The sequence below is a fragment of the Scyliorhinus canicula genome, chromosome 12 (genome assembly GCF_902713615.1).
Source record: "Scyliorhinus canicula chromosome 12, sScyCan1.1, whole genome shotgun sequence".
NCBI lineage: Eukaryota > Metazoa > Chordata > Chondrichthyes > Carcharhiniformes > Scyliorhinidae > Scyliorhinus > Scyliorhinus canicula.
In genome coordinates this window covers 62,355,850-62,481,990 of record NC_052157.1, presented here as the reverse complement: position 1 = coordinate 62,481,990, position 126,141 = coordinate 62,355,850, and the positions used below count along the sequence as shown (strand labels likewise).

The following is a 126,141-nucleotide window of genomic DNA, read 5'->3' as shown; positions in this document are numbered from 1 at the left end:
ATAAAGCAGTAAGAGCTGTGACAGAGGCACAGGATACAAGCAAAAGCTGCCGCTGAATAACTGTGGAGGGTACACAATGTGGGTGAATCAATACGATACAACACAGGGAGTGGCTATTCCACCCATTGGCCCTTTGCTAGATGTTTAATTGAAATTGAAAAAATTGTGAAAAGCCCCTAGTCGCCACATTCCGGCGTCTGTTCGGGGAGGCTGGTACGGGAATTGAACCGTGCTGCTGGCCTGCCTCGGTCTGCTTTAAAAGCCAGTGATTTAGCCCTGTGAGCTAAACCAGCCCTATCTGACGATTCCACAACTCTCCCCAGCCCTGTCATCTCCCACATCCCTGAAAAATGATCCCATTGCAGTATTTATCCAATCTCCCCTTTTAAAAGTTCCTATTGAATCTGCTCCCTGCTCGATCCAAACCCCGATGGTGATGGGGAAGGTATTACAATATCGATGCCCAACCATTCACAGCTCAATTTAGCTGCTTGTGAAGGTGCCACACACTTCCCACCTGTCGCAGCAGAATGCCAGCATCGCGGCATTATCTTCCAGTCCTGTTTCCCTGCCAGGGACCTTGGGGCAGGGGAGGTACCACCAGTGGGAACAACAGAAAATCCTGCCCTCTGCTTCCGATAACCAAATCACCTGGCACAGGAGGGCATTCCCACATTCTCCCCACTCCCTGTGGGAGCGAGTCCCTCATTCTCCCCACTCGCTGTGGGAGCGAGTCCCACATTCTCCCCACTCCCTGTGGGCGTGAGTCCCACATTCTCCCCACTCCCTGTGGGAGCGAGTCCCACATTCTCCACACTCCCGATGGGAGCGAGTCCCACATTCTCCCCACTCCCTGTGGGAGCGAGTCCCACATACTCCCCACTTTCTGTGGGAGCGAGTACCATATTCTCCACACTCTCTGTGGGAGTGAGTCCCACATTCTCCCCACTCTCTGTGGGAGCGAATCCCACATTTTCTCCACTCTCTCTGGGAGCGAATCCCACATTCTCCCCACTGTATGTGGGGGCGAGTCTCACATTCTCGCCACTCCCTGTGGCACCGAGTCCCATATTTGCTTAACTTATCGCATATCGTGACCCCGGGTTCTGTGCTCCGCCCCCCCCCCCCCCCCCCCCCCCCCCCCCCCCCCCCTCCCGCCCCGGCCGCCTCACCTCTATGTGAATCATTGTCTCTCCGTCGACCCTATCGAAACCCCTCACATCGCTTTAAAGACGTTGATCAGGTCGGCCCCCTCAGCCTTCTCTTTCCTGGAGAAAAGGACCCCGACCTGTTCAGTTTCCTGATCATGATAACCTCTCAGCTCGGGGATCATCTGTCGTCTTTCGATAACATGGAGACCAGAACTGTGCAGAGGGCTGTTCGAAACAGGTTGAACAAAACCTCTGTTGTTCAATTCCACCCTTCCAGAAATATATCGCTATCCTAAATGCCGCTATCCACCTACATCACTACTTTCAGCGAGTGCCGTTTTGCTCCCATTTGCTCCCCGATAGTTTGGAGCCAAATATAGTGTCGCGCACTCACCTGCACTCTGCCTCGAAATGGAGATCACCCTCGTGATTTTCCCCCCTCCCACTCCCTCCTCTCCGGCATTATCCGCACCGGGGCGAGCGTCTCACTCCAGCAGAGGGAGAAACATTGTCGATGGTTCACAGCTTGCAATGTGCTGCCTGTACCAAACTCTCAGCACAGCCTGTCTCTCTCTCTCTCTCTCTCTTTCGTACAGAGATCTGCTCTCCTCAACCTCATCCCCTCTTCCTCTGACATTCAACCAGCTACCCAATTGAATTAGAAATTAACAGGACAGGAATTAACCATCCCGGCTAACTATTGCAATCCAGGGGAGGGGTTAAGCATTGACGGGGATCCCGCCTCTGGGTTTCTTACTCATCCGCCTCTTAGCAACAGGTACGGAGTTCGTCAGGAATCGGTGTACAGCCGGAATGAAACAGGGGAGAGAATATTAAATTCAGATACCGTCTGTCGACTACCTCCGGTTCCCCCTGTGTCTCGTCTTCCCTTTGCACCTTCACCATCCATGGGTCTACCCCCTAAAGTAGGAACAACTCCAATTTGATTAGAATGAGAGATGAGGAGAAGGCCATTCTGTTCATCAAGCCTCTGCCAGCTCTTTCAAAGGAATATGCGATCGGTCCCAACTCTCACACCCCACTAACCCTGCAGATATTTTCCTCTTCGCGTTGACATAGGAATTAGATTCAGGTTAGCTCACCTTAGGCAGGTTGTGAGTGAGGAGTACTACCCTCAAGCACTCGGACCCGAGATGAGGGGGGAATCGTCTAGCCACTACCCGGGAGAATCAGAGGAGGGTCTCGCTTTTATCTCGCCCACCCAACCACGTCAGCGCATCGCAAAGAGAAAAACAACCAGCCAGGTGCATTCCAAAGGGTTGTCCATATTGCGATGAGACACCAATTTGCACACAGCAGGATCCCACAAACAGCAATGCCAGATTGACCCATCTGTTGCCCTCAGTAGTGTTGGTTGAGGGATAAATATTGGCCCCAGGACACTGGGCAGAACTTCCTCTCAGCATCTTTCCCCCCCCCCCACCCCACCAATTCTCCCAAATAGTGACCATGTGATCGTTTACACCCAACTGAAAGGCCAATGGAACATTGGCTAAAGATCTCATCTAAAATACATCATCTCAGAGTATAGCACAGCACTTCCTCAGTACAGATCCTTTGACAGTGCAGCACCCCTTCAGTACTGACCCTCTGACAGTGCAGCACTCCCTCAGTACAGATTCTCTGATAGTGCAGCACTCCCTCAGTACTGACCCTCTGACAGTGCAGCCTTCCCTCAGTACAGACCCTCTGACAGTGCAGCACTCTCTCAGTACTGACCCTCTGACAGTGCAGCACTCCCTCAGTACTGACCCTCTGACAGTGCAGCCTTCCCTCAGTACAGACCCTCTGACAGTGCAGCACGCTCTCGGTACTGACTCTCTGGCAGTGCAGCACTCCCTCAGTACTGACCCTCTGATAGTACAGCACTCCCTCAGTACTGACCCTCTGACAGTGCAGCACTCCCTCAGTACTGACCCTCTGACAGTGCAGCACTCCCTCAGTACTGACCCTCTGATAGTACAGCACTCCCTCAGTACTGACCCTCTGACAGTGCAGCACTCCCTCAGTACTGACCCTCTGACAGTGCAGCACTCCCTCAGTACTGACCCTCTGACGGTGCAGCACTCCCTCAGTACTGACCCTCTGATGATGCAGCTCTCCCTCAGTACTGACCCTCTGACAGTGCAGCACTCCCTCAGTACTGACCCTCTGACGGTGCAGCACTCCCTCAGTACTGACCCTCTGATGATGCAACATACCCGCAGTACTGACCCTCTGACAGTGCAGTGCTCCCTCAGTACTGACCCTCTGACAGTGCAGCACTCCCTCAGTACTGACCCTCTGACAGTGCAGCACTCCCTCAGTACTGACCCTCTGACGGTGCAGCACTCCCTCAGTACTGACCCTCTGACAGTGCAGCACTCCCTCAGTACTGACCCTCTGACAGTGCAGCACTCCCTCAGTACTGACCCTCTGATGATGCAGCATACCCGCAGTAATGACCCTCTGATAGTGCAGCAGTCTGACACTGCAAGACATAACGGCCTACAAGATGAAGGCATGTAAAATCGCCGGCTCCAACCACCCCTCCCTGTTGAGCTCAACGCATTCTATGCCCGCTTTGAGCTAGAGGTCAGTGAGAGCGAATTCTCCACCCCAGATGCCGCGGATGAACTTGTATCTGAGATCATCACTGCGGACGTCCGAGCAGCCTTCTCGAAGGTCAACCCATGGAAAGCCACTGGCCCGGATGGGGTACCCAGACGAGCACTCAGGTCTTGCGCAGATCAGCTGGCGGAATATTCGCAGACATCTTCAACCTCTCTTTACAACAATCTGAGGTCTCTATCTGCTTCAAGAAGACGACCATCATCCCTGTGCCAAAAAAGTCAAGCAGCGTGCCTTAATGACTATCGTCCAGAGGCTCTGACATCCATCATCATGAAGTGCTTCAAAAGGTTAGTCATGGCACGAATCAACTCCAGCTTCCTGGATTGCCTTGATCCAGTACAGTTCGCCTGCCACTGCAACATATCCACAGTAGACGCCATCTCCATGGCTCTGCACTCTACTCTGGAACACCTAGATAACAAAGACACCTATGTCAGACTCCTATTTATCGACTACAGCTCAGCCTTCAACACCATCATTCCTAAGAAACTCATCTCCAAACTCAGTGGCCTTGGCCTTGGCTCCTCCCTCTGCTACTGCATCCTGAACTTTCTAACCCACAGGCCACAGTCAGTAAAGATAGGCAACAACACCTCCTCCACGATCATCCTCAACACCGGTGCCCCACAAGGCTGTGTCCTCAGCCCCCTACTATACTCTTTATACACCTATGACTGTGTGGGCAAATTCCCACCTCGATTTTCAAAGTTGTTGATGACACCACTGTAGCGGGTCGGATTTCAAACAATGACGAGACAGAGTACAGGAATGAGATAGAGAATCTGATGAACTGGTGTGATGACAGTTTCTCCCTCAATGTCAACAAAATGAAGCAAGCATAGTGGAGAATATGCCCGTCTACGTCAATGGGAACGAAGTAGAAAGAGTCGAGATTTTCAAGTTTTTAGGTGTACAGATCACCAACAGCCCATCCTGGTCCCCCCATGCCGACATTATAGTTAAGAAAATCCACCAACAACTCTACTTTCTCACAAGACTAAGGAAATTTGGCATGTCACCACGACCCTCACCAACTTCTACAGATGCACCAGAGAAAGCATTCTTTCTGGTTGTATCACAGCTTGGTATGGATCCTGCTCTGCCCAAGACCTCAGGAAACTACAAAAGGTTGTGAATGTAGCTCAATCCATCACGCAAACCAGCCTCCCATCCATTGACTCAGTCTACAATTCCCGCTGCCTCAGAAAGGCAGGCAACATAATTAAGGACTCACGCACCCCGGACATACTCTCTTCCACCTTCTTCCGTCAGGAAAAAGATACCAAAGTTTGAGGTCACGTACCAACCGACTCAAGAACAGCTTCTTCCCTACTGCCATCAGACTTTCGAATGAACCTGCCTCGTATTAAGTTGATCTTTTCTCTACACCTTGCTATAACTATGCATTGTTTGTACAGTATGCAAGAAACAATACTTTTCACTGTATACTAATACATGTGACAAAAATCAAATCAAATCACTCCCTCAGTACTGACCCTCTGACAGTGCCGCACTCCCTCAGTACTGACCCTCTGACAGTGCAGCACTCCCTCAGTACTGACCCTCTGACAGTGCCGCACTCCCTCAGTACTGACCCTCTGACAGTGCCGCACTCCCTCAGTACTGACCCTCTGACAGTGCCGCACTCCCTCAGTACTGACCCTCTGACAGTGCAGCACTCCCTCAGTACTGACCCTCTGACAGTGCCGCACTCCCTCAGTATTGACCCACAACAGTGCAGCACTCCCTCAGTATTGACCCACAACAGTGCAGCACCCGTTCAGTACTGACCCTCTGGCATTGCAGCACTTCTTCAGTATTGATCCTCCCAACAGTGCAGCACTCTCAGTACTGATCCTCTGACATTGCATCAATCCCTCAGTACTGATCCTCCTGTGCAGTGCTCCCTCAGCATTGAACCTCTGACTGTGCAGCACTCCCTCAGTGCTGTGGAAGTGTTGACCTGGATTTTGCTGCATCTCCCGAGTTATAGCTCAGACAATTGACCTTCTGGCTCCGAGGCAATATGGCTACCCAGCTGGCCAATGAGCTGGTGCAAGCTTGATAGGGCTAATGGCCTCCATTTTCCATTCCCTGATTTCTGCGCACCATTAGCCATTCATGATATTGCCCAAAAAATGTTTGTTGCCTCATGCACCAAGAACATCTCCCCATGCAATCCCAATCCTGTTAGCAGTCAGTCAAACTTTTATCCATCCTAAACTTTGCTTCCATCCCATCCACTGTTCTCCACTGTCTGGACAAAGGTTTCCCTGAATTCCCTATTAATTCATTTGTGACTATCACATATTGATGGGCCCTTGTTCACGTCTCCTCTGCCCCTCTTCAAACAATCCACTTAAGGGCCATAGAATCCCTATGGTGCAGAAGGAAGCCATTAGGGCCATCGAGTCTGCATCAACTGTCTGTAAGCACCTTACCTAGGCCCACTGCGCCGCCCTATCCCCGTAGCCCCACCTAACCTGCATATCTGAAATGAAATATCTTTGGACTGTAGGAGGAAACAGAAGCACCCGGGGGATACTGAAGGACACACAGGGAGAACATGCAAACTCCACATAGCTCTTGGCGGTGCAGTGGTGTATTAGCATGGAAGAGGATTTCCGAACTGATAGAAACGAGGAGCATTTTCAGAATGGCAACTGTAACTAGTGGGGTGTCACAGGGATCTGTGGTGAGGCCACAGTTATTTACAATCTATATTAATGACTTGGACGAGGGAAGTGAATGCATTATTGCCAAGTTTGTGGATGACACAAAAATAGGTGGGAAGGCAAGTGGTGAGGATGACACACAGCCTACAGAGGGATATGGACAAGTTAGGGTGAGTGGGCAGTTGTCAGATGGAATATGTTGTAAAATGTGAAGTTATGAACTTTGGTAGGAAGAATAAAGGAGCTGAATATTATTTAAATGGAAAAAGACTGCAGAAAGCTGTGGCAAAGAGGGATTTGGAGGTCCTCATGAATTAATCACAAAAAGCTAGCATGCAAATTCAACAGGTAATTGAGAAGCAAATGTAATATTGGCCTTTATTTCAAAGGGAATGAGCATAAAAAAGGGAAGTCCTGTTATAAATATACAAGACACCTGGAACACTGTGAACAGTTTTGATCCCCTTATCTAAGGAAATTTCTATTGGTATTGGGAGCAGTCCAGAAAAGGATCACTAGGTTGATCCCGGGTATGGAAGGATTTTCTTACGAGGAGAGGTTGAGTAGCTTGCGCTTGTCATCACTGGAGTTTAGAAGAATGAGCGGTGACCTTATTGAGACGTATCAAATTCTCAGGGGGCTCGTCAGGGTAGATGCTGAGAGGTTGTTTCTGATGGAACCATCAATTCACTAGACACGTGCTTTAAGATATGAACAGTGGTTTTAATCTACTTACTACAGAGCCAGCCTGTTACCCGTTGAACTCTCGATGAACTGCAGGCTGGCTCTGGACAAGGGTATTTATACAGTAGTCCAGGGGGAGGAGTCGTGGGCGGAGCCAAGGGTGGAGCCCTGTACAAACTCCTGAGCATTCCCAGAGCTACTCCCCCTAGTGGTCGGATAACGCTACTGCGCTTACAATGGTATTGGTAAATACAGTGTGAGTTACTAAGTTACATTCACCACATTCACCCCCTGCAAAGAAATCAAGTCCGGCGGGGGTGGTGGTCTACAAAGTAAGTCTGTCCGGTGGTCGAACTGTCCGCTGTGATCAGCGGAGCACCGGGGTTGCAGCCTCTTGCGGTGGCTGGATGGGTGTTGTGTGCTGGGGTACAATGGCGGACTCCAGGGAGGGTTGTATCCGAGCTTCATACTCTTCTGGTTCAACCGGAGACTGGGGGCGCTGGGGGCTGGCCGGCGCGGGTGCACGGAACTGGTGGAACGAGCTCGTGGGCTCGGGAGCGCGAGGGGGCGGCAGCATGGGGTGTAGGGTGTGGGGTCCTTCTATGGGGTAGAGGGGGCGCTGGATCCGGCGGGTGCCAGATCCCGGAGGGATACTGTGTCCTAACGGCCGTCAGGGAACTCGACGAAGGTGTACTGGGGGTTGGAGTGGAGCAGGCGCACCTTCTCAACAAGGGGGTCGGTTTTGTGTGCCCTGACGTGTTTCCTCAGGAGTACCGGACCCGGTGTCCTCAGCCATGCCGGAAGTGAGACCCCCGTGGTAGTGCCCCTGGAAAAAATGAAGAGCCTCTCGTGAGGGGTCTGATTGGTCATTGTGCATAAGAGGGACCTAATAGCGTGGAGCGCGTCTGGGAGGACTTCCTGCCACTGGGAGACTTGGAGCTTTCTAGACTGGAGGGTCAGTAGGACGGTCTTCCAGACCGTCGCGTTCTCCCTCTCCACCTGCCCGTTCCCCCTGGGGTTGTAGCTGGTAGTCCTGCTCGAGGCAATGCCCTTGTCGAGCAGGTACTGACGCAGCTCGTCGCTCATGAAGGACGAACCCCGGTCGCTGTGCACGTAGCTGGGGAAACCAAACAGGGTGAAGATGCTATGCAGGGCCCTAATGACTGTGTGGGAGGTCATGTCGGGGCACGGGATAGCAAATGGCAAACGGGAGAACTCATCTACGACGTTTAGAAAGTAAATGTTCTTGTTAGTTGAGGGGAGTGGCCCTTAGAAATCAATCGCGAGGCGTTCAAAGGGCCTAGAAGCCTTGACCAGGTAGGCCCTGTCTGGTCTATAGAAGTGCAGTTTGCACTCCGCACAGATCGGGCAGTCCCTGAAAAGTCCACTTTTACCTCCTCGTTGGAGAAAGGCAGGTTTCGGGCTCTGATGTAGTGGGCGAGCCGGGTGACCCCTGGGTGGCAGAGGTCATCGTGGATGGCTTTTAGGCGGCTGATTTGCTTGCTGGCACATGTCCCGCGGGATAGGGCATCTGGAGGCTTTTTGAGCTTCCCGGGTCGATACTTAATATCGTAGCTATAGGTGGAGAGTTCGATCCTCCACCGAAGAATTTTATCATTTTTTAGTTTGCCCCTTTGCGAGTTATCAAAAATAAAGGCAACCGATCTTTGGTCGGTGATGAGGGTGAACCTCCTACCTGCGAGGTAGTGCCTCCAGTAACGGATAGCCTCCACAATGGCTTGTGCTTCTTTCTCAACTGAGGAGTGTCGGAGTTCTGAAGCGGAGAGGGTATGGGAGAAAAAAGCGACTGGTCTCCCTGCCTGATTTAGTGTGGCTGCTAGAGCTACCTCTGAGGCGTCGCTCTCTACCTGAAATGGAGTGGATTCATCCATCGCCGCATGGCCGCTTTGGCGATGTCCTCCTTGATGCAGCTGAAGGCCTGGCGTGCCTCAGCTGACAGGGGAAATCATGTGGCCTTAAAGAGTGGGCGGGCTTTGTCCGCATATTGAGGGACCCACTGGGCGTAGTAGGAGAAGAAGCCCAAGCACCGTTTGAGGGCCTTGGGGCAATGGGGGAGGGGGAGTTCTAAGAGTTCTAAGAGCATACGGTCCGGGTCTGGGCCCAGGACTCCGTTTTCCACGATGTAGCCGAGGATGGCCAGTCTGTTTGTGCGGAAAACGCATTTCTCTTTGTTGTAGGTGATGTTTAATTTCTGTGCCGTCTGGAAAAAACGGTGGAGGTTGGCGTTGTGGTCCTGCTGGTCATAGCCGCAGATGGTGACATTGTCCAAGTACGGAAATGTGGCCCACAGCCCGTACTGCTCCACCATTCGGTCCATTACTCGTTGGAACACTGAGACCCCATTAGTGACGCCGAAGGGGACCCGGAGGAAGTGGAAGAGGCGGCCATCGGCCTCAAATGCCGTGTAGTGGCGGTCCTCCGGGCAGATTGGGAGCTGGTGGTATGCAGACTTCAGATCCACCGTGGAAAAGAGCCAGTACTGGGCGATCTGGTTTACCATGTCTGCAATCCTGGGGAGGGGATACGCGTCGAGGAGCGTAAATCTATTTATGGTCTGACTATAGTCGACAACCATACGGAATTTTTCCCCGGTCTTAACCACCACCTGAGCTCTCCAGGGACTATTGCTGGCCTCTATAACCCCCTCACTGAGTAGCCTTCGGACCTCTGCTCTGACAAATACCCTATCCTGCAGGCTATACCGCCTGCTACGAGTGGCTACGGGTTTACAGTCCTTTGTGAGACTGGCGAAGAGAGGACGGGGGGGGGGGGGAGATTAGCAGCGTAGCGAGGCTGCAGATAGTGAGTGGGGGCAGGGGCCCGCCGAAGCTGTGGGTGAGGATCTTAAGGTTACACTGAAAATCTAGACCTAATAAGAGTGGCGCACAGAGGTCGGGCAAAACGTAGAGTTGAAATTTTGAGTAGCTAGCGCCTTGGATTGTGAGTGTCGTGGCGGTGCGCCCCTGGATCTGGACAGAATGGGAGCCTGAAGCGAGCGAGATAGTTTGCCGCATGGGGAAAACGGGGAGCGAACAGCGTCTTACCAGGTCTGGGTGTATGAAGCTCTCAGTGCTCCCGGAGTCGAAAAGGCATGGAGTGTTGTACCCGTTGATTTGGACCTCTGACATCGAATTTCGCAGATGCTTCGGGCGTGATTGATCCAGGGTGACTGCGCCGAGTTGCGGGCCGCGTGTCGAGCGCCCGGGGAGGTCGTACTCTTCCGATGAGTTGTCCGAGCGTGGAGATGCAGGTCGGGCCCATGGATCGCACGTGACGGGCGGCGAGGAAGATGGCATCCAAGATGACGGCCCCCATGAGTTACACGTGGCCGGCTGCGTGGTGGAGGTTTGCCAAGATGGCGGCCCCCATGGATCGCACGTGGCGGGAGTGGGCGGGGTCGGGGCATAGGCCGCAGCGTTGCGGGCCCCGTGGGCCTGCGGGTGTGGGGAGCGATTACTTCGTGTCGCTGGGGAGTTGGAAGCTGGGCCCCTTTTTGCGAGGCACACTCTTGCGTAGTGGCCTTTCCGCCCGCAGCTGCTGCAGGTCGCGTTGCGGGCTGGGCAGTGCTGCCGCGGGTGCTGATTCTGGCCGCAGAAATGGCAGGCTGGAGCAGCATAGTGGCTGGCTGGAACAGCATAGTGGCTGGCTGGGGCAGCATTGTGACTGGGCGGCCGCGTAGCACAGGCCTGGGGGAGTCGCTGGTCGGGGGCCCATGATTGGGTCGCGGGGTCCGCGGGGAACAAGTTAAGGCTGCGGAAGGAGACCTCCATCGTGGTAGCAATTTCCGCAGTTGTTTCTAAGTCTTGGGCCCCCTTTTCCAGCAGTCGTTGGCGCACATAATTAGACCTGAGGCCCGCTACAAAAACATCGCGTACAGCAAGTTCTCTATGTTCAGTCGCGGTAACCGCTTGATAGTTACAGTCATTTGATAGATTATTGAGCTCTCTTAAAAATTCGGTGAGTGATTCTGTAGGCCGCTGGCGGCGAGTCGTGAACACATGGCGTGCGTAAACTTCGTTAATGGGCCTTACATACATCTTATCGAGTATCGCTAGCGCTGCAGTATATGAACCGGCCGAGTTTAGTTGCGTAGAGATTCTGTGGCTCACCTTCGCGTGCAGTAGACTTAACTTCTGATCCTCTGTTGTTTCGGCTGTGCTCGCTTCTGCCAGGTAGGCCTTAAAGCACCGCAGCCAGTGGGAGAAGATTTATTTTGCCTCTGCATCCTGTGGGTCAAGTTCCAGGCGTCCAGGCTTGAGGGCTGTTTCCATGATCGATCCTGACTGTTCATAAGTAGATTAAATTGATGGAACCATCAATCACTAGACACGTGCTATAAGATATGAACAGTGGTTTTAATCTACTTACTACAGAGCCAGCCTGTTACCCGTTGAACTCTCGATGAGCTGCAGGCTGGCTCTGGACAAGGGTATTTATACAGTAGTCCAGGGGGAGTCGTCATGGGCGGAGCCAAGGGTGGAGCCCTGTACAAACTCCTGAGCATTCCCAGAGCTACTCCCCCTAGTGGTCGGATAACGCTACTGCGCTTACAATGGTATTGGTAAATACAGTGTGAATTACTAAGTTACATTCACCACAGTTTCCTCTTGTGGGAGAATCTGGGGCCAGAGGGAATAATCTCAGAGTAAAGAGTTGCTAATTTCAGACAGAGACGAGGAGAAATTTCTTCTCTCAGAGGATAGTGGATCTGTGGAATTCTTTACCACAGAGAGCTGTAGAGGCTGGGCCGTTAACTATGTTCAAGGCTGAGATAGACAGAATTTCAATCAGTAAGGGAATCATGGTCATGTGGATAAGGCGGGAAAGTGGAGCTGAGGATTATCATATCAGGTATGATCACATCGAGTGGTGGTGCAGACCTGATGGGCTGAATGGCCTCCTCCTGCTCCTGTGTCTTATGGCCTCCTGTATTGCAGTAAATCTTTAAAATTCTCAATGGAAAACAAGCATATTTTCAAGTATGCTGTGGATACATTTTCATCCACTGTGCCCTCCAGAGCAGATACCTCCCATCAGTAATACTCTGCAAACAAAGCGGTGACATTCCCTTGGGACTGCCGGCATAATCCAAATGTGACCCATATCGCCTGTGTTGCTGCACAGTCCTAGCACAGATGAACTAAATTCTGAAACAGTTCAACACCTCGCACATCGCTCACTGACGTCGATCACGGCAGCTGGATAAAACCTTAAAGCAGTTTACAGGCTGTAGCTCATAGCCGCTCCGAGCAGGGAGATCTGCTGCCATTTCTGTCGTCCGTCTGCCTTGCACCATCCTCGCACATCCACCCCAGCTCATTTGTAACCACACAGTGATGTCCGTCAGCCAACTACACCCCAGGCCTGTTCCTCTTCCTCCCTGCCCTCCCCTTTGGCCCACACGAAGATATCCCTCGAACTTTGCAGCCCTGATCAAACGGCTGACATAAGGACACCATCTCTTTTAAAGTGTCACTTTTGTTTTGAAAAATATTTTATCGAGGCACTTAAATTATAAGTTTTTACACAATGAACAACCACACCAAGGAAAAAAAACCCAATCAACATGGCGTACATAAACGTTAATAACACCCCAACAACAGTTCCCCACCAACCCCCCCCCCCCCGCATCCATGCCCCCCTGCTGACAGCTTAGTCCTTTCCAAAGAAGTTGATAAACGGCTGCCATCTCCGGGTGAACCCTAGCATCGAGCCCCTCAGAGCAAAATTGATTTTCTCAAGCCTGAGAAACCCAGCCATGTCATTAACCCTTCGGGAGTTCCGCGTTCCTCCATTCTAATAAGATCCGTCTCCGGGCTACCAGGGAGGAAAAGGCCAAGACATCAGCCTCTCTCGCCCTCTGGACTCCCAGGTCTTCTGACACACCAAAGATCGCCACCTCTGGACTCGGAATCACCCATACCTTCAAAACCTCCGACACAATGTCGGCAAACACTTGCCAGAATCCCCCAAGCCTCGGACACGCCCAAAACATGTGGACAAGGTTTGCAGGCCGACCCGCACACCACCCACACCTATCCTCCACCCCTTCAAAGAACCTGCTCATTCAGGCCACAGTCATATGTGCCCTGTGGACCACCTTAAATTGTATCAGGCTCAGCCTGGCACACAAGGATGCCTTAACTCTCTTCAGGGCATTCTCCCACAACCCAGCACCAACTCCATATCAACTCTTCCTCCCACCTCCGCTTCGCCTCCCCTATCAGGGCTTCCTCCCAATCCATCAACTCCATATAGATTTCCGATTCCTACCCCACCCCCACTCCCGTTTTTGACACTACCTTATTCTGTAGCCCTTGGGGCAGCAGGTGCAGAAAGGACGATACCTGCCCTCGTACAAAGTCCCTCACCTGCAAATAACAGAACCCATTCCCACCGGGCAGCTCACACTCCTCCTCCAACTCTGCCAAACACAGAAAGCCCCGTCTATAAACAGACCCCCAAACCGATCCCTGCCCACTGCCACCCCCGAAACCCCCCCCCCCCCCCCCCCCCCCCATCCAACTCCCCAGAGCAAACAGGTGGTTGCCACATATAGGAGCCCACACCGAAGCCCCCTCCAACCCCATGTGCTGCCGCCACTGACCTCCACCTTCAGGGCCGCCACCACTACCGGGCATGTGAAGTACCTTCCCGGCGAGAACAGCGGAGGCGCCGTTAAGTGCCGCCAAGCTAGTGTACCTACATGAGGCCGCCTCCATCTGCTCTCATACCGACTACCCTCGCCGACTAACCATTTCCTGACCATCGCTATATTCGTCACCCAACAATAATTTATAAAGTTCGGGAGAGCCAGCCGGCTCCCCCCTGAACCCACTCGAGCAGCAACTTCTTCATCATAAAATCACCGCATTCACTTTCCTAAAAAACGCCTTGGGAATGAAGATTGGGAGGCTCTGGAATACGAACAAGAACCTTGGGAGGACCATCATCTTTAGCGTCTGAACTGTTACAAGGGGGCATAACTATAAGATTCAGGGTGGGAGATATAGGAGGGATGTCCGAGGTAGGTTCTTTACTCAAGAGAGTGGTTAGGGTGTGGAATGGACTGTCTACTGTGATAGTGGAGTCGGCCACTTTAGGGACTTTCAAGCGGTTATTGGATAGGCACATGGAGCACACCAGAATGACAGGGAGTGGGATAGCTTGATCTTGGTTTCGGACAATGCTCGGCACAACATCAAGGGTCGAAGGGCCTGTTCTGTGCTGTACTGTTCTATGTAACCCTCCCCGCCAATGCCAATGGGAGTGCATCCCACCTTCTAAAGCCCCTCTTCATTTCGAGCCAGATTTAACCTTTACAACTGCTCCCACCCCCACGCCACCTGAATACCCAAATGCTGAAAACTCCCCTCCCACCACTTTGAACTACATCTCCCCCTATCTCTTCTCCTGCCCCTCGCCTGGATCTGGAAGACCTCACTCTGCCTCATGTTCAATTTATACCCCGAAAACCGACCAAATTCCTCTAAGATCCCCATAATCCCCCAAATACCTCCCAGCGGGTCCGAAATATACAGTAACAAATTGTCCGCGTACAGCAAGATCCTGTGCTCCATCCCCCAGCACTATCCCCAACCAGTCCATCGACTCTCTCAGCGCCATTGCCAGTGACTCTATAGCCAGGGCAAAGAGCAGTGTGGAGAGTGGACATCCCTGCCTTGTCCCCCGGTGCAGCTTAAAATTGTCTGAGCTCACCCGGTTCGACCGCACGCTCATCACCAATGCCTCATACATTAGCTTGACCAAATCCACAAACCGTACCCAAACCCAAACCACCCCAAAACCTCCTAGATACTCCCACTCACCCGATCAAAGGCCTTTTCCGCATCCATGGTGATCACTACCTCCACAACCTCGGGGGGGGGGGGGCATCATTCCCCTATTTAATAGCCTCCTAATATTAGCCGCCAGATGCCTCCCCTTCACAAAACCCGTCTGGTCCTCCCCTATCTCCCCTGGCACACAGTCCTCAATTCTCGAGGCCAAGATGTTGGTCAATAACTTGGGTGTCTCTATTTAACAGTGAGATCAGCCTATATGACCCACACTGCTCCGGATCCTTATCCCGCTTCAAAATCAAAGAGATCGAGGCCTCCGATAGTGTCGGGGGAACACCCCCCGCCTTGTTAAACATCCTACAAACAAGGGCCCTAGGACCCCTGATAATTTTTTATAGAACCCCACTGGGTATCCGTCTGGGCCTCGAGTGTTGCCTGACTGCATTGTCTCCAGCCCCTCCACTAGATCCTCTTCCACCCTCAGGAACTCCAACACCTCCAAAAACCACCTCACCCCTCCACCTTGGCTGAGGTTTCCAGCTCATACAGCCTACTGTAAAAATCCCTGAACACCCCATTCACCCCCACCCGGTGGGCCCTCACCCGCCGATTGTGGAGAGGGGGGATTGAGGGGGTGGGAGGGAGGGCTGGGGGGTTGGATGCTCCCTTGGGTGGAGGGGGTTGTTGGTGTCTACTCACTCATGCTGCCCAGTGTGTCGTTGCCCTTTTTCCGCACTGAAGACCAGTCCTTCTGGTCACACTGCCCGAGCTGATAGCTGCCACCACTCATCCCAGGCAGCACTGACCACCTTGTGGCTTGAGGGAACAGGACATCCTTCCTGTGCTCTGTGACTGTCCACCCCGACCCCCCAGCCCACCTCCTGGTCACCCTCTGTTACGCTCCCTGAACATGGCAGAAGCCTCCTCGGCCAGCGTCTCAACAGTCAGCAAACTATGGTGATGTTGGACACTTTCCGTACCCCTTCTCTCTCCCTCAGCAGCCACGATGCCGCTTTCACGATTTTTAAAAGCAGAAGTGAACTCCGTCGTCGGGAACTCGGCTCCTCAGAGGCAAAGAATCGCGGAGACCCCAGAGAATACTCGGTCAGGTCGCTAATGACATGCAAATGGTGTTTAGATGCATTCCGGCCCACATTGACGCCACTGTCGGGGTGGTGGAGAATTGCGATTTGTCGTCAAATCAGCGCCCGTCTCAATTTTGGCGTCGGAACATATTCCCCATCAAATCATGTTTCGCGATTTCACGGTCAGCCAACGGAGAATCTCGCTCTGTATGTTTTCAAGAAGCAGTTAGATATAGCGCTTGACGTGAAGGGGACCAATGGATATGGGCAGGGAGGGGAAAAAGTTGGAATTCAGCTATTGAGTTGGGTGATCTGACGAAGATCCCCAAGACTTTAACTCTGCTTTCCTCACAGATGCTGCCAGACCTGGATTCTTCCTTCATCGTGTGTTCCATTTGCATTGATCCAGCAGCTTCAACATGTGCCTTCAGACACTGCACTTGCACAGGAGGGACGTTAGACAAAATTTCATATCAAGCCAGATCGCATTGGCACTTCCAAAGGAGGCCATTCGGCCCGCAATGTCTATGCTGGTTCATCCAATCAGCAATTCACTTGGTGCTATTCGCCCACCTACTCCTGGGAACCCTGCAGATTCCTCATTTGCGGGGTTAGTCTCAACTTCCTTTCGAATGCCACAATTGAACCTGTCTCCTCCCACACTCTGGCAGCGCATTCCAGACCCACACTATGTGAAAATGTTTCTCCTCGTATTGTTTCTGCCTCTTTTGACAATTATTTTAATCTGCATCCTCTTGCGCTTGATCCTTTTACATGTGGGAACAGTTCATCGAATTCCTACAGTGCAGTAGGCCATTCGGCCCATTGGGTCTGCACTGACTGTCTGAAAGAGCACCCCACCCAACCTCCACACCCTTGGACACAAAGGGGCAATTTAGCATGGCCAATCCACCCACCTGAACATCTTTGGATTGTGGGAGGAAAACCCACAGACACGGGAGAAAGTGCAAACTCCACACACAAGGCCAGAAGGGGCTGGTTTAGCTCACCAGTCTAAATCGCTGGCTTTTAAAGCAGACCAAGGCAGGCCAGCAGCACGGTTCGATTCCCGTACCAGCCTCCCCGGACAGGCGCCGGAATGTGGCGACTAGGGGCTTTTCACAGTAACTTCATTGAAGCCTACTTATGACAACAGTCCCAACTTCACCAAGTCCCTCATCCCCAACACTATTGGCGCTCTCTCCAATGCCTTTACGTCCTTACCCCAAGGAGTGCGGCACTGCTGTCTCACAGTACCAGGGACCTGGGTTCGATTCCTATCTCGGGTGATTGTCTATGGGGCAGACCATCCCGTGTCTGCGTGGGTTTTCTCCGGTTTTCCTACCACAGGCCAAAGATGTGCAGGTTATGTGGATAGGGCGGGGAGGGCAGTGGTGTGGGCCGAGGTAGGGTGTGCTTTCAGAGGGTCACTATAGACCCGATGGGCCGAATGGCCCCCTTCTGCAAGGTAGGGATTCTATGCTTCTAACTGGAAACAATACTCCAGCTGAGGTGACACAAGTTCAAAACAACCTGGTCGTCCTGTGAAGAGTTTGGGGGCAGACGGCCAGCAGTTGGGGGCTGGTGTGAAAAAGCATCTAAAAAGCAGGGGGTGGAGAGTCTGGAGATAGGTGGTGGCTCAGGGTCAGTTCAGAGCCATTCTCATGCACTCCCGGCGAAGGGATAATCCAAAACAACAGGCAACCTGGCTGACAAGGAGCAGAGCTGGCAAGATGTCTGAAACATGTTGGAAAAATTTCACTCCTTTTTATTTATTTACATCAACAAAGAAACGGCATAATCTAACATGAAGGATTAAGATCAGTGGCGTGGCTGGCTACAGAAACTCAGTCAACATCTTTCCTTTCAGGCAAAGCTTTCCGGTGCCTTTGAGGGGCGCAGCGGTCCTGCAGGGAGGGCGCGGAGGCAGAATAACCAGAGTGGGTCCAGGGTTGAGCCTTTTCAGCAGCAAGGTGAGACTGGGAGAGCTGGAGTTGGATATGTTGATTCCGGCAGAGATTGGGATTGAGATAGGGAGAGCTGGAGTTGGATATGTTGATTTCCGGCAAAGGCGGGGGGGGGTTAAGACACAATGAAAAAAAAAGTTTAATCGAGGGGATGGAGGAGGGGGTCTGGAATTCATTGCCCCAAGTTGGTGACCAAGGCCAAAATGTTTCAACTCGTCTAAAAGACAGTTGGATCTGCAACAGAAACGCTGCCAGCGCAAGGCTGCGAACTGGATGCTGGGAAGTAGGATTAAAACGAGCGGCTACTTTCTTTTTCCCCTCTTCTTTTGGCCGGTCCAACGGCCTCATTCAGCACCGTAACCTTTCTATGGGGTTCTTCACCACTGGAGAAAAGGAGATTCAGGGGGAGAGAGATCTGGGCGGATGAAGTGGGGGGGCGGGGGGGGGGGGGGAAAGAGAGAGAGAGAGAGAGAGAGACAGCACGAGAGCAGTTGCTTCACAGCACCAGGGTCCCAGGTTTGATTCCGGCTTGGGTCACTGTGCGGAGTCTGCAAGTTCTCCCCGTGCCTGTGTGGGTTTTCTCCGGGTGCTCTGGAGTCCCACATTCATCCCACAGTCCCGAAAGATGTGCTGTTAGGTGAATTGGACATTTTGAATTCTCCTTCTGTGTACCCGAACAGATGCTGGAATGTGGCGATTCGGGGATTTTCTTAATTGCAGTGTTAATGGAAGCCTACTTGTGACATAATAAAGATTATCATCTGGTTGTGGAGTGGGGAACCTTATGTTCGGGGGGGGGGGGAGATCACTTGGTCAAAGAGTGGGAATAGCCATATTTTCAACGCTTAATTCACCACTCCAAACAAACAACACTCCTGGTCTAAGGGTGGGGGAAGAACTGGTCGGCGGGGGGGGGGGGGGGAGGAGGAAATCTAGTCGAGGGGAAGATCGGGGGGGGGGGGGGGGGGGGGAAATCACAAGTCGGGGGTGGGAGCAGAGACGGTGAATGATTTCAGCAGGAAATTGGATGGGAATGGGGGGGGGGGGGGGGGGGGGAAATGAACTAGCAGGGGTAGGAGACAGAGCGGGAGATAGCTGGCAGGATTGCTGCACAGACACAGTGTGACTCAATGGGCTAAATGACCTCCTTCTGAGTTGTTCTGAATTTCCCGTTGGCCTGGTCATCAGGTGCGCACTCCCAGCAGCAGTTAACTGCAGAATGGTTGATTTTGACTGAGTTGCTAATGTGTGTTATCCGGAGCCCAGGCCCTCCACTCTTCAGTCCCATTTCTCTCTCCCCGGGTTCGCTGTGCGATGGTTAGTGGTGCTCCACCTGCTATAGCTGGGGTACCACAACGTAGGGCTGGTGAGGGACCATTCTCTGTTTCTCATTGCAGACGTAAACCCACCGAGGCTTCACGAAGGCCAGATTTGAATTCTCCATCAGAGCCTGCGAATGAGAGAGACTCAAATGATAATCAGCTCTCTGGGAAGTTCCCCATCGCACCATTAATCACACCTTTCACTGAACACACAAAAATCACACCACCCCGGCAACAGATTTCAGCCCTCTTTCTGTGGGGAGCACACTCCCTCCCTCTCACACTGGCCTTAGAACCAGACCATTCTGGACCCAAAGCCCATTCCAAGGACTGGATCACAAATGACAGGGTCAGGACTGAGGGAGAGCTGCACTGTCAGAAGGTCAGTATGGAGGGAGTACTGCACTGTCAAGAGGGTCAGTACTGAAGGAGTGCTGCACTGTCAGAGGGTCAGTACTGAGGGAGTGCTGCACTGTCAAGAGGGTCAGTACTGAAGGAGTGCTGCACTGTCAGAGGGTCAGTACTGAGGGAGTGCTGCACTGTCAGAGGGTCAGTACTGAGGGAGTGCTGCACTGTCAAGAGGGTCAGTACTGAAGGAGTGCTGCACTGTCAGAGGGTCAGTACTGAGGGAGTGCTGCACTGTCAAGAGGGTCAGTACTGAAGGAGTGCTGCACTGTCAGAGGGTCAGTACTGAGGGAGTGCTGCACTGTCAGAGGGTCAGTACTGAGGGAGTGCTGCACTGTCAGAGGGTCAGTACTGAGGGAGTGCTGCACTGTCAAGAGGGTCAGTACTGAAGGAGTGCTGCACTGTCAGAGGGTCAGTACTGAGGGAGTGCTGCACTGTCAGAGGGTCAGTACTGAGGGAGTGCTGCACTGTCAAGAGGGTCAGTACTGAAGGAGTGCTGCACTGTCAGAGGGTCAGTACTGAGGGAGTGCTGCACTGTCAGAGGGTCAGTACTGAGGGAGTGCTGCACTGTCAGAGGGTCAGTACTGAGGGAGTGCTGCATTGTCAGAGGGTCAGTACTGAGGGAGTGCTGCACTGTCAGAGGGTCTGTACTGAGGGAGTGCTGCACTGTCAGAGGGTCAGTACTGAGGGAGTGCTCATTGTCAGTGGGTCAGTAATGAAGGAGTGCAGCACTGTCAGAGGGTCAGTACTGAGGGAGTGCTGCACTGTCAGAAGGTCAGGATGGAGGGAGTGCTGCACTGTCAGAAGGTCAGTACGGAGGGAGTGCTGCACTGTTAGAAGGTCAGTACGGAGGGAGTGCTGCACTATCAGAGGGTCAGTACGGAGGGAGTGCTGCACTGTCAGAGGGTCAGTACGGAGCGGGTGCTGCACTGTCAGAGGGTCAGTACTAAAGGAGCGCTGCACTGTTGGAGGGTTAGTAAGGTAGGTCTGCACTGTCAGAGGGTCAGTACTGAGGAAGCCCAGCACTGTCGGAGGATCAAAATCAGCAAGTGCTGCACTGTTGGAGGGTTAGTACGGAGGTAGGGCTGCACTGTCAGAGGATCAGTACTGAGGAAGCACAGCACTGTCGGAGGATCAAAATCAGCAAGTGCTGCACTGTTGGAGGGTTAATACGGAGGTAGGGCTGCACTGTCAGAGGATCAGTACTGAGGAAGCACAGCACTGTCGGAGGGTCAGTACTGAAGGATTGCTGTGCTGTCGGAGGGTCAAAATGAGCAACTGCTGCACTGTTAGAGGGTTAGTACGGAGGTAGGGCTACATTGTCAGAGGGTCAGTACTGAGGTAGTGCTTCTCTGCCGGAGTGTCAGGACTGAGGGACTGTTGCATGGTCGGAGGATGAATACTGAGGGAGCATTGCACTGTCGTAGGGTCAGTACTGAGAGTGCACTGTATTGTCGTAGAGCCAATACTGAAGGAGTGCAGCACTATCGGGGGGTCAATACTGAAGGAGCGCTGCACTGTCAGAGGATCAGTACTGAGGGAGTGCTGCACTGTCGGAAAAGCAGAATGCAACCACGGCAATGTCTCAGCCAATCAGAGTCGACCTGGTAAGCAATCAACACTCTTTTCTCCTACAACATGCATTGTCGTCAATGTTTGAAATATGTGACTTTGCGCTGATGAGAAACTTCAGCAAAAAGTTACTTTTTCGACAAGGATTTGTGTTCTGTACTGCGAAGTGGCCGGTAATGCTATTATTTAGTTAAGGTGGGTTCATGATGACCAATCCATTGGGAAAGGGAAATTTTCAACCTAAAATATGATCCAAAGTCACAGTTGGAACATGCTCGAGGGGCAGAATGGCGGACTTGTCTTAATGGTGGATTCCCCGCTCCCTGACCCCCGCCTCACCTCATCAAACCGATCATCCCATTCTTCAGCAGTGACCACGTAGTTTACTGCGTCATTCATGTATTCCTCCAGGGCTCTGGACAAAGAGGCAAAAGGGATACCCTGTTAAGACAGGAGGTATTAAAACAACCGGATGAAGAACACCCGGGCTGGGTGCAGCTGACCTAAATGATCAGCCACAATCTCACTGGATGACCCAGCAAACTAAAACACAGAGTGAGAGAGTCACAGGCCTGTGAATTGGTTTGAACAAAACGAAAAACATTTATTAAACATGAAAAACATTGGATGATTACACCCGTAGTTTAATAATTACACACAGGTTTTAGGATTAACATAGTTTACAAAGTACATCTTAATCTGCTGGTTTAGCTCACTGGGCTAAATCGCTGGCTTTTAAAGCAGACCAAGCAGGCCAGCAGCACGGTTCGATTCCCGTGTCAGCCTCCCCGGACAGGCGCCGGAATGTGGCGACTAGGGGCTTTTCACAGTAACTTCATTGAAGCCTTCTCGTGACAATAAGCAGTTTTCATTTCATCTCATTGACACAAAGTCCCTTTTAAGCACACAAGGTGACTGTGGGCTTCTTTGTCTCGCCTGCTGTGCAAACTGCTCACAATGGTTTTTTTTTTAAATTTAGAGTACCCAATTATTTTTTCCAATTAAGGGGCAATTTAACATGGCCAATCCACCTATCCTGCACATCTTTTTGGGTTGTGGGGGTGAAACCCACGCAGACACGGGGAGAATGTGCAAACTCCTCATGGACAGTGACCCAGGGCCGGGATTCGAACCCGGGTCCTCAGCGCCATAGGCAGCAATGCTAACCACTGTGCCACCGTGCTGCCCCTGCTCACAATGGTTTAACTCTCGATTCCCAGACTGTATTAAAATGCAATCAGTCATTTGATTTACCTTTGAAGGCTTCTGTTCCACTTTAAATCCAGTTACTGCAATTGTGCCTTGAATTCGGAATACTTTGTTTACTCTTCCTGGGTATATATCTTGGTTTCTACTCACTTAACTCCAGACTTCTTGGACATTTCTCTTCATAGAACATAGAACAGTACAGCACAGAACAGGCCCTTCGGCCCTCGATGTTGTGCCGCACAATGATCACCCTACTCAAGCCAACGTATCCACCCTATACCAGTAACCCAACAGCCCCCCCCCCCCCCCACCTTATTTTTTAGGACACTAAGGGCAATTTAGCATGGCCAATCCACCTAACCCGCACATCTTTGGACTGTGGGAGGAAACCGGAGTACCCGGAGGAAACCCACGCACACACGGGGAGGACGTGCAGACTCCGCACAGACAGTGACCCAGCCGGGAACTGAACCTGGGACCCTGGAGCTGTGAAGCATTTATGCTAACCACCATGCTACCGGTTCATTGGTCTAGTGTCATTAACTAGCTGCTCTTCAGATCTCTGCGCTTGTTTTCTTAACCATTATTCCATGGTATGGATTTTCTTATAGCAAAGCTGAGAGAAATGTTCCCTCTCCAGCCTTCTGAACCAACGGTGTCTAGAAGAGCCGTGCGAGCTGCCTTCTCTCTCACTACCCATCTTCAATTGCAATCAAATTAGCCAAACTAAAACGGAAAAATCTTGTCTACCGTACAATGCTCCAGTTGCTGAGCAATCACTGCTGGCTTATTTATTCTTCATGCCATAGCCCCCCCTAAGCACAATAGAATCACAATAGGAACTTAATCAATCCCACACATACAAACTCCTTTCCCAGCACAAATCTAACTATAGGTTTTCCCCTTCCAGGCACTGAAAATTAAATTAAATACACATAACTAACTATACCTTATTTCTAATGTTTACCAATACAAGTATAAATCCCTTAAAACAACCTTTGTTTTCTGAGCAGTACATCCAAGCCCCTGACATCGACATTTAAAAGTTTCACATTTTAAAAAATAATAATTGTTTTTTACCCCATTCTTATGACGAAAATGAATAATTCTTTACTTTCCCTGTGTTCCATCTTGTTGCCCACTCACTTAACCTATCTATATTTCTTTGCAGCCTCTCGGTGTCCTCCCAAAGCTTACCTTCCCAACCAGCTGAGCATGCTCCTGTCGGCCATTTTGGACTAAGATGCGGAGAAATTTCTTCACACAGAGGGTAGTTGGTGAACCCTTGAAATTTTCTCCTGCAGAGAGCTGTGGCGGCTCCGTCACTGGGTACATTCAAGGCTGAGATCATAGAACCATAGAATCCCTACAGTGCAGAAGGACGCCAATCCACCCATCGAGTCTGCACCAACCCTCTACCCAGTCCCAGGCCCCGCCCTGTACCTGGAACCCCAACTAACCTGCACATCTTTGGACATAATGGGGCAATTTAGTATGATCAATTCACCTAACCTGCACATCTTTGGACTGTGGGAGGAAACCGAAGCACCCAGAGGAAACCCATGCTGACACAGGGAGAATGTACCGACTCCACACAGGCAGTCACACGAGGATGGAATTGAACACGAGACCCTGGTGCTGTGCCACCCTATCTATAGGTTAGATCGATAGGTTTATTGGCGCAAAGGGATCTGGGGACAGGACAAGACCGAAAGGGGCTGAATGCCTCCTCGTGCTCCTTTTTAAAAATAAAATATGACCTTCAGAGAAGTTACCGACTGTTACCCACACCGGTCCTCAGCTGATGGCATACTTGCAAGGAACTAGAATATATAGTCTGGAGGAGGACTTAAACATCCACAATCCCACAAGGTCTGGCTGCCAGGGCAGGAACCTCTGCAGACTCAGTAGTAACTGACTGGTGAGGTTCCGAGTTGGACTGACAGTCGGAGAGATCTGCGACGCCGGGTGCCAGTATGGACACCCGAGTGGCCTGCGATACCTCTGGAGACATTAGGGGCACGTTAACACCTCATTAAGAGTGAGGTGGTCAGTTAGCTCATTTGGCTAGAGGCTGGTTCGCGACGCGATACCGACACCGTGGGGGGTTTCAATTCCCGTCCCAAGCTGAGGTTATTCACGGGGGTCCGACTTCCTTACCTCCTCCCAGAAGTGGTGACCCTCGGGTTAAATCACCACCACCAGTCAGCTCTCTCTCCCTCTCAAAAGGGGAGGGCAGCCTATGGTCCTTGGGAATTGTGACAACTTTTACACTTCAATTAACCTACAACATCCACCAAGAGCTTACGGACTCACTCCCCCAAAAATCCCTACTTTCTGACAGAGGAGTCGAGAGTGTTAAATCCTCTCCCTTCCTCCCGCCCCACCCAGCTATGGCCAAGACTTTGTCTGCCACCTGTGAATAAACCGAATGCGATTGGGGTTTATATTTGCAGGACGGTCTACTCACCCATTGAAGGCGGTGATGTAGCGGGTTAAAATCCGATGCTCGCCGTTGGGGAACTCTCCATACAAGAGGAAGTGCTTGCCCAAGAAGAGGTCTGCCGGAAAATAAAAGTGGTTAAGAGTCGGGGGGGAAAGAGAGAGAAAGAGAGAGAGAGAGAAAGAAAGCGACTATCAATAACGCCAAATACGTCGGGAAGGAAGCCCAAACACACTGCAAGAATGGGCATCAACAACGATCATCTCCACACGGAATTAATACGCCAGGAATTCCCCGCGTTCTTTTACTAAATAGCGCAGGGGTTAAAGAACCAGGCATTCTTTTCCAAATCAGAGCTCAGTAGTTCCAGAATGTAAAAATGTTTCCGTAGAACAGAATCCCTCCAGTGCAGGAGGAGGCCATTAGGCCCATCGGGTCTGCACTGACCCTCATCAAGAGAACCCTCCTCCACCCTATCCCCATAACCCCAACTAACCTGCACATTCTGGGGGGATTTAGCACGCCCAATCCACCTAACCTGCACATCTTTGGACATCTTTCTTTACAGAACTCAGCCAAGACCTAGTTCCAGGTGTGCGACATTTCTTCCACATTATGGTGTCCATGGCACTGAAACAGGCCATTTGGACCATCTGCTCCATTCCGGGTGTTTCTGCTGCAACACACGAGCCTCCCTCCCCACTCACCCACCCCACCATCTCCTTCTATTCCTTTCACCCTCTCATGTTTATCCAGCTTCCCCATCCCTGCCCCTTAAATACATTTACACACCAATCCATAGTAACCGAATTCCACTCAGAGAGCCATCACCTGCAGGAGGAGGCCGTTCAGTCCATCAAACCCATACTGTCTCTCTGCAAAGCCATCCCGTGAGTCCCATTCCGCCCGCCACCCCCCTCTTCCCCCCACCCATCCTTACAAGTTCACTTCCCTCAAATTCCCATCCAATTTCCTTTTGAAATCATTCACTGTCTCCACTCCCACCCCCCTCCCCCTCATGGCTGAGGGTTCCAGCAGCAGATGCCATTCTGCCCACACATTGCAGAATATTCCGATGCAGCTACCCAAGTCTCATCCCACCTCCCGTTTCTTTAATCCTCGCATAGTCTCCCTTCAAATATTTACCCAATAACCATATGTGAACAGTCGTGTCCTCAGCGGCCATCTTGTGAAGTACTCGAAGCAAAACCCCGCCCCCAAGATTTATTAATCGGGGTGCTGAGCACAAGAACATGGTGGTTATGGTAAACTTGCCCAAAACACCAGTTTGCCCTCAACTTGAGTATCACGGCCAGTTCTGGACACCACACTTTCGGAAGGATGCGAGACCTTTCTAATTCATGAGAATGGTCCTGGAGATGAGGAACTTCAGTGACGAGGATGAATTGGGGAATCTGGGACTGTTCTCCCAGGAGGAGAGGAAGTTGAGAGGGAGATTTGATTGAAGTGTTAAAACCACGAGGGGGGGGGGGGGGGGGGGGGGGGGGGTCTGGACAGAGTGGAGAGGTGGAGAAAATGTTCACATAGTTCGAAAACCAGAGGGGATGCAGATTTAAGATGATTGGTGAAAGGAGGGGCAATGACGTGAGGTGAAACTTTTTCATCCAGCAAGGGGTTAGGATCGGGAATGCACTGCCTGAGGGGGAGGGTGGGGGTCAGGTTCAATCAAGGATTTCCCTAAAGAATCGGATCCTTATCCAAAAAGGAAGACAGCGAGCAGCAAGGGGGACGAGGCCTGAGCAGTGGGATTTAGTGAAGTGCTCCCTCGCAGAGCCAGCACAGTGTGATAGCCTCTTGGCTGTAACCATTCTGTGAAAACGGTTCTTTTAACATGAAAAATGGGGAATTTGGCAGGGCTACAGGGAAAGAGCAAGGTAGTTGGATTTCATGTGGATAGTTCTTCCAGATAGACAGGTGAAAGGGCCTCCTGCTGTGCAGCATTATTCGAAAAACACAGCGCTCCTGGAGTGACATTGCTGAGGCGAGGCCTTCTCCAGTTACCCTGAGCCAACAAAACTGCACAAATTACTCCCTCTGAACCGGGGAGGAACTTGTCACTAAATATCGCCAACCACAGCAAGTTCAACTCCAAGCGCCTGTAAGCTGCTGGCTCAATTCGCCCTCAGTACAGGTTCCTGTACTCGCTGCAAAGTCTTTGCACTTTTGCAAAAAAAGGGATTTAAATAAAAGCCACGCCTGAAGCAACGGGACAGATAACTTCAAACCGGGAACAATGCCTTGACCAGATTTCATGACCGAACTGGCTTCACCAATAAACGGGCCCGGAGGATTTGCCCCTTGATGAGTTGACGTAAAGAGTCAGGTCATTGATTGACTGCACAAAATGGGAATTAAAGAAAAATAAACTCTGTCGGTATTCTAAGAAAATAAAACAACAACAAAATTAATAAAGTCACAGATCTGCAAAAATCTTCGCAAATGGTCAACATGTTTTATTGTGACGCGAACTACAATTTGCATAAAGATGGAATACATGGTGCCTTTCACATCCATTAGATACCCCACAGCACTATAATCGGCAATTAAATACTTAATTTCCAAAGACTAGCCACAACACTAATTATGGCACTGTTGCTTCACAGGGTTCAATTCCCACTTGGGTCACTGTGTGGGGTCTGCACGTTCTCCCCGTGTCTGCGTGGGTTTCCTCCGGGTGCTCCGGTTTCCTCCCACAAGTCCCGAAAGTGCTGTGAGGTAATTTGGACATTCTCAATTCTCCCTCTGAATACGCAAACAGGCGCCGAAATGTGGCGACTGTGGGGTTTTCACAGTAACTTCATTGCAGTGTAATGCAAGCCTGCTTGTGATAATAAAGATTATTATGTCCCTTTACATGCAATTTATAGTACAAGAACAGGCCATTCAGCTCAACCAATTCTTGATATGAACAAGACCCAGACAACATTTAGGCTTGTGCTGATTAACACACAAGTAACATTTTCACCACACAATGAGCATCTTCAACAAGAGAGGATCTAACCACCGCCTCTTGACGGTCAATGGGATTACCATTGTGAATACCCCTCAATCCACATCCTGGGGGTTACCATTGATCAGAAACTGAACTGGACTAACCATATTAATACTGCGGGGCTACCAGGGCAGTTCAAAGACCAGGAATCCTGCGGCAAATAACTCACCTCCTGACCCCCCCCCCCCCCCCCCCCCCCAAAAGACTGTCCACCATCTACAAAGTACAAGTCAGTAGTGTAGTAGAAAACTCTCCACTGGCCTGGATTAGTGTAGCTCTAACAACATTCAAGAAGCTCGACACCATCCAGGACAAAGCAGCCCCGTTTGTTTGTGGAAGGGGTGCCAATCATTCACTCCTTCCACCACCAACGAACAGTGGCAGCCGTGTGTACCATCTACAAGGTGCACTGGAGGAACTCACCAGGCTTCCTTCGGCAGCACCTTCCAACCCACGACCTCTGCTATCTACGAGGACAAGAAGAGCAGATACCTGGGAACCCCACCACCTGGAGGTTCCCCTCCAAGTCACTCACCACCCTGACTTGGAAATGTTTTGCCGTTCCTCCACTGTCACCGAGTCAAAATCCTGGAACTCCCTCCCTAACAGCACAGTGGGTGTACTTACACCACAGATACTGCAGCGGTTCGAGGCCACCTTCTCACCACCACCTTCTGAAGGGGCAATTAGTGATGGGCATAAATAGTGGATTGGTCAGCGAAGCGTACATCCTGTATATGAATGAAGACAAACCCTCCACACGAGCCTCCCCACTCTCCATCCAACCCATCACTATCTTCTTCTATTCCTCTTTCCTACATGTGTTTATTCAGCTTCTCCCTTTCAATACATCGATACGATTCACCTCAACCAAGGTTTGGTAAAAACACAGATCAGTTGTCCTGTGACGGAGACTGGGTGCATCTTTCGCCCCAAATGCATCATCGAATCTTTGAGACCCCAGCCCAAATGGCAGAGAGGAGGACTCACCAGGGAGCTCGGGGATGGGTAGGTCCACGTCTCCACCAGCACTCTCCTCCACATCTGTATTTTCGTCTGTTGAGCCGGCATACGGATCGCTCTCTTCCTTCTTCTGTGCCTTGTGCTTCTTCTGATGTTGCTCCTGTACCCTGGACAGCGGGAGAATTTTGGCAGGTTATTGTTCACACAGGGTGGCAAAACAACGCAAAAGGGAGAAGCTCATCACATCCAAAAATTTGCAGTTACAAATCGTCTTCCAGCTGGTAAACCCGCTGCTCAGGAGTGATACATCAACTTGAATTTTGACTTCAAGCCACATAAAGAGATATTAGGGACAGGCGACCTAAATAGCTGGGTCATAGAGGGTGGTTTTTAGAGGCAAGGATAGAGCGCGCGAGGCAGGGAGAGCGGACGAGAGAGAGAGATTGCCTTCAAAGCCGTTTATCACTGCTGGAGTGGTGTGAGTGTAAAGTGTTTGATATGTGCACAACCTTTTTTTTAAAACATGGCTGTGTTTGCCTCTCTCAGCTGTGGTCGTGTAGGGGCTAGGCTGGGAATGCCGTCATTTGTGGGGAATATCCCTGGGAAGCAGGGATATTCGCTTTCAGTAAATGGAGTTATTTATCTATGATCCCTTGCGGGGAGAGAGACAGAATATTACAAACCCTTTAATTAGCAAGACTCTCAGGGGGCCCTTACAATTTTAAGCTTGATCTGGTACTCATTTGAAGATGTTTTGTTCAGCCTCTCGCTCTCTCTCTCGTTCACCCACGCTTCCACTCGAGTGCGATCCACTGCCACACAATCCCATCGATGCGGATAGAGTGGTTATTGAAGCGCATTTCCCAATCCCCCGTCGCCACCTCGTGCTGTTGCCTTGTTGCCTCTCCCGAAGACACGGCCCGTGTCGGGAACTCTGTCCCCGAGGGGGTGGCTGCCCAAACCTCCAGCCGTCAGCAGCTTGGTAAGGAGAGAGTGGGCGCGTGGGCCATATTGTTCTGCTGATTTATTCCAGGGCTCCCCTGGTGGGACTCTCATCCACACCGGTTTGTGGAAGGTGAACTCCTCCAAAACCTGGCTGCACGCCCACTGCTCAATATCAAAACTTGCACCAAAGTCCCGTTCATCCACTGCTCCCATCTTTCTCGCTGACATACATTGGCTCACAGTCCGGCAACACCTCCTTTTCAAAATTATCACCATTATTTTTGAATCACCTCGCCCTATCTCTGTAACTTCCTCCAGCCTCTAAAACCCTCCCTATCTTTGTAACCTCCTCCAGCCCCCATACAACCCTCCCTATCTCTGTAACCCCCTTCAGGCCCTATAACCCTCTATATCTCTGTGACTTCCTCCGGCCCATACAACCCTCCCCATCTCTGCAACCTACTCCAGCCCCTTCAACCCTCCGTATCTCTGTAATTTCCTCCAGCATGTCAACCCTCCCTATCTCTGTAACCTCCTCCAGGCCCTACAAACCTCCCTATCTCTGTAACCTCCTCCAGCACCGACAACTCTCTCTATCCCTGTAACCTCCTCCAGCACCTCCCTAAACGTCTCCACCTCTGTCGCTCTCTTTCTCTCTCTTGTCCATCGTGACAGATCTTTCGGTTGCCAGCTCCTAATATCTCCCCATTGTGCCCGGGATGTGATTCTCTCTGCTGTGAAGTGCTTTAATACAATGCAGGCGCTATATGAATGCAAGTTATAGTTCACATGGGATTTCACACAGGACATGCCTACCTCTTGAGTTCATCCTCTGTGTCACAGCCAGAGTCATCGTCAATACTCTTCCCACCAACTGGTTTGAAAAAGAATAGATAACAAACGAAATTAGTCTCCCACTTTCACATCTTGTAACTGCAAAGTTTGTTTGTTTTGAGTTAGTTATGCAAAAACAGACTCTCGGTTAGACATTGGAGGAAGTGCAATTTGCATCACAGGTCAAAACATAGATTGTGCAACAATGAAGGCCATTTGGTCCATTGTGCCTCTGTCGGCTCCTTGTCAGAAGTACAAGGAGCCGACAGAGGTCCACACTCTCCCTCCACCCTCAATATTCATGAAAATTGTCCCCCTTTGATACTATTTCTCCAGTCCGCCTTTTGAAAGTTCCTTTTGAATCTGCTTCCACCGCCCTTTCAGGCAGCACTTTCCAGATCACAACAACTCGCTGTGTGCAAAATAAAAATTCTCAATCGCACTCCGAACCTGGCGAATCCTCATCTGTTGAACCTCCGTAGTCCTCATCCGGAGTCAGCGGCCTGGGACCAGTCCGCGATGTGCCAACTCCCACCTCCTCTCGTCCTGCTCTCCAAGGTTCCTCCTGCTTGGGGGTCAATCTGGGCTCCTTGGCGGGTGCTTTGCGAGGTTGTTCCGGAGAGACCTGGAAGAGTGAAGCACACAGCGGTCAGCAAGGGAATGACAGAGTCAGGATCCAATACAGAGCTGAGTTCACAGCCTGTATACAGCGATCAGCAAAGACAGGCCCGAGTCAGGCTCTGACACCGAGCTCAGCTCGCAGCTTTGAACACAACGATCAGCAAAGATAAGCCTGGAATCAGGGTCCTAAACAGAGCTCAGCCCACAGCCGAAACACAGCGATCGGCAAAGATAGGCCTGGAGTCAGTGTCCTAAACAGAGCTTAGCAAAGACAGGCCCGAGCCAGGCTCTGATACAAAGAACAGTATAGCACAGGAACGGGCCCTTCAGCCCTCTAAACCTGCGCCGATCACGTGTTGTATCTAGAACAATCATATGTAACCTTCTATACCCCGTCTGCTCATTTGTCTATCTGGTGATCTCTTAAAGGTCGCTAACATATTGCCTCAACCACCTCACTTGGCAGTGCATTCCAGGCCACCAGCACCCGGTGTAAAAAAACTTCCCCTGCACATCTCCGCTGAACCTGTCCCCCCTCACCTTGAACTTGTGCCCCTTTGTAATTGTCATTTCCGCCCTGGGAAAAGCCTCCGACTGTTCACCCTATCTATACCCCTCATAATTTTATTAACTTCTATCAAGTCGCCCTTCAGCCTCCGTCTTTCTAGGGAGAACAATTCCAGTTTATTCAATCTCTCCTCATAGCTAAAACCCTCCACACCCGGCAGCATCCGGGTAAACCTTTTCTGTACTCTCTCCAAAGCCTCCTCGTCCGTCTGGTAGTGTAGTGACCAGAATTGGACACAGTATTCCACAGAGCTCAGCTCACAGCCTAGAACACAGCGATCAGCAAAGACAGGCCCGAGTCAGGGCCCAAAACAGAGCTCAGACCACAGCCTAGAACACAGGCATCCTCCCAGAGACGTATTGGCAAGTTAAACAACTAAAAAAAAAGATCAACTTTGAATCGAATTGTAGAAGCATTCGACCATTTGGTCCATCATGCTGTGCCAGCCCTCTGGAATCCGTTTGCCCCTTCCATGACATATTTTTACAAAAAATATATTTTATTCAAAAATGTGCCAATGAGATTGGTTTCTTTCAAAACACTGCGTGATGTGTCTCACAACAGCTACAATTAGAAGTTACAACACAGTACATTTAATGTCGAAGATGATAAGACATAGGAGCAAAGTGGGCCATTCGGCCCATCAATCTGCTCCGCCATTCTATGAGTTCTTGATGAATCTGATATAATCCCCAACTTCACATTCCCGCCTTATCCCCATAAACATTGATTCCCTTCCTGATTAAAAAAAATCTGTCTATCTCAGCCATGGACATATTTAATGACCCAGCCTCTACAGCTCTCAGCGGTAAAGAATTCCACAGATTCACTCCCCTCAGGGAGAAGAAATTCCTCCTCACCTTTATGTTAAATGGGCGACCCCTTACTCTGACATTATGCCCTCTTGTCCTGGACTCTCCCACAAGAGGAAACATCCTCAGCATCTGCCCTGTTAAGCCACCTGAGAATCCTATATATCTCAATAAAGTTGTCTCTCATTCAAACGTACAACCCAAGGGTTATTAATATGTGCGTGTGTGGGGGAGCTACAGTGAGTCCCCTGCTCCCAGCACGTCGTCCTGGACCCTGGAATGTGCCCGTCCGTGGCACTCGGTCGCAGCCAGCTCTTCGCACTGCTGAAGATAAGCAGGTTTCAGGTAGACTAATGAGTGTCTTCCAACGTGTTGATGGTCCTCCAGCCACACCTGGTGTCCCCCCCGGGAACTGTCATGAGAATGTCACTTTAAGAAATGTTTGGCTGCTCATGTTACTGCAGTGATGTCAGAGTGTGGGTGAAGCTGAGTTCTGGCTGTTTTTTATTTTCACTTTGAGAAAAGCCTGGGTGTATCTGTGTCTTTTTGGTTTCGTTTTCAGTGTTGGAGCTGAAGCCAGCCAAAGGAGGTGGACTGCTGTTCTCTCTGCCATGAAAAGACCACCTTTTGATCATTTGGTGAATTCAGAATTATAAATGTTCTCAGTAGTGAATGTAAACTTGATGTGCTTCTGTTAAAGGTTATGTTTTTTTGTAAGTCTTCTGGATGTTAAAAGGACAGTGTAAGCATTACTTAGTGTTGTATTCTTTGGGGGTTGTATTTGAATTGATGGTTGCTAAGATGTTCACTGTATGTTTTAAAAAGGTTAACTTGAGCTCATAGAATAAACATTGTTTTGCTTTAAAAGATACTTTTCCATTTCTGCTCTACCACACCTGTAGAATGGGCCGTGTGCTCCCCATACCACAATCTATTAAAAGTTGTGGGTCAGGTGAACTCCATGATACACTTTGGGGTTCTCTAAACCCTGGCCCATAACAGAACAGCCAGTAGAGCAGTGGTCCCAACCTTCTATATGCCATGGCACATCTACGCAACCAAAAAACCTCTGAAGCACACTCCCTATTTTTTGTTTTCATTCCTCGCTGGGAACGTCATTTTTAACTTCTCCCTGTCCTATGACCTATGTTTTTTTTTAAACCTCTCTCTGTTATCCCAGGGTTTTTGTGCCCTTTTTGTGCAGGCGCAATTGGGTCTTTGTCTTCAGCTCCAAGTCCCGCTGGTCATGCGCATAGGCCTGACCAACATTAAAAATGTACACTATGCCTGTGGGGCTCTTTCCAGTCAGGCACATGCGCGGGACGCCCGAGATTCATTGGGTCTTGGAGATGCCAACCTCAAGAGCTGAAGACGAAGGTTGATTTTTTGCCTAATTACAAGAATTTTTAATCTTTTCTTACAGCACTGGTTGGGAACCACTGCCATAGAGCATAAAATCCTGCGTCCTGTAGCTGCTTGGGATGAACCTTGACACTAAGCAGAACAAAACCATTGCATTTCTTTCCCGCAGTCCAGCCCTTCCCCCAGTCACCTCCTCAAAGCCCACTCCTGCAAATGCTTTTTAAAAGTCCATGTTTAATCCGATTCCGTTGTGTTTTCAGGACTTTCTGTACACATTTTAACAAATGCTTGCAACAATGCACACTGCAAATTACAGCAGACATTAGATTAAATGTGAATTTTAAAACTGAGCTCATTCAGATTATCCCATTCGCCTGGGGATCGGGAACAAAGATGGGCGTGGGGAGCTGGGTCACAGATCAGCCATGATCATACCGGGTGGCAGAACAGATTAGAGACAAGCTGAATGGGGCCTCCTCCTGTGTAACAGGCTTGAGGTTGGCTAAATGGGATCTCCTCTGTTTCCTGTGTAACAGGTTCAAAGGGGCTGAATGTGAATGGGCCTCCTCCTGTTACATTTCTTTTTTTTAAATTTAGAGTATTCAATTCATTTTTTCCAATTAAGGGGCAATTTAGCGTGGCCAATCCACCTACCCTGCACATCTTTTGGGTTGTGGGGGCGAAATCCACGCCAACACGGGGAGAATATGCAAACTCCACACGCACAGTGACCCAGAGCCGGGATCGAACCTGGGACCTCGGCGCCGTGAGGCAACCGTGCAAACCACATGCGCCACCATGCTGCCCGTGGCCTCCTCCTGTTCCTGTGTAACAGGCTTGTAGGGGCTGAATGGGCTTCCTCTTGTTCCTGTGTAACAAACTCGAGAGGGGCTGAATGGAGCCTCCTCCTGTTCCTGTTTAACAGGCTCAATGGGGCTGAATGTACCTCCTCCTGTTCCCTGTGTAATAGGCTCAAGGGGATTGAATGGCACCTCCTTCTGTTTTGTTAATACACAAATATACACAGTCATACCTTTCTATCCAAAACAGCTTCAGGTCGAGATGACAGACGGTCAGTCAAATCCTCCTCCTCTCCCTCTGAACATTCACCACTGGACTCCGGACCATCTAAAAGATACCTGTTCAAAATTAAGTGACGGAACAACATTTAGAAGCAGTAAGCGCTTGAATTTATTCATTGCCCTCTGTGCTGTGGGTGTCACTGGCAAGGACGTCACTTATTGTCCATCCTGAGACACCCCTTGAGATAGTGATGGATCTTCTTATTGAACTATTTCAGTCCCATGTGGGAAGGTGCACCCACGGTGCCGTTAGGGAGGGAGTTCCAGGATTTTGGTCCAGTCACGTGGTCATATACCACGCTTAGGAGAACACAAATACAAAGGACACATATGCTGAAAACATCAAACAGCGAGTCAGCAGTAAGGCGACTGGGAAAAGAACACCGCAAATTATTCTAATCCGACTCCAGGGCTTGAGCACAAAAAGCAAGGCAAGCACTCCAGTAGGTAGCGAGGGGGTGGTGCACTGTCAGAGGGTCAGTACTGAGGGAGTTGCACTGTCGGAGGGTCAGTACTGAGGGAGTGCTGCACTGTCAGAGGGTCAGTACTGAGGGAGCGCTGCACTGTCAGAGGGTCAGTACTGAGGGAGTGCTGCACTGTCAGAGGGTCAGTACTGAGGGAGCGCTGTACTGTCAAAGGGTCAGTACTGAGGGAGTGCTGTACTGTCAAAGGGTCAGTACTGAGGGAATGCTGCACTGTTGGATGGTCAATGCAGAGGGAGTGCTGCACTGTCAGAAGATCAGTATTGAGGGAGCGCTGCATTGTCAGAGGGTCAGTACTGAGGGAGTGCTGCACTGTCAGAGGGTCAGTACTGAGGGAGTGCTGCACTGTCAGAAGATCGGTATTGAGGGAGCGCTGCATTGTCAGAGGGTCAGTACTGAGGGAGTGCTGCACTGTCAGAGGGTCAGTACTGAGGGAGTGCTGCACTGTCAGAGGTTCAGTACTGAGGGAGTGCTGCACTGTCAGAGGGTCAGTACTGAGGGAGTGCTGCACTGTCAGAGAGTCAGTACTGAGGGAGTGCTGCACTGTCAGAGGGTCAGTACTGAGGGAGTGCTGCACTGTCAGAGGGTCAGTACTGAGGGAGTGCTACACTGTCAGAGGGTCAGTACTGAGGGAGCGTTGCACTGTCAGAGGGTCAGTACTGAGGGAGCGCTACAATGTCAGAGGGTCAGTACTGAGCGACTGCTGCCCTGTCAGAAGATCAGTACTGAGGAAGCGCTGTATTGTCAGAGGGTCAGTACTGAGGGAATGCTGCACTGTCAGAGGGTCAGTACTGAGGGAGTGCTGCACTGTCAGAAGATCAGTATTGAGGGAGCGCTGCATTGTCAGAGGGTCAGTACTGAGGGAGTGCTGCACTGTCAGAGGGTCAGTACTGAGGGAGTGCTGCACTGTCAAGAGGGTCAGTACTGAGGGGTGCTGCACTGTCAGAGGGTCAGTACTGAGGGAGCGTTGCACTGTCAAAGGGTCAGTACTGAGGGAGTGCTGCACTGTCAGAGGGTCAGTACTGAGGGAGCGCTACAATGTCAGAGGGTCAGTACTGAGGAAGTGCTGCACTGTCAGAAGATCAGTACTGAGGAAGCGCTGTATTGTCAGAGGGTCAGTACTGAGGGAGTGCTGCACTGTCAGAAGATCAGTACTGAGGGAGCGCTGCATTGTCAGAGGGTCAGTACTGAGGGAGGGCTGGATTGTCAGAAGGTCAGTAATGAGGGAGTGCTGCACTGTCAGAGGGTCAGTACTGAGGGAACGCTGCATTAGCAGACGGTCAGTACTGAGGGAGCACTGCACTATCAAATGGCCAGTACTGAGGGAGTGCTGCACTGTCAAAGGGCCTGTACTGAGTGAGCGTTGCACTGTTTGGGGGGGGGGGGGGGGGGGGGGGGGGTGAGTGGGGGAGTCAGGGTTGTAAATGATTCATGGGTGCTGCTCAGTAGAAGAAAATTGACTTTTACCCGGTGTCCTGGGACCAATATTGATCCCTCAACAAACCAGAACAAGAACAGATGATCTGGGTCATTCTCACATTGCCATTTGTGGGATCCTGCTGAGTACAAATTGGCTGCTGCATTTGTTACTTCAAAACAGTGATTTAATAGGGGCAGCACAGTAGCATTGTGGATAGCACAATTGCTTCACAGCTCAAGGGTCCCAGGTTCGATTCCCGGCTGGGTCACTGTCTGTGTGGAGTCTGCACATCCTCCCCGTGTGTGCGTGGGTTTCCTCCGGGTGCTCCGGTTTCCTCCCACAGTCCAAAGATGTGCAGGTCAGGTGGATTGGCCATGATAAATTGCCCTTAGTGTCCAAAATTGCCCTTAGTGTTGGGTGGGGTTACTGGGTTATGGGGATAGGGTGGCGGTGTTGACCTTGGGTCGGGTGCTCTTTCCAAGAGCCGGTGCAGACTCGATGGGCCGAATAGCCTCCTTCTGCACTGTAAATTCTATGAATCTATAACTCCACAAAGTTCCTCGACGGAGGTGCAATGTTTTGAGGTTGGGTAGTTGAGAAATGTGCTACTTAAAGTCTTTATTTAAATGCTCACTGATGTCCTGGCCCCTGCTATGATGTTTTAACAAGGCAGTTTGTTTTAGATTTACTGACTGAAAATAAAAAAGTGGAGTGCAGTTTTGGAGATGCTGTTTGTTTGGTTGGAGAAGGAGCCGCTCGGTGCTGATGTTGAAAGCTCAGAGTGCTGCTTCGCATTGCCAGGTGCTCATTGCATATCAATGTGCAGCTCACAGCAAACACTCTCAACGGCTCCTCACTCCCGCTTCAACAGAAAAACCCTCCTCCTCTCATTGTATCCTTCAATGGAGACAATTGTTGAATCCTTATTTAACATTTGCATTTTTCATGGGTGATTAAAGCACAGGGTCCTTTGAAGCTGCAAATCCAAAGGTAGGCATGAAAGTATGAAGGGGGCAGTGAGAGAGAGAGCAAGAGGGGCAAAGAGAGCCGTGGGGACCGAGAGACAGACAGGGGGACAGTCGGTGGGGGGGGGGGGGGGGGGGGGGGAGAGAAGAACCTTGAGTTGCAGGGAAAGGGGGGCAGAGAGCGCGAGGGCCGAGGGGGGGGGGCAGAGAGCGCTAGGGCCAGGGGGGGGACAGAGAGCGCGAGGGCTGGGGGGGCAGAGAGGGTGAGGGCCGGGCAGAGGGCGACTGCCGGGGTGGCAGACGGTGAATAACGGGGGCAACGGGTGAGAGATGGAATGGGGGGGGGGGGGGGGGTTGCATAGAGCACGGGCGGGATGGGGGCAGAGAGCTAGGCTGGGGGCAGAGGGCGAGAGATGGGGCAGCAAAGGGTGAGAGACGGGGCACGGCAGGGAGCGGTGGGAGGCAGTGTGTCGGGCGCAGGGGAGCCACAATACAGTATCGGTTCACCAGATTGTTCCTTGGGATGAGAGGCTGAACAAAGTGCCTCATTATTCTCCACAATGTAGAAGAATGAGAGGCGATCCCATTGGAACATCCAAGATTCTGAAGGGGCTTTACATGGACAGATTGATTCCGCTGGTCAGGGAATCTAAAACTCTGTGATGAGGAAAAATTTCTTCATCCAAAGGGCTGTGAATCTTTGGAATTCTCTCCGCCAGAGGCTTGTGGATTTGTGGATGTTTACATCGTGGAACACGTTTTAGACCTTGAGAGACCGATTACGGGAAATCACTGATACGGGGAGTATGTGGGAAAATGGGAGATGATCCTCAGGATCAGCCATGACAGTATGGAATGGTGGAGCAGGTTTGATGAGCCGAAAGGTTCATTCTTGCTCCTGTTTCTCACATAATGTTAACCCCCCCCGCCTCGAGATCTCTGTATTCCTCCAAATCCGGCCTCTTGATTCCCGATTCCCATCGCTCCACCGTGGGCGGCCATGCCTTAGGCTGGAATTCCCTCCCTAAATCTTTCTGCTTCTCTCCTGCTTCCTTTAAGACGCTCCTTATAAATCGAGCCCTTGGACTGAGCTCTCGGTCGCCTGTCCCTCATATCTCGGGGGGCAGGCTTTTGTTTTGTGAGGCACTTGTGATGGCAACCACGTCAAAGATGCTATAAAACCCCCACATTACCATCAACATAAAGCTCTTCAAGCTTCCCCACCTTTTTAAAGAACAGAATATCATCCCCTTCACCTACCGCTTGTAGGAGAGCCGTTGCTTCCTCTTGTGGCAGTCCAAGATCCAATCCTTCCGGACAACACAACCACCCTGGGACTTGACCTGGGTGTACTTCGGTGTGTTGGCAAAGGCGCATCTATGAAACAAGTGGGAGATAAAGAGTGTGTGAGGAGGGAGAACACTACACTGGAATCAGGGAGAGTCCCCCAGTCTGATCGACTCCAACCGTTTACAAACAAAATACCAACCTGTTGTCTTCCACCCAGGAACTCCCGCCACTCCTCAGCCTCCCACTACTATCCTGACACTGGCCAGTCACTGAACAAATCTTACCAGGAAACTGGAGTCTGATGATGGTTCAAGACAGCTTCAATTCAGACAGGAGAGAAATGGGAACAGGAAGAAGCCCCTTCAGTCCCCTCAGGCTGCCTCCTTCCTGTCCAACAGGCTCGAAGGGGGCTGAATGGGGCTCTTCCTCTTCCTGTGTAACAGGCTCAAGGGGCTGAATGGGGCCTCCTCCTGTTCTTGTGTAAAAGCTCAAGGGGCTGAATGGGGCCTCCTCCTGATCCCGTGTAACAGGCTCAAGGGGCTGAATGGGGCCTCCTCCTGTTCCCGTGTAAAAGCTCAAGGGGATGAATGGGGCCTCCTCCTGTTCCTGTGTAAAAGATCAAGGGGCTGAATGGGGCCTCCTCCTATTCCCGTGTAAAAGCTCAAGGGGCTCAATAGGGCCTCCTCCTGTTCCTGCATAACAGGCTCAAGGGGCTGAATGGGGCCTCCTCCTGATCCCGTGTAACAGGCTCAAGGGGCTGAATGGGACCTCCTCCTGTTCCCGTGTAAAAGCTCAAGGGGATGAATGGGGCCTCCTCCTGATCCCGTGTAACAGGCTCAAGGGGATGAATGGGGCCTCCTCCTGTTCCCGTGTAAAAGCTCAAGGGGCTCAATGGGGCCTCCTCCTGTTCCCGTGTAAAAGCTCAAGGGGCTCAATGGGGCCTCCTCCTGTTCCTGCATAACAGGCTCAAAGAGCTGAATGGGACTCTTCCTTTTCCTGTGCAACAGGCTTGAGAGAGGCTGAATGGGGCCTCCTCCTGTTCCTGTGCAACAGGCTCGAGGAGGGGCTGGTGAGCCTGCTGCTGTTCCTGTGCAACAGGCTCGAGGAGGGGCTGGTGAGCCTGCTGCTGTTCCTGTCTCCCTGCCCTCAGTCCCTCTGGAAGGATGGTGCTGTTTACTTACATGAGGTGGGTGCTGTCAGATGACCAGTCGCTTTTGTACTTGGCCCCCATTTCCAGAGCCTTGTCCCGCAGCTCTGAGCGGAAGGGATTCTGAAATCCACTCAGGACGAAGACTGTGCCCTCCAAGATGCTGTGGAACTCGACGGTCTCCTCTGACCCTCTTCGTCCTTTCTTCACCTTCTTCTTAAGCAAGGGGGGACTCCCTCCTGGACCTTTCCTGGAGGAACCAGGCTGCGGGGATGGGAGGGAAACAGCTTTCGGAGACGGCTCACCTGGAATGAACAAGGAAGAGAGCAGAAAAGCTGACACATACACAACAAAAAAACAATACACCCACCTGGAGCCAGGGATTGACATCTCCCTCAGGTACAGCACCGGGTTAGATATAGAGTAAAGCTCACACTCCACTGTCCCCATCAAACACTCCCAGGACAGGCACAGCATAGGATTAGATACAGAGTAAAGCTCCCTCTACACTGTCCCCATCAAACACTCCCAGGACAGGCACAGCATAGGATTAGATACAGAGTAAAGCTCCCTCTACACTGCCCCCACCAAACACTCCCAGGACAGGTACAGCACAGGGTTAGATACAGAGTAAAGCTCCCTCTACACTGCCCCCATCAAACACTCCCAGGACAGGTACAGCTTGGGGTTAGATACAGAGTAAAGCTCCTTCTACACTGTCCCCATCAAACACTCCCAGGACAGGTACAGCATGGGGTTCGATGGGAGCTGTACTCAGTATCTATGCTAAGAATGAGGGTGACTGAAATTAGAAATTAAACAGATCGTTGCTCTCATGCTCATTAAGGCTCTGAGTCTGCAGAAATTATGAGAAATTTTGCTTTTCAAAAAATACCTCCAAACAGAAACAGGTATAAAATGTCTAGAGATGTTGCTGGAAAAGATTTTCAAAAATATGTCAGATTGTCCAAACCCTGCCTTGTTGCTTTTGCCAGCACGTAATGGAGATTAATTGGAAGGATTTATTTTTTTAAATATTTCCCGCAGATAGCTGCTGGACACAACACAACAGGTGAAGATCATAAACCACTCAGCAACTGACAACCACAATTAATGATGACAATCTGTGCACACCTCATTCGCAGTATTTTTTTTCACAGTAACATCATTGCAGTGTTAATGTGAGCCTACCAGTGACAATAAAGATTATTTTATTATTTTACAGATAACAGGGATTCACAGAGTGAGTGCTGCACTGTCAGAGGGTCAGTACCGAGGAGTGCTGCACTGTCAGAGGGTCAGTACTGAGGGAGCGCTGCACTGTCAGAGGGTCAGTACTGAGGGAGCGCTGCACTGTTAGAGGGTCAGTACTAAGGGAGTGCTACACTATCAGAGGGTCAGTACTGAGGGAGTGTCGCACGGTCAGAGAGTCAATAGTGAGGGAGTGCTGCATTTTCAAAGGGTCAGTACTGATGGAGTGCTGCATGATCAGAGAGTCAATACTGAGGGAGTGTTGCACGTTCAGAGAGTCAATAGTGAGGGAGTGCTGCATTTTCAAAGGGTCAGTACTGAGGGAGTGCTGCATGGTGAGAGGATCAGTACTGTGGGAGCGCTGCATGATCAGAGTCAATACTGAGGGAGTGCTGCACGTTCAGAGTCAGTAGTAAGGGAGTGCTGCACTCTTGTAGGGTCAGTATTGCGGGAGTGCTGCATTGTCAGAGGTACTGTCTTGGAAATGAGGGGCGGAATTCTCCGCTCCCGTGGAAAATTGAGAAGGCCGTCGTGAACTCAGCCGAGTTTCACAACGTCCTCGGAGGCCGCGCCTCTCACCTTATTCACCCCCACCCGGGGGGGGGGCTAGGAGCGGCGCTCCGTTATTCTCGGCCGCCGGGCCTTATAGCTGGAGTCAAGGCCCGGCGTGCCGAGAATGACGTGGCCGGCACGCCTAATGACGTCAGCCGCTCATGCGCGGGTTGGCCGGTGCCAACCCGCACATGCGCGGTTGCAGTCTTCCCCTCCGCCGCCCCGCAAGACGTGGCGACTTGATCTTGCGGGGCGGTGGAGGGGAAAGAGTGCGTCCCTTTTGAGACGCCTGCCCGACGATCGGTGGGCACCGATCACGGGCCAGTCCCTTCCCAAGCACGGCCGTGGTGCTCACTCCCCTCTCTGCCCCCCACAAGCGTCAAACCAGCGTTTGGCGCCATGTTCACGACGGCAGCGACCAGGTGTGGTTGCCGCCGTCGTGAACCGGTCGCGAACGGCAGGCCGCTCGGCCCATCCGGGTCGGAGAATCGCCGGTCGCCGTGAAAAACGGCGAGCAGCGATTCTTCCGGGGGGGGGGGGGGGGGGGGGGGGGCGTGTCGTGAGTCGCCTGGCCCTCCCGCGATTCTCCCACCCGGCGTGGGGAACGGAGAATCGCGCCCGAGATGTGAAAACCAGGCCTTTGCAGCCTCCCTGGATGTTGTAAAAAGTCTCACAGCCCCATTATGAAAGAGGAATGGAGGCGGTGCGAGGGGGGCTGCGAGGAGTGAGAGACATCATCTGGAGACTTATATCTGTCCCTTAACCAACGTCACTCAGAAGGATCATCTGGGCATGATCTCACTACCACATTTGGAAGTGTGATTTGCGCAGTGTTAGCCCCAAAGCCGACTGTAATTCACCCGCTGAGGTCACAAAAGGCTGTAGAAAGCCAGCAAACTCAAGTAAACTGATGGGTTGCTGGGAAAGGAACACTAATCGCTCCCCCCAGCCCCTCCACACAGCATCAGGATCAAAGAGAAAGAAGGAGCAAATCGCCAGCTCACTGCTTCCCCCCCACCCCAATGTCCTCTTCCAGATGATGTTTAATGCATGGCTTGTAATATTCTCTTCTATTTTAAGAGCTGCGCTGACATGTTTGAATTTTACACATCACTCAATCGGCATGTATTATTCAGAGTTATGCGGAGCTTCTGTAAAACCCTGCTCTCTATCACATTAAAATAAATCTCAACAACAAACTGAGGCTTCAATCATTTGGCAGTATATCAAAATAAATGCTCACTCCTGTGTCAAAGACCACCCTATCCATCTGCTTTGCTCTTTAAAAAGCTGACAATCGGCAGAGGCGGGGGGAAGAGATGAACTTGCTGCAGGCAAATTGGTTCCCTCATTTCCTATACTACACCTGGCTTCCTTTGTTGGCTTTAAGACGCCCTGGGGCACTGAAAGGCACTCGGGAGGTGTAGGTTTTCCTTCTCGAGTCCTGTTGAGAGAACATAGTGCGGGCAGGAGCAGACCATTCAGCCCGTCGAGCCTGATCCTCCATTCAGTACTGTCATGGCTGATCTTGGGTGTCAAGTCCCATTTTCACACCCGCTCCCCTAAGTCCCATAGACCAGAAATCTATTGAACCCTCTGATTGACGTAAGAAATTGGTATATATATTGCATTATATGTATCTGGTTTTAACAGCCTGGGTTAGGGCGTGTATATCTGGAGTGATTTTTAAAAAAAAAATCCTGGTTTCAAAGAAAGACAGACACTGTGGCTGCAGAACATGCAATTAAGATGTCACAAAAGTGAGATCATCTTTATTTCAAGCCATGCTTTATGTTTAAAAGGAAAGACTCAATGGGTTTTTGTTACAATTTCTGGGGAGTAGATGATTAGAGACAGTGTGCTTCAACTTAGGTAGTCAGGTCATAGGATTTGAGTGGGATAAAGATAATGTAGTAACGGGAGGGACCAGATCTGCGACAGTCAGTTTGGAGTTAGTTCTCTGGAAGCCGTGAGCTGAACAACAGTTTCTCAAAAAGGCTGTTAGAGATTCAGCATTAATCTGAAAGGATCTAGCTCTTCAAGCAGACTCTCAAAAGATCTTTCCACCTAAGGATAGGCAAGTATTCCTCTGTTTGCTAACACAATAGGGCTTTGACCTATGATGGGTTTTGCTTGATTGGTGTCTAATTTTGTTGTTAAGCATTGTGAGTTACATTTAGTTTCATACTGTGATGCTAATAAAGTTTGTTTTAATGCACCACGTCCCCATTTGTGTGTGGAGTCACTCCTACAACAAACTATCCTTTCCTCTCAGTTTTACAAATTAAAATAAAAAGTGATTGGGATTCTTGTCCAGTATCAGAGCAACTGTTGGGTGTCTGGTTCAGGATGTTAATAATCCCAGTCTGACATGTGTTCAATGATGGAGCATCCACAATAATAATAATAATCTTTATTGTCACACGTTTCAAAATCTTGTGTTTGCTTCCACCCACACTGTGTGTGGTGGGTGCTCACATCCTAAACCACTCCACCCCCAATGGAAACGGCTTTTCAGTGTTTACCTCATCTAAATCTTGTCACCATCTTGTCCACCTCAACCAGATCTCCCCTCAATTGCCTATACCCCAATGGAGAACAATCTCAGCTTCTCTAACCCAAACCATGGAGCTAACATCCCTCATCCCCGGACACGATCTGGTAAAATCTCCCTCCGAATCCTCTCGAGGACACTCGCATCCTTCCTGATACAATGCTCTAGTTCCAACCTAACCAAGGCTTTGCAAAGCTGTAGGGTGATGGGATTTGCCTTAAACGTCTGCGTCAAAAGGGCAGCATGGTGGCGCAGTGGTTAGAATTGCTGCCTCGGGCAGCACGGTGGCACAGTGGTTAGCATTGCTGCCTACGGCGCTGAGGACCCGGGTTCGAATCCCGGCCCTGGGTCACTGTCCGTGTGGAGTTTGCACGTTCTCCCCGTGTCTGCGTGGGTTTCGCCCCCACAACCCAAAGATGTGCGGGATAGGTGAATTGGCCATGCTAAATTGCCCCTTAATTGGAAAAAATAATTGGGTACTCTAAATTTATAACAAAAAAAGAATTGCTGCCTCACGGAGCTGAGTCCCAGCTTCGATTCCGGCTCGGAGTCTCTGTCCGTGTGGAGTTTGCGCATACTCCCCGTGTTTGGGTGGGTTTCGGCCCTACAACCCAAAGATGTGCAGGGTAGGTGGATTGGCCACGCTAAATTGCTCCTTAATTGGAAAAAATTAACTGGGTACTATAAATTTAAAAAACAAAACCAAAAAAAGAACTTCTGGGTCGCTGGTACAACTCCGGCCAACGTCCCAAGTATTATTTTCTCACACGTGAGAGGCGCGTCTACCTTTGAATTTTTTGGTTGCAGACGGCAGAGGGCTCGTCTTCTTGCTCGAAGATTCAGATCCCTCTCCGGGGCTCTCCTTTTTGACAGGAAGTCCTTCCATCCTCTCCTTAGCAAAGTCGAACTTCCTTTTCCCCAGAGTCAGCGGCTGCAAGGCAAATCACACAACCGTTAACCGTAATGTTTCCCGGGCTGCAATGCAAGCTTCCCAGGGTAGGGAGAGCCGGTCACAGTATATATTACACTTAAATATAAGCAATTTACACAAACAGGCCACTCAGTTCTGTGCCGGCATTGATGCTGAGCATGAGCATCTGGTCAATGGGATCGCAAAACTCGATGGCAAAATATGAAACTAGATGCAAATCTTTCTCTTGATTAATTCAAAGCAGAAAATGCTGGATAAACTCTGCAGGTCTGGCAGCTTCCATGGAGAGAAAAATGGAGTTAATGTTTCGAGTCCGTATGTCTGAAAAACCCCCGAGTTTGTCCAGCATTTTCTGTTTTTATCCCAGATTTCCAGTGTCCAGTATTTTGCTTTCATTTTCCTGATGGTTGGTTTATTTACAGGCCGCAGAGTAAAGCAGGTCTGCCTCCACCCAGTCTCTCGGCAATCTTTCTTCACACATGCTCGAGAGACTTAATCCATCAGTACCCGTCACCAAGTATCCTTTGTTTAGATATAAAATAGTTAACATTCAAGGAGTCTTCAAGTTAATTGTAGGTAAATTGGTAAGTAAATCACTGAGAGTATATAAAGGGGAAACATTTGACTTGGTATTTGCTATATTTGTACACCCTAAGAGTGTAAAGGGGAAACATAGGGGCAGGAATGCATTGTTGACTGCCACAGAATCCCAACAGTGCATATGGAGGCCATTCGGCCCATCGCGTTACACCAACCCCACTGAAAGAGCACCCCACCTAGGCCCACTCCTCCGTAACTCCGCGCATTGATCATGGCCAATCCACCGAACCAGCACATCCTTTGGACACTAAGGGGCAATTTAGCACGGCCAATCCACCTAACCTGCATCTGGAGGAAACCCACATAGGCACTGTGAGAAGGTGCAAACGCCACACCCAGTCACCCAAGGTCGGAATCGAACCCGGGTCGCTGATGCTGTGAGGCAGCAGTGCTAACCCACTGTGACAATAAGCAATTTTCACTTTTTCACCAAGATCACATTTAGTTTGAAGAAATTTACTTGAAATATAGTTTTCATTTAGTCCCATGAAGGGACACGATCCTCTTAAATCGCTAACTTATCTATTTGTTAATTTGATCCCTCTGTACACCAAGGGGAAAACAGCAGATAATTAAGTTGTGTGTCACTGAGAATAAAGTCCTATTTGTAACAAGTCAAGATTATGGTTTCCTTATTACCAACTAACCATTGGGGTTTAACAGCCTTAACCTCATAATACAATTAAAGTACCAGTAACAGCCATTCTACCACCCAAATCCATTGCACCCGAACAAATTATCCACCTATTCCTCTCTTCCTGACGGGTTTATCCAGCTTCCCCCTTGAATACATCAAAATTATTCACATTGACCATTCTCGGCAGGACCAGGACCCACATTCTCTCTACTCTCCGTGGGAGCAAGTCCCACCTTCTCCCCACGCCCCGTAGAAGCCATTCCCCACATTCTCCCCCTTCCTCATTGGAGCCAGTCCCACATTCTCCCCACTGCCCGTGGGAGCCAGTCCCACACACTCCCCACTTGCTGTGGGAGCCAGTCCCAAATACTCCCCACTTCCCATGGGTGCCAGTCCCCACATTTGCCCCACTCCCCGTGGGAGCGAGTCCCAAATACTCCCCACTTCCCATGAGAGCCAGTCCCAAATACTTCCCATGAGAGCCAGTCCCCATATTCTCCCCACTCCCCGTGGGAGCCTGTTCCAAATAATCCCCAGTTCCCATTAGAGCCATCCTCACATTCTCCCCTTTCCCCGTGGGAACCAGTCCCAACTTCTCCCACTCTCTGGATAAAAACGGTTCTCCTGAATTCCGCAGTGGATTTGTTAGTAACTATCCCCAGGAGGTGTTGTGGCGCAGTGGGTTCACATCCCTGCCTGAGCCAGAAGCTCCGGGTTAGAGTCCCACCCCAGGACTTCATGGCCAAGGGAGGTGTGTTCATAACCAAGCCAAACAGCTGGTGATTCAACCTGCCAAAGCCTTCAAACATCCACCGATGGCAGAGAGAATAAGAGAAGGAAAGATTCCGGGTTAGCAACATGATAGAAAGAACAATGGAGGCTCTACCATCGCTTGGAACCAAGTGCTGAACATTTCATTAATTGGGACCACATCTACACTCTGACTCCCTCAAAGTCATCCCCGACTGAGGGCCCACACTGCCACTCTCGAGGTCCAAGATGGGAAATAACACACCTTTGGAGTGATTGTGTGTGGAATTTGCACATTCGCCCCATGTCTGCGTGGCTTTCAACCCCACAATCCAAAGATGTGCAGAGTAGGTGGATTGGCCTCGCTAAATTGCTCCTTAATTGGGAAAAAATAATTGGGTACTCTAAATTTATAAAGAAAAAACCTTTGGAGAGGATGTGCCCGAACCGGGCTTTGCTGCAGATTTCTCCTTCGGCGCAAACGAAGAACTCGGAGACGCGACACCACTCGCCTGCAGTGCTGCTGCCGCGTAGCTTGCTGTCGGCTTGTCGCTCTGCGATGGAGCAGCGACGGCTGGAGGAGAAAGCAGGAAATAAAAATTAATGGTTACGTCTGTACTGGGACATGTGTTCTGACCAGAGCGAAAAATTGTGAAATTCTCCCCACCTTGCCATGCCAAGCTCGCTCAAGTAACGGGGATTGATTCTAGGCACAGAATTTGTATCGCTTTACTACTGCATTTACTGCATTACCCCCACTTACTGCATTTTTGCAAGAGAAATCACTCTACCTGAATCAGTAGACTGTGCTGTGCTTTCATTCATGAGTTCTGTTTCCTTGAGTTTGCAGAGATTCTAGAACTAAACTCTGCTTGCTTTCGTCAACTAGATACAAACATCAGACTGATTGCTGTAGTGCACAGTTTAAAATGGGATCTGTGGACTGTTTGCTGCAGGGCACTGTTTAATAGACTGGCTGCCGATTAAATACACTCTGGGGACTTGTTGGCTGAAGTGCGCTGAGTATTTAATTAAAAACAGATACATTTCTACACATTGGGTTTTCTGTAAGCCTCTGCCCAAACTTGCCATAATCAGTTTCTCATGGCTTGCGAGGGGACGAAGCGTTCTCTGACCCACCAACACCACGTTTTGCTCGCGAAATACTGACCTGTGGGTGGGCTGAGTTGGGGTCTGCTCGCCCGACTGAAAAACAAGCTGCCTGGCTTCAGACTGTTCCCGCTCCCGTCCTCCTCCTTCACAACAAACTGACCCAGTTTGGTGATCTTCTGCTGGCAAGGGCAAGTTAGAACACAGACACGCACGCACATAAATACACACACACATATAAACACAAACACAACTCTAAACCAAAGTTGTATTCAATCAAATACAGGCAAAGGATTAATGCAACAACTTCCTTAATATAGCACCTTCACTGTGGAAAATGTCCCTAGGAGTGATGATCAAACATTATTTGGAGCACAGGACCGATTAGGAAGAGTGACCAAAAGTGCAGTCAAAGACGAAAAATTTAAGGGGCATCTTAAAGGAGAGAAGTTCTCCCTCCCACAAAATCCTACTCTGTAACCTCCTCCAGCCTCATCAACCCTCCCTATCTCTGTAAACTCCACCAGCCCCTACAACCCTCCATATCTCTGTAACCTCCTCCAGTCCTTACAACCCTCCCTATATCTGTAACCTCCTCCAGTCCCTACAACCCTCCCCATCTCTGTAACCTAATCCTGACCCTACCAACCTCCTTATCTCTGTAACCTCCTCCAGCCCCTATAACCCTCCCTATCTCTGTAACCTTCTCCAGTCCATAGAATCATCCCCATCTCTGTAAATGCCTCCAGCCCCGACAACCCTCCCTATCTCTGTAACCTCCTCCAGCCCCTATAACCCTCCCTATCTCTGTAACATCCTCCAGTCCATAGAATCATCCCCATCTCTGTAAATGCCTCCAGCCCCGACATCCCTTCCCATCTCTGTAACCTCCTCCAGATCCTTTCAACCATCCAAGATCTCTGCGCTCATCCAATTCCTGCCTCTTGAGCGTCTCCCGATTCCCATCGCTCCACCATTGGTGACTGAGCCTTCAGCTACCCAGGGGGCCCTAAGCTCAGTAATTTACAAAAGGCAGGTTGTGAGGAATATATAAATAGTTTACAGAGAAATATTGAAAGGTTAAGTGAGTGATCAGGAAATTGGCAAATGGAATTCAATGTGGGAAAATGTGAGATTGTTCACTTTGGAAGAAAGAATGAGAAAGTGGATTATTATTGAAATTAAGAAAGACTAGAGAAAGCTGTAGCACAAAGGGACTTGGGGGTGGGGGGGGGGGGGGGGGGGGGGGGAGAGTCCTTGTTCATGAAACCCAGAAAGCTAGCAGACAGCTGCAGAAAGTAATAGGGAAGGTAAATGGAATGGTGCCTTTTATTTCAAGGGGGCTGGAGTATAAAAGTAAAGAGGTGTTGCTGCAACTGTACAAGGGACTAGTGAGGCCACATTTAGAATACTGTGTACAGCTTCGTTCCCCTTATTTATGAAAAGATACACTATCATTGGGGGCCGTTTACTAGGATGATCTCGGGTATGGGGTTGGGGAGGGGGGGACTGCCATATGACGGAAGATAAAAAAATGTTGGGCCTGTACTCCTTGGAGTTCAGAAGAACAGATGTGGCATAATTGAAACATAGATTAGACGGGGGATTAGACGGGGTAAATGTTGAGGATGCTTCCATTCATGGGTGAATGTGGGACCAGAGGGCATAGTCCCAGAATAAAGGGGATGGGCATTGAAGACGGATCTGAGGAACAAATTTTCTCTCAAAGTGTGGTGAATCTTTGGAGTTCTTCAACCCAGGAATCTGTGGAGGCTGAGTCCTTGAAAATTTTCAAAGCTGAGATGGATAAGATTTTTTAATGAAGGGAATTAGAGGTTACAGAGGTAAGGCAGGAAAGTGGACTGAATGAGTGTTGGAGCCATGATCTTATTAAATGGCGGAGCAGGCTAGAGGGGCTGAATGGCCGACTCCTGTTCCTGTTTCTTTTGGATTTATGGTCTCCACCTCTCTCTCTCTCCTCCTTTAAGATGCTCCTTCTGAATGCTGCCTCTTTGATCTAGCCCGAGTTCAGCTGTCTCCAATTCTCAAGGAATTTGGTGTCAAACTCAGTTCTATAACATTACTGCGAGGTGACTAGTGAATCTTATTCAGTTGAAGGGGTTATGTAAACACAAGCTGTTCTTTGTTTGGTTTTATATTCACACTCACCGGTGAGGAGGACCCAGGAGATGTTTCGATGTCTTCAGGAGTGGAGTAAAGCCTGATGAACGAGAGGCCGTATGCCAAACTCTACATTGGGGTGGGGTAAGAAAACATATTAGTCAACAGGAACGTCACCCACATACTCACAGCCTTCGTGATGCACCATAAATTTTGTTATAACCACCGTCTGCATCGACCATCCGACAGCGCAGCACTCCACGGTATCCTCCAGCGGTGCAGCGCTCCCTCAGCACCGACCCTCTGACAGCACAGCGCTCCCTCAGCACCGACCCTCCAACGGTGCAGCACTCCCTCAGTACCGACCCTCTGACAGTGCAGCGCTCCCTCAGCACCGACCCTCCGACAGCGCAGCACTCCCTCAGTACTGATCCTCTGACAGTGCAGCACTCCCTCAGTACCGACCCTCTGACAGTGCAGCGCTCCCTCAGTACTGACCCTCCGACAGCGCAGCGCTCCCTCAGCACCGACCCTCCAACGGTGCAGCGCTCCCTTAGTACAGACCTTCCGACAGCACGGCGCTCCCTCAGTACTGACCCTCTGGCAGTGCAGCACTCCCTCAGCACCGACCCTCCAACGGTGCAGCGCTCCCTCAGTACTGACCCTCCGACAGCGCAGCGCTCCCTCAGCACCGACCCTCCAACGGTGCAGCGCTCCCTCAGTACTGACCCTCCGACAGCACAGCGTTTCCTTGGCACTCACCTCCAAAGGCACAGTGCTCCCTCAGCACCCACCCTCCGACAGCTCGGCCCTCCCTCTGCTCCAGCTCTCTGACAGCGCTGCCTCGGCACTCACCTTGTTGTAGGGCTGGGTGCAGACCACTTTGACACGGTCCCACTTTTTGCTCAAAGTGGCTTTGGCAAGTTTGTCGGGGCCGAACATGCGGACTCTGTTGAGGTTCGTGCCACTCCGACTTTCCGTTGGAGACATGAAGAATGAGGACACAAGGATAACCTAGGTATGAGAGAGAGAGAGTGAAATAAATAAAGTATGTAAATCATTGCAGGAGATCTGGTTGAAAATAGAACATTGATAAAGTGCTTTTAAATAGCACTCTCACCACTGGATATCTCGGGAGAACTTCACAGCCAAGGGAGCATTTCTTTTTTTAAATAAATTTAGGAGTACCCAATTCATTTTTTCCAATTAAGGGGCAATTTGGCATGGCCAATCCACCTAGCCTGCACAACTTTTGGGTTGTGGGGGCGAAACCCACGCAAGCACGGGGAGAATGTGCAAACTCCACACGGACAGTGACCCAGAGCCGGGATCGAACCTGGGACCTCGGCGCCGTGAGGCAGCAGGGCAAACCCACTGCGCCACCGTGCTGCCCTCAAGGGAGCATTTCTGAAATGTAGTGATTGATTAACAGCCCACAAAGTACTTTTTCCACAATCACTGTTGTAATGCAGGAAATGCAGCAGCTGATTTGAGGACAGCAAGATCCCACAGGCAGAATTGTAATGGCGACCCAGATTATCTGATTTTTCGTGCTCTTGGTTGAGGGATAGATTTTGGCCCCAGGACATCGGGGACAAGACAACTTGTCCTTTCTTTAAATACTGCCTTTCCAGCCGAGAGGGGCAGATGGAACATGGGTCTAATGTTTCATCTGAAAGATATATCCTCCAAAAGCGAATTGTTCCCTCCGCACTGAGTCTCCCGCGGTGCTACTTCCACACTGAGCCTCCCGCGGCACTCCCGCTGCACTGTCTCCCGCAGCGCTCCCTCTGCACTGAGCCTCCTGCGGTGCTCCCTCTGCACTGAGTCTCCCACAGCACCCCTTCTGCACCGAGCCTCCCACGCCACACCTTCCACACTGAGCCTCCCGCGGTGCTCCCTCCGCACCGAGCCTCCCGCGGCACTCCCTCCGCACTGAGCCCGAGAGTGCAGCACTCCCTCCGCACTGAGCCCCTGACAGTGCGGCACTCCCTCCACAGGGCCCCTGACAGTGCGGCACTCCCTCCACAGGGCCCCTGACAGTGCGGCACTCCCTCAGCACTGAGCCCGAGAGTACAGCACTCCCTCCGCACTGAGCTCCTGACAGTGCGGCACTCCCTCTGCACTGAGCCCGAGAGTGCAGCACTCCCTCCGCACTGAGCCCCTGACAGTGCAGCACTCCCTCCGCACTGAGCCCCTGACAGTGCAGCACTCCCTCCGCACTGAGCCCCTGACAGTGCGGCACTCCCTCCACAGGGCCCCTGATAGTGCGGCAATCCCTCAGGTCTGCATCAGTCGCGCTACGCAAGTGCTTGGGTGCTGCTTACAAATTTGAACACCTCGATTAATCTCCACATGAACACTCCCTGTTCCAAGGGGAGCAATCAGTTGATGCCGAGCAGCTCAATAATCCCGAGTCGCCCTCAGCAGGATGTGGGACGTGCTGCCCGAGTGTGGTGGATGCAGATTCAAATCCAGCTTCTCAAAAGGGGATTGAACCACTGACCAACAAGGGGACACGCACAGAGGGACGGGGACCAGGCAGGGGAGTGGGAGAAGGCCTGTGCCCATGCAGAGAGCCAGCACCGAGGCGATGGTGGAAAGACCTTCCTCCCTACTATAACCATCCTGGGATTCAGTTGGCGTTATCCAAGGACGGAGCAACTGGACAGAAATCATTAGAAACATCACTCACCTCAAAATCCTGCTCACAGGCGGAAGTGGAGTTCCCCACTAACACTTCCACGAAGGCAGAGGCTTCATTACCAATATCGATATGGTGAATATATTCCGCCTTCTCAAACTGCAGGGACAAAGATACAGGATTACACCGGACACATAACACGCAAACACAACTGAATTCCCCATTGCATTTGTCAGCGACAATCTTATATTGCTGGACCCCTCGTTGTCGAGAAACATCAGTACCCAGGAAGCTTTGGGGACAGGTGGGGAGAACGTGGGACTTGCTCCCGCGAAGCGTGGAACCAGCTCCCGCGGGGCGTGGGGAGAACGCGGGTCTCGCTCCCGCGGGGATCGCTCTCGCAGGTCGTGGGGAGAACGCGGGGCTCGCTCCCACGGGGCGTGGGTGGAACGCGGGGCTCGCTCCCGCGGGGCGTGAGGAGAACGCGGGGCTCGCTCCCACGGGGCGTGGGTGGAACGCGGGGCTCGCTCCCGCGGGGCGTGGGGAGAACGCGGGGCTCGCTCCCACGGGGCGTGGGTGGAACGCGGGGCTCGCTCCCACGGGGCGTGGGTGGAACGCGGGGCTCGCTCCCGCGGGGCGTGGGGAGAACGCGGGGCTCGCTCCCGCGGGGCGTGGGGAGAACGCGGGGCTCGCTCCCACGGGGCGTGGGTGGAACGCGGGGCTCGCTCCCGCGGGGCGTGGGGAGAACGCGGGGCTCGCTCCCGCGGGGCGTGGGGAGAACGCGGGGCTCGCTCCCACGGGGCGTGGGTGGAACGCGGGGCTCGCTCCCGCGGGGCGTGGGTGGAACGCGGGGCTCGCTCCCGCGGGGCGTGGGGAGAACGCGGGGCTCGCTCCCACGGGGCGTGGGGAGAACGCGGGGCTCGCTCCCACGGGGCGTGGGTGGAACGCGGGGCTCGCTCCCGCGGGGCGTGAGGAGAACGCGGGGCTCGCTCCCGCGGGGCGTGGGTGGAACGTGGGGCTCGCTCCCGCGGGGCGTGGGGAGAACGCGGGGCTTGCCCCCCGCGGGGCGTGGGTGGAATGCGGGGCTCGCTCCCACGGGGCGTGGGGAGAATGCGGGGCTCGCTCCCACGGGGCGTGGGGAGAATGCGGGGCTCGCTCCCACGGGGCGTGGGGAGAACGCGGGGCGTGGGGAGAACGCGGGGCGTGGGGAGAACGCGGGGCGTGGGGAGAACGCGGGGCTCGCTCCCGCGGGGCGTGGGGAGAACGCGGGGCTCGCTCCCACGGGTCGTGGGGAGAACGCGTGGCTCGCTCCCGCGGGGCGTGGGGAGAACGCGGGGCTCGCTCCCGCGGGGCGCGGGGAGAACGCGGGGCTCGCTCCCACGGGGCGTGGGGAGAACGCGGGGCTCGCTCCACGGGGCGTGGGGAGAACGCGGGGCTCGCTCCCGCGGGGCGCGGGGAGAACGCGGGGCTCGCTCCCACGGGGCGTGGGGAGAACGCGGGGCTCGCTCCCACGGGGCGTGGGGAGAACGCGGGGCTCGCTCCCGCGGGGCGTGGGGATAACGCGGGGCTCGCTCCCGCGGGACGTGGGGGGAACGCGGGGCTCGCTCCCGCGGGGCGTGGGGAGAACACGGGGCTCGCTCCCGCGGGGCGCGGGGAGAACGCGGGGCTCGCTCCCGCAGGGCGTGGGGGGAACGCGGGGCGTGGGGAGAACGCGGGGCTCGCTCCCGCGGGGCGTGGGGAGAACGCGGGGCTCGATCCCACGGGGCGTGGGGAGAACGCGGGGCTCGCTCCCGCAGGGCGTGGGGAGAACGGGGGGCTCGCTCCCACTTGGCGTGGGGAGAACGCGGGGCTCGCTCCCACGGGGCGTGGGGAGAACGCGGGGCTCGATCCCACGGGGCGTGGGGAGAACGCGGGGCTCGCTCCCACTTGGCGTGGGGAGAACGCGGGGCTCGCTCCCACTTGGCGTGGGGAGAACGTGGGGCTCGCTCCCACGGGGCGTGGGGAGAACGCGGGGCTCGATCCCACGGGGCGTGGGGAGATCGCGGGACTCGCTCCCACGGGGCGTGGGGAGATCGCGGGACTCACTCCCACGGGGCGTGGGGAGAACGCGGGACTCGCTCTCATGGGGAGTGGTTGAGGTGAATAGTGTTGATGTATTGAAGAGGGAAGCTGGACAAACACACGAGGGAGAGAGGAATAGGAGACGGTGACTGGGGGGGGGTGCAGGCGGGGCAGAATCACTGGCACGATGGGCTGAATGGCCTGTTTCTGCTGTTTCTGCACTGGAAAATCGTTGCAGTGAAAGCAGATGCAAAAACTCTCAGTGAGTCCACAGTGCAATCACACACTCTAACTCCCTGCTTTTCTTCCCCAGAATGGAGATTTCAGGCGATTCAGCGCTCACGCTTGGTTTGGCCCGAATGAACATGATCAATGGATTGTCAGAGAATTGTGGAGGCCACAGAGGTGAATCACTCAGCACCTTCTCTCCCTCAGTTCATGCTTAAGCTGGACATGTACTGGGGCAGTGCAGATCTCAAACTGAAAACCTCAGGCGTGGGTTTGGAAGCTGCTGTCGAAGGAACTTTGGTGAGTTACTGCAGTGCATCTTGTAAATAGTACACTCGGCTGCCAACGTGCGTCAATGGAGGGAGTGAATGTTTGTGGATGGGGTACCAATCAAATGAGGCTGCTTTGTCCTGGATGGTGTCGAGCTTCTTGAGTGTTGTCGGAGCTGCACTCATCCAGGCAAGTGGAGAATATCCATGACACTCCTGACTTGTGCCTTGTAGATGGTGGACAGGCTTTGGGAGGAGTCAGGCGGTGAGACAGTTAGACTGTCTCTTGTTGGAGATGGTCATTGCCTGACACAAATAGGAATTTATGGCGTCCGCAAGTCCCCAAGCTCACCTGGAGGATTAGAGATGACTGCTTCTCCCCCAGGTCACAACACTTCCACTTCCTGTAGGTGTCCGGCTTGAGCAGGTTGTCAGCCTTGTGTGTCTGAGACAAAAGTACAAACCAGGACGTTACAACACAGAACTCCATACTCAACAACCCCAACACTCTTCGTTCCAGCCGCCCAGCTCCCACCTCCAGAACCTTCAGCTCATCCAGACCTCTGCTGCCCCCTTGTCTAACACACACTGAATGCCGTTCATCCTTCACCGCACCCTCCCCCCACCCCCGCCCCCAACCACCACCCCGCTCGCTGATGGGCATTGCCTTGGAATCTCTGTACCCTCCTCCAGCCCTTACAACCCTCCCTATCTCTGTGACCGCCTCCATTCCCTACAACCGCATCTCTGTAACCTCTGGAGTTTGCACATTCGCCTCGTGTCTGCGTGGGTTTCACCCCGACAACCCAAAGATGTGCTGGTTAGGTGGATTGGCCACACTAAATTGCCCCTTTATTGGAAAAAATAATTGGGTACTCTAAATTTATAAATTTAAAAAAATCTCTGTAACCTTTTCCATTCCCTACAACCCTATCTCTGCAACCTCCTCCATTCACTACAACCCTATCTCTGTAACTTGCTGTAGCCGCTACAACCCACTCTATCTCTGTAAGCCCCTCACGGGCCCCGTGATTTGGCATTCCCTCCCGAAACGTCTTGAACCTCTGCCTTCCTTGACGTTAAAGTAAGGTTCGTACAAAAAAGTGGCCTCCACAGACATTATTTCAACTGTTATTGAATGGGTTAATTTGGCTACCAATCTCTCCAAGTTGAAGATGATAGAAACAGCAAGCATATAGTTGTAATGAACAGATAGTGATTATGTTTTAAGATAAAGTGCTAGATTTTACAATGCCTCATATCAGGGCAATAACCGACATCTCGCCCCAAGGCACCCAATGGTCAATGTGTGACCCTTTTGTGAAAATCAACAAACAGAAATGTGATAAAGTCCCCAGGACACAAGGGAGAAGGTGACCCACCCCCTTCAGTGACCATGGGATCTTTTACACCCACCTGAGAACACAGACAGGACCTCCCTTTAATGTCTCACCTGAAACAATGCACCTCCAACAGTTCAGCTCTCCCTGAGTACTGATCCTCCGACAGTGCAGCACTCCCTCAGTGCTGACCCTCTGACAGTGCAGCACTCCCTCAGTACTGACCCTCTGACAGTGCAGCGCTCCCCCAGTACTGACCCTCTGACAGTGCAGCACTCCCTCAGTACTGACCCTCTGACAGTGCAGCTCTCCCTCAGTACTGACCCTCTGACAGTGCAGCTCTCCCTCAGTACTGACCCTCTGACAGTGCAGCACTTCCTCAGTACTGACCCTGACAGTGCAGTACTCCCACAGTACTGACCCTGACAGTGCAGCACTCCCGCAGTACTGACACTGACAGCGCAGCACACCCGCAGTACTGACACTGACAGCGCAGCACACCCGCAGTACTGACCATCCAACAGTGCAGCACTCCCTCAGTATTGACCCTCCAACAGTGCAGCACTCCCTCAGTGCTGACCCTGTGACAGTGCACCCTTCCCTCAGTAGTGACCATGCAACAGTGGAGTGTTCCCTCCGTACTGACCCTCTGGCTGTGCAGCACTCCCTCAGGACCGACCCTACGACAGTGCAGCACTCCCTCAGTATTAACCCTGCGACATGTAGCACTTCCTCTGGACTGGCCCTGCGACAGTACAGCACTCCCTTAATACTGACCCTGCGACAGTGCAGCATTCCCTCTGTACTGACCCTGCGACAGTGCAGTATTCCCTCTGTACGGACCCTGCGACAGTGCAGCACTCCCTCTGTACTGACCCTCTGACAGTGCAGTATTCCCTCTGTACGGACCCTGCGACAGTGCAGCACTCCCTCTGTACTGACCCTGCGACAGTGCAGCACTCCCTCTGTACCGACCCTGCGACAGTGCAGCACTCCCTCTGTACCGACCCTGCGACAGTGCAGCACTCCCTCTGTACCGAGCCTGCGGCAGCACAGCACTCCCTCTGTACTGACCGTGACATTGCAGCACTCCCTCAGTACTGACCCTGTGACAGTGCAGCACTCCCTCAGTACTGACCCTGCGACATTCCAGCACTCTCTCAATACTGACACTGCACCAGTGCAGCAGTCCCTCTGTACCGAGCCTGCGACAGTGCAGCACTCCCTCTGTATCGATCCTGCGACAGTGCAGCAATCCCTCTGTACCGACCCCGCTACAGTGCAGCACTCCCTCTGTACCAACCCTGCGACAGTGCAGTTCTCCCTCTGTACCGACCCTGCGACAGTGCAGCACTCCCTCTATACTGACCCTGCGACAGTGCAGCACTCCCTCTGTACCGAGCCTGCGACAGTGCAGCACTCCCTCTGTACCGAGCCTGCGACAGTGCAGCACTCCCTCTATACTGACCCTGCAACAGTGCAGCACTCCCTCTGTACTGACCCTGTGACATTACAGCATTCCTTCTGTACTGACCCTGCGACAGTGCAGCACTCCCTCAGTACTGACCCTGCGACATTGCAGCACTCCCTCTGTACTGACCCTGCAACAGTGCAGCACTCCCTCTGTACTGACCCTGCAACATTACAGCACTCCTTCTGTACTGACCCTGCGACATTACAGCACTCCTTCTGTACTGACCCTGCGACAGTGCAGCACTCCCTCAGTACTGAAACTGCGACATTGCAGCACTCCCTCTGTACTGACCCTGCGACATTGCAGCACTCCCTCTGTACTGACCCTGCAACAGTGCAGCACTCCCTCTGTACTGACCCTGCAACAGTGCAGCACTCCCTCTGTACTGACCTTGCAACAGTACAGTGCTCGTTTAATACTGACCCTCCAACAGTGTAGCACTCCCTCAGTGCTGACAACCTGACATTGCATCTCCTGCAAAACTGTAGTACTCCCTCAGTACTGCAACTGACAGCAATATCCCACAGCAGTTTGGTGTCCATTCAGGCCATCATGCTCATACTGGCCATTGCAATAAAAATAATCGAAGTACTCCCTACTTAAGCACTAGACTAACTTTTTTCCCGTAGTACACAATTTGGAACTGAAGATCGCAGAGAAACAGTATTAAGTTATGTTATGGACAGATTGTGTATGTACTGCCTCTTGAAGGGATAGTCCAGCATTAGTCCCACCTCAGCACTCAAGTCAAAAACTCAGGATGACTCAGGCATGCAATTTTTTTTTCAAGAGGAAACGTATGAATGCAAATTTAAAAGAGCTTTGAGCATTTTTGTAAGTCTAACAGCCTGAAACAATCTTTGGGCAGACCCTGGAATGTAGAAGATGCTCACCAAATCCTCACTGCTGCAGGAGACGACATGTTTGAGTTTGATCTCGGGCATTTTTGGGGAGCTATTGGGCACCAAAAGTGATTTGCAGGATTTTTTGACACATGTAGAGGGGACACAAAAACCCTCACAGCTGCGCTGCAAACTGCCCAGGGGTGACAGAATGCACCAGTTGAGGGGGAGTTCTCCTCATGAGACGGCGGGAAAGTGGCGAAATCCAGCGTTTAAAAGAGGTTTGAAGTTGAGTTTTCCCTTGATGGCGCCCCTTCTCATCAGGCGGGCGCTTCTCCTCCACTTCCGGCTCACCCTAAACATTTTAAAATCAAATCATTAAAAACGAATATTCGCCCCTGAGTCTCGGCCCAAGTATCATTTAATTTCTGTAGGAAAAATAATTTCTGTTTTTTTTTGCGTTTTTCCGTACAATTAAAGAGTGGAATTTCTGGTGCCAGGATGTGAAAGGTCAACGGTTGAGCAAGCAGGAAGTAGAAGGACTGCCCGCCGCCATCTTTGCTCCTGGCACAGCTCCTCGATGGAGAGCAAATTAAAGGGACGGTCCCTTAAAGGGGAACCTCAAACAAAAGACAGCGATGATGTGGAGATGCCGGCGTTGGACTGGGGTGAGCACAGTAAGATATCTTACAACACCAGGTTAAAGTCCAACATGTTTGTTTCAAACACTAGCTTTCGGAGCACTGCTCCTTCCTCAGGTGAATCTGAAAAGAAAGCGAATCACAGGATGAAACTTTAAACATCAAACCAAAATGGGACGAAAAGGGGTCAATGAGACGTTCGGCACGGCCCCCCACCCTCCCCATCCCGCAGCACCCAGCGGGCACGGAAGGTCTCCAGGGGAAACCGGCCTCTGATGGAGCCGTGATAGAGGAGCAGACAGTTGGGTCGGAAGACCCCCTTGGCCGCCCACTGCCTGGACCGGTAGACTATCTGTGAAAGCCCCATTGGGTTGGATTGGTTTAGGTTGAGTTGGACTTGGGCACGAGGAGTTGGACTCGTGCTTGTGCTTGCTTTTTTTTCAACCATTGCAATATTGGGTTTGACTCTCACACCAAAGGGAGGATATTAAGGCTTTAGAACAGGCTGCAATAGTTACCGTACTTTTTGATGTAAAATTAAACTTTTATTTCCATAGTGCTTTTCATGTAGTCATTTCAGAGCAGGGTTACAAATATGGCACTGAGAGTGCAATGGAGAAGATGCTCGCCATAATAATAATAATCTGTATTAGTGTCACAAGTAGGCTTACATTAACACTGCAATGAAGTTACTGTGAAAATCCCCGAGTCGGCACACTCCGGCACTTGTTCGGGTACACTGAGGGAGAATTCAGAATGTCCAAATTACCCATAAAGCGCATCTTTCGGGAGGAAACCGAAGCACCCGGAAGAAACCCCGCAGACACGTTGAGAACATGCAGACTCCACTCAGTCAGTGACCCAAGCAGGGAATCAAACCCGGGTCCCTGGCGCTGTGAAGCAACAGTGTTAACTACAGTGCCATCTGTAATGATATGTAGATAACTAAAGGATTAACTGTTACATCTCAGTGTAACACAACCACTAGAGGGCACTACTGGACCCCACTATAAATAAGAACACTAGAGGATCTTGGTCTCTCTTCCAACCAGGAGTGACGAGACAGTAGAGCACAAGATAGATAGATCACAGCATAGTTTAGCATTTGTAGTTTGAATTAGTTAATACTTTAATATAAATTACTTGATTACTAGTTATAGTTCTGTGGAATGTGCAAACTCAATATTAATCAACCGTTACTCAATAAATTAGTTGATGAAGACTCGTGGTTTCTTCAGAATCACACCATTAAACCATTCTAGATAAGAAGCAAAGAGTAACGAGATATATTACCAAAAGAGTAATATAACACTACCATGGTCACTACTCCTACATTGTAAGGCATAAAGGAGAGTTGGAAAGGCTGGGGACTAATGGAGATACGGATGGGTGTACAACCTCTCCAGCCCCTCCAACACTCCCAATCTCTTTTTAAAAATAAATTTAGAGCACCCAATTCTTTTTTTTACAATTAAGGGGAAACATTGCGCAGCCAATCTAACTACCCTGCACATCATTTCGGGTTGTGGGAGTGGGTCCCATGCAGGCAACGTGGGGAGAATGTGCAAACTCCACAAGGACAGTGACCTGGGGCCAGGATCAAAACCGGGTCCTCAGCACCGTGAGGCACAGTGCTAATCACTGTGCCACTGTGCTGCCCTGACATTCCCTATCTCTAACCTCCAACCACCCTCCCTATCTCCATAACATCTCCAGGCCCTACAACACTCCCAATCTCTAACCTCCGTGAACCCTCTCTATTTCCATAACCTCTTCAGCCCCTACATTCCCTTTCTCTAACCTCCGACAACCCTCCCTATCTCCATAACCTCTCCAACCCCTAAAACACTCCCTATCTCTAATGTCCTACAACCTGCCTTTATCCATAACCTCTACAGCCCTTACAACACTTCCTATCTCTAACCTCCGACAACCCTCCCTATCTCCATAACGTCTCCAGCCCTTACAATACTCCCTATCTCTAACGTCCTGCAGCCCTCTCTATCTCCATATCCTCCTCCAGTCCCTGCAATCGTCCCTATCTCGGTAATCACCTCCAATCCCTACAATCCTCCCTATCTCTGTAACTCCCTGCAGTCCTCTCTATCTCTGTAACTCCCTGCAGTCCTCTCTATCTCTGTAACTCCCTGCAGTCCTCCCTATCTGTGTAACTTCCTCCAGTTGCTACAACCTTCCCTACCTCTGTAACCTCCTCCAGTCCATGCAATCGCCACTATCTCCATGACCTCCTCCAGTCCCGACAACCCTCCCTATCTCTGTAACCTCCTCCAGTCCATGCAATCATCCCTATCTCTGTAACCTGCTCCAGGTCCAACAACCCTCCCTATTTCTGTAACCTCCTCAAGCCCCAACAACCCTCCCTATCTCTGTAACCTCCTCCAGTCCCTACAACCCTCCCTATCTCTGTAACTCTCTACATCCTTCTCTATCTCTGTAACCTTCTCCAGTCCCTACAACCCTTCCAGATCTCTGCGTTCGTCCATTTCCGGCCACTTGAGCATCCCCCAATTCCCATCGCTCCACCATGGGCGGCCGTGCGTTCAGCTGCCTGGGAGCCCTGAGCTCTGGAATTCCCTCCTTAAACCTCTCCACCCATCTCTGTCTCTCTCTCTTGTCGAAGGTAAGCTCCGTCTACTCCACCAGATGAAGGTAAATATACCCGGGCGGCTTTTGTAAGACAAAGAGCGGAGATTCTTTCCCTGCCTCGTGGCTGACATTCATCTCTTATTCCACACTTCTGGAAATAAAACTGTGCAATTGTTAATTATTACATTGAGGCTTGTGGGATCTTGCCATGAGCACACTGGCCATTGCGTTGGCTACATACAACAGTGACTACACTTCTGAAAACACAGTGGTAGCTCTGAAGCCCTTTGGAGCATCCTGAGATGGCATTATACACTCGGGAAAAGCTCGTCCTTTCCTGTGAGATCGCCAGCCAACCTCAGATCGTTGTCCTTCCACATTTCTGAGCCTTAACGATGGTGAGAGTGAACAATTTTGATGTGGTGAAAAGCACCCTTTTAGCTGGCCTATTGGGTATGAAGGAGTGTTCTGACTCTGGGGTGTGGATCGAACGCCTGATGGTCCATGTGTTTCAGACACTGCACAGCGGGCCAAGGAGAGCTTGCAGAGAATCTGATCAATCGGGTTTCAACGCTCGGCAAATTATCCAGCAAAGAATAAGCCAGCAAACTGTACCCTGTGGACCCCTTGAAATCCAGTCAACTACAGGACACCGGAGTAGGTCACGGGTGAGGCAGGAGCTGATCGTCCAAAGGAAAGACCCCCCCCCCTCCCCCCCCTCTGGCCACACTGCGTTCCTGAATCACTAGGAAGGTTCCTCAGAAGTACGGAGATTGTTACATTGAGGAGCAGACCATTCGCACCACCTGGGTCATGCTGTAAATTTGTTATATATCCCACAACCCTCACTACAACTCTGATATATCCCACACTCCTCGCTGTATATATCAGAGTGGGTGTGGGATACATCAGAGTGTTACAATGAGGGGTGTGGGTATACCAGAATGTTGCACGATGGCACAGTGGTTAGCACTGTTGCTTCACAGCTCCAGGGTCCCAGGTTCGATTCCTGGCTTGGGTCACTGTCTGTGCGGAGTCTGCACGTTTTCCCGGTGTCTGCGTGGGTTTCCTCCGGGTGCTCCGGTTTCCTCCCACTAGTCCCGAAAGACGTGCTGCTAGGTAATTTGGACATTCTGAATTCTCCCTCTGTGTATTCGAACAGGTGCCGGAATGTGGCGACTAGGGGTTTTTCACAGTAACTTCACTGCAGTGTTAATGTAAGCCTACTTGTGGCAATTAAGATTATTATTATTATTATACACTAAGGGTGTGGGTTATATCAGAGTATTACACGAGGCAGGTGGGTATATCAGAGTGTTACAGGGAGATCTGTGGGGTATATAAATATGTTAAAGTAATTGGTGTGGGGTATATCAAGATGTTAAAGTGAAGGATGTGGGGTATATTAGACTGTTACAGTGAGGGGTGTGGAATAGATAAGAGTGTTACAGTGAGGGGTGTGGGATATGTCAGACTGTTACAGTGAGGTGTGTGGGATATATCAGAGTGTTAGACTGAGGGGTGTGGGATATATCAGAGTGTTAGACTGAGGGGTGTGGGATATATCAGAGTGTTAGACTGAGGGATGTGGGATATATCAGACTGTTACAGTGAGGTGTGCAGGATATATCAGAGTGTTAGACTGAGGGGGGTGGGGTATATCAGACTGTTACAGTGAGGGGTGTGGAATATATAAGAGTGTTACAGTGAGGGGTGTAGGATATGTCAGACTGTTACAGTGAGGTGTGCAGGATATATCAGAGTGTTAGACTGAGGGGTGTGGGGTATATCAGAGTGTTAGACTGAGGGGTGTGGCGTATATCAGAGTGTTAGACTGAGGGGGGTGGGATATATCAGAGTGTTAAAGTGAGGGGTGTGGGGTATATCAGAGTGTTAGACTGAGGGGGGTGGGATATATCAAAGTGTTAGACTGAGGGGTGTGGGATATATCAGAGTGTTAGACTGAGGGGTGTGGGATATATCAGAGTGTTAGACTGAGGGGGGTGGGGTATATCAGACTGTTACAGTGAGGGGTGTGGAATATATAAGAGTGTTACAGTGAGGGGTGTGGGATATATCAGAGTGTTAGAATGAGGGGTGTGGGATATATCAGAGTGTTAGACTGAGGGGGTGGGGTATATCAGACTGTTACAGTGAGGGGTGTGGAATATATAAGAGTGTTACAGTGAGGGGTGTAGGATATGTCAGACTGTTACAGTGAGGTGTGCAGGATATATCAGAGTGTTAGACTGAGGGGTGTGGGGTATATCAGAATGTTAGACTGAGGGGTGTGGGATATATCAGAGTGTTAGACTGAGGGGTGTGGGATATATCAGAGTGTTAGACTGAGGGGTGTGGGATATATCAGAGTGTTAGACTGAGGGGTGTGGGATATATCAGAGTGTTAGACTGAGGGGTGTGGGGTATATCAGAGTGTTAGACTGAGCGGTGTGGCGTATATCAGAGTGTTAGACTGAGGGGTGTGGCGTATATCAGAGTGTTAGACTGAGGGGTGTGGGATATATCAGAGTGTTAGACTGAGGGGTGTGGGTTATATCAGAGTGTTAGACTGAGGGGTGTGGGATATATCAGAGTGTTAGACTGAGGGGTGTGGGATATATCAGAGTGTTAGACTGAGGGGTGTGGGATATATCAGTGTTAGACTGAGGGGTGTGGCGTATATCAGAGTGTTAGACTGAGGGGTGTGGGATATATCAGAGTGTTAGACTGAGGGGTGTGGGATATATCAGAGTGTTAGACTGAGGGGGGTGGGATATATCAGTGTTAGACTGAGGGGGGTGGGATATATCAGAGTGTTAGACTGAGGGGTGTGGGATATATCAGAGTGTTAGACTGAGGGGGTGGGGTATATCAGAGTGTTAGACTGAGGGGTGTGGGATATGTCAGACTGTTACAGTGAGGTGTGCAGGATATATCAGAGTGTTAGACTGAGGGGTGTGGGGTATATCAGAGTGTTAGACTGAGGGGCGTGGCGTATATCAGAGTGTTAGACTGAGGGGTGTGGGGTATATCAGAGTGTTGGACTGAGGGGGGTGCGGTATATCAGAGTGTTAGACTGAGGGGGGTGGGGTATATCAGAGTGTTAGACTGAGGGGTGTGGGATATATCAGAGTGTTAGACTGAGGGGTGTGGGATATATCAGAGTGTTAGACTGAGGGGTGTGGGATATATCAGAGTGTTAGACTGAGGGGTGTGGGGCATATCAGACTGTTACAGTGAGGGGTGTGGGATATATCAGAGTGTTAGACTGAGGGGTGTGGGATATATCAGAGTGTTAGACTGAGGGGGGTGGGATATATCAGAGTGTTAGACTGAGGGGGTGGGGTATATCAGAGTGTTAGACTGAGGGGGGTGGGATATATCAGAGTGTTAGACTGAGGGGTGTGGGGTATATCAGAGTGTTAGACTAAGGGGGTGGGGTATATCAGACTGATACAGTGAGGGGTGTGGAATATATAAGTGATACAGTGAGGGGTGTGGGGTATATCAGAGTGTTAGACTGAGGGGGTGGGGTAAATCAGAGTGTTAGACTGAGGGGGGTGGGATATATCAGAGTGTTAGACTGAGGGGGTGGGGTATATCAGAGTGTTAGACTGAGGGGGGTGGGGTATATCAGACTGTTACAGTGAGGGGTGTGGAATATATAAGTAATACAGTGAGGGGTGTGGGGTATATCAGAGTGTTAGACTGAGGGGGTGGGGTAAATCAGAGTGTTAGACTGAGGGGGGTGGGGTATATCAGACTGTTACAGTGAGGGGTGTGGAATATATAAGAGTGTTACAGTGAGGGGTGTGGGGTATATCAGAATGTTACAGTGAGGGGTGTGGGGTATATCAGAGTGTTAGACTGAGGGGGTGGGGTATATCAGACTGTTACAATGAGGTGTGCAGGATATATCAGAGTGTTAGACTGAGGGGGTGGGATATATCAGAGTGTTAGACTGAGGGGTGTGGGATATATCAGAGTGCTAGACTGGGGGGGTTGGGGTATATCAGAGTGTTAGACTGAGGGGTGTGGGGTATATCAGAGTGTTAGACTGAGGAGGGTGGGGTATATCAGACTGTTACAGTGAGGGGTGTGGGATATATCAGAGTGTTACAGTGAGGGGTGTGGGATATATCAGAGTGTTAGACTGAGGAGGGTGGGGTATATCAGACTGTTACAGTGAGGGGTGTGGGATATATCAGAGTGTTACAGTGAGGGGTGTGGAATATATAAGAGTGTTAGACTGAGGGCTGTGGGGTATATCAGAGTGTTAGACTGAGGGGTGTGGGGTAAATTAGAGTGTTAGACTGAGGGGTGTGGGGTATATCAGATTGTTACAGTGAGGGGTGTGGGGTATATCAGAATGTTACAGTGAGGGATGTGGGGTATATCAGAATGTTACAGTGAGGGATGTGGGGTATATCAGAATGTTACAGTGAGGGGTGTGGGATATATCAGAGTGTTAGACTGAGGGGTGTGGGGTATATCAGATTTTTACATTGAGGGTGTGGGGTAAATTAGAGTGTTACATTGAGGGGTGTGGGGTAAATTAGAATGTTACATTGAGGGGTGTGGGTAAATTAGAGTGTTAGACTGAGGGGTGTGGGGTAAATTAGAGTGTTACATTGAGGGGTGTGGGGTAAATTAGAATGTTACATTGAGTGGTGTGGGGTAAATTAGAGTGTTACATTGAGGGGTGTGGGGTAAATTAGAGTGTTACATTGAGGGGTGTGGGGTAAATTAGAGTGTTAGACTGAGGGGTGTGGGGTAAATTAGAGTGTTACATTGAGGGGTGTGGGGTAAATTAGAATGTTACATTGAGGGGTGTGGGGTAAATTAGAGTGTTAGACTGAGGGGTGTGGGGTAAATTAGAGTGTTACATTGAGGGGTGTGGGGTAAATTAGAGTGTTACATTGAGGGGTGTGGGGTAAATTAGAGTGTTAGACTGAGGGGTGTGGGGTAAATTAGAGTGTTACATTGAGGGGTGTGGGGTAAATTAGAGTGTTAGACTGAGGGGTGTGGGGTAAATTAGAGTGTTACATTGAGGGGTGTGGGGTAAATTAGAGTGTTACATTGGGGGGTGTGGGGTAAATTAGAGTGTTAGACTGAGGGGTGTGGGGTAAATTAGAGTGTTACATTGAGGGGTGTGGGGTAAATTAGAGTGTTACATTGGGGGGTGTGGGGTAAATCAGACTGTTACAGGGTGTGGGGTAAATCAGAGAGTTAGACTGAGGGGTGTGGGGCATATCAGACTGTTACAGTGAGGTGTGTGGGATATATCAGAGTGTTAGACTGAGGGGTGTGGGATATATCAGAGTGTTAGACTGAGGGGTGTGGGATATATCAGAGTGTTAGACTGAGGGATGTGGGATATATCAGACCGTTACAGTGAGGTGTGCAGGATATATCAGAGTGTTAGACTGAGGGGGGTGGGGTATATCAGACTGTTACAGTGAGGGGTGTGGAATATATAAGAGTGTTACAGTGAGGGGTGTAGGATATGTCAGACTGTTACAGTGAGGTGTGCAGGATATATCAGAGTGTTAGACTGAGGGGTGTGGGGTATATCAGAGTGTTAGACTGAGGGGTGTGGCGTATATCAGAGTGTTAGACTGAGGGGGGTGGGATATATCAGAGTGTTAAAGTGAGGGGTGTGGGGTATATCAGAGTGTTAGACTGAGGGGGGTGGGATATATCAAAGTGTTAGACTGAGGGGTGTGCGATATATCAGAGTGTTAGACTGAGGGGTGTGGGATATATCAGAGTGTTAGAATGAGGGGTGTGGGATATATCAGAGTGTTAGACTGAGGGGGTGGGGTATATCAGACTGTTACAGTGAGGGGTGTGGAATATATAAGAGTGTTACAGTGAGGGGTGTAGGATATGTCAGACTGTTACAGTGAGGTGTGCAGGATATATCAGAGTGTTAGACTGAGGGGTGTGGGGTATATCAGAGTGTTAGACTGAGGGGTGTGGGGTATATCAGAGTGTTAGACTGAGGGGTGTGGCGTATATCAGAGTGTTAGACTGAGGGGGGTGGGATATATCAGAGTGTTAAAGTGAGGGGTGTGGGGTATATCAGAGTGTTAGACTGAGGGGGGTGGGATATATCAAAGTGTTAGATTGAGGGGTGTGGGATATATCAGAGTGTTAGACTGAGGGGTGTGGGATATATCAGAGTGTTAGACTGAGGGGTGTGGGATATATCAGAGTGTTAGACTGAGGGGTGTGGGATATATCAGAGTGTTAGACTGAGGGGTGTGGGATGTATCAGAGTGTTAGACTGAGGGGTGTGGGGTATATCAGAGTGTTAGACTGAGGGGGTGTGGGATATATCAGAGTGTTAGACTGAGGGGTGTGGGATGTATCAGAGTGTTAGACTGAGGGGTGTGGGATGTATCAGAGTGTTAGACTGAGGGGTGTGGGGTATATCAGAGTGTTAGACTGAGGGGTGTGGGATATATCAGAGTGTTAGACTGAGGGGTGTGGGATGTATCAGAGTGTTAGACTGAGGGGTGTGGGGTATATCAGAGTGTTAGACTGAGGGGTGTGGGATATATCAGAGTGTTAGACTGAGGGGTGTGGGATATATCAGAGTGTTAGACTGAGGGGTGTGGGATATATCAGAGTGTTAGACTGAGGGGTGTGGGGTATATCAGAGTGTTAGACTCAGGGGTGTGGCGTATATCAGAGTGTTAGACTGAGGGGTGTGGGATATATCAGAGTGTTAGACTGAGGGGTGTGGGATATATCAGAGTGTTAGACTGAGGGGTGTGGGATATATCAGAGTGTTAGACTGAGGGGTGTGGGATATATCAGAGTGTTAGACTGAGGGGTGTGGGATATATCAGTGTTAGACTGAGGGGTGTGGCGTATATCAGAGTGTTAGACTGAGGGGTGTGGGATATACCAGAGTGTTAGACTGAGGGGTGTGGGATATATCAGAGTGTTAGACTGAGGGGGGTGGGATATATCAGTGTTAGACTGAGGGGGGTGGGATATATCAGAGTGTTAGACTGAGGGGTGTGGGATATATCAGAGTGTTAGACTGAGGGGGTGGGGTATATCAGAGTGTTAGACTGAGGGGTGTGGGATATGTCAGACTGTTACAGTGAGGTGTCTAGGGTATATCAGAGTGTTGGACTGAGGGGGGTGCGGTATATCAGAGTGTTAGACTGAGGGGTGTGGGATATATCAGAGTGTTAGACTGAGGGGTGTGGGATATATCAGAGTGTTAGACTGAGGGGTGTGGGATATATCAGAGTGTTAGACTGAGGGGTGTGGGGCATATCAGACTGTTACAGTGAGGGGTGTGGGATATATCAGAGTGTTAGACTGAGGGGTGTGGGATATATCAGAGTGTTAGACTGAGGGGGGTGGGATATATCAGAGTGTTAGACTGAGGGGGTGGGGTATATCAGAGTGTTAGACTGAGGGGGGTGGGATATATCAGAGTGTTAGACTGAGGGGTGTGGGGTATATCAGAGTGTTAGACTGAGGGGGGTGGGGTATATCAGACTGATACAGTGAGGGGTGTGGAATATATAAGTGATACAGTGAGGGGTGTGGGGTATATCAGAGTGTTAGACTGAGGGGGTGGGGTAAATCAGAGTGTTAGACTGAGGGGGGTGGGATATATCAGAGTGTTAGACTGAGGGGGTGGGGTATATCAGAGTGTTAGACTGAGGGGGGTGGGGTATATCAGACTGTTACAGTGAGGGGTGTGGAATATATAAGTGATACAGTGAGGGGTGTGGGGTATATCAGAGTGTTAGACTGAGGGGGTGGGGTAAATCAGAGTGTTAGACTGAGGGGGGTGGGGTATATCAGACTGTTACAGTGAGGGGTGTGGAATATATAAGAGTGTTACAGTGAGGGGTGTGGGGTATATCAGAATGTTACAGTGAGGGGTGTGGGGTATATCAGAGTGTTAGACTGAGGGGGTGGGGTATATCAGACTGTTACAATGAGGTGTGCAGGATATATCAGAGTGTTAGACTGAGGGGGTGGGATATATCAGAGTGTTAGACTGAGGGGTGTGGGATATATCAGAGTGCTAGACTGGGGGGGTTGGGGTATATCAGAGTGTTAGACTGAGGGGTGTGGGGTATATCAGAGTGTTAGACTGAGGAGGGTGGGGTATATCAGACTGTTACAGTGAGGGGTGTGGGATATATCAGAGTGTTACAGTGAGGGGTGTGGAATATATAAGAGTGTTAGACTGAGGGCTGTGGGGTATATCAGAGTGTTAGACTGAGGGGTGTGGGGTAAATTAGAGTGTTAGACTGAGGGGTGTGGGGTATATCAGATTGTTACAGTGAGGGGTGTGGGGTATATCAGAATGTTACAGTGAGGGATGTGGGGTATATCAGAATGTTACAGTGAGGGGATGTGGGGTATATCAGAATGTTACAGTGAGGGGTGTGGGATATATCAGAGTGTTAGACTGAGGGGTGTGGGGTATATCAGATTTTTACATTGAGGGTGTGGGGTAAATTAGAGTGTTACATTGAGGGGTGTGGGGTAAATTAGAATGTTACATTGAGGGGTGTGGGGTAAATTAGAGTGTTAGACTGAGGGGTGTGGGGTAAATTAGAGTGTTACATTGAGGGGTGTGGGGTAAATTAGAATGTTACATTGAGGGGTGTGGGGTAAATTAGAGTGTTACATTGAGGGGTGTGGGGTAAATTAGAGTGTTACATTGAGGGGTGTGGGGTAAATTAGAGTGTTAGACTGAGGGGTGTGGGGTAAATTAGAGTGTTACATTGAGGGGTGTGGGGTAAATTAGAGTGTTACATTGAGGGGTGTGGGGTAAATTAGAGTGTTAGACTGAGGGGTGTGGGGTAAATTAGAGTGTTACATTGAGGGGTGTGGGGTAAATTAGAGTGTTAGACTGAGGGGTGTGGGGTAAATTAGAGTGTTACATTGAGGGGTGTGGGGTAAATTAGAGTGTTACATTGGGGGGTGTGGGGTAAATTAGAGTTTTAGACTGAGGGGTGTGGGGTAAATTAGAGTGTTACATTGAGGGGTGTGGGGTAAATTAGAGTGTTACATTGGGGGGTGTGGGGTAAATCAGACTGTTACAGGGTGTGGGGTAAATCAGAGAGTTAGACTGAGGGGTGTGGGGCATATCAGACTGTTACAGTGAGGGTTATGGGGTATATTAGAGTGTTAGACTGAGGGGTGTGGGGCAACAGTTCAGTGGGAAATTCGGGAAAGGGAGTGCGATCAGTGTTTTCTGATGAGTTGAGACTAGGTGGCAGTAATTTGCAAATATGAAATAGATTCTGTTGTATCCAAGTGATGCATTATGCAGGATGCAGCTTCCAATATCACAGAAAACAATCCACACGGTGACAGGGTTATAGGACCAAACAATACCTGTACTCACACACCACTAATCCATCTCAATCACAACGGCGTAACTTTACCATGGCAAACAGCAATCAAATATTAATTCCAAAATTAATCTTCCACACAGTCAATTTAGTTCCTGAATAACAGGGCAGGGGGTGAGATTAGGGGAGTGTGGAGTGTGGAGAGGTATAGGAGATGGTCAGAACTGTCCCATACGCGAGCCAAATACACATGGTTCCACAAAGGATTGGATATAATAATAATAATCTTTATTGTCACAAGTAGGCTTACATTAACACTGCAATGAAGTTACTGTGAAAAGCCCCTTGTCACCACACTCCGGTGTCTGTTTGGGTACACTCAGGGAGAATTCAGAATGTCCAAATTACCTAACAGCACATCTTTTGGGACTTGTGGGAGGAAACCGGAGCACCTGGAGGAAACCCACACAGGCACGGGGAGAACGTGCAGACTCTGCACAGACAGTGACCCAAGCCGGGTATCGAACCTGTGATCCTGGCGCTGCGGTTAGCGAGAGTGATAACCACTGTGCTCCCATACCACTGAGGATTTGGGTTTATTTTCATGTGTACTGAGGTACAGTGAAAAGTATTGTTCTGCGTACAGTCCAGACAGATCGTTCCTTATATGAAAGCCGTAGGACATACGATAAATACACAATGTAAATACATAGACACAGACATCGGGTGAAGCATATGGAGTGCAGTACTACTCGGCAGAGAAGCTGCGTCGAGAGATCAGTTCAGTCCATAAGAAGGTCACTCAGGAGTCGGAATGAAGAACGGGGAAGAAGTTGTTTTTGAATCTGTTCGTGCGTATTCTCAGACTTTTTTATCTCCAGCCTGATGGAAGAAGTTGGAAGAGTGAGAAAGCCGGGTGGGAGGGGTCTTTGATTATGCTGCCCACTTTTCCAAGGGAGCGGGAAGTGTAGATGGAGTCAATGGATGGGAGGCAGGTTAGTGTGATGGACTGGGCTGTGTTCACGGCTCTCTAGTTTCTTACAGTCTTGGGCCGAGCAGTTTCCATAGCAGGCTGTGATGCAGCCAGATAGGATGCTTTCTATGGTGCATGTGTAAAAATTCGGTAAGACTCAATTTGGACATGGTGAATTTCCTTAGTTTGCTGAGGAAGTATGGCCACTGTTGTGCTTTCTTGGTTGTAGCTTTGACATGGGTGGACCAGAACAGATTGTTGGTGATGTGCACACTTCGGAATTTGAAACTGAAACCTTCTCTACCTCAGCCCCGTTGATGCAGATAGGGGTGTGGACAAAAATTCACTTCCTGAAGTCAATGACCTGCTCCTTAGTTTTGCTGACGTTGAGGGAGAGATTGTTGTCATTACACCACTCCACTAGGTTCTCTATCTCCGTCCTGTACTCTGACTTATCGTTGTTCGAGATCCGACCTCAGCACACCTGGAGATGGAGTTGGAGCCAAATTCTGCCACACAGTCATGTGGTGTATAGGGCGTATAGAAGGGGGCTAAGTACGCAGCCTTGCGGGGTCCTGGTATTGAGGACTATCGTGGAGGAGGTGTTGTTGTTTATCCTCACTGATTGTGGTCTATGGGTTAGGAAGCTGAGGATCTAGTTGTAGAGGGAGGGGCCAAGCCCTAGGTTTTGGAGATTTGATATGAGTTTGGCTGGGATTATGTTGTTGAAGGCGGAGCTTAGCCAATGAATAGGAGTCTGTCGTAGGAGTCCTTGTGTCAAGATGCTCCAGGGATGAGTGTAGGGCCAGGGTGATGGTCTCTACTGTGGACCGGTTGTGACAGTATGTGAATTGCAGTGGTTCAAGGCATTCTGGGGAGTATGGAATTGATGTGTCTGATGACTAATCTCTCGAAGCACTTCACAATGATAGATGTCAAGGCCACCGGACGGTAGTGGCTCTTCTTTGGCACCGGTATGATGGTTGTCTTCTTGAAGCAGTTGGGAACCTCGGAACAGAGGAGGGAGAGGTTGAAGATGTTCACGAACACAGAGTGTTCGCAGAGTGTCTGTGTCGTTAGTCTGTGACTAGCTTAGTCAGGTAATGTTTGGTTAGCCTGGTATTGTCTGATATAGTGTGGTATAGCATGATATTGTCTGGTATTGTAAAGTTATACACTACCGGCTGTTGAACCGGAGGGGAATCACACTCATAACCATTACTCAGGTGGCAGTATCTCTTCACCAGCAGTGTTTAGTGGGGTTTGAATAGACATCCTGACTGATTTATCAATAGCCCCAGAATGAGGACAAATTGCTGGGCTTGCAATCTCCTGGGATAGAGCACATATGACAGGCTCGGTGGTAGGATTCAGCTCAGTACTGAGGGAGTGCTGCACTGTCAGTGGGTCAGTCCTGAGGGAGTGCTGCACTGTCAGAGGGTCAGTACTGAGGGGGTGCTGCACTGTCAGAGGGTCAGTACTGAGGGAGCGCTGTACTGTCAGAGGGTCAGTACTGAGGGAGTGCTGCACTGTCAGAGGTCAGTACTGGGGGAGTGCCGCACTGTCAGAGGGTCAGTACTGAGGGAGTGCTGCACTGTCAGAGGGTCAGTACTGAGGGAATGCTGCACTGTCAGAGGGTCAGTACTGAGGGAGTGCTGCACTGTCAGAGGGTCAGTGCTGAGGGAGTGTTGCACTGTCAGAGGATCAGTACTGAGGGAGTGCTGTACTGTCAGAGGGTCAGTGCTGAGGGAGTGCTGCACTGTCAGAGGGTCAGTACTGAGGGAGTGCTGCACTGTCAGAGGGTCAAGACTGAGGGAGTGCTGCACTGTCAGAGGGTCAGTACTGAGGGAGTGCTGCACTGTCAGAGGGTCAGTACTGAGGGAGTGCTGTACTGTCAGAGGTTCAGTGCTGAGGGAGTGCTGCACAATTGGATGCTGCAATGATCAGAGGGAGATGAACAATTCAGATTCTAGTTACTAATTTACTGAACCGTCATGTGAAAGTGCCGTCTTGGACACCACTGAATCGGGACACAGTAATGTGTCCTCAAATGCTGCTCGCTGATACACGATACCTGCTGTTATATTACTTGGAGTAATATATGCCAATCATCTGTTTATGCTGAGATGTACTTAACTTTGATTATGATGAATACTCAAAGTCGTCCAGTGATAACAAATAATTTATTGAGTTTTATTGAACTAATCAATTAACTTGTGAGTTTGATTCTTCAATACTTTAACTGAGTAGTTAAATTAAACAAGATAGATAGAATTAGATTAACTATGGATATTATACTGATCTAACTATACACTGTTCTCCAGCGACAACATGCCCGAAGAGCACGGGAAAACAGATTGAGCTTGTACTTATACTCCCTGTTAGTATTGCCCTCTAGTGACCTTCTGAGTGTACTGACTACACATTAACCCTTCATGTATATACATATGCTGAGATCACTACACCTGCCTCCGGCCCACTGACCTCTCAAAAAACTGCAACAACCTTCCAATCACAACTTATTGATCCTTCAATCTCTCTATCAAGCAATGAGGGAACACCAAACATGGAATGAATCAATCTCTGTTACTATACATGATCCACAATGGATGAGGTAGGTGTATTACATAGAAATTTGGAAAATAGGAGCAGGAGGAGGCCATTCGGCCCTTCGAGCCTGCTCCGCCATTCATTACGATCATGGCTGATCATCCAACTCAATAGCCTAATCCCGCTTTCCCCCCCATATCCTTTGATCCTCTTTGTCCTAAGTGCTTTATCTAACTGCTTTTTGAAAACATGAAATGTTTTGGAATCAACTACTTCCTGTGGTAACGAATTCCACAGGCCGACCACTCTCTGGATGAAGAAAGTTCTCCTCATCTCTGTTATAAATGGTCTACCCTGTATCCTCAGACTGTGACCCCTGATTCTGTACACACTCACCATCGGGAACATCCTTCCTGCATCTACCGTGTCTAGTAGTTAGAATTTTATTTATTGGTTTCTATGAGATTCCCCCTCATTCTTCTGAACTCCAGTGAATACAATCCTTTTTTTCTATAAATTTAGAGTACCCAATTCATTTTTTCCAATTAAGGGGCAATTTAGCGCAGCCAATCCACCTACCCTGCACATCTTCGGGTTGTGGGGGTGAAATCCACGCAAACACAGGGAGAATGTGCAAACTCCACGCGGGCAGTGACCCAGAGCCGGGATCGAACCTGGGACTTCGGCGCCGTGAGACTGCAGTTGTGCCATTGTGCTACCTCCAGTGAATACAATCATAACCGATTCAATCTCTCCTCATACGTCAGTCCCACCATCCCAGGAATCAGTCTGGTAAACCTTCTCTACACTCCCTCTAGAGGAAGAACTCCTTTCTCAGATAAGGAGACCAAAACGCAATATTCCAGGTGTGTCCTCACCAAGGCCCTGTATAATTGCAGCAAGACATCCCTGCTCCTGTTCTCGATTCCTCTCGATGAAGGACAGATAACCATTTGCCTTCTTTACCGCCTGCTGTACCTGCATGCTTACCTTCAGTGACGAGTGTACGAGGGGACCCTGGTCACGTTGCATATTCCCCTCTCTTAATTTATGGCCATTCAGATAATAGTCTGCCTTCTCATTTTTGCTACCAAAGTGGATAACCTTGCATTTCTCCAAATTATACTGCATCTGCCATTCATTTGCCAACTCACTCAGTGTGTCCAAATCACACGACAGGATCTCTGCATCCTCCTCACAGCTCACCTTCCCACCCAACTTGGTGCCATCTGCAAATTTGGAGAAATTATATTTTGGCGGTGCCTGCCAATTTGAAAAAGACCTGTTTATTCCTATTCTTTGTTTCATGTCTGCCAACCAGTTTTCTATCCATCTCAATACACTGCCCCTGGTCCCATGTGCTTTAATTTTACATGCTAATCTCTTATGTGGGACTTCCTCATCTCTAAACGGCCTATCCCGGATCCTCAGACTGTGACTCCTAGTCCAAATATACCGCATCCACTGGCTCCCCTCATCAACTCTATGAGTTACATCTTCAAAGAATTCCAGTCGATCTATCAAGTATGATTTCCCCTTCATAAATCCATGCTGACTCTGACTGATCCTGCCATTATTTTCTTCTGCTCTGCTATAAAATCGTTGATAATGGATTCTAGAATTTCCCCCACGACTGGCGTCAGGCTGACTGGTTTATAATTCCCTGTTTTCTCTCAACCTCCCTTTTTAAATCGTGGAGTTACATTAGCCACCCTCCAATCTACAGGAACTGTTCCATAGTCTATAGAATCCTGGAAGATGATCCCCAATGCATCCACTATTTCTAAACCCACTTCCTTATGTACTCTGTGATAGAGATTATCAGGCCCTGGGGATTTATCAGCCTTCTATCCCATCAATTTCCCCAACACCATTTCTCTACTAATATTGCTCTTCAGTTCCTCCCTCTCACCAAATCCTGTGTTCCCCAACTTTTCAGGTATGTTTTTGTGACCTCATTGTGAAGACAGAACCAAAGTATGTATTTGGTTGCTCAGCCATTTATTTGTCTACATTATAAATTCCCCTGTTTCTGACTTTAAGGCATTAAAGACATTGGTCTTCACCAATCTTTCGCTTTTCATGTACCTCTAGAAATTCCGTCCATCCATCCCTCCATCCGTCCCACCGTCCATCCGTCCCTCCCTCTCTCCCTCCCTCCGTCCATCCCTCCCTCTGTCCCACCCTCCATCCCTCTCTACATCCCTCTCTCCATCCCTCTCTCCATCCCTCCCTCTATCCCTCCCTCCCTCTGTCCCTCCCTCTGTCCCTCCCTCTGTCCCTCCCTCTGTCCCTCCCTCTGTCCCTCCCTCTGTCCCTCCCTCCGTCCCTCCCTCCGTCCCTCCCTCCGTCCCTCCCTCCGTCCCTCCCTCCGTCCCTCCCTCCGTCCCTCCCTCCGTCCCTCCCTCCGTCCCTCTCTCCGTCCCTCTCTCCGTCCCTCTCTCCATCCCTCCCTCCCTCCCTCCATCCTTCTCTCCATCCCTCCCTCCCTCCCTCCCTCCCTCCATCCCTCCATCCCTCCCTCCATCCCTCTCTCCATCCCTCTCTCCCTCCATCTCTCTCTCTTTCTATCTCTCTATATGCTCCCATGTTTCTGAGCTTGGAGCATGAGCTGGTGAATGCTGCACTTTCCACAGAATCGACCTGTGTAATGTCCAGAACTCCAGCACACCAGGTGAGCCACAGAGAGACCTCAGAGTGACCACCCCTCAGACCACCTCCTCAACCAGCAGAGTGACCTCGGAGTGACCACCTCTCAGATGCTCCACCCTGACCAGCAGACTGACCTCAAAGTGACCGCCCCACAGAAACCTCTGACCTCAGAATGACCTCAAAGTGACCACTCCTCAGACATCCCCCTGACCTCAGAATGACCGCCGCTCAAACCTTCCCCAGACCAGCAAAGTGACCTCGGAGTGACCACCCCTCAAACCACCCTCAACCAGCAAATTAACCTGAGTGTGATCGCCCCTCAGTTCCCACGAACCAGCAAAGTCACCTTGGAGAGATTCCCACAGGAATGACCCATCAATTTGGGTTCAGAGGAAAGGCTCACACTTGACTCTTTGTCTTTCACAACATCAGAATCTCACTCATGCTTTCTAAAAAGAATATTTACCAGTCATCACCAGCTAGTGATTTAATTCCATCCACAATGTTCATTCACAAATAGTCAGAACCAAACAAACCCTCCCGTGTGAATGATTTTCTGGCCACTGGGAGGCAGTGTTGCTCCATATGGGAAAGCTGGGCCACTGCGTCCTGGATGGTGCAACGCCACCATCTGGTGGGGGCCAGTGTGCATTATAGTGCAAGACGGCTGGCCTCAGGATTAACGTACAATTGTGTTGAGATATCGCCTGTGACAGCCACAGGACAACCTGTAATGCTTGCAGAGAGAGAAGCACTTTTGAATTTTGGTAACGCAGGAAACTCAGCCGCCAATTTGCACACAACAGGATCCCACAAGCAGCAATGTGATGGCCCAAATCATCTGTTTTTTTCAGTGATCTCAGTTGAAGGATGAATATAGTCCCCAAGACAACAGCGATAACTGACTGTGCAACGCTCCCTCAGTACTGACACTCTGACAATGCAGCACTCCCTCAGTACTGACCCTCTGACAGTGCTGCACTCCCTCAGTACTGACCCTCTGACAGTGCAGCACTCCCTCAGTACTGACCCTCTGACAGTGCAGCGCTCCCTCAGTACTGACCCTCTGACAGTGCAGCACTCCCTCAGTACTGACCCTCTGACAGTGCAGCACTCCCTCAGTACTGACCCTCTGACAGTGCTGCACTCCCTCAGTACTGACCCTCGACAGTGCAGCACTCCCTCAGTACTGACACTCTGACAGTGCAGCACTCCCTCAGTACTGACCCTCTGACAGTGCAGCACTCCCTCAGTACTGACCCTCTGACAGTGCAGCACTCCCTCAGTACTGACCCTCTGACAGTGCAGCTCTCCCTCAGTACTGACCCTCTGACAGTGCAGCACTCCCTCAGTACTGACCCTCTGACAGTGCAGCGCTCTCTCAGTACTGACCCTCTGACAGTGCAGCGCTCCCTCAGTATTGACCCTCTGACAGTGCAGCACTCCCTCAGTACTGACCCTCTGACAGTGCAGCACTCCCTCAGTACTGACCCTCTGACAGTGCAGCGCTCCCTCAGTATTGACCCTCTGACAGTGCAGCACTCCCTCAGTACTGACCCAGCGGAATTCTATAAGAAGTTCGCACCGGACCTGGCACCACAACTCTTGGGGGTGTTTAATGAGGTGTTGGAGAAGGGGGAAGCTGTCGGAGATGAGGATGCAGGCAACAATCACAGTAATACCGAAAAAAGGGGAAGGACCCATTGGAATCTGGGTGGTATAGGCCCATATCACTGTTAAATATGAATGTGAAAGTACTGGCGGGAAGGATGGATGGTTGTGTCCGGGGGTGCTGGCGGAGGACCAAATAGGATTCGTAAACGGCAGGCAGCTTTCTCATAATATAATGTGGCTGTTAAACGTGATCACGATTCTGTTGAGAGCCCAGGTGCCAGAGGTAGTGATGTCCGTGGCGCGGAGAAGGCATTCAACCGGTTGGACTGGCAGTACCTGGTTGAGATCCTGGGAAGGTTCGGGTTTAGGCCAAGGTTGTGCGTTGGTGCGCTTGTTATGTGTGGCACCGATGGCGAGTGTCGGACCAATGAATGGGTTCACAGAACTTTGAACAGCACAGGGCAACAAGGCAGAGGTGCCCGCTTTCGCCGTTGCTGTTTGCGCTGGCTATACAGCCTCTGGCAATGGCTCTCAGGGGGTCGGCAGAGCGGCAAGGGATTGCGAGGGGACGAAGGGAGCATCGTGAGTCGCTATATGCGGACGACCTACTTTTGCATGTTTCGGACCCGATGGAGAGCCTGGAGAGGATCATTGGGACCTCTCGGGATGTAAGCTAAATGTAAGGAAAAGTAAAGTGTTCCCGGTGATCGAGTTGAGTCAGTGAGCCAATCTAGGGGGGATGCCGTTTAAAGTGTTCAGAGACAGGTTTAGATACCTGGGGATTCAGGTAGTGAGGGAAAGGGCGACGCTCCACAAATGGAATTTAACAAAACTAGTGGAGGAGGTGAGGGAGGATCTGAAGAGGTGCGGGGAGGATCCAAGTGCTGAAGATGAACATTCTGCCGAGGTTCCTGTCCATATTCCAGACACTCCCGATCTTCGTACCGATGTCCTTCTTAAACTGCTGTGAATTTGTTCCCGATGTGCGTTAAAATGGGAAATGGTTTAGTTTGTGACATTTAGCACAGGCTTTTCCATGCGCAGGGCATTTTAAAATCTGATGCACGTTGCCACACCTTACACGTCCTGACGCTCGAGGCATCATGTGTGAAATGGCGCGCCACTGCATTAATGGCGGCGGCCACGTTGTCAGTTTTCACGCCCCTTTCTCCGACAATCATTTCCGAAAATTGATTTCTTGCAAGTTTGTTTACTCTACACATACTGATTGTGCCTTCTAAAGTCAAATCAGACTGTCATAATAACCTTTCTCGCATTTTGTCACTTTTTACTCCGTACACTATCTGATCTTGCAAAAGTGAGTTGTGGAGAATCAGAAAATTACACGTCGGCTCTTATAGTCTCAGATCCATTGTGAAGCAGTCAAGCATTTCACCTGCCTTTTGTACTCTGCCTGAACACCTACCATTCAAACGTTTTGTTTTGCTGTAACTGTCAGTCCTTGTCACACTTTTCAATAACTTTGTTGTACTTTTTTTTATCTGCCTCATCCTCAAACCGGAATGAGTTAAAGATTTGAAAGGCTTGCGAACCAGCCACTGTTAGAAACAGAGCTATTTTACGCTGATCGCTTCTAGGTCTAGGGCAGAGGTATCCAATTCAAGCTGCTGCTTGAAATTGCACCAATTCACGTCTACTTTACCAGAAGTACAAAATTGCCGTGGAGTTTGCTGACCTTCCATCTTGCTTCAACTGGGATTTGCAACAACTTCATCGTTGAAGTCAGAATCTGGTTAGAAAATGTTTAGAAGTTTTTTCTCACAGAAATTTCTTGCAAATGTCTTGTTTATTTCTGCACCTTCCTACTTATCTTTAGCAAGCACACCTTCTGATGTCCACGCCTGGTATCATGTGATGTTCTTTGATTTCTGAATGAGGATGTCTTCGAAGTGTTATGTCTCACAAAGAACATCAAGCGATGTATTGAACAAAGCTAATTTATTTACACTACAACTAAATAGATACGATTTTTGGAGGATTTGGATTTGGATTTTGTTTATTGTCACGTGTACCAAGGTACAGTGAGAAATATTTTTCTGCGAACAGCTCAACAGATCATTAAGTACATGAAAATAAAATAAAATAAAAGAAATACATTATAGGGCAACACAAAATACACAATATAACTACATAAACACCGGCATCGGGTGTAGTGTTAATCAGGTCAGTCCATAAGAGGGTCGATTAGGAGTCTGGTAACAGCGGGGAAGAAGTTATTTTTGAGTCTGTTCGTGCGTTTTCTCAGACTTTTGTATCTCCTGACGGATAGAAGAAATTGGAAGAGTGAGGAAACCAGGTGGGAAGGGTCTTTGATTATGCTGCCCGCTTTCCCCAGGCAGTGGGAGGTGTAGATTGAGTCAAAGGATGGGAGGCAGGTTTGTGTGATGGACTGGGCTGAGTTCACGACTCTCTGAAGTTTCTTGCGGTCCTGGGCCGAGCAGTTGCCATACCAGGCTGTGATGCAGCCCGATAGGATGCTTTCTATGGTGCATCTGTAAAAGTTGGCAAGAGTTAATGTGGACATGCCGAATTTCCTTAGTTTCCTGAGGAAGTATCGGCGCTGTTGTACTTTCTTGGTGATAGCGTCGACTGTGAGTGGACCAGGACAGATTTGTGGAGATGTGCACCCTTGGGAATTTGAAACTGCTAACCATCTCCACCTCGGCTCCGTTGATGCTGACAGGGGTGTGTACAGTGCTTTGCTCCCTGAAGTCAATGACCAGCTCTTTAGTTTTGCTGACATTGAGGGAGAGATTGTTGTCGCTACACCACTCCACTAGGTTCTCTATCTCCCTCCTGTATTCTGACTCGTTGTTATTCGAGATCCAGCCCACTATGGTCGTATCATCAGCAAATTTGTAGATGGAGTTGGAACCAAATGTTACCACGCAGTCATGTGTGTACAGGGAGTATAATAGGAGCTAACACAGCCTTGTGGGGTCCCGGTATGGAGGACTATTGTGGAGGAGTTGTTGTTGTTTAGTCTTACTGATTGTAGTCTGTGAGTCAGAAAATCGAGGATCCAGTTGCAGAGTGAGGAGCCAAGTCCTAGGTTTTGGAGCTTTGATATGAGCTTGGCTGGGATTATGGTGTTGAAGGCGGAGCTGTAGTCAATAAATAGGAGTCTGATGTAGGAGTCCTTGTTGTCGAGATGCTCTAGGGATGGGTTTAGGACCAGGGTGATGGCATCTGCTGTTGACCGGTTACGGCGGTATGCAAATTCCAGTGGATCAAGGAGTTCTGGGAGTAGCGAGTTGATGTGCTTCATGACAACTGAAGTCAGAGCCACCATTGAGGCATGCTGCCTGGTTCTTCGTTGGCATCGGTATGATGGTGATCGTCTTGAAGCAGGTGGGGACCTCGGAGCGGAGTAGGGACAGGTTAAAGATGTCCGCGAGCACATCTGCCAGCTGGTCCGCGAAGGCCGATCTGACTTCAGAAGCTGTGATGGTGGGTATGGGTGAGTTATAGGCTGTTGGGGCAGTCGACAGCGGATCGTTGGTTTCCTGCTCGAACCGAGCATAGAATGCATTGAGTTCATCTGGGAGGGGTGCTCTGCTGCTGGAGATACTGCTAGGCTTCGCTTTGGAGCATATTATGCCTTGCTTGCTTGCTAAAATATAAAAGACTACAGATTGATTAAACTATGATTCTAACTACAGAGCTCCTGATTACACAACTGTTTGCTATCTCACCTGACAACCTTCTCTTCGAATCAAGAGGACCACGTGATTCAAGTGTATGCGCTTGATCGCCGTCTAGTGGTTGGATGTAGTTACAGTAAATTGTTAACCCTTCATTATTCTTTCAATACACATATTGTCACAACCAACAATGGCCTCAGGTCCGCCCCAAACTCTTCATAAAACTCTACCGGGAACCCATCCAGCCCTGGGGGCTTCCCTGACTGCATCATCCCCATATCATCCATCACCTCCCCTAACTCAATTGGGGCCCCCAATCCCTGAACCAGCCCCTCCTCCACTTTGGGGAATTCTAGCCCATCCAGGAACCTTCACACCGCCTCCTTTTCATCCGGGAGCTCTGGCTCATAGAGCCTTTTATAAAATGCCTCGAACACCCCATTCACCCTTAATGGGTCCGTCACTTCCTTACCTTATCATCCCTAACTCTACCGATCTCCCTCGCCGCCTCCTGCTTTTTCAACTGATGGGCCAACATCCTACTTGCCTTTTCCCCATACGCATACACTGCCCCTTTGGCCCTCCGCAGCTGCCTCATCGCCTTCCCGCAGAAACCAGCCCAAACTCCATCTGGAGCCTCTGCGTCTCCTTCAACAACCCTGCCTCCGGCGCCTCTGAATTTCTCCTGTCCGCCTTCAAAATCTCATCCACCTGCCTTGGCCACTCTCCCGCTCTATTTTCTCCCTATGCACCCGAATTGATATGAATTGAACTGCCCTTTGAGTACAGCTTTGAGTGCCTCCCACAGCTTGGCATCTGTGGCCTCCCTCGTGTCGTTCAGCTCCATGTAGCCCCGAATAGCAGCCCTCGCCTGCTCACACACCTCCTCATCCGCCAGCCTCAACATCCAGCCTCCACTGCAGCTTCCCCCCCAAAAAAAATAAATAAAAAATCCATATCTTCTCAATTCGGGGCACAAACGTTTACCAGAACCACCAACATCACCTCTAGCTTCCCACTAAGCATCACATATCTCGCCCCCGGATCGGCCACAATATTCCCCACCATGAACGCCATCCGCTTATTAACCAACACCGCCACCCCCCTTGTCTTCATATCCAGCCCCGAGTGGAACACCTGCCCCGCCCACCCCTTCCTCAGCCTCTTCTGGTCCCCCAGCTTCAGGTGCGTCTCTGTAAAAACAGAACGTCCCCTTTCAGACTCTTGAGATGCATGAACACACATGGCCGTTTAATTGGCCCATTTTGAACCCCCTGACGTTGCACGAGACCAGCCTAGTCGGAGGGCTCCCCGCCCCCTTCTTCTGCCGATCAGCCATATCCCCCTCTAGGCCAGCCCCCGGCCCGCATCTCACAACCCTCCAGGTCGATCCCTGGATGGCCACCGTGATGGAACCATCAATTCAGCGAACACGTGTAGCTGGATCTGAACAGAGGCTTTAATACACTTACAACAGAGCCAGCCTATTCGTCGTTGAACTTCAGATGAACTGCAGGCTGGCTCTAAGGCACTGATCTTTATACATCCGTCCCAGGGGGAGGAGTCCTGCGTGGAGCCAAGGGAGGAGCCCAGTACAAACTCTTGCGTACTCCCAGAGCGACTCCCCCTGGTGGTCGGATAGTGCAACTGCACTTACAATGGTGGATAGTGAACATATATACACGGAGTTATATTGGCAACTATATACAGCATTGATCTTACAACGGGTAGATAACGAATATATATACATGGAGTGATATTGGCAACTATATATAGTGTGAATCACATTCACCACCCACCGCATCGATCCCTTCCCAACTGTGCCGCATCAACCATTCCCATGTCAGCAACCCTCCCAAGCCCCTCCCCTCCCCCCCTCGAATAAAAAGCCAACCTCATTCCCCCACCAGGCCTTCTTCCTGGCTATCCTCCACCTTACTCCTGTGAACTAGCCACCCAGCTAGCATGGTGGCCTCTGACCAAGGCCTCCATCCACCCTTCTGCCGTTCAGTTCCCCTCCCCCCTGACCATCTCAACCATCTACTCCTAAAGAGTAACAAAGGGCCTCCTTCTGCACTGCAGGAGCTCTATGACTCTATAAGGGTTAGGGTTAGAGAGAGTATTGGGTTAGGGAGAGTGTGAGGGTTAGGGGTTAGAGCCATTGGGCTAAATCGCTGACTTTTAAAGCAGACCAAGCAGGCCAGCAGCACGGTTCAATTCCCGTACCACCCTTCCCGAACAGGCGCCGGAATGTGGGGACTAGGGGCTTTTCACAGTAACTTCATTGAAGCCTATTCGTGGCAATAAGCGATTTTCATTTCATAGAGTAGGGTTAGGTGTTAGCAAGAGTGTTAGGCTTAAAATAAGGGTTAGGGCTAAAGAGAGAGTTATATTTGCTGTTAAAATTGAAGGTTAGGGTTAGAGTAAGGATTAAGATTACCACACCACCAATTTTTGTGTCATCTGAGAACTTACTTGTCATATACATCCAGCATTCACATCCAGAACATTAATGAACACTGCAAACAGCAAGGGAAGAGACCCGACTCCAATCCCTGCAATACACCAGTAAACACAGGCCTACCAGTCACACAGACAACCTTTGACCATCACCCTCTACCGATAAACCAATTTTCAATCCAATTTGCCAAATTGCCCTGGAACCCATGGGCTCTGACCTTCTTGACCAGTCTCCCATGCGGGACATTGCCAAAAGCCTTACTGAAGTCCATGTCGACTCCATCAATTGCATTGCCCTCGTCTACACACCGAGTCACTTCCTCGAAACATTCAATAAAAGTCATTAAACATAATCTCACTGTGTGAGTTTTCCTCACATTGCCCTCCCGCCCAAAAACTTCAATCTGTGACCCGCCCCAAGAAAAACACCTTTTCTTTCACTCCCTAAGGGCAGCACGGTAGCACAGTGGTTGGCATAGTTGCTTCACAGCTCCAGGGTCCCAGGTTCAATTCATGGCTGGGTCACTGTCTGTGTGAAGTTTGCACTTTCTGCCTGTGTGTGCGTGGGTTTCCTCCGGGGGCTCCGGTTTCCTCCCAAAGTCCAAAGATGTGCAGGTTAGGTGAACTGGCCATGCTAAATTGCCCTCCCTGTCCAAAAAGGTGAGGTGGGGTTACTGGGTTACGGGGATAGGTTGGACATGTGGGCTTAAATGGGGTGCTCTTTCCAGGGGCAGGTGCAGACTCGATGGGCCGAATGGCCTCATTCTGCACTGTAAATTCAATGATTATCTAAACTCAGCACCACCTTGCCCACCTCGACCAGATCTCCCCATCAATGTCTTTTGCCCCAAGGAGAATAATGTCCAGCTTCTCCAACCCAAACCTAGGAGCTAACATCCCCTCATGCCTGGAACCGCTGTAGTGACTCTCCCTCCCCCTCACCCTCCCGAGGACCCTCGCCCCCTTCCCAAAGCACGGTAGCATGGTGGTTAGCATAAATGCTTCACAGCTCCAGGGTCCCAGGTTCGATTCCCGGCTGGGTCACTGTCTGTGTGGAGTCTGCACGTTCTCCCCGTGTGTGCGTGGGTTTCCTCCGGGTGCTCCGGTTTCCTCCCACAGTCCAAAGATGTGCGGGTTAGGTGGATTGGCCATGCTAAATTGCCCGTAGTTTCCTAATAAAGTAAGGTTAAGGGGGGGTTATTGGGTTACGGGTATAGGGTGGATACGTGGGTTTGAGTAGGGTGATCATGGCTCGGCACAACATCGAGGGCCGAAGGGCCTGTTCTGTGCTGTACTGTTCTATTTCTATTTCTATTAAAGCGTGGAGACCCAGAACTGGACACAATCCTCATTGTGCTACGTCGATCTATTTCCTCCGGTTGCCCAGGTTGGTTTTATTCAATACATTAGCTCGCCGACTATATTTAGCTGTTATTTTACGGGGAATGTCAATAGATAGGGTCTGAGTTTCTCCATTGAATAAGCTGGGTTGCTGAACTGTCTTCATATCTGGCCTCCCTGGGGTGTGACCTTTCCATCCAAACTGCTCGTCTTCTGCTGATTCCCCCTCCCCTCGCCCCCAATCTGCAGCCGATGTAAAACCGGATTATGGCCATTCAAGACTCAAGAGCTGGCAAGGATAACATTGTGGTGAATTCATACTGCATTGTAATTCACACTGTATTGCATTGCATTGTATTATTTCCTTGTGGGCTCTGTATGTGAGCCGTTGCGTGGCTCTGCCCATAGGGGGAGATGAGGAGCTTGTACTAGGCTCCACCCATGGCTCCGCCCATGGCCCTTCCCACTACCAGAAGTATAAAGTGCTGCAGCCGTGAGCCTGCCCTCAGTTCTTCTGGTCGCAGGCAGGCTCAGTTGTAAGACTATTAAAACCACAGTTTACTTCCAATCGTGTCTCTAGTGAATTGATGGTCACATCAAACATTTATTGCCCATCCCTAATTGCCCCTTGAGAAGGTGGTGTTGAGCCATCTTCCTGAACCACGGCAGTCCCTGAGGTGTAGGTGCACCCACTGTGCTGTTAGGGAGGGAGTTCCAGGATTTTGACCCAGTGACAGTGAAGGAATGGCTGACATATTTCCACGTCAGGGTGGTGAGGGTCTTGGAGGGGAACCTGCAGGTGGTGGGGTTCCCAGGTATCTGCTGCTCTTGTCCTTCTAGATGGTAGTGGTCGTGGGTTTGGAAGGTGCTGCCGAAGGAGCCTTGGTGAGTTACTGCAGTGCATCTTGTAGATGGTACACCCGGCTGCCGCTGCATGTCGGTGGTGGAGGAAGTGAATGTTTATGATGGTGGGCGGGGTGTTTGCCCTGGATTCTGTCAGCTTGTCAGCATTGTTGGAGCCGCACTCATCCAGCCAAAGTTACCGCATAGCTCTGAACGTCCAACGTCCAGGGTCCTTTTAGCTTCAGCTGCACTGACACCTGCAATGAAGCTTGCACAATGCGAGAAAAAGATTAATGTTTAACCCCTTGCTTTATAAAGCTTGCCACCGATCGTCCTGTTCCTCATCCTGTTCAGCAGGAATCAGGAAGTTAAACTCCTACACAATGCCAATGGTCTGGCGTCTGCTCAAATCTCTCAGCAGCCGAGGCCTAGCAGCCAGTCCCAAGCCTGGGGCTGGATTTCGCAGCAGCTGGAATGCACTCCCACGCCAGCCCCACATTTCTGCCTTGTACAGCAAACTGCACCACCAGTCGGTTGCCCAGGCTAATGGGTTAATATTTCGACAGGTAAGAGGTTAGATTTGGAGGGATAGAAGTACTGTAGTGAGAAACTCACAGAGAGAAAGAGGAGACAGAAATAAAAGGGACAGGCAGAGGGAGTCAGAGAGTTAGAGGAAGGCAAAGAGAGAGAGAAGCAAGGGAGAGGAGGACGCAGGGGCAGAAGGTGACACAGGGACCTAATAGGTCAGATTTTGCATTGAAAAAAACAACTGATCGATGAGAAATAATGGAGAGACAAATAAAGGAAGAAATATTGGCTCCCAGGACACTGGGGAGAACTCCTCCCTCCTCAGCTTCCAAATAGTGGACGTGGGATCATTTACACCGGTCAGAGTTGGTCGGTAATGTTTCATGTGTAAGATATTACTTCCAATACAGTGTTCATTCAGTACTGACCCTCTGAAAGTACAGCGCTTCCTCAGTACTGACCATCTGACAGTACAGCACTACCTCAGTATTGACCCTCTGACAGTGCAGCTCTCCCTCAGTACTGACCCTCTGACAGTGCAGCACTCCCTCAGTACTGACCCTCTGACAGTGCAGCACTCCCTCAAGACTGACCCTCTGACAGTGCAGCATTCCCTCAGTACTGACCCTCTGACAGTACAGCAGTCCCTCAGTACTGACCCTCTGACAGTACAGCGCTCCCTCAGTACTGACCCTCTGACTGTGCAGCACTCCTCAGTACTGACCCTCTGACAGTACAGCGCTCCCTCAGTACTGACCCTCTGACTGTGCAGCACTCCTCAGTACTGACCCTCTGACAGTGCAGCACTCCCTCAGTACTGACCCTCTGACAATGCAGCACTCCCTCAGTACTGACCCTCTGACAGTGCAGCGTTTCCTCAGTACTGACCATCTGACAGTATAGCGCTTCCTCTGTACTGACCATCTGACAGTGCAGCACTCCCCCAGTACTGACCTCTGACAGTGCAGCACTCCCTCAGTACTGACCCTCTGACAGTACAGCGCTCCCTCAGTAATGACCCTCTGACAGTGCAGCACTCCCTCAGAACTGTCCCTCTGACAGTGCAGCGCTTCCTCAGTAATGACCCTCTGACAGTGCAGCGCTCCCTCAGTACTGACCCTCTGACAGTGCAGCGCTCCCTCAGTACTGACCCTCTGACAGTACAGCACTCCCTCAGTACTGACCCTCTGACAGTACAGCGCTCCCTCAGTAATGACCCTCTGACAGTGCAGCACTCCCTCAGAACTGTCCCTCTGACAGTGCAGCGCTTCCTCAGTAATGACCCTCTGACAGTGCAGCGCTCCCTCAGTACTGACCCTCTGACAGTGCAGCGCTCCCTCAGTACTGACCCTCTGACAGTGCAGCACTCCCTCAGTACTGACCCTCTGACAGTGCAGCTCTCCCTCAGTCCTGACCCTCTGACAGTGCAGCACTCCCTCAGTACTGACCCTCTGACAGTACAGCGCTCCCTCAGTACTGACCCTCTGACAGTGCAGCACTCCCTCAGTACTGACCCTCTGACAGTGCAGCTCTCCCTCAGTCCTGACCCTCTGACAGTGCAGCACTCCCTCAGTACTGACCCTCTGACAGTACAGCGCTCCCTCAGTACTGACCCTCTGACAGTACAGCACTCCCTCAGTACTGACCCTCTGACAGTGCAGCACTCCTCAGTACTGACCCTCTGACAGTGCAGCGCTTCCTCAGTACTGACCCTCTGACAGTACAGCGCTCCCTCAGTACTGACCCTCTGACAGTTCAGCACTCCCCCAGTACTGGCCCTCTGACAGTGCAGCACTCCTCAGTACTGACCCTCTGACAGTGCAGCGCTTCCTCAGTAATGACCCTCTGACAGTGCGTCGCTCCCTCAGTACTGACCCTCTGACAGTGCAGCACTCCCTCAGTACTGACCCTCTGACAGTGCAGCTCTCCCTCAGTAATGACCCTCTGACAGTGCAGCACTCCCTCAGTACTGACCCTCTGACAGTGCAGCACTCCCTCAGTACTGACCCTTTGACAGTACATCGCTCCCTCAGTACTGACCCTCCGTCAGTGCAGCACTCCCTCAGTACTGACCCTCTGACAGAGGAGCACACCCTCAGTACTGACCGTCTGATAATGCAACTCTCCCTCAGTACTGACCTACCGACTCGACCTGTCCGTTACCCTGGGGGTTATAGCTGGTCGTCCTGCTAGAGGCAATGCCCCTGTTGAGCAGGAATTGACGCAGCTCGTCGCTCATAAAGGAGGACCCCTAATCGCTGTGTATGTACGTGGGGTAGCCGAACAGGGAGAAGATGGAGAGGAGGGCCTTAATGACGGTCGATGTGGTCATGTCGGGGCAGCGCATGGCGAAGCGGGAGAATGCGTCGATTACCGCCAGGAAGTAAATGTTGCGGTTGTTAGAGGGAAGGGGCCCCTTGAAGTCAATGCTGAGACGTTCGAAGGGGCGGGATGCTTTGATCAGGTGTGCGCGCTCGGGGCGGTAGAAGTGCGGTTTGCACTCTGCGCAGATGTGGCAGTCACGGGTTACTGTCCTGACTTCCGCGACGGAGAAAGGCAGGTTGCGGGCCTTAATGAAATGGTAGAGACGGGTCACCCCTGGATGGCAGAGGTCCGCGTGGAGGGAGCGGAGGCGGTCTATCTGCGCGCTGGCGCAGGTACCGCGGGACAGGGCATCAGGAGGCTCATTGAGCTTCCCAGGACGATACAAGATCTCATAGTTGTACGTGGACAACTCGATCCGCCACCGTAAGATCTTGTCATTCTTAATCTTGCCCCTTTGTGCATTTTCTTTTTTTAAATTTATTTTTATTTTTTTTATTTTTTAGAGTACCCAATTATTTTTTTCCAATTAAGGGGCAATTTAGTGTGACCAATCCACCTACTCTGCACATTTTTTTTTTGGGTTGTGGGGGCGAAACCCACGCAGACACGGGGAGAATATGCAAACTTGACAGTGACCCAGAGTCGGGATCGAACCTGGGACCTCAGCGCCACGAGGCAGCTGTGCTAACCACTAGGCCACCGTGCTGCCACTTTGTGTATTATCAAACATGAAGGCTACTGACCGTTGGTCTGTGAGGAGGGTAAACCTCCTGCCGGCCAAATAGTGCCTCCAATGTCGCACCGCTTCGACTATGGCCTGGGCTTCCTTTTTCACAGAGGGGTGGCGGAGTTCGGAAGCCTGGAGAGTTCTGGAGAAGAAGGCCACGGGTCTGCCCGCTTGGTTCAGGGTGGCCGCCAGAGCAACTTCTGATGCGTCGCTCTCGACCTGGAAGGGGAGGGACTCATCGAAGGTGCGCATCGTGGTCTTTGTGATGTCCGCTTTGATGCGGCTAAACGCCTGGCAGGCCTCTGTCGATGGCGGGAAGGTCGTGGTTTGAATGAGGGGACGGGCCTTGTCAGCGTAGTTGGGAACCCATTGGGCGTAGTACGCGAAGAAACCCAGGCAGCGTTTGAGGGTATTGGGGAGAGGGAGTTCCATCAGGGGGCGCATGCGTTCGGGGTCGGGGCCTATCACTCCGTTACGCACTACGTAGCCGAGGATGGCTAGACGGTTGGTGCTAAACACGCTCTTATCCTTATTGTATGTGAGGTTAAGGAGTTTTGCGGTTTGGAGGAATTTTTGGAGGTTGGCGTCATGGTCCTGCTGATTGTGGCCGCAGATGGTGACATTATCGAGGTATGGGAAGGTAGCCCGTAATCCGTACTGGTCGACCATTCGGTCCATCTCCCGTTGGAAGACTGAGACCCCATTTGTAACACCAAACGGAACCCTAAGGAAGTGGTAGAGGCGGCCATCAGCCTCGAACGCGGTGTACAGTCGGTCACTCACGCGGAGGGGGAGCTGGTGGTAAGCGGACTTAAGGTCCACAGTGGAGAAGACCTTGTATTTCGCGATATTGTTTACCATGGCGGAAATACGGGGGAGAGGATACACGTCCAGTTGCGTAAACAGGTTGATGGTCTGGCTATAGTCGGTGACCATCCGGTTTTTCTCCCCAGTCCGGACCACCAGCACTTGGGCTCGCCAGGGACTGTTGCTGCCCTCGATGACCCCTTCCGTCAGCAGCCTCTGGACCTCGGGCCTGATGAAGGACCGGTCCTGGGCGCTGTACCGTCTGCTCCGTGTCGCGACGGGTTTGCAATCGGGGGTGAGATTAGCAAACAAGGAGGGGGGGTCCACTTTGAGGGACGCGAGGCTGCAGACAGTGAGGGGGGGTATAGGGCCACCGAATTGGAAGGTCAAGCTCTGCAGGTTGCACTGGAAGTCCAGTCCTAGGAGTGCCGGTGCGCAAAGGTCAGAGAGGACAATGAGTTTATAATTTTTAAAAACCTTCCCTTCGACCGTGAGGTCTGCGATGCAGCACCCGGTGATGTGGACGGAGTGCGATCCTGAGGCTAACCCGATTGTGTGTTTTACAGGATGGACAGGGAGCGCGCAGCGTCTTACCGTGGCAGGGTGAACGAAGCTTTCCGTGCTCCCGGAGTCCAGCAGGCAGCCCGTCTCGTGGCCGTTGAGGTAGATGAGTGTTGTCGTTTTGGCGAGCGTGCGTGGACGTGACTGGTCGAGCTGAATGGCCGCGAGCCGTGGAGAAAATCCGTATTTGTCGTCGTCGTCTGAGTAGATGCTGGAAGAACCTTGCGTGCCAGTCCCGGAAGGCGGTGGCCAGGATCCGCACGTGGAGTCGGGTCCCCAAGATGGCGGCACCCAGAGCCCGCACGTGGAGCCGGCGGCCCAAGATGGCGGTGCCCAGGATCCGTACGTGGAGTCGGGATCCCAAGATGGCGGCGCCCAGGTCCCGCACGTGGAGTCGGGGCCCCAAGATGGCGGCGCCCAGGACCCGAACGTGGGGTCGGCGCCCCAAGATGGCGGCGCCCAGGGCCTGCACATGGAGTCGGTGCCCCAAGATGGCAGCGTCCGTGGGGCCCTCGTGGTTGCTGGGGGCAGGGTTAGCGGTGCCGGCGGGCCGATGGGAGCGGGGGCATAGAGGAGCGCAGGTCGGGCGCGGGGGCCCGGGGGGGGAGAGAGTTGCGCAGCACCCAGGAGGGGACCGAGAGGGCCCGGAGGAGAGAGAGAGGCGCGCAGGTCGGGCGCAGGGCCCGGGGGCAGCGAGTGGAGAGTTGCGCGGTGCGCTGGAGGGCCCCGAAGGGCCCGGAGGAGAGAGAGAAGTGCGCAGTTCGGGCGCAGGGGCCAGGGGGGAGAGAGTTGCGCGGCATCCAGGAGGGGCCAGCAAGGGCCCGGAGGGGGGGATCCCTGGTCACTGTGTGGAACCGCAGCGACTGTTTTGGCCTGGCAGACAGTGGAGAAGTGACCCTTCTTCCCGCAGCTCTTACAGGGGGCGGAGCGGGCTGGGCAGCGCGGGCGAGGGTGTTTCGTGAACCCACAAAAATAGCAGCGGGGCCCCGTGGACTTGTCGGGGCGTCCCGCGGCGCAGGCCTGAGGGAGGTCGGGAGCGGCGGATGGCGGTGGGGAAGCGTGCCAGGAGGCCCAGGATGGTGCAGCGCTGCTGGGGACATAGGCACGGGCGTTTAAAGCAGCGACCTCCAGGGAGGTGGAGAGAGTCCGTGCCTCAGTTAAGCTGAGGTCGTCTTCCTCCAGCATCCGCTGGCGGATAGCGGGGGACTGAATTCAAGCCACGTAAGCGTCTCTGATCAGCAGTTCCATGTGTTCCGTAGCTGAAACTGCGACGCAGGAGCAATTCCTCCCCAGGATGACGAGGGCCTGGTAAAATTGGTCTAATGACTCACCGGGGAGCTGTTGTCTGGTGGCCAGCAGATGTCGGGCGAATACTTTGTTGACTGGTTTAAGGAATTGTCCATTCAGCTTTAGCATGGCGGCATCGTAATCTTTCTCCCCCTTGATTATCGCGTAGGCTGCTATACCCACGCTGGAGTGGAGGACGTGAAGCTTCTGTGCCATGGTGGGGGGGGCTGGTTGCAGACTCTAGGGGCGGCATTCTCCCCTACCCGGCGTGACAGAGGGTGCCAGCGTAGGGGAGTAGCGCCAACCACTCAGGGGTCGGGCCTCCCCAAAGGTGGGGAATTCTCCCCACCTTTGGGGGCCAGCCCCGCGCCGGATTGGTTTGCACCAGTAGACTGGTGCAAAAAACCGGCGCCCCCGGCAGCGGGGCTGGCCGAAAGGCTTTCGCATGCGCGATGTGGGGTTCTCTTCTGCTTCCGCCATGGCGGCCGCGGAAGAAAATAGTGCACCCAGGGCACTGGCCCGGAGTCTGAGCGGGGGGCCCCAATCGCGGGCCAGGCCACCGTGGGGGCACCCCCGGGGTTCGATCGCCCCCCCCCCCAGGACCCGGGGGCCCGCTCGCGCCGCTGATCCTGCCGTTCCAGAGGTGATTCAAACCTCGGCGGCGGGAGAGTCCTCCCAGCGGCAGGACTTTGGCCCATCCGGGCCGGAGAATCACCGCAGGGGCCTCTCCGATCGGAGTGGCGAGATTCCGTCGCCGCCACTTCCCGGGTGGCGGAGAATCTCTGCCACGGCGGGGGCGGGATTTTAGGCGGCCCCAGGCGATTCTCTGACCCTGCTGGGGTTCGGAGAATTTCGCCCCAGGTATCCTTCGAGACATGCCAGCCAATGTTGAAAAAGTTCTGCAGAGTTCTGAATTTGCGGGCTGATGCGGAGGCATTCGGGCTTGATCCGGAACTACATCTTCAAAAATCTAGCTTATTAAATTGATGAGCCATCAATTGCACGAGAGACGAGTTGCTATACAAAAGTTAGGCTTTAATAAGCTAGAACTTAGCCCTGCGGTTGTCTACAATAAAATGGACGACCGCCTGGCGTTCCGACTATTTATACCTCGGTATGGAGGTGTGGTTAACTCAGCCTCTCAACCAGTCGGAGAGCTGTCACATGACTGGTCTCAACCAATCGGTCGAGAGGCACATGACTGACCAGGGCCAATGGTAAGCCGGTGTTCTGCACCAATGGCAGACAGCTATGCAAATCATATCATCACAGAGTGACCCTCTGACAGTGCAGCTCTCCCTCTGTACTGACCCTCTGATAGTGCAGCACTCCCTCTGTACTGACCCTCTGAGAGTGCAGCACTCCCTCAGTACTGACCCTCTGACAGTGCAGCACTCCCTCAGTACTGACCCTCTGACAGTGCAGCACTCCCTCAGTACTGACCCTCTGACAGTGCAGCACTCCCTCAGTACTGACCCTCTGACAGTGCAGCACTCCCTCAGTACTGACCCTCTGACAGTGCAGCACTCCCTCAGCAGTGACCCTCTGACAGTGCAGCACTCCCTCAGTACTGACCCTCTGACAGTGCAGCACTCCCTCAGTACTGACCCTCTGACAGTGCAGCACTCCCTCAGTACTGACCCTCTGACAGTGCAGCACTGCCTCAGTACTGACTCTCTGACAGGGCAGCACTCACTCAGTACTGACCCTCTGACAGGGCAGCACTCACTCAGTATTAACCAACTCAGTATTAACCTTCTCTACTGTCACGCACAGACTGAGACACACAGTTTCTTACTCACTACCATGCACACGCACACACGAACATTGTCACACATCTGAACTACTCACTTTTTCTTTCAATTCCTTGATTTTTGTAGCTCTTTGAGAAGGTCAGTTCCACGTACACCTATCTTCTCGCAGACGCACAGAGTAAAGAGGCTGTGATCATCGACCCTGTTATTGATGAAGTGAATCGTGATGTCAAATTAATTGAGGAGCTGGGACTAAAGCTGCTCTACGCAGGTAAAGAAATTAACAAATTTTAAGAAATGCATCTCAGTCGCTCCTTCTGCCCTGTCTCCATCAACTCTCCCAGGAGTTTAATCCCACAGTTTCCCCACTCCCTCCAGGGGCGAGTCCCACATTCTCTCCACTCTCTCTGGGAGAGAGTCCCACATTCTCCCCTTGGGAGAGAATCCCACATTCTCCCCACTCCCTGTGGGAGCGAGTCCCATTCTCCCCACTCTCTGTGGGAGCGAGTCCCTTTCTCCCCACTCCCTGTGGGAGTGAGTCCAATTCTCCCCACTCCCTGTGGGAGCAAGTCCCACATTCTCCCCACTCCCTGTGGGAGCGAGTCCCATTCTCCCCACTCCCTGTGGGAGCGAGTCCCACATTCTCCCCTTGGGAGTGAGTCCCACATTCTCCCCTTGGGAGTGAGTCCCACATTCTCCCCTTGGGAGCGAGTCCCACATTCTCCCCTTGGGAGCGAGTCCCACATTCTCCCCACTTCCTGTGGGAGTGAGTCCCACATTCTCCCCACTCCCTGTGGGAGTATGAATGCGTCTCTAATTCACTTGTCTCTCAGTCCGGAAGAAACGGTCTCGAACACGTCCGTACTTCAGAATATTCTTTATTGCGATCGGGGCAGCCCTCTAGGTATTCCAAAGAACCACCTCGGAGAGTGCCAAAGTATTGCTCAAAACATCCTTTCTTTATATGTTTTTTTAAGAGGGCTGTCCCTTACATTCACTTGAGCTTGCACCCATTACAAAGCCTAACTTGTTTTTGCCATAGATCCAATACATGATTAACTTGTTATTGCCATAATTTCGATACATGATTATACAGACTTTGAGGTTATCTATTGGCACATGAGTATATAGTAGTTTTTGCATAAACAGCAGGTATTTAGCCACAGTAGAAGCGGCTCCCACATTTCATATTCCGTCATCCAGCCATCTTCCTTGTTTCTCAAGGCTATTCGGCTTACAGTCATGAGTCGGCTCACAAATTCAATAACAACTCCCCTATTTGTAATTTTCCACTAATGTGTCCCATTAATTCTGGCTTGTTCTAGCTATTAACCCTTGCTTCATGTTCTCAGGAGCGAGTCCCACATTCTCCCCACTCCCTGTGGGAGCAAGTCCCATAGTTGCTGAAGACGAAGAACACCCCCCCCCCCCCCCCCCCCCCCCCACCAAAACCGTGTACCCTGACTGTCTATTGCTCACACCTCACCACTGCAAATATTCGCACTGACTGTTCCTGATGATTGTGGGCAGTCAGGACAGAACTTACTGCGTTTCATAAAACATCAGAAAGTAGTCCACGTTATCATTCATGGTGTATTAGGAACAGGAGGAGACATATTCAGCCCCCCTTGAGCCCGTGCCGCTATGTATCTTAACTCCATCTCTCCACCTCGCTAACCCTTAATCCACTTAAACCAACAATAATCTATTGATCTACTTCTCTCTCTCAACCCTATTGAATCTTTTAATCATCTACAACACCCCTTTATGAGGTCATAGCTTAATCTTTCAGACTGGGGCAACACAATCCTGGTCTGTACAACGTGTCTGCGTTGTGGTCCCTGCACCCCCCCCCCCCCACACACACACACACACACACACACACACACAGAGGGATAGTATCTCCTTCCTGAGGGATGGGGCCCAGAACTGTAGAAAAATACCCACGAGAGAGAAAGAGTCAGACGAGGGAAGTTGTTAAGACCTGGAGCGCAGTGAGAGTCAGCATCTTCAGGAGAGGAATGTGTCCAGGCATGAAATATGGGCATTCACCCAGGGCAGTGTCTCAGTTCCTGAAACTATACCGAGAAGCCAGTGGGCGTGGGAGAAAAGACCCTTGCACCTGGATGCCAATTTCTGATGGATCGGAATTCCCCACTCGTGATCCTTCATACTATCACTGTTAACTCATTCATACTTGTTGTTTTCAACGTTAACCTCTTCTCTCAGCTCCATCTTCTGACGGCCGTGATTCTTGCCTGGAGCGGGGCTTTATGCTCATGGGCTGCAGGCACCCCTGCCAGTATAATGCCACGTTTCCTTGGGCACGGTACACAACCTAAGGTGGGCGTGTGAGGGGGGAGGGAGCAAGAAAAGTTGTTGCCCTTGTTGACCCTCCCCTCCCCTGACGACATGACTACCTGCCACCAAGCCCCACCGATTATATGACTACTCCCCCCCCCCCCACCCTCCCGCGACTACCCAAATGGACCTACTGACCCAAAAGACTCCGCCTTCACAGCTCTCTGCGGTAAAGAATTCAACGGATTGACTACCCTCTGAGAGAAGACATTCCTTCTCACCTTTGTCTGAAATGGGTGACCCTCTTACTCTGAGATTATTCCCCCTGGTCCGAGACTCCCCCACAAGAGGAAACATTTTCTCAGCATCGACCCTGTTAAACCACCTGAGAATCCTATATCTCATTAAGGTACCCTCTCATTCTTCTAAACTCAAAATCTACTCAACCTTTCCTCATAAGAAAATCTCTCCAAATTCAGGATCAACCTAGTGAAGCTTCTCTGGACTGTCCCCAATGCCAGTATATAGTTCCTTAGATAAAGGGACCCAAACTGTTCACAGTATATTCCAGGTGTTGTCTAACTAACGTCTTGTATAGTTTTAGAGGACTTCCCTATTTTTATACTCAATTTCCTTGAAAAAAAAGGCCAACAATCCATTTGCCTTCCTAATTACCTGCTGAATTTGCATGCTAGCTTTTTGTGATTTATGCACAAGGTCCCCCAAATCCCTCTGAGCTGCAGTTTTCTGCAATCTTCATACTTTACACTTTCCAATGTTCTATTCCATCTCCCAAGATGTTGGCCACCCACCTAAACTGTCTTTTTCCCTCTGTAGACTCTGTGTGTCATCCTTATCACCTGCCTTCCCACTGATAGTAGCCTTTAGTGTGTTATCTCGGAAAATGCTTTTTGGAAATCCCGATCCTCTCTGCCACCTGATCACTCCCACCGTCTCCTCTGAACTCTGACCACTCCCACCGTCCCCTCTAAACTATGACCACTCCCACCGTCCCGTCTGAACTCTGACCACTCCCACCGTCCCCTCTGAACTCTGACCACTCCCACCGTCTCCTCTGAACTCAGACCACTCCCACAGTCCCCTCTGAATTCTGACCACTCCCACCGTCCCCTCTGAACTCTGACCACTCCCACCGTCCCCTCTGAACTCTGACCACTCCCACCGTCCCCTTTGAACTCTGACCACTCCCACCATCCCCGATCACCTGACAACACGCGCCACCCGCCTATCCCCTCAACTAGGCCCCGCAATGTCCAAACTACCTTGCCGACCCCAATTCCTGAGCCTCCATCCTTCAGCCACCCCCGACGCCAGGCACCTGCCATCTCCCTCCACCCTCCAATTACCCTCTGCAACTCCCAACACCCCTTGACCACCAACCAAACCCCATCACCTCCCCATGCATGAATCACCTTACAACCCCATTCCCCTCCCCCATCTTGCCCAACAACCACCTGAACCATTCTACCTGCTTACCTTACCCAAGTCCTGGCTTGGTCATTGGTACAGAATTGACTGAGTGAAAGGGAACCAGGGAGCAGTTGTTCAGGGATGTTTCTCAGGCCAGTGGAATGCATGTGGTGGAGCTCCCCAGGGAATGGTTATTGGGGTCCCTGCTGTTCCTAATAGGATGTGTATGTTAATCCAAGGCCCAAACTCCCTCCGCCACTGCCCCCCACCATCTACCCTCTGGGTGGTATGAGAAAGATTCCACAGTCACTATTTGGAAGAAGAATGGGGGGCGGTGAAGTGAGTGGAATTCTCGCCGGTGTCCTGGGGGCCAATATTTATCCTTCAACCAACATGGCCTAAAAATAAAACAGGTGATCTGGGTCATTGTCATACTCCTGTTAGTGGGATCTCACTGTGCGCAGTTGGCTGTTGAGTTTCCCAAGTTACGACAGTGGATTCACGTGTAAAATAAATGGACCTGACTGAAACACTTCAAGGTGGCAGGAAGGTGCAGAAGAGCACACAAGACCTGTGTACCATTCACGTGTTCCTCGAACTGCCCGTCTCGCCAATCATGGAAATTGGGGTGTGATTCACGTGATTGATCTCATTGTTCTGTCTGCAGCCAATACACACTGCCATGCAGATCATGTGACTGGCACAGGCCTCCTGAAGAAGATTCTAACTGGATGTCGGAGTGTTATAGCAAAGGACAGTGGTGCCCTGGCCGATATATACATCCAGGAGGGCGACACCATCAACTTTGGCGAGTTTGTAAGTAAATCATAAAAGGTGGAGAGTATTTCCTCCACAGAAAGAGGCCTATAGGCTCCTCTACTCTGTGCTGGCAACCCTGCTCCACACGAGCCTCCTCCTCCCCAACACACTCTCATCTCACCCCGTCCCCATTTTCTTCTATTCTTCGCTCCCTCATGTGTTTATCCAGCATCTGCCCTTAAATAATTGACACTATTCACCTCAACCACTCCCAGTGGGAGCGAGTCACACATTCTGCCCATCTCCTCCGGCAGCGAGTCCCACATTCTCCCCATTCCTTTTGGGAGCGAGTCCCACATTCTCCCATTTCCCATGGAAGCAAGTTCCACATTCTTCCCACTCCCTGTGGGAGCGAGTCTCACATTCTCCCGAATCTCTTCATAAGTCAGTCCCACTTTCTCCCATTCCCCATGGGAGCGAGTCCCACATTCTCCCCATTCCCTGTGGGAGCGAGTCCCACATTCCCCTCACTCCCTGTGGGAGCGAATCCCACATTCTCCCTACTCCCTGTGGGAGCGAGTCTCATATTCCCCCCACTCGCTGTGGGAGCGAATCCCACATTCCCCCCACTCCTTGTGGGAGCGAATCCCACTTTCTCCCTACTCCCTGTGGAAGCGATCCCACATTCTCCCCACTCCCTGTGGGAGAGAGTCCCACATTCTCCCCACTCCCTGTGGGGACGAATCCCACATTCTCCCTGCTCCCTGTAGGGGCGAATGCCACATTTTCCCCACTCCCTGTGGGAGCGAGTCCCACATTCCCCCCACTCCCTGTGGGAGAGTTTCCCACATTGTCCCCACTCCCCGTGGCAGCCAGTCCCACATTGTCCCCATTCCCCATGGCAGCGAGTTCCACATTCTCCCCGTTCCCCATAGGAGTGAGTCCCACATTCTCCCCACTCCCTGTGGGAACGAATTCGAGTCCCACCGTTGAAGAGGGTTAAAAACTCAGTTGGTTCACTAATGCCATTTAGGGGAGGAATCTGGCTGAACTACCTGGCATCCTTACTGGTCCGGTCTACACGTGGAGCAAAATAGAGGGTCAGGGATAAGGGGTGGGGGAGCTGAGGAGGAAGTGCACAAAAATATTTGAGGCACCAGAAAAGGAAGTGTTCATGGTGGTGGTAAGGACTAAAGAAGGTGCCAATAGTGGCATAAGGGTGAGATACAGAATGGTTAATGGCAGAAGAAAGGTCATCACTGTGTGAAAGCTAATCTTAAGAACAAGCGACAGATGGCCCTATGGGAGAGGCCCTATGTAGATTTTCAGCATTCGGACTATCAGCTTTCATCGCCATGGGAACTGTAAGTGTGTACTGGGGGAGCAGGAAAATTGGAATTCTGTGCTTGCTGAATGAGGGGATTGGGAATGATTTCTCCTGCAGTGCCTTATATAGGTGCCTTTGTATCTGTTGTTTGTTTTCTCTCACCCTGACTAGTATCTGGAGGCCCGTTCTACTCCTGGCCACACAGACGGATGTCTAACCTATGTCCTCAATGACAGATCCATGGCCTTCACAGGAGATGCTCTCCTCATTCGAGGCTGTGGACGCACGGACTTTCAACAAGGTAAACATTTCCATCCCTCAGTTCCCAGCTTTCATCCTTCTGAGGTAAACACCTTCCACATTCTCCCCACTCTCTGAATGAAGATGTTTCGCCTGAAACCTCCCCCCCCCCCCCCCCCCCCCCCCGCTGGATTTATTGGTGATTATGTTATCCTGATGATCCCTTGTCAGTTCTGATCCCTCCTTCGCTCCGCCACCCCAACCGTCTTTCCCCCAACCACCGGCCAAGATTGGAAACATCTCTACATCTAACCAATCAAAAACCTTTCAGAATTCTAAATACTTGTATAAAGTCCATCCCCCTTCGGGATGTTGATCATTTACATCCACCCGACAGGGCCTCGGTGATGTCTGATCAAAGAAACAGAAAGCTGCACTTCAGACGAGTTATCAACAAACACACAGTCAAGACTCTGGGAGATTGTTCTTGCCTCAATACCTGTTTCCACATGGATACGTGTAAATATTTTCATTATGAGAATTCAGACTTTCAGTCTTGATCTACTGATCGTGCAGCGCTTCCTCTGCACCGACCCTCCAACAGTCCAGCTCTCCCTCAGTAATGACCCTCTGACAGTGTAGCACTCCCTCAGTACTGACCCTCTGACAGTGCAGCACTCCCTCAGTAATGACCCTCTGACAATGCAGCACTCCCTCAGAAATGACCCTCTGACAGTGCAGCACTCCCTCAGCACTGACCCTCTGACAGTGTAGCACTCCCTCAGTACTGACCCTCTGACAGTGCAGCACTCCCTCAGTAATGACCCTCTGACAGTGCAGCACTCCCTCAGTAATGACCCTCTGACAGTGCAGCACTCCCTCAGTACTGACCCTCTGACAGTGCAGCATTCCCTCAGTACTGCATTTTGCCTGTCTTCCTTGGTTGTTGCTTTCATGTTTCTGGAGTGTTGACTCAAATCCACAACTGTTTGACTCTGGAGCATGCTGGTGGTGGGTGGGGTGGGGCACGGAGACAGGCATTTTTCAGCCGGCAGGAGGGGAGATCGGTGGGGGCGTGTGGTAGGGAATGTGGTTGAGGGAATAGTTCCCCGCAGTTGTCCTGGGACCAATCTATAGCCCTCAGCTAACATTAACTCAAAAAATAAAACAACAAATCTGCGTCATTATCATAATTGCTGTGTGGGATCTTGCTGTGCATGGAAATCCTGTTTCCCTTGTCCCTGTCGTGACTCATTCTGCTTCTCTCTCGGAATTTCATCCCAGGTTGTCCGAAAACTCTGTACAATTCCGTGTATGGAAAAATCTTCACACTCCCCGGAGATTGCTTACTCTACCCAGCTCATGATTATACAGGTCGGTGAATGAGATTCTCCATGTTATCAGAGAAAGCGATCGATTAAAAGCAGGAAGTAGAGCCAATTCTGCGGCGCCGTCGGCACGGGGGGGGGGGGGGGGAGGTGCTAGGGAGTGGGTGACGGAGAGGTGGTGTTATAATAACTCTCTGGGCTGTGCAAAATTTTAAATTTACCAACCTCCAGATCGAGAAGCACCAGATATTGGTGTGAAATTGAAGGGGAAAAGGGCACCTTATTGCTTTGCATTGCGTGAGGGTGAGGGGGGGGGGGGAAGAGGAGGGGATGGGGGAGCAGGGAAGGGAGGTCAGGGATAAAGGTTGTGCCAATCCCCGCAGCGATTGACAAGCCAAAATCAGCGCATTTATCAAATGAGTGAAAAACCAACAGGACGAGATTTTACTTTCATAACGTGCAAAACTATCAGCACATGGGGTGTACCTACACTTCAGGGACAGCAGAGTGTCATGTGAAAGTACCTTTAAGAAATGGGTGTTTAAGAAATGTACCTTTAAGAAATGGGTGTTTATAAATGGGTGTGTATATAAATATCTGTAGTGAGTGTACCTTTAAGAAATGGGTGTTTATTACTGCTGTGATGTCAGAGTGTGGGTGGAGCTGGGCTGTCCGTCAGCTTTTTACTTTTGTTTTAGGCTGTTTGCTGCAGGGTGTGTTTTAGTTTCATTTTCAGAGATGGGTAGCTGCAGTCACAGCCAGAAGGTGTATGAGTCTCTCTCTCTCTGTAGTCTAAAGAATGTAAATCGATCCTTTGGTGATTTAAAACTAATAACTGCTCTTAGTAGTGACTTTAACATGATGTGCTTTAGTTAAAGGTTATGTTTTTAAGTCTTATCGATGTTAGAAGGAAAGCTTAAAGGATTACTTAGTGTTGTATTCTTTGGGGGTTGTATTTGAATTAATGGTTGCTAAGATTTTCACTGTATGTTTTAAAAAGGGTAACTTGAGTTCATAGAATAAACATTGTTTTGCTTTAAAAAAATACTTTTCCATTTCTGCTGTACCACACCTGTAGAGTGGGTCATGTGCTCCCCATAACCACAATCTATTAAAAGTTGTGGGTCAGGTGAACTCCATGATATACTTTGGGGTTCTCTAAACCCTGGCCCATAACAAGAGGCTTAAGAAGTTTCTTCCGTCAAAACCTTGTAATGCCGAAATCAGGCCGGTGTGGTCTCCGTGTTGACTAGCGAGGCACTATGCTATTTATCCGTGTCCGCCACTCTGGGGGATCTTGGTGGAACCTTCAAGAAGCTGTGGAAATTAATAGGTATGCATGGCAAGTACTCTTTCATCAAACTTTATTGGCTTGTGCACAAGGAGGACAACACAGTGAGATTCACTGCAATGTTCTGCCTGAATCCAGCGAAGCAGTAATACTTACAACATTTTCAACCAATAGGTTTAAAGTCGCACTTTAATCCCTCAATTTGCATGTCCACACACCAACTTTAAAAAAAAATGTATTTTATTCCAAACGTGTATGAAAACAGGTTACTACTAAACACCCCGGGAGATATACCTCCCAGCAATCAAGTATACAGTCTGTACAGATTTTACCCCCTTTTTCACCTTCCCACCTCCCCCTGTAATGAACAGCTCCTCAAACAAGGTTACAAACACCCCCAGTTTTTCTCAAACCTCTCTGCAGAGCCCCTTAACTCACACTTTTATCTTCTCCTATTGCAGGAAGTCGTATAGGTCACCCAACCAAACCGCAACCCGTGGTGGCGATGCCGAACGCCACTCCAGCAAAATTTGCCGCTGTGCAATCAGAGAGGCGAAGGCCATAACATAATAATAATCTTTATTGCCACAAGTAGGCTTATATTAACACTGCAATTAAATTATTGTGAAAAGCCGCTAGTCGCCCATTCCGGTGCCGGTTCGGGTACATTGAGGGAGAATTCAGAATGTCCAATTCATCTAAAAAGCAGATCTTTCAGGAATTGTGGGATGAAACCGGAGCACCCGGAGGAAACCCACGCAGACATAGGGAGAACCTGCAGACTCCGCAGACAGTGACCCAAGCCAGGAATCGAACCTGGGACCCTGAAGCTGTGAAGCAACAGTGCTAACCATGGTGCACCAGCCTTCCTCCTCTCCGTGAGCTCTGAAACCCCAAATATCACCACCAAAGGGTCCAGGTCCACCTCCTCCTCCACTATCCTGGCTAAGACCGCCCAGAATCTTCCCAATTATTTGCAACCCCAAAACATGTGTGCGTGATTCACTGGCCCCCGCCCACACCTCTCACACTCATCTGCTACCCCCTGGAAGAGCCCACTCATTCATGCTCGAATCATATGCACCCTGTGCACCACCTTAAACTGTATCAGGCTCATCCTTGCACAGGAGGAGGTTCCGTTTACCCTACGCAGTGCCTCACTCCATACTCTCCAATTGATCTCCCCTCCCAAGTCCCTTTCCCATTTCTCCTTGATCTTCACCACCCACTCGCCTCCCCTCTCCCCCAGCCACTTGTATATATCCCCAATTCTTCCCTCCCCTTCCGCATCCGGAAGCAGCAGTCACTCCAGCAGGGTGTATCCTGGCAACCGTGGGAACCTCCTCCAGATCTTTTGTGCGAAGTCCCGAGCTTGCAGATACCTAAACTCACTCCCTCTCGGCAGCTCTAATCTCTCCCTTAGCTCCTCCAGACTGCCGAACCCTTCCTCCAAATACAGATCCCTCACCTTGACCAGTCCCACTTCCCTCCACCTCCTATATACACTATCCATCGCCCCGGCTTAAATCAATGATTCTCCCACAGCGGCGTTAGCACCTACATCCCTTCCACCCGAAAATGCCTCCTCAACTGATTCCATATTTTCTTTTTTTCATAAATTTAGAGGAGAGAATTATTTTTCTTTTCCAATTAAGGTGCAATTTAGCGTGGCCAATCCATCTAACCAGCACATCTTTGGATAGCACAATTGCTTCACAGTTCCAGGGTCCCAGGTTCGATTCCTACTTGGGTCACTGTCTCTGCGGAGTCTGCACATCCTCCCCGTGTGTGCGTGGGTTTCCTCTGGGTGCTCCGGTTTCCTCCCACAGTCCAAAGATGTGCAGGTTAGGTGGATCGGCCATGATAAATTGCCCTTAGTATACAAAATTGCTCTTAGTGTTGGGTGGGCTACTGGGTTATGGGGATGGGGTGGAGGTGTTGACCTTGGGTAGGGTGCTCTTTCCAAGAGTCGGTGCAGACTCGATGGGCCGAATGGCCTCCTTCTGCACTGTAAATTCTATGATAATCTATGATAATCTTTGAGTTGTGGGGGTAAAATGCACTCAGACATGTGGAGAATGTGCAAACTCCACACGGACAGTGACCCAAGGCCGGGATTCGAACCCAGGTCCTCAGGGCCTCAGTCCCAGTGCTAACCACTGCGCCACATGCCACACCTGATTCCATATCTTCCCCGTGGACTGCACCACCAGGCTTCCTGAATACCTACCCGGAGCCATTGGCAACACTGCCATCACTACAGCCCTCAAACTGGACCCCTGACAAGATTCCTCCTTCATCCTGGCCCACTCTACCCCTTCTCCTTCCCACCATCTCTGCACCTTATCCACATTTGCCGCCCAATAATAATGAAGGTGTTTCTGCAATGTTAACCCCCGCTGCTGCCTCTGCCTCTATAGTAGGGTCCGCCCGTCCCTTGGCGTCTTCCCCGCCCATACAAAGTCCGAAATGATCGTGTCCATTTTCTGAAAAAAGGCCTTTGGTATAAAGATCGGGAGAGCCTGAAAAATAAACAACAACCTCAGCAAAATAATAACCCTCCCTGCCAACGTCAACTGCAGTGTATCCCACCTCCTGAGATGCCTCCTGGCCTCCTCCACCAGCTTTGTTAAGTTCCACTTATGGAGCCCCATCCATTCCCTCACTACCTGAATCCCCAAATACCTAAACTTATTCCTCACTACCGTAAATGGCATCCCCCCTAAATTTGCCCGCTGTCCCTGCTCATTCACCAGGAAAACCTCACTTTTCCCCACATTCAGTTTGTACCCCGAGAACCCTCCAAACCTCCCCAGCAGGCCCATAATCCTTCCCATACTCTCCAACAGATCCGAAACAGCAAGAGGTCATCGGTACAGAGTGCCACCCGATGCTCCCTCTGTCCCCTCATAACTCCCACTGCCTTCAGTGCTTCCCATTCTGATTAAACTCCACATACTCTTTAATCGCCGCCCGCACCTTATCACAAAAACCTCCATCAGCCAACAACCCCAAATTAAACCTCCACCCCGGCCTCTGGTCTCGTCCCGATTTAAACCAAATCTCCAGCTAATGGGGCGCATGGTCTGTGATAACTATCCCGGCTTACTCTGCCCCCTCCACCCCAACCAAAATCTCCCGACTCAAGTTAAAATCTCCTCCCATGATCAACTGGTGCGTGGCCAAGTCTGGGATCGCTGCCAGCAACCCCTTCATAAAACCCACATCATCATAATTTGGGGCATACACATTTACCAACAAGACCGGTGCCCCTTCCAATACCCCCCTCACAATCACATATCTCCCACTCGGTACCCTCACCTCCTTCGCACTCACAAAACCCATTTTTTGCTGATTAAAATCGCCACTCCTCTCAATTTTGAATCAAACCCCGTGGAAAACCTGCCCGACCCACTCCTTCCTTAACCTAACCTGGCCCTTCATGCGGAGGTGCGTCTCCTGCAGAAAGACCACCTCCGCTTTCAAGCTCCTGAGATGCGCGAACACCCACGACCTTTTAACCGGCCCATTCAGTCCTTGGACCTTCCACGTTACCACCCTTACTGGAGGCTTACGCCTCCAATCTCCTCTACCGTCTGTCAGCTTCCCCACTTAACTCCAGCCCTCTTAATTCATCCTATACCTAGCCCATTCCAGATGGCCCCCTTCTCTGCCCTTGACCATGTCATCTTTCACACCCGGCCACGTCGCAATGATCTCTCCCCTTCCCGACCACCCCTCTCGGCATTCCCCCCCCCCACCACCTCACTTCCGTTCACCAGCATTACTTCCTAGCGTGGCAGCCCCTGCTCAAAGGCACCTCCCAATGACCTCCCCTCCCCCTCTCCCCATTCCTCACCTTAAGGAAGAAGGCTCCCTGCTGGTCTTACCCTCCCCCACACAAACCCTCCCCCACACAATCCCTCCCCCGCACAAACCCTCCCCCGCACAAACCCTCCCCCGCACAAATAACAACTCCTCCAGAACTCAAGGCAGCTTCTCCCAAAAGCAAACAAACAAATGCTAAACACAAACAGTCCCATAAACATGAGGGGCGATGGGAACATCCATCCCTACATAAACTTTTGACCCCTACCACCCCGTACAATCCCAAAAGTAAACAGCAAACCCAGAAAATTACCCCCTCCAAATCGGAGGGGCGAAAATCTTCCAATCCCGACTCCCACTTCAGATATATTCCTAACCATTACGAAGAGCCAGTACCCCGATTCGCAAGCATCGTCCACTCAGTTCTCCCCCAGTTATGCCCCTTAATGAAGTCTTCGTCCGCTTCTGGGATCTCAAAATAAAACTCCCGGTCCTCAAACGTCACCCATAATTTTGCCGGGTAGAGCACCCCAAACCTGATCTGCTGACGGTACAGCACCGCCTTGGTCTTGTTCAACGCTGCCCGCCAACTCGGCTCCGCTATGCTGATAAATTCGGATCTTGTTCCCCTCCCATTGGCAGGTACCTGACCATTCTATTTCCATTTTCCAACACTTGGTCCTTAGCCTTGTATGTCCTGGGATCGCAGGTGCACATCTAAATAATTCTTAAAATGTCCTGAGGGTCTCTGCCTCCACTGCCCTTTCACGCAGCACATTCCAAACACCTACCACGCTCTGGGTAAAAATGTTTTTCCTCACCTCCTCTCGAAATCTCCTGCCCCTCACCTTAAATCTATGCCCCCGGTCATTGACCCCGGTACCAAGGGGAAAACCTTGTTCCTGTCTACTCTACCTGTGCCCCTCATAATTTTTTTAGATCTCAATCATTTCCCTCCTCAGTCTCCTCTGCTCCAAGAAAAACATTCCAAATCTATCCAGTCACTCTTCCTATCTAACACTCTCCACCCCAGGTAACATACTGGTAAATCTCCTCTGCACCTTTTCCAGTGCAATCACTTCCCTCCTTGAAGGATCTTTAGGATTACGAAGTTTATTCAATTCAGGGTTACCGGTTGTTCTTGTACATTGCTGAAACTCAGTAGAAATTCAAGTTAAAAACTTGTCAGGTGCAAATAAGAATTGTTTTATTTGGAGTTCATTGGTTACAACTTGAAAATCATTTAAAAGGTAGTTTGTAGACAATTTGATTTTCTTCAAAGAATCACAGGAATTATCTTCTGAGACAATAGCCCGGACACAACTTTAAAAGTCAAAGTCTGAAGTCAAAGTCTGAAAATGAAATATGAATACAGAACTCTTTTCTAATTCTCTTCCTTTCCTCTCTGGCTCTCTCTGTCTCTCTCTCTGTCTCTCTCTCTGTCTCTCTCTCTGTCTCTCTCTCTGTCTCTCTCTGTCTCTCTCTCAAAATGGTGGCCAAATCGTCCATGGATATACTATTTCATATCTGTCTTAAGCGATCCGATCACACCCCAATATAATCCTAATTGGTTTGAGTTAGACTGAAAAACATTTGATTTGATAGCAAGCTGTCCATCTTCACTATGTAACATTACTTCCAGTTGTTGCCTGCTTGTATGTTAAAGAATGCAATATTGTGCTTTATCAAAACCAGCAAAACTGGTCTAATGCTGACCTACCTATTGCCACAATAGAGACCTCATGCTGACCTCACTACTGCAACAATGGAGACCTTATGTTATCTCGTCATGCCACGCTGGGCATAACTCCGAAAATATAATTCAAACTGTCTATTTCAATTCAGTCTTTTATAAAATCGTTATAATGAGAATGTTGGAATCAAATATATATATATATTATATTTGATTCGATGTTTTAATTGTCCATTTATTAAAAATAAGGCAGTATAGTTCAAGATATGTTTTTTTTTTAGCTTGTATATTTTTCATGGGACATGATTCAACCTAATCTCGAGCGGCGTGAGAATCGTGCAATCCTTCATTCTTATTCCTCGTTGCCATGGATTCAACCCTTGTCCTTGGAAAAATGTAATGATCTTATCAGACTTCTGTGTTAGTTGCAAACTCATGACTGAGTTTGGAAACTATGTTTTCTTTCATTTTAAAACTGGGAATTAATATTTATGCTTTAAGCAGCTTTTTACCTATATTAAGTGTATTTAAAATACCTGGCTTCTACACTCCTATAATGTGGATTCCAGAACTGCACACTATAGTCTAGTTGTGGCCTAACCAACAGTTCCAGCAAAACCCCCCTGCTCTTAAACTCTATGCCTTGGCTAATAAAGGTAAATATACCATATGCTTGGTGTCCAAAAAGGTTAGGCGAGGTTATTGGGTTATGGGGATAGGGTGGAAGTGAGGGCTTAAGTGGGTCGGTGCAGACTTGATGGGCTGAATGGCCTCCTTCTGCACTGTATGTTCTATGTTCTTTCCTAACCACTGTATCCTCCTGCTCTGCTACCGTAAGGGATCGGTGCTTCCCAGGGTCCTGCCGTTTCTCATGCCTTGTTTGTCCTGCCGTTTCTCATGCCTTGTTTGTCCTGCCCAAGTGCATCACCTCACACTTCTCCATCTTGAATTCAATTAGCCACTGATCAGCCCATCTGACCAACCCGTCTATATCCTCCTGTAATTGAAGGCTATCCTCCTCACTATTTATCATCCCACCAATTTTTGTATCATCCACAAATTTACTGATCAACCCTCCTACATTCATGTCTAAATCATTTATATAAACCACAAACAGTAAGGGCCCAACACTGATTCCTGTGGGACCCCACTGGACACAGGCTTCCAGTCAGAAATACAACCCTCACCATCACCCTCTGCTTCCTGCCACTCAGCTAATTTTGGATCCAATTTGCTACATTTCCTTGGATCCCATGGGCTATTACCTTCTCTATCAGTCTCTCATGTGGGACCTTACTGAAAGCCTTGCTGAAGACCAAGTTGGCTATGTCAAATGCATTTCCTAATTTCCTACGCACCTGGTCATCTCTTCAAAAACCTCAAATCAAGTTGATCAGACATGACCTTCCCTTAACAAAACCACGCCGACTCTTCTTTTTTTAAAATAAATTTAGAGTCCCAATTATTTCTCTTTTTTTCCCAATTAAGGGGCAATTTTTGGTGGCCAATCTACCTATCCTGCACATATTTTGGGTTGTGGGGGTGAAACCCATGCAGACACGGGGAGAATGTGCAAACTCCATACGGACAGTGACCCAGGGCTGGGATTCGAACCCGGGTCCTCAGCGCCATAGGCAGCAGTGCTAACCACTGTGCAACGTGAAGCCGTTAGGCTGACTGTTCTTAATGAATCCCTGCCTCTCCAAATGCAGAATTGTGACTCTCAGAATTGCTTCCAATAGTCTCCCCCCCACTCCCCACCCCCAACTGAGGTTGGACTGACTGGCCTGTAGTTTCCTAGTTTATCTCTTTTTCCCTTCTTGAATGATGGTACCACATTGACTGTCATCCGGTCCTCTGGCACCTCTCCTGTGGCTAGCGAGGAATTGAAAATGATTGCCAACCCTGCTACTGTATTTCCTCCCTTGCCTCACTCAAAAGCTTGGGATACATTTCACCTGGTCCTGGAGATTTGTCTACATTTAAGCTTGCTGGACCACCCAGAACCTCCCCTCTGTCTATGTTAATCTCTTTAATTTTATTACAGTCCTTCTCCCTGATTTCTTTGATTATTCTTTGAGAAGGTGACGGAACAGGTGGACGAGGGTAGAGCAGTTGATGTGGTGTATATGGATTTCAGTAAAGCGTTTGATAAGGTTCCCCACGGTCGGCTATTGCAGAAAATACAGAGGCTGGGGATTGAGGGTGATTTAGAGATGTGGATCAGAAATTGGCTAGTTGAAAGAAGACAGAGAGTGGTGGTTGATGGGAAATGTTCAGAATGGAGTTCAGTTACGAGTGGCGTACCACAAGGATCTGTTCTGGGGCCGTTGCTGTTTGTCATTTTTATAAATGACCTAGAGGAGGGAGCAGAAGGATGGGTAAGTAAATTTGCAGACGACACTAAAGTCGGTGGAGTTGTAGACAGTGCGGAAGGATGTTGCAGGTTACAGAGGGACATAGATAAGCTGCAGAGCTGGGCTGAGAGGTGGCAAATGGAGTTTAATGTGGAGAAGTGTGAGGTGATTCACTTTGGAAAGAATAACAGGAATGCGGAATATTTGGCTAATGGTAAAATTCTTGGTAGTGTGGATGAGCAGAGGGATCTCGGTGTCCAGGTACATAGATCCCTGAAAGTTGCCTCCCAGGTTGATAGGGTTGTGAAGAAGGCCTATGGTGTGCTGGCCTTTATTGGTAGAGGGATTGAGTTCCGGAGCCATGAGGTCATGTTGCAGTTGTACAAAACTCTAGTACGGCCACATTTGGAGTATTGTGTACAGTTCTGGTCGCCTCATTATAGGAAGGACGTGGAAGCTTTGGAACGGGTGCAGAGGAGATTTACCAGGATGTTGCCTGGTATGGAGGGAAAATCGTATGAGGAAAGGCTGATGGACTTGAGGTTGTTTTCGTTAGAGAGAAGAAGGTTAAGAGGTGACCTAATAGAGACATACAAAATGATCAGAGGGTTAGATAGGGTGGACAGCGAGAGCCTTCTCCCGCGGATGGAGGTGGCTATCACGAGGGGACATAGCCTTAAATTGAGGGGCAATAGATATAGGACAGAGGTCAGAGGTGGGTTTTTTACGCAAAGAGTGGTGAGGCCGTGGAATGCCCTACCTGCAACAGTAGTGAACTCGCCAACATTGAGGGCATTTAAAAGTTTATTGGATAAGCATATGGATGATAAGGGCATAGTGTAGGTTAGATGGCCTTTAGTTTTTTTTTTCCATGTCGGTGCAACATTGAGGGCCGAAGGGCCTGTACTGCGCTGTATCGTTCTATGTTCTATGTTCTATACCCACATTGTCCTTCTCACGAGTGAAACACAAAGTATTCATGTAGAACCATACCAACATCCGCTAGCTTCACACACAAATTACCACTGTGGTCCTCAATGGGCCCTACTCTTTCCCTAGTTATCCTTTTACCGTTTAAAAAAAAAATTTAGAATACCCAATTTATTTTTTCCAAATAAGGGGCAATTTACCGTGGCCAATCCACTTACCCTGCATATCTTTTGGGTTGTGGGGGGGGTGAAACCCATGCAAACATGGGGAGAATGTGCAAACTCCATACGGACAGTGACCCAGGGCCGGGATCGAACCCGCGTCCTCAGCGCCGCGAGGCAGCAATGCTAACCACTGCGCCATCATGCCGCCCACCCCATATGGAATTGTTGGTCCCAATCTTTATCTTGATTGGAACATGTTGGCCCGGCACTCTTCCCATTTCCTCTTGAATGTGTTCCACTGTTCTGTCCCAGATTTAGCTAAAAGTATCTGCTCACAGTTCACTCTGGCCAAATCATATCTGACCTTGTTAAAATCGGCCTTCCCCCAGTTTAGAATTTTGATCTCAGGCCCATCCTTGTCCTTTTCCATAATCTTGATTCTCACAGAGTTATGGTCACTGTCTACAAAATGATCCCCCACTGACACGTCAACCATCTGCCCAGCTTCGTTACCGAAACGCAAGTCCAGGGCCGCCTCCTCTCTTGTTCGTACTGGCTCAAAAGGTTCCCTTGTAATTTCAAGAATTCCACTCCCTCTAAACCTGTCACATTTTGGCTTCCCCAGTTAATATTGGAGAAGTTGAAATCCCCCACTATTACTTTTCTCTGACATTTGCCTACATATCTGCATTTCTATTTCTCTTGCACTTTCAGGGGGCCTATAGAACACTTACAGCAATGTCATGCTCCTTTTTGGTTTTTATGTTCTACCCATATGGCTTCAGTTGAAGAGCCTTCTAAGGTATCGTCCTTCCTTACTGCTGTAATTGATTCCCTAATCAAAATTGTGACCCCCCCCCCCCCTCTTTTATCTCCTTCCCTATCTCGCCTGAAGATCCTGTATCCTGGAATATTGAGCTGCCAATCTTGCCCCTCTCTCACTATGTGTCGGTGAGCACAGTGACATCATACTCCCATGTTTTAATTTGTGCTCTCAACTCATTTGCCTTGTTCGCCAGCCTCCTTGTGTTAAAATAAATACCATCCAATATTGACAAACTCCCTTGTGACTTAACTGGTCGAGACATTCTATGCCAGGGGTGGGCAAACTACGGCCCGCGGGCCGCATGCGGCCCGCCAAAGGTATTTCTGCGGCCCACCAAGTCATTTTAAAAAAAAATTTTTTTTTTAAAGGTTAATGGGTGGGGGGGCTGTTGGGTTACTTACTGGTATAGGGTGGATACGTTGACTTGAGTAGGGTGATCATTGCTTGGCACAACGTCGAGGGCCGAAGGGCCTGTTCTGTGCTGTACTGTTCTATGTTCTATATGAGGCGCCCACAATCATAACCGGGTGAAGTAATTATTTTACTTAATATACTATGCGGCCCTTTGTGAATTGTGAATTTCTGAATGCGGCCCTTGCACGGAAAAGTTTGCCCACCCCTGTTCTATGCCTTCCTGACTCACTTGTTGTCTCCTCTAATTTTGGCTGTGCAGCTATCCCTGCTGAACCTTCTCTCAGGATCCCAGGCCCCTGCCAAGTTAGTTTAAACCTTCTTCAACAGCACTCGCAAACCTCCCATAAGAACACTGGTCCCATTTTGGTTCAGGTGCAAACCGTCTGCCTTGTACAGGTCCCACCGTCCCCTAAAACGGTCCCAATGTCCCAGAAATCTGAAGCCCTCCCTCCTGCACCATCTTTCCAGCCACGCATTCATCTGGACTAACCTTCTATTTTTATACTCACTAGCATGTGGCACTGGAAGTAATCCAGAGATTACTCCCATCTGGGTGCTGTTTTTTAATCTGCTTCCTAGCTCCCTAAATTCAGCTTCCAGGACCTCAACCCTTTAACTTGCCTATATCGTTGGTACGACAATCTGTACCACAATATCTGTCTGTTTCCCTCCACCTTCAGTATGCCCTGTTGCTGTTCAGTGACATTCCTGACACTGGCACCAGGGAGGTAACATACCACCCTGGAGTCTCTTTTGCAGCCACAGGAATGCCTGTCTGCTCCCCTTACAGTTCAATGCCCTACCACTATAGCCCAGACATTCTTCCTCCTCCCCTGTTCTGCAGCAGAGCCACCCATGAGGCCTGAAGTTGGCTGCCACTGCTTTTCCCTACAGTCATCTCCACTAACAGTATCCAAAATGGTATACCTGTGAGAAAGGGGGATGGCCACAGGGGACTCCTACACTACCTGCCTTCCTCTACCCTGCCTGGTGGGCACCTATGGTCTTTCCACTTGTTCAATCCCCACCTGTGGTGTGACCACCTCACTGAACTTACTATCCACGACCTGCTCAGCATCGCGGACATCCCACAGCGAATCCACTCTCAGTTCCAGCTCCGAAATGCAGTTAGCCAGTAGCTGCAGTTGGACACACTTCCTGCCCATGTAGTCACCAGGGACAACTGAAGCTTCCATTATTTGCCACATAGTATAGGAGGAGCGTATTGCAGGTGCAAGCTCTCCTGCCATGACTTAAGCACCTTATTTACTCCCTGTTTACAAAACTTAAGCTATGAAAGAATTCCAGCACACCACACAGCCCATAACGATATCTTAAAAATCTCACCTCCGATCACAGTTCCCCTATATGAGTCTCAATTCTGGTTGGCACTACTGTATTGCCTCACATTTTTTCCCCCCTTATTTTACATCTGTGTGTTCACATTTAGAACAGAAAACCATTCATGATTCCCCAATACCTGGCAGACAGTCTCAATGGGGGCAGCCTCTCTCTCCAAACCCCCCCCCCCCCCACCAGACCGTGCCCGAGGGAAGGTAGATATACTGACAGGGGAGAGTCACCGCCCCTTCAAGGGATGGTGGTGAGGGCAGAGATTGATGTTGAAAATGAGAACAGGAATGAGTTAATGGTGACAGTTTGGAGGATCGCGAGTGAAGGATCGCGAGTGGGGAATTCCAATCCATCAGGAATCAGAGGCAAGGATCTTTCCTCCCACCCAGGCACACAGTACTTTCGGTATAGTTTCAGGAACTGAGACACTGCTCTGGGCGAATACCCATACTTCATGTTGGGACACATTCCTCTCCCTCTCACTGAGCTCCTGGTCTTATCAACTACATCTGTTGCCCGACTCTCTCTCTCTTACCGGTTTATCCATACAGTCTGGGCCCCGTCCCTCAGGAAGGAGACATTGAACTGGTGTGTGTGTGTGTGTGTGTGTGTGTGAGGGGGCGGGGCGGGGCGGGGGGGCGCATAGGGCAGATTCACCAGAAAGATCCTGAGGCTGAAAAGGTTAAATTCCGAGGACATGTTTCATAGTCCAGAATTGTATACCCTCCAGTCTGGAAGATTAAGGAGTCACGTCATATCGAGAGGTTTGAAGATGATTTTTAAAAAATTAATTGATGGGATATGGGCGTCGCTGGTATTTATTGCCCATCCCTGGCTGCCCTTCAAAAGGTAGTGGTGAGTTGCCATCTTGAACCGCTGCAGTCCTTGACGTGTAGGTACACCCACTCTGCTATTGGGGAGGGAGTTCTAGGATGTTGCCCCAGTGACAATGAAGGAACGGCAATATATTTCCAAGTCAGGGTGGTGAGTGACTTCGAGGGGAACCTCCAGGTGGTGGGGTTCCAAGGTATCTATTGCCCTTGTCCTTCTAGATGGTGGTGGTTGTGGGTTTGAAGGTGCTGTTTAAGGAACCTTGGCGCTTTACTGCAGTGCATCTTGTAGATGGTACAGACGGCTGCCACTGTTTGTCAGTGATGGAGGGTTTGAATGTTTGTGGAAGGGGGAACAATCAAGCGGGGCTGCTTTTTCCGGGATGGTATCGAGCTTCTTGAGTGTTGTTGGAGCTGCACTCATCCAGGCAAGTGGACAGTATTCCATTGTACTCCTGACTTGTGCCTTATAGATGGTGGACAATCTTTGGGGGATCAGGAAGGGAGTTGTTCGCCGCAGGATTCCTACCCTTTGGCTTGCCCTGGTTGCCACAGTATTAATGTGGCTAGTCCAGTTCAGTTTCTGATCAATGGTAACCCCCAGGATGTTGATTATGGGGGATTCACGATGGTGATGCCATTGAATGTCATAGGGTGATGGTTAGATCCTCTCTTGTTGGACATGGTCATTGCCTGGCACTTATGTGGTGCGAATGTAACTTGCCAATTGTCAGCCCAAGCCTGGATATTGTTCACGTCTTGCTGCATTTGGACATGGACTACTTCATTATCTGAGGAGTCACGAATGGTGCTGAACATTATGCAGTCATCATCAAACATAATTGATGAAGCAACTGAAGATGGTTGGGCCTCAGGCACTACCCTGAGGAACTCCTGCAGTGATGTCCTGGAGCTGAGATGACAGATCTCCAACCACGATAACCATCTTTTTTTGTGCCAGGTATGACTGCAAGCAGCGGAGAGTTTCCCCCCTGATTCCCATTGACTCCTTTTTAAAAAAAATCAATTTAGTGTATCCAATTCATTTTTTCCAATTAAGGGGCAATTTAGCGTGGCCAATCCACCTACCATGCACATCTTTGGGTTGTGGGGGCGAAACCCACACAAACATGGGGAGAATGTGCAAACTCCACACGGACAGTGACCCAGAGCCGGGATCGAACCTGGGACCTCGGCACCGTGAGGCAACCGTACTAACCACTTGCGCCACCGTGCTGCCCACCCCATTGACTCCTTGATGTCAAGGGCAGTCACTCGCCTCACCTCTGGCATTCAGTTCTTTTGTCCATGTTTGAACCGAGGGTGTAATGAGGTCAAGAGCTGAGTGACCCCGGTGGAACCCAAACTGAGCGTCAGTGAGCAGGTTATTGCTGAGTAAGTGCCACTCGACAACACTGTTGATGATGCGTTCAATCACTTTGCTGAAGATGGAGAGTTGGCTATTAGGGTAGGATTTTGCTGGGTTCAATTTCTCCTATTTCTTGTGTACACATCTGGGCAATTTTCCACATTGCCTGGTAGATGCCAGTGTTGCGGCTGTACTGGAGACTGAGATGGAACATCTGCTTGGCACTTCTTTTTTTTTATAAATTTAGATTACCCAATAATTTTTTCCAATTAAGGGGCAATTTAGCGTGGCCAATCCACCTACGCTGCACATTTTTGGGTTGTGGGGGCGAAACCCACGCAGACACGGGGAGAATGTGCAAACTCCACACGGACAGTAACCCAGAGCCGGGATCGAACCTGGGACCTCAGCGCCGTGAGGCAGTTGTGCTAACCACTAGGCCACCGTGCTGCCCTCGCTTGGCACTTCTGGCTGAAGATTGTTGCGAATGCTTCCACCTTATCTTTTGCACATATGTGCTGGGCTCCTCCATCATTGAGGATGGGGTTATTTGTGGAGCCCCCTCCTCCAGTGAGTTGTTTAATTGTCCACCACCATTCACTGCTGGATACGCAGGACTACAGAGCTTAGATCTGATGCATTCATTATGGAATTGCTTAGATCTATTACTTGCTGCTTATGCTGTTTGGCTGAGTACAATTCTGCTGCTGCTGATGGCCCACAGCGCCTCATGGATGCCCAGTCTTGCCTTGCTAGATCTGTTTGAAACCCATCCATTTAGCACGGTGGTAGTGCCACACAACATGATGGAGGGTATCCTCAATGTGAAGATGGGACTTTGTCTCCACAAGGACTGTGCAGTGGTCACCGATGCATCTGCAGCAGGCAGATAGGTGAGGATGAGGCCAAGTATGTTTTTTCCCTCTTGTTGGTTCCCTCACCTCTACTGCAGTCCCAGTCTGGTAGCTATGTCCTTTAGGACCCAGCCAACTCGGTCTGTGGTGGTACGACTGAGTCACTATTGGTGATGGACATTGAAGTCCCCCCACCCAGAGTATATTCTGTGCCCTTACCACCCTCAGTGCTTCTTGCAAGTGGTGTTCAACATGGCGGAGTACTGACTCATCAGCTGATGGTGGATGGTACTTTGTAATGAAGAGGAGGTTTCCTTACCCATGTTTGACCTGAAGCCATAAACCTTCATGGGGTACAGAGTCAATGTTGAGGACCCCCACAGAAACCCCCTCCCGACTGCACACCACTGTGCCAAGCCTCTGCTGCGTCTGTCCTGACGGTGAGACAGGACATACCCAGCAATGGTCATAGTGATGTCTGGGACATTGTCTGTAAGATATGATTCTGCGAGTATGACTATATCAGGCAGTTGTTTAACTAATCTGTGAGACAGTTCTCCCAACTTGGCACAAAGCTCCAAGATGTTATTAGGGAGGACTTTTCAGTGTTGACAGAACTGGGTTTGCTGTTGTTGTTTTGGTGCCTGGGTTAATTCCGGATGGAATTAGTTACTATTAAGCTATTTTGCTGGTAGGGACAGCTGGTTTTCAAAGTCGTGCCAGATTGGCTTCAGCATTCCCTTTTTGTGTTTTTGTAGCGGTTGAATAGACCTGAGTGGCTTGCTAGGCCATTTCAGAGGCCATTTAAGAGTCAATCACATTGCTTTGGGTCTGGATGGCAAATTTCCTTCCCTAAAGGACATTAATGAACCAGATGGGTTTTTACGACAATTGACAATCTCAATATTAGACTTTTAATTTCAGATATTTTATTGAATTTAAATTCAACCACCTGCTGTGCTGGGATTTGAACCTGGGTCCCCAGATGAATACCCTGGGTTTCTGGATTACTAGTCTCGCGACAATACCATTATACCACCGCCTCTTCATGTTCCTGTGTAACAGGATCAATAGGGCTGAATGCGGCCTTCTCCTGTTCCCGTGTGCTGGGCCTGGAGAGGGTTGAATGGGGCCTCCTCCTGTTCCTGTTTAATGGACTTGAGGGGGTTGAATGGGGTCTCCTTCTGTTCCTGTGAAACAGGCTCAAGAGGCTGAATGGGGCCTTCTCCTGTTCCTGTGTAACACATTCAAGGGCTGAATGGGGCCTCCTGTTCCTGTGTAACAGGCTCGGGGGGTGCTGAATGGGGCCTTCTCCTGTTCCTGTGTAACAGGCTCGGGGGGCGCTAAATGGGCCCTCCTATTACTGAGTAACTGGTTCGAAAGAGCTGAATGGGGCCTCCCCCTGTTCTTGTGTTACAGGCTCGAGGAGGTTGAATGGGCCTCGTCCTGTTCCAAACAGAGACTTATGCTTCCAGCGGTCACCAATTTGACTGTGTTGTTTGTTTGAAGGTCAGACCGTGACGACTGTGGAGGAGGAGCGGAAACACAACCGGCGTTTTACAAAACCACTAGCAGAATTTATTGAATTAATGAACAACCTGAATCTGCCGAAGCCTGCACAGATTGGTGAGTAGCCCTCAGTCTCCCTCAAGCCCCGAAACAGATAACTGCAGTGATCGCAGAGGGAGCCTGCATTCCTCGAGCGCCTATTGTCCCTCAGGATTTCCCAAACCCTTTCCCAGCCAACAAGGGACATTTGTTGGAGCAAGGTTGCTGCTGTAATGTATGAAATACAGCGGCTACTTTTACAACAGCACGATCCCAGGAACAAAAATGTGACTTGATCCATATTGTCTGTTTTTCAGTGATGTTACTTGAGGCATATATATTGGCACCAGGACATCAAGGAGAAGTCCCCCCCTTACACTCCCCTCCTTCCAAATAGTGACAGTGGGATCTTTTACACCCACCCGAGACGGCAGACAGACCTCCCTCAGTACTGACACTCCAACAGTGCAGCGCTGCCTCAATACTGAGCCTCTGACTGCAGCACTCCCTCAGTACTGACCCTCTGACAGTGCAGCACTCCCTCAGTACTGACCCTCTGACCGTGCAGCACTCCCTCAGTACTGACCCTCTGACAGTGCAGCCCTCCCTCAGTACTGACCCTCCGACAGTGCAGCACTCCCTCAGTACTGACCCCCTGACCGTGCAGCACTCCCTCAGTACTGACCCTGCAACAGTGCCCCACTCCTTCAGTATTGACCCTGCGACAGTGCAGCACTCCCTCAGCATTGACCCTGCGACAGTGCAGCGCTCCCTTAGTACTGACCCTCTGACAGTGCAGCACTCCCTCAGTACTGACCCTCTGACAGTGCAGCACTCCCTCAGTACTGACCCTCTGACAGTGCAGCACTCCCTCAGTACTGACCCTCTGACAGTGCAGTGCTCCCTCAGTACTGACCCTGTGACAGTGCCGCACTCCCTCAGTACTGACCCTCTGACAGTGCAGCACTCCCTCAGTACTGACCCTGCGACAGTGCCGCACTCCCTCAGTACTGACCCTCTGACAGCGCAGCACTCCCTCAGTACTGACCCTGCGACAGTGCAGCACTCCCTCAGTACTGACCCTGCGACAGTGCAGCACTCCCTCAGTACTGACCCTGCGACAGTGCAGCACTCCCTCAGTACTGACCCTCTGACAGTGGAGCAATCCCTCAGTACTGACCCTGCGACAGTGCAGCGCTCCCTCAGTACTGACCCTGCGACAGTGCAGCACTCCCTCAGTACTGACCCTGCGACAGTGCAGCACTCCCTCAGTACTGACCCTCCGACAGTGGAGCAATCCCTCAGTACTGACCCTCTGACAGTACAGTGCTCCCTCAGTACTGACCCTCTGACAGTACAGCACTCCCTCAGTACTAACCCTGCAACAGTGCAGCAGTCCAGTGCAGCAGGATCTTCCTATTTGACTAGTTAATATTTGCTCATCTCTCTGCCTCTCAAATGTACAGACGCTGCTGTTCCTGCCAATATACGATGTGGAATCCAGGATGACCCTATTGCGCTTGGGCCCTAGGACATAGAATGTAACTCTGACCTGCAGGGCCTCACTGACCAATCACCATCAGGCATTCCACAAGAGAATGAGCTGCCAGCTATGACAATGGCCAAAGAGGTCAAACATCAGATGATTCATCAGCTGCGTCGATTCTAATTCAAAAACGTTCCTGCCTGAAGTTCAGGCCAGCCTTTAAATCTTTATTCGATTTGTTTCCTGTAGTTTAATCACCGAGAGAACATGAAAATCAGGATATACTGTACATGATTGCTTCCACTGTTGAAATAAAATCATCGACAATCTCACTTTATACAGATTAAATCGCCCTCTACACTGTCCCCATCAAACACTCCCAGGACAGGTACAGCAAGGGGCTAGATATAGAGTAAAGCTCCCTCTACACTGTCCCCATCAAATACTCCGAGAACAGGTACAGACAGCACAGGGTTAGATACAGAGTAAAGCTCCCTTCTACATTGTGCCCATCAGACACTCCCAGGACAGGCGCAGCACGGGGTTAGATACAGAGTAAAACTCCCTATACACTGTCTCCATCAGACACTCCCAGGACTGGTACAGCTCGGGGTTAAATACAGCGTAAAGATCCCTCTGCACTGTCCCCATTGATGCAACCATCAATTCACTCGAGACATGAGTAGAAGTAAACCGTGGCTTTAATCAACTTAGAACAGTGCCTGCCTGCGACTGAACCAATACTGAGAACTGCCTACAGGTGGACTGCTCTTTATACCTCCCTTCAAGGGGAGGAGCCATGGGCGGAGCCCATACATGCCCCAACATGTTCCCCTATGGATAATGCCACACAATGGCCCATAGGAGAAGCCCACAAGGGCAACAGCTTGGCACAGATACAAATACAAGTGCAACAACACAGATACAAATAGACTGGTGGATTATTGGTATAATACATTCACCACACCCATCAAATACTCCCAGAATAGGTACAGCACAGGGTTAGATACAGAGTAAAGCTCCCTGTACACTGTCCCCATCAAACACTCCCAGGACATGTACAGCACGGGGTTTGATACAGAGTAAAGCTCCCTCTACATTGTCCCCATCAAGGCACTTCCAGAACAGGTGCAGCACCGAGTTAGACAGAGTAAAGCTCCCTCTACCTTGTCCCCCTGAGACACTCCCAGGACAGATACAGGACAGGCTGGCTGGATAAACAGTAAAGTTCTCTCTACATTTTACTGACCCTCCCTCAGACAATGAGATCGTACAGTGATGCACTATCAATTACTACAAAGACGAGAGTAGTGAATACTACTCTCATATACAGATACCTAGGTAAACTCTCAGCAACCCGATTGGGGGGGGGGGGTTCCAGGTTGGGCCCCGTGGGTGGGGATCCAACGAGTAGAAGGTCCCGGAGGGAGACTGTGTCCTGGTGCCCGTCGGGGTGTGCCACGTAGGCGTACTGCGGGTTCGCATGCAGGAGGCGGACTCTTTCGACCAAAGGGTCCGACTTATGGGCCCGCACGTGCTTGCGAAGGAGGACGGGTCCAGGAACTGTCAGCCATGTTGGCAGCGAGGTCCCGGAGGTGGACTTCCTGGGGAAGGCAAAGAGACGTTCATGGGGGCTTCGTTAGTCGCGGTGCGGAGGAGCGATCGGATGGAGTGGAGCGCGTCAGGGAGGACCTCCTGCCAGCGGGAGGCCAGGAGATTTTTAGATCGTAGGGCCAGCAGGACGGCCTTCCAGACCGTCCCATTCTCCCTCTCCACCTGCCCGTTTCCCCGTGGGTTGTAGCTGGTCGTCCTGATCGAGGCAATGCCCATGCTGAGCAGGAACTGGCGCAGTTCATCACTCATAAAGGAGGATCCCCAATCGATGTGGGTAAGTGGGGAAATCGAACAGGGCGAAGATACTGTGGAGGGCTTTAATGACCGTGGCAGAAATCATATCGGGGCAAAGGGATGGCAAAAGGGAACCGGGAGTACTCATCCACCACATTCAGAAAGTACTTTTTGCAGTTGGTGGAGGGAGGGGCGCTTTGAAGTCCACGCTGAGGCGCTCAAAGGCGCAGGGAGCCTTCACCAGGTGCGCTCTGTCTGGCCGGTAGAAATGCGACTTGCACTCTGCGCAGACTTGGCAGTCTCTGGTGATGGCCCTGACCTCCTCAATGGAGTAGGGCATGTTGCGGGCCTTGATGAAATGGAAGAACCGGGTGACCCCCGGGTGACAGAGGCCATCGTGGAGAGCCCGGAGTCGGTCCACTTGTGCTCTGGCACATGTACCGCGGGATATGGCATCGGGGGACTCGTTTTAAAAAAAAAAAAATTTATTGAAAAATTTTGTATTTATATAACAACGAACCGTAATAAAATACCAACAATAACAATAATGATAGCAATCATGAACATTCGCCCATCCTCAATGAACAACAAAACATATTTACAACAACTTAAATGAACACAATGTTAAGTTACATAACCATAGAAAAAATATAAACAATAATAAGGAACACCTCCCTTTCTCCCCCCCCCGGCCCCGGGTTCTTCCAGTGCCGGGCATGCCCATAACATATGGGCGTGGTTCGCTGGACTCCCCGAACACCTGGTGCACCTGTACTCACCCCCAAAGAACCTACTCATCCTAGTCCCGGACATGTGGGCCTGGTGCAGCACCTTGAATTGGATGAGACTAAGCCTCGCACATGAAGAAGAAGAGTTGACTCTCTCCAAGGCATCCGCCCAAGTCCCGCCCTCTATCTGCTCCCCAAGTTCTCCCTCCCATTTAGCCTTCAGCTCCTCCACTGACGACTCCTCCACCTCCTGCATTACCTTATAAATGTCAGACACCTTCCCCTCTCCGACCCACACCCCCGAAAGCACTCTGTCCATCGCCCCCCGCGAGGGCAGCAAAGGGAACTCCTCTACCTGTCGCCTAGCAAACGCCTTTACCTGCAAGTATCTGAACATGTTCCCTTGGGGGAACCCAAATTTATCTTCCAGTTCCCCCAGGCCCGCAAACCTCCCGCCAATAAACAGGTCCCTCAGTTTACTGATGCCTACCCTATGTCACCCCCTAAATCCCCCATCAGTGTTCCCCGGGATGAACCGATGATTTCCACCTAATGCAGACTCCATCGAGCCCCCTGTTTCCCCCCATGCCTTCTCCACTGTCCCCAGATTCTTAGGGTCGCTGCCACCACCGGGCTCGTGGTATACCTCTTAGGAGAGAGCGGCAACGGCGCCGTTACCAAGGCACCCAGGCTCGTACCTCTGCAAGACGCCATCTCCA

The 126,141-nt window shown here is 50.6% G+C and overlaps 2 protein-coding genes across 5 annotated transcripts; one reads left to right on the top strand and one right to left on the bottom strand.

The window, feature by feature from the left end:
* Positions 1-19,004: 19,004 nt before the first annotated feature.
* Positions 19,005-60,164, bottom strand: xrcc1 (X-ray repair complementing defective repair in Chinese hamster cells 1). 3 transcript variants are annotated; one of them, XM_038813464.1, is made up of 17 exons: positions 59,890-60,164; positions 56,535-56,627; positions 53,676-53,783; positions 51,836-51,994; positions 51,029-51,109; positions 48,921-49,041; positions 48,262-48,323; positions 45,618-45,762; positions 40,509-40,779; positions 39,298-39,414; positions 35,122-35,227; positions 31,176-31,350; positions 30,708-30,765; positions 28,974-29,113; positions 24,998-25,088; positions 21,658-21,733; positions 19,005-19,469 (listed from the first exon to the last, which is right to left on the bottom strand). In XM_038813464.1, the coding sequence occupies exons 1-17, from the start codon at positions 59,938-59,940 to the stop codon at positions 19,356-19,358; spliced, it is 1,968 nt and encodes a 655-aa protein (XP_038669392.1). In that variant the 5' UTR covers positions 59,941-60,164; the 3' UTR covers positions 19,005-19,355. The 3 variants fall into 3 exon arrangements, with proteins under 3 accessions (XP_038669392.1, XP_038669390.1, XP_038669391.1); XM_038813462.1 differs by having other exon boundaries at positions 19,006-19,469; positions 48,175-48,323; XM_038813463.1 differs by having other exon boundaries at positions 19,007-19,469; positions 48,175-48,323; positions 48,921-49,038.
* Positions 60,165-60,411: 247 nt separating this feature from the next.
* On the top strand, positions 60,412-123,183 carry ethe1 (ETHE1 persulfide dioxygenase). 2 transcript variants are annotated; one of them, XM_038813467.1, is made up of 7 exons: positions 60,412-60,506; positions 96,644-96,788; positions 100,917-101,065; positions 102,507-102,636; positions 103,860-103,949; positions 121,322-121,438; positions 122,827-123,183. In XM_038813467.1, the coding sequence occupies exons 1-7, from the start codon at positions 60,477-60,479 to the stop codon at positions 122,889-122,891; spliced, it is 726 nt and encodes a 241-aa protein (XP_038669395.1). In that variant the 5' UTR covers positions 60,412-60,476; the 3' UTR covers positions 122,892-123,183. The 2 variants fall into 2 exon arrangements, with proteins under 2 accessions (XP_038669395.1, XP_038669394.1); XM_038813466.1 differs by lacking the exon at positions 60,412-60,506 and adding an exon at positions 88,700-89,094.
* The last annotated feature ends 2,958 nt before the right edge of the window (positions 123,184-126,141 follow it).

Bases quoted from the DNA above. Each gene is read 5' to 3' on its own strand.
- xrcc1 (XM_038813462.1), bottom strand. From the start codon at position 59,940: ATGCCCGAGATCAAACTCAAACATGTCGTCTCCTGCAGCAGTGAGGAT. The intron at 48,324-48,920 runs GTCAGTATTTCG...TTTCTCCTCCAG, and splicing joins CCAACTCAGCCCACCCACAG to CCGTCGCTGCTCCATCGCAG. The intron at 35,228-39,297 runs GTAGGTGAAGGG...AATTTTGAACAG, and splicing joins CAACGGCTCTCCTACAAGCG to GTATCTTTTAGATGGTCCGG.
- ethe1 (XM_038813466.1), top strand. From the start codon at position 88,822: ATGTTTAACCCCTTGCTTTATAAAGCTTGCCACCGATCGTCCTGTTCC. The intron at 89,095-96,643 runs GTAAGAGGTTAG...TGATTTTTGTAG, and splicing joins ATGGGTTAATATTTCGACAG to CTCTTTGAGAAGGTCAGTTC. The intron at 102,637-103,859 runs GTAAACATTTCC...ATTTCATCCCAG, and splicing joins ACGCACGGACTTTCAACAAG to GTTGTCCGAAAACTCTGTAC.